The 113,973-nt window shown below is 44.4% G+C and overlaps 1 protein-coding gene across 1 annotated transcript; it reads right to left on the minus strand.

The window, feature by feature from the left end:
* Window positions 1-208: 208 nt before the first annotated feature.
* Window positions 209-63,027, minus strand: LOC130313958 (uncharacterized). The gene is made up of 6 exons (XM_056552684.1): window positions 62,952-63,027; window positions 22,091-22,423; window positions 19,353-19,436; window positions 6,668-6,772; window positions 5,386-5,426; window positions 209-644 (listed from the first exon to the last, which is right to left on the minus strand). Exons 1-6 carry the CDS (start codon window positions 62,986-62,988, stop codon window positions 570-572), a joined length of 675 nt encoding a protein of 224 aa, XP_056408659.1. The 5' UTR covers window positions 62,989-63,027; the 3' UTR covers window positions 209-569.
* Window positions 63,028-113,973: the final 50,946 nt, after the last annotated feature.

The raw sequence follows: 113,973 nt of genomic DNA on the forward strand, positions 1-113,973 counted from the left end.
TACAACCCCCTCCCCCCTCTTTCTTCACGTGTTAAATATTTTTTTCCTGTGTCATTTCACATTATTACACATAATGAATTCCTTAATTTGTTCCTTTGTACGTATGGATTACTTGGGTTGTTATAACATCTGGTGAAAATTTCACGTCAATAGTTCCATTGGAAAAATATTTAGTAAGAAAAATGGTGACGTGTTTATATTTATTTTACCCACTGTGTGAACATATTTTGGAAAGTTAGAGATTATGACAGGGTCAGTTTGCATGGTTTGTTGTTGTCACCATATACTATTAAATGCACATGTAGTATAAAGATCAAACACAAATATATGTACAGATTAATAAAGCACTGTATTTTTTCTCATTTGACAAGAATTTCACCCATAGCCAAAAACAGTGATAAGCAAGTTAGTGGTGTCCCCCTTGGAGCTGATAGTTGCCTGAAGACCATTGTTCACAATAATTGATTACTTGATCATATTAGGATCTGGGTGCTGGATAATGCTGCAACTCGGATTTGTCTTTCTTTGTAAGATAATAAGGCATTAAGATATTGATGATGCAGACTTGGCTATTTTTTCTTGCTTTCTTTGTTTCTATGTTTGTTGAGATGGTGCATGTTCAGCTGGGCGTAAGTAATTTCATCCTAAAAAATACAATTAACGTATCTCTCAATATCAGTATCGGCAAAGGTAGAAAAGTGTACATGGCCGAACATGTAAGTCCCTTCAGAACAAATGAATGCCCACAAATTCTACCATGCATCGAACTCATAACATTTTATCAATAAAGTTTAATGTTTGCTTGACAACAAAACATAGAGATGTCTTTCATTGTTTTCACATCAGTAACTACCGTATTTTTCGCCCTATAGGACGCACCGGCATATAAGACGCACCCAATTTTAAAGGTGCACAATCTAGAAATAAAAGATTCTGCACCCAGCAGTGATCTTCGGCTCCAACGGCTCCAACGACTGTCCGGGCATGCTGGGAGTTGTAGTTTTGCAACATCTGGAGGTCCGCAGGTTGAAGACCACTGGATAGGAGATGATACTGACGTGTCCCCGCCGCTCCGGACCCGTCACCGCTGACCTGGATGTCGCTCCATCGCTGTCGCCACGTCCCCGGGGTGTCCCCGATGCTCCGGACGTCTTCTTCCCCGGGATCCACGCTCTCCGTTGCCGTCATCACTTCGCCATCATCACGTCACTACGCACGCTGCTCCTATTGGATGACTGGACGGCGTGCGTGACGACGTGATGACATCGAAGGAGAGCGCCGCCATGCAGGGGATCCCGGCACGGAGCAGACACCGAGGAGGCAGGCCTGTTCGAGATGCCGCGATTTCACCCGACTGAGCAGCCGGGTTACTGTCACTTTAGCTTCAGACGCAGCGGTCAGCTTTGATCACTGCGTCTGAAGGGATAATACAGAGCATCACCGCGATCAGTGGTGTCCTGTATTAGCCGCGGGTCCCGGTCGTTGATGGCCGCAGGGACCGACCCCATAGGTGTGTATTCGCCGTATAAGATGCACCAACTCCCCCCCCCCAGAAGAAAAAGAAGAAAGAAAAAGTGTGTCTTATACGGCGAAAAATACGGTATATGAGGTAACCTATAGATTTCAACCTGTACTCTATTAGCAGTTCCATCATATTTTGCAGTCAAAACAACAAATTTCACAACAAAAACTGAACTATAAAACAATGCAGTCTATTGGGTGCCAAGGGTATCTGCCATATGATGGATCAAGCTCTGTGTAACAAACTCACTCCTAACTTATGTATTTGCCTTCAATTAAAAACTAGTAACATAGGGGGAGATTTATTAAAACCTGCGTAGCGGAAGAGTGGTGCAGTTGTCCATAGCAACCAATCAGATGGCTTCTTTAATTTTGCACAGGCCTCTTCAAAAATAAAAGAAACAATCTGATTGGTTGCTATGAACCACTCTTCCTCTGCACAGATTTTGATAAATCTCCCCCACAGTTTGTAGAGCTTAAAAAATACATAGTTCCATGCAGTTCAGCCGGTTCAGTATTGAACCAAAGAAATGCAAATAATACTGATGAGAAAGCAGTCAATTTTGTTAATTTTAGGAAGTAAATTTTCCACCTTTAGCATCGAATAAGGTTATGTTCACACTAGGCAAATCTCACTGAATCTCCGCTCGCGGAATTCCACAAGCGGAGATTCAATCTGGCAGCCGCCACTGCCAAAATCCTTTGGCCATTGGACTGCGCATTGCAGAATTCTGCTCAAAGAATGAACATGTTAATTCTTTAAGGCAGAACAATTTCAGCCGTGAAATTGTCCGGGCTGAAATTCCTCTCTGTGAACTGGTCTCGCGGAAGACCCATTCACACTGAGGTTAATGTTCACTGCGAGTAATTTCGCTAGCGTAATTCTGAATGCGTAATTATGCAGGAATTACTCAGGAATTGCCCAGTGTGAACATACCCTAATTCCCTGGATCAACAACGCTCTTCTAAACTCCAGGCTGCTTTTGAACATTTTCCATAGTCTCACTGCTCTTACAGTAAAGAATCCCTGTCTGTGCTGATGTAGAGTCTGCAGGTTAGGCTAGGTGCTCTGCCCTCAGCACAACATCATTAGGTAAGTGCATATACGCTAGTGCATATAGCATAGTTATTAGATCACCCCTCTGCCATCTTTTTGTGTAAATAATGTGAATTTTGATAATAATTCCAGGTAGTGTAGTTTACCAGTTTTATTTATTACTGCCTATGGGGGAGATTCATCAAGACCAGTGCAGAGGAATGGTTGACCAGTTGCCCATAGCAACCAATCAGAATGTTTCTTTTATTTTTCAGAGGCCTTTTAAAAAAAAATTAAAGAAGTGATCTGATTGGTTGCTATGGACAACTGGTCAACTTTTCCTCTGCACAAGTTTTGACGAATCTCCTCCTATGTCTTTCTTGTACACTGGTGTCCAAAACTACACAGTATGGAGGAATGTATCATTGTCTGTGTATATAAAGTTCTTTTTATCCCCGTTTTCCTGTGTACTTCACTCACATTTATCAAAGCATGTTCTTCATAAATAATAAAGGAACTGAGATGCAAACAAGTTTCTGTTTGCAAAAAAAAAAAAAAAGTTTAAATAAAACACCCAACCTATACAAAAGACTTTAAATAGGTACTCCGCCTCTAGACATCTTATCCCCCTAATCAGATAAGATGTCTGATTTCGGGGGTCCCACCGTTCATTTAGAATGCCGGCTGTGGAGCAGGAGGCTTATGACATTACAGCCATGCCCCCTTGTGACGTCATGCCACACTGAAGTTCGCTCCGTGCACCGGATGACTGGGGTGTTGCAGCAGAGATTGCGGGGTGACCCAGCGGCGGGACCCCCATGATCAGACATCTTACCCCCCCATCCTTTGGATAGGGGATAAGATGTCTAGGTACGGAGTACCCCTTTAAGGCTTACACTTCCTTTTTATCTTCTTATTTTTGCATTTGTAAACGGGTATGGGTAGCAAAATAGATCGAATATTTCGCTTCGAACAAATCTCCGACTGGGAGCTGCGCACCAGAGCACAGTTTCTCAGGGTCTGGCTGCCCTTGAAAAGGTATAGGAACTTACAGTGACCTTACTACCTTGACATTATACATACTGTCCTACGCAAACACCTGACGGTTCTAGTTACCTGAAACACAACCCATAGAGAGCTCTCCCATCTTTTGGCCTTTTCAAGGCATCGTGCTTTGTAGATGTCCCCTTCCTGTGACTGTATGACCATCCACTCTCAACTTCACAATGTTAAATTATATCTCTATTTGTTGCTACGTTTAGCCATGCAGCAGCTGGATGACGCTGGTTGCTATAGTTACATTTACTGCCAATGTAAATGCTTTTTCATGTCAGTTTTACATTATGTTTTTCCATTTAGTAAATAATCTTAGCATGGGTTTTCGGTTTCACCCAGAAAATCATTTAATCTGGAATTAACATTAAAGACATTGGCCCTCATTTACTAAGAAAATCGGGTTGTAAGTCTATCTTGCTTTCTTACCCGACTGCTTTTTCCCCTGGTATTTATTATTATGTCGCATCTTGTTTGTCGCACGTGGGTTTTGTTGGTTTTGGTTTCCAACTCCTCTGAGCTGTCGGGAAAAAATCCACAACAATACAACAAATTTGGGTTGGAAACCTTAATAAATACGTGGGAAAGCTCAGAAATGTTGGGTAACGCCCCTTTTTCGTGTTTGGGAGAATCCACATCGGGTCCGTCGGGAAAAAATGTTGCATGGTGTTGCAGACTGGCGCACGATGTCTGCGACATGGCGCAGACAAAGATGCGACAAAAAAAACGACAAAAGAGGTCGGGTTTAGAATAGTAAATGAGGGCCATTGAGCCTTATTTACTAAACTGAAACCGACCAGTTTTTGTCTGAGATATGTCTGCGCCAGTCTGCGCCAGTTTGCGACAGTGTGCGCCTGAAAAATCCAACAAACCCAACATTGCACTGTGAAAAGCCGAAAAAGGGTCGTGGTCTGCCGCAAAGGGGGCGTGGTCGGTTCGAAAAGGGGCGTGGTTTCACAACCCGACCGATTTACTATTGAATTCACAGAGAATACTGTGGGTAAATGGCTGGAAATATCGACCTAGAAAAAGCTGGTCAGAAAATGTTCCCGACTTTTCCCAATAGTAAATAGAGAGGAATCCTGCAAGTCTGAAACAACTTTTCCCACTAGTAAAAACCCGAAAATTTTAGTAAATGAAAATAGTAAAAATTAACAGTACAATTCGTTTTCATGGATTGTTTGTGTCATTGCCCCTTATTTACTAAGAGTGTTGTGTAGGTTTCTTTGTGGATTTTAATTCCCTACAATTTATTTTCCACAGTATTTTATAAGGTTTCCTTACATTTTCCACTTTCCCTACACTTTGCTTTTTTTACACATGTTCTGATCTGTCTGGTTTTCCTCAGCTCAAATCCACCACATTTTATGTGGAAACCTTAGTTAATATGTTGTGTTTTTGTGAAAAAGTCGTGAACACGCCCCTTTTCGGAGACCATGCCCCCTTTTCAGGTTTTCTTAGCAAAATAGAGAGTTAGTCGGGTTTTTTTAAATTCTGGCGCAAATTCTGGCGCAAAATCTGACAATGCGACAGAATCTGGCGCACAACCTCGGGTTTGCAATAGTAAATGAGGGCCATTACGTCTGAATCCTAGTCGCTTGAATGCCATATGTGTTTGTGTGTGTGTGTTTGTGTGTATGAATTGTGATATGCATATTTTGGTATTCATTTGTCAAATCTGTGTAGGTGGACTGAGCTTCCTGGAGTCAGAACTGCATTGGGCAAATGTAGTTATTACTATTATGCGTTGGCAATACATTTAGTTGAAAACTTACCTGACTGCTATTTCTGCCGCTGGAAATTTTCACGTTTGGATCTAGAAAAGAAAATCACATTTACATCTTTGTAACAAGCTACAATTACAACTGTTAAGATCTGTTCTGTGTGATCTGGACCATGTAGATAGCACTGAGGAGTAGTGGATACAAAACTTAGCATTGGAGATCCCAGTTTGGCCCAGAACACCAATAAGTTTTTCATTAAAAAGAGGAATGTAGTCGTGAGTTTGGACCACAACTGAAAATAATAATAACAAAAAATAGTAACAATTATAATATTCGTCAGAAACCCCTTTGGTGTTGTATAACATTTTCTGACACATGAGTTTAAGTAAGGGTTCATTAATATCAATTACAGTTTACTGAATCGTGTATCAATTTCAAGTTAAAGGGGTACTCCACTGGAAAACATTTTTATTTAAATCAACTGGCACCTCAAAGTTAAACAGATTTGTAAGTTACATATATTTAAAAATCTTAATCATTCCAGTACTTAACAGCTGCTGTATGCTCTACAGGAATTAATTTTCTTATTGAATTTCTTTTCTGTCTGACCACAGTGCTCTCTTCTGACACCTCTGTCCATGTCAGGAACTGTCCAGTGCAGGAGCAAATCCCCATAGCAAACCTCTCCTACTCTAGACAGAGGTAGCAGAGAGCACTGTGGTCAGACAGAAAGGAAATTCAAAAAGAAAAGAACTTCCTGTGAAGCAGGAAGTAATTTACAAATCTGTTTAACTTTCTGGCACCAGTTGATTTAAATAAAAATGTTTTCCAGGGGAGTACCCCTTTAACTAAAATGCTGATATTATGCCAAAGAAGGTTAAAGGGGTATTCCAGGAAAAAAATACTTTTTTTTATATATCAACTGGCTCCAGAAAGTTAAACAGATTTGTAAATCATTTCTATTAAAAAATCTTAATCCTTTCAGTACTTATGGGCTTCTGAAGTTAAGGTTGTTCTTTTCTGTCTAAGTGTTCTCTGATTACATGTGTCTCGGGAAACGCCCAGTTTAGAAGAGGTTTGCTATGGGGATTTGCTTCTAAACTGGGCGGTTCCCGAGACACGTGTCATCAGAGAGCACTTAGACAGAAAAGAACAACCTTAACTTCCGAAGCTCATACGTACTGAAAGGATTAAGATTTTTTAATGGAAGTAATTTACAAATCTGTTTAACTTTCTGGAGCCAGTTGATATATATATATATAAATATAAAGTATATATAAAGTTTTTTCCTGGATAACCCCTTTAAGACTTCTTTGCTCATGTTTATTTTTACCTGTTTGCTTTTGAATCCATAGAAGATGAGCCGAAAAAGTAAGCATCAGCAGAAGAGCCAAAACGGAGACTGCTATAAAGAAAGTTTGACAATTTTCCTGGTTACCTAGAAGATGATAAATATGGATTATTTTATTAAAACACGACTTTAGGATATGTTCACACAGGACTAAAATTCCACCAAATAAACTTCAAGAGAAGCTAAAATCTGTATAATATCTGCAGCATTTCAGTCCCGTGAGAACATATCCTTAAACATTATATGCACATCCAAAACTGTAGATTTTTTTTCCCCAAAACCCTGGGATTAGCAGAGACATTTCTCTTTAAAGTTCTTTTTTTATGTAGAACATGTTCCACTGAAAATTAAGAAATGTCCAAGTGATGTCATGGGACCGGAAATTCTTTTTGATTGGACAGCCACGTTTAATTGCTCCTGGCGACGTACCGTATGATGCATAAACAGAGGTGAATCCACTAAATCATCATAGCAAATAAAGAATAACTAGAAAAAGATACATTACACAAAACATACATATTCCTAAACAATTCGGTGTCATCTATTTGTTATTAAAGGGAAACTGTCATCAGTGTCACCTACACGAATCTGTTCGTTCAGGCAGGTAGTGGGGGTGACACTGATTGTAACATACTTACCTACTGTAAGTCCTGTTTGTGTGTTATTTTTAAATTGGCACTGTCAAATCAAAAAACGTAATATGTTTTTAATTCTTAAAATTAAAGACATTTTCTAATATGCTTCATTAAATTCCACTAAAAATCCAACCACTAGGGAAATTAATGAGTGAACCATCAGAGTTTGTCCAAAAGATTACTGATGGACATTGCTGCATGAGACCACCCCCTTCCCTCCCCTCCATAAACACTTCCTCCCCCCCACCATGAACCATGGGAGTCCTTGCGGCAGCCCTGCCAGTGCACACCCGGCGCAGGCAGATAAGATGGCTCTACCATACCAAACCAAGCCCCCCCTAACCCCTCCCTCCACAACCCCATCCTAAATTGGCTCACATCAACCAACCCCTGTCAACCTCTCCCCCGGTAATGAATTATGTACTGTATAGTAAGGGCTTAGATGTGAGGAGTGATACCCTCTGCCGAAAACTGGGGGAAAACAGCTGATGTCTGCTCCCGGCAGTGCACAGCGCTACTCACATCTCCTCCGGTGCCACTCACACCCTACTCCAACGGCGCCAATGACAAGTTACTAACCTGCTCCTCTCACATCTTCCTCTGCCCGGCTAACATCTGCCCTAACATCAGCATAACTACAACTCCAAGCATACCCTGACAGTGAGAATATACTGAGGGTTGAAGTTTTGCAAGAGCTGGAGAGTCACAGGTTGGGAATTGCTGTATACAAACAAAATAGTCTCCAACCTGTGGCCTACTGGCATTAGCACAACTACATCCCCAAGCATGTCCTTATGCTGGGAGTTGTAGTTTTGCTAATGCTAGGGGAGATGTGAGTGGGCAGATGTTGACAGCAAACTGAGTGAGGAGGCTGAACCATGTACAGTGAGGCCACGCCCCCTAACTTTGAGAGGATTTCAAACCAAGTGAGCTACAAAAAATAAGCCTATTTTTTTACAAAAATAATTGAATAAATGTGTTAAAGAAACAAAAATTAAGTGAACATGATCAAGAATAGGTACTGACTAACATGCTACATCTGACAGCTATGCTTTAATCCTGCATCAGGCTTGGTTCGTGGGTGGCACTCCAGTTAGGAGTATCGCAATCATCAGTGTCACCCACACTACCAACCTGTACCAACAGGTTAGTGCTGGTGACACTGATGACAGTTTCCCAGCTTCACAAATAAGTTTTAGAGTCGTATTTTAACCTGCAAAACACACCTTTTTTTTTTTATTACAGCCATCTTGTGCTTTAAAGACAACCATAATTTTCTAAAATAACAACCACTAAAAAATACACAAGTGTGTGCATTTTCATATGATTTCTTAATTATAAAAAAATAATAATGATAATAAAATAAAAAATATATATTTTTTCTCTGTCTTTTGAATCGTAAAACCGGTACAAATCATAGGCAAACAACTTTTTTATTATTATTGAGAACAGCTGGTAATACTTTAAAGGGGTACTGCAAGAAACTAAACCCATAGCCCATCCTTTCCCCATCATTAACCAATCATTCAACATGAATTTCTCTTTGCTGCTCAGAGCAGGAGGGCGGGGGCAGTCCGAGGGACGTGGTGCGTTCGACCACCACTTGAAGCGGTGGCTGACATACCCCATCAATACAACTACAGGAGATCCCAGAGGTCTGACCTCCCACGATCATAAATTTATCCCCTATCCTTAGCATAGAGAATAAGTTTTCATATTTGTGACACTCACCGGAGAAGACTGGAGGTGGATCCGCTGAGCACCGCGTGGCAGATGTAGAGAGCCGCACCAGGGAGCGGAATCTAAGACGCCGCTGGTCTTCACCAGAGCCCGCCGCGAAGCAGGATGGACTTGCTGCGGCAGGCGACGTCCAGGTCGCTTCCGCTGGTACGACTCGACCACGCGGGCGGCCGAGGTGGTACTTGGCACAGAGAGGAGTAACCGGGAGGTAGGGAGCGGGCAAGCTGTCGGGCTGATGGTAGGTCGTGGGCTGGGTAAAGCTAAGGTCAGAGGCTGGAGACTGGGTGCGTAGTCAGGGACGTAGCAGAAGGTCAAGGGCTGGCGGCTAAGGTACGTAGTCGGGGACGTAGCTTAAAGGTCAGGTAGCACAGGTAGTCAACAGTAGTGGTACGCTTTCTCTAGGGCAATAGCACAAAGATCCGGCAGGGAACAAGGGAAGTGAAATGCTTAAATAAGGTGGGACCAACAAGTGACAAATAGAAAGGGTACTGTTCCTTTAAATCTCACAGAGTGGCGCGCGCGCGCCCTGGGGGAGAGACGCGCGCGCACCAGCACTGCAGGAGGATGCACGGGAGACGCGCCGAGAGAAGCCCAAGGACGCGGCTCCCGTGCGAGCGGGACGAGGATGCTGCCCAGCGGGAGTGACCGAGGAGGAAGGTAAGTGGCGGGGAGGAGAATGCCGGGGCACGGGCACATAGGAGCGGGAGAGGAGGCGCAGACGGCCCCGCGCAGGGCACCGGGACACGGAGCGGGCTGTGACAATATTCTGGAGTACTCCTTTAAGTCAGGCTCTGTTCCCATCTTGCACTTTTAGTGTGCCTTTTGTTTAATGTATAATGTAAACAGACGCTTATAGCATTTTTCACAAACAGGGAAACACATTTTTTTTTCCTTTTCATCTCATTTCAGATACGTGTATGAGGTGGACTACTTTAGATTCAGTGGGCTACAATGATTAACACTTTTTTTCTTTTAACCTCTTAAGGATGTAGGGCGTACCAGTATGCCCGGCGCCTGCTCCCCTGCTATGATGTGGGCTCACAGGCTAACCCTGAGTCATAGCCAAGTGGTCCCAACGACTATCAGCCATCATGACCCGTGTCTAATGCTGGACATCACCGATCGTGGTAATGCCCAGCATTAACCCTTTAGTCTAAAGTAAACAGTTCACGGCAGATTAGTTGGGCTGTTCGGGATTGCCGTGGTTAAATTGCATCCTGAACAGCTGAGAGGATGGGGGGATGGTCCCTACCTGCCTCCTCACCGTCAGCAGGCTGGAGCAGCAGAGCACAGATAACATTGATCAATGCTATGCTATGGCATAGCAATGAACAGTGTATGCAATCAGAAGATTGCATGTAATAGTTAAAAAAAAAAATTGGTAGCGCATAAAAAAGCCCTCATATAGGTCTGTAGGTGGAAAACTGAAAACGTTAGGATTTTTTAGAAGATATAAGGAGGAAAAAACAAAAGTGCAAATATGTAAAAATACCTTAAATGTATTAAAAAGGAATTGAAAAAAATGGGGCACTCCTAGTGCAATAGGTAAAGATATGAGGATCCCTGAAACCAGCAACACTGCTTAGAGCACAATACCTCTGCTTGCCTGTAGACTCACTATGTTGCTGTGGATCCTACGGGCTGGGGAGGTGGCGGCTTCCACGTGGTTCCTGATGCTTTTCAGGGCATCGGTATGTAATAGCTTCAAATATTCAGGTGCACCATAGGCATCTAGATCCCAAAAATCGTGGATGGAATACCGCCGTTCCCTCGAGAAGAGGTAGCAGAGCGTTCGTAATGTATTAGCTCAAACTTTTATTAATGCTAACTTAAAGGGGTACTCCCGTGGAAAACATATTTTTTTTAAATCAACTGGTGCCAGAAAGTTAAACAGATTTGTAAATCACTTCTATTAAAAAATCTTAATCCTTCCAGTACTTCTTAGGGGCTGTATACTAAAGAGAAATCCAAAAAAGAAATGCATTTCCTCTGATGTCATGACCACATTGCTCTCTGCTGACCTCTGCTGTCCATTTTAGAAACTGTCCAGAGCAGCATATGTTTGCTATGGGGATTTTTCCCTGCTCCGGACAGGGAGGTCAGCAGAGAGCACTGTGGTCATAACATCACTTCCGTGAGGGGTGTAGTTTCCAAAATGGGTTCACATGTGGGTATTTCTTTTTTCCGTTTATGTCAGAACCGCTGTAAAATCAGCCACCCCTGTGCAAATCACCAATTTAGGCCTCAAATGTACATAGTGCAGTCTCACACCTGAGCCTTGTTGTGCACCCACAGAGCATTTTACGCCCACATATGGGGTATTTCCATATTCAGGAGAAATTGCGTTACAAATTTTTTCCTTTTAACGCTTGTGAAAATAAAAAGTATGGGGCAACACCACAATGTTAGTGTAATTTTTTTTACACTAACAAGCTGGTGTAGCCCACAACTTTTCCTTTTCATAATGGGTACAAGGAGAAAAAGCCCCCCAAAATTTGTAGTGCAATTTATCCCGAGTATCCCGAGTGCGGAAATACCCCATACTGTTTCCTTGAAATAGGACAGGGCTCTGAAGTGAGAGAGCTCCATGCGCATTTGAGGACTAAATTAGGGATTGCATAAGGGTGGACATAGGGGTATTCTACGCCAGTGATTCCCAAACAGGGTGTCTCCAGCTGTTGCTAAACTCCCAGTATGCCTGGACAGTCAGTGGATGTCCAGAAATGCTGGGAGTTGTTGTTTTGCAACAGCTGGAGGCTCTGATTTGGAAACACTGCCATACAATACGTTTTACATTTTTATTGGGGGGGGGGGGACAGTGTAAGGGGTGTATTTGTAGTGTTTTACCCTTTATTTTGTGTTAGAGTAGTGTTTTTAGGGTACATTCGCACTGGCGTCTTACGGTGAGTTTCCCGCTAGGAGTTTGCGCTGCAGCGAAAAAGTTGTCACAGCCCACACTTGAAGCAGGAAACTTACTGTAAACCTGCCAGTGTGATTGTACCCTGTACATTCACATGGGGGGGGGGGACCTCCAGCTGTTTCAAAACTACATCTCCCAGCATGTACTGACAGACCGTGCATGCTGGGAGTTGTACTTTTGCAACAGCTGGAGGCACACTGGTTGGAAAACCTTCAGTTAGGTTCTGTTCTGTATTTTCCAACCAGTGTGCATCCAGCTGTTGCAAAATTACAACTCCCTGATCACCGAAGGGCATGCTGGGAGATGTAGTTATGCAACAGCTGGAGGTATGCAACTACAACTCCCAGCATGCTGAGACAGCTGTTTGGGCATGCTGGGATTTGCAGTTTTGCTACATCTGAAGGGCTACAGTTTTATAGAACACTGCAAAGTGATCTCCAAACTGTGACCCTCCAGATGTTGCAAAACTACAAATCCAAATCCCAGCATGCCCAGACAGCAAACAGCTGTTTGGGCATGCTAGGAGTTGTAGTTTTGCAATATCTGGAGGGATACCATTTAGAGACCACTGTATAGTGGTCTCAAACTGTAGCCCTCCAGCTGTTGCAAAACTACATATTCCAACATGCCCAAACAGCTGTCTTGGCATGCTGGGAGTTGTAGTTTTGCAACATCTGGAGGGCTACAGTTAGTGACCACTGTATAGTGGTCTCAGACTGTACCGTCCAGATGTTGTTAGGCAACTCACCGGCTTCCGTAGGATCCAGCCGCACGATGTCGCCACCCGCCGATCTCCATCGCCCTGGGTGTTTGCATGGGATGCCTGCTGAATGATTACAACAGGCATCCCGGTCCGATCCCCGCCCGGCGCATGGCGTTGGCCAGAATTCTCCATGACGTACGCGTACATCATGGGTCCTTAAGTACCAGGGTGTCATGACGTACGCGTACGTCAAGGGTCCTTAACGGGTTAAACGGTACCAGTTTTTAAATTTTTTTCTTTTTCATGTGTGGAGCACATCTTGTGAAATAATGCTACCAGTTTTTTTCTCTCTTTTTCCATGTGTGGAGCGCATCTTCCCTGTCTCAGGAGCATCCAACATATATCGGAGCCGCCGCGGACAATAATCTTCTTTGTTTGTTGTTTATATTATAGTTTCGGTTATTTCATTCAGGCCTCGAGGGACTATTGTGGATATCTTATAGATCCAATAAACCTCTAGTTTTGCTCGAGAATATTCTCAATTCGAATTTTAATTATATATTGCGAACATAGCACTTTATATTCGCAATTACGAATATTAGCTTTTTTTTGTTTTTTTTTCACAGTTCACATCACAGTGATCACTGATCATCCCTCTCTGCTCTTCTCATATGCTCATGTTTGCGAATATTGAGCCCTCCCTTCTTTAATGGTATAGGGAACTAATGGGCTAGTGCAGCATGCATGCTGGGAGATGTAGTTTTGCAACATCTGGAGATCCGCAGGTTGGAGACCACTGCACTGAAATCAATAGGCCCATTGTGGTCTACGGGGATCTCACGGTATTTAAAACTGTAAGATAAGCAGGAGGGTCTTGGCAGTACAGTGGATGGGAGACTGTGCAGTGGTTCAAGTCCCTGGGTGCGACGGGGTGTTACAGTGTTGTGGTTTAACTTTTTTACTGGTGATTGACAAATGTAGGTCAATTGGTAATTAAGAAAGCCTTTGAACTGTGGGAAATAGGCAATTGGCAATTAACTGAGTGTTTGAACCATGGGAACTAGGTTAATGGGGTACCAAATATGGGTATTGGGGTTAATTGAAACTTGATGTAATGTGTAAGGCTGGGTATGAATGAATGAATGGGAGGTTAAGGAACATAATGGGATATTTATAAATACCTGTGCAGGGTAAAGGTTGCCCAGTTGCCCATAGCAACCAATCAGATTGCTTCTTTCATTTTTCAAAGGCCTTGTTAAAAATGAAAGCAGCATGCTGATTGGTTACTAAGGGCAACTGCACCACTCTTCCTCTACACTGGTTTTGATGAATCTCCCCCATAGAGGGAGATTTATCAAAACCTGTCCAGAGGAAAAGTTTCTGTGTTGCCCATAACAACCAATCAGACTGCTTCCTTAATTTTTCAGAGGCCTTTTCAAAAATGAAAGAAGCAATCTGATTGGTTGCTATGGGCAACTCAGAAATTTTTCCTCTGGACAGGTTTTGATAGATCTCCCCCATAGGGGGAGATTTATCAAAACCTGTGCAAAGGAAACGTTGTCGAGTTACCCATAGCAACCAATCAGATCGCTTCTTTCATTTTGCAGAGGCCTTGTGAAATATGAAAGAAGCGATCTGATTGGTTGCTATGGGCAAATCAGCAGCTTTTCCTGGAAAAACTGCTGAGTTGCCCATAGCAACCAATCAGATCGCTTCTTTCATTTTGCAGAGGCCTTGTGAAAAATGAAAGAAGCAATCTGATTGGTTGCTATGGGCAACTCAGCAGGTTTTCCTGGAAAGGCTGCTGAGTTGCCCGTAGCAACCAATCAGATCGCTTCTTTCATTTTGCAGAGGCCTTGTGAAAAAAGAAAGAAACGATCTGATTGGTTGCTATGGGCAACTCAGCAGCTTTTCCAGGAAAGTAAAGTTTAACCATAACACTGTAACACTCCGTCCCACCGGGACTTGAACCACCGCACAGTCTCCCATCCACTGTACTGCCAAGACCCTCCCGCTTTTCTTACAGTTCCCTATACCATTAAAGCGAGGGCTCAATATTTGCAAATATTCGCATGAGCGCATCGATTTTCGCATATTCGCATACATTTTCGCAAATGCGCATAGAAAAAAAAGCCAGAATATAACGAATATGCAAATTTCACGAATATATGACGAATATTCATCCATATATTCGTGAAACATCGTAAATTCGAATATGGCCTATGCTGCTCATCACTACAAACCTCCCGTTTTTTCAGGGTTTCGAATCAGTTGGAGATGTTTTCTTTTATTTGTTCAATGGGGGTAATTGGAACCGGATTTCTTTCTAGAGAATGAAATATAGTACAATGTCGGAATACTCCATGCAAGAGAAATTTTTTCTTTATGTTTTGCCTATGTTTGTTCATACTGCAATGTAATGGTTGTGTAGTCCTCCCAACATATTGAACTCTGCACTTACATTCTATCAAATAGATTACATAATTTTATTGGCATGTAAGTCTCTGTTTGATTATGAAGGTTTCTCCTGTCTGTTTGGAAATAATTTTGTCAGTTTTGTATTGAATTTCAGTGCTGCACAAGCATCTTTTTATGTAACGGCAATAGCTCCCCCCTGGAAGTATCTCATTCTTCTTTGTTTCTCTATGTTGCCTGATCTGACTCAGGGCTAGAAGGTTTTTTAAGATTGGTGCCCTCCGGTATGTTATTTGTGGCTGTTCCTTAAGCTTATCTTTCAGATACACATCACTTTTATGCCAGTTATTTTTTAGAATTGTTTTGATTTCTCTTGCTTCTCTGCTGTGCGTGATGATAAAGTTGGTTGTCTGTTGGTCTTGTGTGCAATCTTTCTTTGTAGTCATCAGGCATTCTTGTTGTGTTTTTGTTTTGACTTTGTCCAGTGCTGTCTTGATGATTTGTTGCGGATATTTCTTCTCTCTGAACCTTTTCTCCAGGATTCTTGCTTGTGCTGTGAATGTTTGATTTCCAGTACAATTTTTCCAGACTCTCTTGAATTGGCTATACAGAACATTTTTTAGCCATGGTTTGAAATGACCACTGTTGAATTCAAAGTAGCAATTGACATCCACAGACTTAAAGTAGGTGGAGGTGATAAATTCAGACTGGTTGTGGGAAATGTTTAAATCCAGAAAATGTACCATGATGTCGCTGGCCTCTAGTGTGAATTTAATGTCCAAGGGTTGCTGTTGAGAGCGTGGGAGAGTTGTTGGATAGAATTGGAGTTTTTTTTCCATAGAAAGAATAAATTATCTATGTATCAACAGTAATACATTATTTTTTTTTGTTAAGCTTGAATTCCCATATATGAACAATTCTACAAAGATCCCAATGTAGAGATTTACTTAGGATGGGGCGACTTTAGACCCCATCGCCGTGCCTCTTCACTGAAAATACACTTCTTTGTTGTAAATGAAGTAGCTATTATATAATATAAACTTGAGACCTTCTTGTAGGACTTCCTTTTGGGGGGTTGTGAGCTCCGGGTCAGAAGAAACATGCTTCCATACACACTCTAACCCTAGCTCATGCTCTATTTAGTATATAGAGATGACACGTCACATGTGATTACCTGGTTCCCATTTTATTTCCATAAGACCCTCGATTAGTTGAGTTGAATCCCGTAGATAGCTTAACAGTTTAAGCACGTGTTTTTGTAGGAACAAATCGATGTAATGAGCCAAGAAACTGGTTTTAGAGTTTTTATTACAAATTTTTGGTTGCCCTGGTGGGTTCAAGATCTTTATGTATTTTTGGTATAAAATAAAAATATGGCTTGTTTCCATTAGCGCTCCTGAGATATTTGTATTCTTCTTTGTTCAAAATGCCATTGTTTTGTGCTCTGTCTGTCATTATGGGCAGGTTCTTTTCAACTTGTGGAAATCTTGTGGATCTCCTTTCATTTTCGTGTAGAATTCAGTGTCAGACAAAATGTTGGATGCTTCTTTTTCATAGTATGAGTAGTCGAGAACAACTAAACCCCCTCCTTTATCTGCCACTTGGATTACGATTTCCTTATTTTTCTGAAGATCTTTGATGGCTTTTTTCTCCTCATTGTTTAGGTGACATTTTTTGTCAGGTTAGTTTGTTGATTTCCTGCAAGACATTTTCTTCAAATACTTCAATATGGGGTCCACACACTTGTGTGGGGTAAAAAGAGGAGGGTAACTTGACTGCTTGGTGTACAATTTCTCCTTCTGCTTGGTGTAAAATGTCTCCATCTGTTGATGTCACAGGTAATGGATCATTCTTCGAGTTGTTATTTTTCATAGAAAATTAAAGTAATCTTTCTAATAAACTTACTAAAATCTAGACACAGTTGGAAAGGGTCAATCTGATGTGTGGGACAAAAGGAGAGACCCTTCTCTTGGGGACTCCTTTTGTATGGATCTAGTATGTATTCTGACAAATTGAAGATTTTTATTGTGCCAGAGGTGTTTTTCTTTGTGTTTTTTTTTTCATTTTCTAGATGGTGAGGTGGATTTTGGTCTTTTCTTTTTCTATTCTGTTTCCCTCCATTTTCCTTGTCGTCTCCTGCTTTTCTTTTGCTTCTGTTGTTCTGAAATATTGCTGGTATGATGGAAACCTTGATCTTGTTGTTTACTCCTAAAAAATCACATGAAGTTGGTGGTGGCGAGGTGATTGTGATCTCTCCCCTTTCCGTTGTGCTGTCGGTTAGGGGTGGTGTATGATCAGGTAGTGTGTGCACTAATAAAAGTTTGAATTAATACACTACGAATGCTCTGCTACTTCTTCTCGAGGAACGGCACTAAATGCCGATGGTCCACCCAAATATGTGAGTCCTTAAATGGGCACTGTCATTAAACACTATTTTTAATATTTGATTCTGTGGTAGCCCTTGGGGGGTGTATGGTAGGGATGGTGTGATGTTGGTATATGAGGGGTTAATATTAACCCAGTAACTCGTGACGCCAGGGTGAGGGCTGGTATGCTGAATCTATGTTCCGGCCTATCGCCGCCCTTCCCAGAAGCGATAGGTGCAATGAAATGACTGAAGGTCCACAAGCAGATTTAACTTGAACTTCAATAACTTTACTGCAGTGCTTGCAATATCCAATACGTAATAACAGTCTCTTAATACAGTTCTTTGGTTGCTTAGCGACTGGTAGAAGTTGCGGACCTTGCATAAGACTTATAGTCTCTGAATTTAGGGAATGATGTGCAGATCCGTCCGGATTTATGGGAAATATTGAGTCCGGTGATGCTGAGTGCTTAGGGGATGACACACTCTATAATTTATATCGTTCGGCCGTTGCCACAATGCTCAGGCCTAACTCACTGCAATTACTGCAATACAGGTCCTTCTCTGATGAAAGCCAGGAGCAAGAGAGGTGTTGCTAGTTTGTTTGCACAGGATCAAGAGAGCGATAAGATGGCCGCCGCTCCCTTATATGAGCTAAAACAAGCAAAAAGAGATACAGCGCTCCATGGTGTATTAAACGACAAACCTGTATGGTATATGGGATATAAATTAACCGCTCACCTATGGAGGTTGTGTTTGCACATACACAACAATGGTGAGCGCGTGTAATAATGGTGTCCGCAGCCGACCAGGCATGATGAAGCTGCTGTTGCAGTGAAACGCGTTGCATGATGGGAGAATAAACTACCTTGCTTTTATCCATTGGTTTGCATCACTTGTGTCCAGCGCCACGCACAGACAGGTGTTCCTCTTTGAAGCTATTCACTCGAGCTCCCTTATATGGGCAGGGGGCGTGGCGATTTTGATTGGTCTGAACGTCTGCCACTCACTTTACATGGTGAGATGGGATTGCTTACGTCACAGGCTCTATGTACACTGTAGAACCAGAACGATGCTACAGACACCAGAAAGAGGCCTGGAACGCATCCAGAGCGAGCCTTGGAACGCATCACATGACCCGAAGGCTCTGCAATGCCATAGAAACAAGCAATTAACCATTTACATACTGAAATAACACTATATACATTATTTTATAGATAAATTAGTAATCTATACACTATAATGGAGGCGACTAGGGGCGAACTGACCAATAAAGACTACTAAGTCCTAGGAACTCTGGCTATGGGGACCCACAGATAAATAAGTACCGTGTGAAATGCGGTACTGGGACACCGCAATTCCTTATGCAAAATAAAAAAAAAATGTAATTGGCTTTCATTAAATAAAAAAGTTTATGTTAGCTTTTCTGCTGTATACTTCTGGTCACCAGGGGTCTCCTTTCTTGGCCAGAACACATTCCATCTGGTCAAAATCTCAGATTTTGGTCTCCTGCTTGTAATGGCAGGAGACCAAACTCAGGAAGTGTTTCTCTGCTTTGAACTTGCTTGACAGCTGCACAGACTAAAAGCTCATTTTTGCCTCGTATCTGGTTTTCTGAACGGGCCTAAAACCGTGGTACACAGTGGGAGGAGTGTTAGTGAATATAGCCTGAGTTAGTTTAGAAAAGTTTAATTGGTGACAGTTAATGAAATGGTCAACGAGGGCTGCAGAGGAGTGTTTTTGTAATAGATAAACAAATGTGGCATATGACTAAGTGTGACAAATGGCTAATGTGGTGCAGTATTTAGTCATTATACTGTGTATGTAAGTAAATATTTTTTTTCCTTTATCTGATATAACATTGTTTTGATCATTCTGACTTTTCTTACCTGGTATTTTCGAATCGATCACCACTGGAGTAAAAGAATGAAACTTAATATTGCAGCTCGCTTGATCTCCAGTCTTTAAAGTGTCTGTAGAACATAAGTAGATGTTTATGAAATTGCAAGTTCCCATAGAATTCTTAATAGAGATCATCTTGCCCTTGTAAAACATTCCAGAGATATTCCAAGTTATAAGGACTTCATGAGCAACATCGAATGCCACACAAGCCAGCATCAGATGTTTGTGATGTACAATAGGACTGGACAGGAGATGAACAGAATTTGTGGTTGATCTGTCTTCAGAAATGAGATGTAATATTTGTTACTGCTCCATATAATGCTTTCCCTACTAGTTTATTTATTTCTCACTGCAATTCAGCCAAGACATGCATACCATGTCATAAGAAGTCTCAACAAATGGGAAAAGAGAGACTCTCACCTGTTGAGAGTGTTTGTGTCCTTCATAAAGATATTTTTCTGCAAGTTAATGAAACTACATTTAGCATCCCAAGTGCATATGCCTGATAAAGGATGCCTCTGCCTCTGAAACGTTATAGTGTCATCCTCCACCTCTAGCACTATTACTTCTAACATGGTGATGTATAGTTATGTTATGTTATTAATATTAAAGGAAATCTGTCACCAGTGTCACCTGCACTAACCTGTCTGTACCGTTGACACTGATGACAATGGTACTTACCTTGTCCCGTTCCGTGCCGTCGAACCTTGTCTGTTAGCTTCAGCTCTGGGCCCCCAGCTTGGGGCATGGGCGGAGCTTAGTGATGTCACCACTGCTGTTCTGCAGCAGAGTGACCCAGCAGAGAGCAGCAGCAGTGATGTCACTAAGCTCCGCCCAAGCCCCAAGCTGCTGCTGCTCTCTGCTGGGTCTCACAGCAGTAGTGATGTCATTAAGCTCAGCCCATTCCCCAAGCTAGCTTCTGAGACTGGAGCTAATGGAAAAGATTACCAGAGATCACTGCCACAGAGCAGGACAAGGTAAGTACCATTGTCATTAGTGTCACCTGCACTATCTGTCGGTACCAACAGGTTAGAGCATGTGACACTGGTGACAGATTTCCTTAAAAGGAGTAATAAAGTGAAGAGTACTCCCCCTCCATTGTGCCTGGGCTGAAAAAAAAAATGAAAATAAACTATCACTTACCTTCCTGCGTTCCTGTACAGTGGTGCTACAGCTGATCGGTCCTCTGGTCTGTCTTCTTCCTATTTCTGTGTGCACTGATCATCACACAGTGCTCAGCCTATCACTGGCCTCAGTGATGTCCCGCCTCAGCCGATGATAGGCTGAGCACCGTACGATCCGTGCAAACAGAAGTAGGAAGAAGATGGACTGGAGGACAGATCAGCTGTACTCAATGGAGGAGACCCGGGCACAATGGAGGAGGAGTAGTCTGCACTAGACTACTCCTTTAATATGTAATAGTGTTAAGATTTATATAAAGCATAAATAACATCCGGCTTTTCTCCATTCACTTATTTTTATATTGCACTATTGCATAGAGCATTCAATAACAGAAGATCAGGCTTCTGACTTACATAAAATATAACAACTGTCTCCAATATAAACCAGCAAAATTGTGAATGTAGCTTTGCAGAATAATACAGGGCTTGTTTAAAGGGGTACTCTGGGGTACGCAACTTATTCCCTATCCACATGAAAGGGATTATTACTGTCTGATTGTCAGGGGTTTGGCTACTGAGATATCCCCGCAATCTCTTGTATGAGGTCCGGCAACTTACCTGTCCCCAGAGCACTCTGGCCCCCACCTTCTAAGACAAGCAGGAGTGATGACTTGCTCAGCCTATCACCGGCTTAGATGGGGTCCCGTCTCAGCCTGGTGATTGGCTGAGCAGGCCGTCACTCATGCTCATCTCCAAATGTGGGTGCTGGGCTGCTCCCAGGATGGGTGAGTTGCTGGTCCCCACAATTAGACAATTATCCCCTATACTGTAAATGGGGGATAAGTTGAGTTCCCTGGAGAACCCTTTAAAGCGACAGCAAACTGGACAAATTTCCAAGGCACCTACTTCCTTCAGTATTAGAATGCACTCACACCATGTTTTAGCCATCTGTCTGCCGGATCCGGCGGGGAAATTTAAAAACTATCCACTCCCATATGCCCGCCAGACCTGCACCTCATCCCATTCACTCAAATGAGCCGGCTGGACTCTGGTCGGCTCATTTTGGCACCGTATCCGGTTTTGTCGCTGGACTGAAGACATGATATGCCGCCATTTTCAGTCCAGCAATAAAACTGATATGGTGCAGAAATGAGCTAATCACAATCTAACTCCGGCTGGCTTCTTTTAATGAATGGGATGTGGCGCAGGTCCGGCGGGAATTCGGCAGTGGACGTTTTTTTCATTTGGGCAGCCGTATGCCCACAACGTGGTGTGAACCCAGCCTTATTCAGCAGTATATGGTTGCATTATTTGGGATTTAAAATGTGGTGGTTATTGCAGTCTGTATGTACCAGTGCAATATTTCTACTGTATGGCTGTACTATGTAGGCTAAAATTACAAGATTTTTTTTTTTAATATTGTTATCTGAATGCATATAAAAACATTTACGGTTAATGACTGGATTGCTGAACCCCATACTCACAATACTTTTAGAGTGACAATCCCCTTTCTCTGCTTACTAGATGCAACTTTAGTGGTAAGGTTGTTAATTAATATCTGTTAATTGTACAAATTGAACATCCATCCATGTGATGCCTCTTACCTCCGACAATCAGGGTAGTTCCATTTGCAAATTTATAGGGAGAATTATAATAGAATGAACAGAAGTAAATTCCAGAATCATTTGTCTGTGTGTTTCGTATCTGAAGTGTAGCCTTATAATCTTCATTTCTACAGATATACCTATTATTGTCCTTTTGCACACAAGATTTAACCAGTAAAATGTTTCCTCCAGTTGTACAGCTTTTTCGGTACCAGGAGACTAGAGATCCAACTTCTAATAGCTGACTGATGACACAAGAGAGTATTGCCGTGGTGTTAACATCGACATGTATGACATCCTCAGGCTGATACAGAGCTATCTCAGTTGCAATCACTGCAAAATATATAAAATAATTTATATCATGGCAGCTTACAATATGTAATGCTACACATAGCCATATATGTATACTTATAGCAGAGTTACTCACCTTTCTGCACTCACTCTGGCTCCAGTACCATGTTTGCCTCCTCTTCCTGTGCTGCCATGCCACTTTTAGTTCTCTAGAAGTGCCCTAGCTACACCTGTTTTCATTAGCAACTATGATAATAGGCTATTTAATGGGACAACACTCTTCAGATCTAACCTCAAACTAAGACAAGCTACTCCTGACCACTTTCAGTGTTGTCTCACTTTGTATCCAGTGTTTTCAGCTCCAACAATTGCAATTTCCAGACCTTGCTCTTTCCTTTCCTTTAGATTTATTACCTGCATTCTTTCTTTTTGCTTCTGGCACAATCTTATCATTATGTAATTGATTTTTGGCATTTATTTTCATCTCAGACTGTCTACACGGTATGGAAACCAGTCTAAACTGACCTACAGATCACTTTCCCCAATTTTTTTGTGTCATCTTCAAAAATTGAAATTCTACTCTGTAATCTCTCTACAAGGTCATTAATAAACATATTGAAAAGAAGTGGACCCAGTACTGACCCCTGTGGTCCCCACATGTAACTGTCACCCAACCAGAGTAAGTTCCATTGATCCTCAATCTATATTTCCTGTCACTGAGCCAGTTAATAACAATTTACATGTATCCTCCCCCAGTCCCAGCATCCTAATTTTATGTACTAACCACTTGTATTGTCACAGTATAAAATTCAGATGCACAACATCCACAAATAAATCCACAAACTAGGTGAAAAACAAACAACAAAGCAACAGCATGATGCATTTTGGAAAAACCTAAAACAAATAAAAAACATTTTAGGTATAGAATTTTATAAACTCCTCAAAAATGAAAGTGCATAAGCAAGAAGAAGTTATTGTGGAATTATGGAAATCACAGAATAATAGACATGCTGGTTGTCTGAGGAATGTTCTGTCACCACGACTGCACTTTTCCAATTGCCGACCATTGACGTCCCAGATGTGGTTTATAGAAGACTAGCTGAGTACCCGGCATTCCCCGGTTTTTCCTTCCTCATCCTAGTTGGGGAGGATAATCAACAAAGGAGGAAGCTTTTGACTTCATATCCCATCCCCATATATTGTTGTCATATGCCAACCCCATATCCCGCCCTCTTATCCCGTCCTCCTATTCCGACCTCCTATCCCCTCCTCCTATCTCGACCTCCTATCTCGACCTCCAATTCCGACCTCCTATCCCGACCTCCTATCTCGACCTCCTATCCCGTCCTCCTATCTCGACTTCCTATCCCGACCTTCTATCCCATCCTCCTATCCCGTCCTCCTATCCCGACCTCCTATCTCGTCCTCCTATCCTGTCCTCCTATCCAGACCTCCTATCTCGTCCTCCTATCCCGACCTCCTATACCGTCCTCCTACCCCATCCTTCTATCCCGTCCTCCTATCCTGACCTCCTATCTTGTCCTCCTATCCTGACCTCCTATCTCGTCCTCCTATCCCGATCTCCTATCCTGTCCTCCTATCCCAAACTCCTATCCCGTCCTCCTATCCCATCCTCCTATCTCTACCTCCTATCTCTACCTCCTATCTCGGCCTCCTATCCCGACCTCCTATCTCCACCTCCTTTCCCATCCTCATATCCCATCCTCATATCTCGTCCTCCTATCCCATCCTCCTATCCCGACCTCCCATCCCGTCCTCCTATCCCGACCTCCTATCCCGTCCTCCTATCTCGACCTCTTATTCCGTCCTCCTATCCCGACCTCCTATCCCGGCCTCCTATCTCGACCTCCTTTCCCGTCCTCCTATCCCATCCTCCTATCTCCACCTCCTTTCCCGATCTTATATCCCATCCTCATATCCCGACCTCCTAACTCGACCTCCTATCTCGACCTCCTATCCCAACCATCCCGTCCTCCTATCTTGACCTCCTATCTCAACCTCCCAATCCCGTCCTCATATCCCGACCTGTAATATGTGTACCAATATGTGTACAAGGTATTGAAATATCTCCAGCCATACAGAAGTAATGTGAGAACATACATTTCACATTGATTTGCATGGGACTTTAAACAAAAACCCTGACCCTCACAAATGGGGATAGTTAAGGGTTAAATTAACTATCCAATAGTTTAAGTGGACATATAAGTAACATGTGACCAAGTATTATCGAAATATCTCCAGCCGTTTGGAAGTTATGCTGTAACATATATTTCCCATAGACTTGTATGGGACTTTAAACAAAAACCCTGACCCTGGCAAATGGGGGTGAGTAAGGGTTAAATCACCTATCCTATGTTTGTTGTTGACATATAAGTAACATGTGTGCCAAGTTTCATGTTAATATCTTTAGCCATTTGGACATTTTTGTGGAACATACATACATACACACACACATTGAGTTTTATATATATATACTAGTTGAATACCCGGTGTTGCCCGATTTTTCCTTCCTAATCCTTGCTGTGGAGGAAAATCAACAGAGAAAGATTTTGACTTTCTATCCCATCCTCATATATTGTTGTCATATCCCATCCTCCAATCCCGACCTCCTATCCCGACCTCCTATCCCGACCTCCTATCTCGACCTCCTATCGCGTCCTCATATCCTGACCTCCTATCCCGTCCTCCTATCTCCACCTCCTATCCTGTCCTCTTATCCCGTCCTCATATCCCGACCTCCTAACTCGACCTCCTAACTCGACCTTCTATCCCGACCTCCCATCCCGTTCTCCTATCTCGACCTCCTATCCCGTCCTCATATCCCGACCTCCTATCCCGACCTCCTATCCTGACCTCCTGTCCCGACCTCCTATCCCGTCCTCCTATCTCCACCTCCTATCCAGTCCTCATATCCTGACCTCCTAACTCGACCTCCTATCCCAACCTTCCATCCTGTCCTCCTATCTCGACCTCCTATCCCGTCCTCCTATCCCGTCCTCCTATCTCGACCTCCTATCCCGTCCCCATATCCCGACCTTCTAACTTGACCTCCTATCCCGACCTCCTATCTTGACCTCCAATCCCGACCTCCTATCCCGTCCTCCTATCCCATCCTCCTATCCCGACCTCCTATCCCGTCCTCCTATCCCGTCCTCCTACCTCAACCTTCTATCCCGTCCTCCTATCCCGTCCTCCTCTCCCATCCTCCCCAATCCCGACCGCCTATCTCGACCTCCTATCCCGTCCTCAAATCCCGTCCTCATATCCCGACCTCCTAACTCGACCTCCTATCTTGACCTCCTATCTTGACCTCCTATCCCGACCCGTAATGTGCACCAGGTATTGAAATATCTCCAGCCTTACAGAAGTTATGTGAGAACATACATTTCCCATTGATTTTCATGGGACATTTTTAACAAAAACCCAGATCCTCACAAATGGGGGTGGTTAAGGGTTAAATTGACTATCCTATTGTCACGCCGAGCACTCCGGGTCCCTGCTCCCTCCCGGAGCGCTTGCGGCACTTGTCTGCTCGCAGCGCCCCGGTCATACCCGCTGACCGGGAGCGCTGCTCCACTATCACCGGTGGGGATGCGATCCGCGGGTCGCATCCCAGTCCTCTCACCTGCCCCCCCCTGCTGTCATGTCCTGGCACGCACGGCACCACTCTCTAGGGCGCGCGTGCGCCGGCTGTCTGAAATCTAAAGGGCCAGTGCACCACTAATTGGTGCCTGGCCCAATCAGTATTAATCACTCCCAAACATATAAAAACCCACTTCCCCTTCCTGTCCCAGCCGGATCTTGTTGCCTTGTGCCAGTGAAAGCGTTCCCGTGTGTCCATTGCCTGTGTGTCCAGACTCTTGCCGTTGCCCTTGACTACGAACCGTTGCTGCCTGCCCTGACCTTCTGCTACATCTGACCTTGCCTTTTGCCTAGTCCTTGCGTACCGTGCCTGACTCAGCAGTCAGTGAGGTTGAGTCGCTATTGGGTGGAACGACCTGAGGGTTACCTGCCGCAGCAAGTCCATCCCGCCGCAACTGGTGAAAACCAGTAGCCCCTTAGATTCCATTACCCTGGTACGGCCCACGCCATCACCTCACTGACATAGAGGATCCACTACCAGTGTCGTCCCTGCATACCACTCCGGATCCTGACAGTAGGTCCGGCCATGGATCCCGCTGAGGTCCCGCTGCCCAGTGTCGCTGACCTAACCTCCGTGGTCGCCCAGCAATCTCTGCAGATCACGCTACAAGGGCAATAGCTGACTCAGTTGACTGCTATGCTACAACAGCTTCTGCCTCAACAACAGCAACCATCTCCTCCGCCATCTCCTGCATCACCTCCGCAGTGAGTGGCTGCTCCCAGACTCCGCCTGTCCCTACCTGATAAGTTTGATGGGGACTCTAAACTGTGCCGTGGGTTCCTGTCCCAGTGTTCCCTACACCTGGAGATGATGTCAGACCAATTTCCTACAGAACGGTCTAAGGTGGCGTTCGTGGTCAGCCTGCTGTCTGGAAAGGCTTTGTCCTGGGCCACACCACTTTGGGACCACAACAATCCTGCCACTGCTACTATCCAGTCCTTCTTCTCAGAAGTACACAGTGTCTTTGAGGAGCCAGCCCGGGCTTCCTTAGCCGAGACTGCCTGCCCTATTGAATCTTGTCCAAGGGAGTTCTGCTGTGGGCGAATACGCCATTCAGTTCCACACCCTCGCCTCTGAGCTATCCTGGAATAATGAGGCCCTCTGCGCGACCTTCAAGAAAGGCTTATCCAGTCACATCAAAGATGTTCTGGCCGCACAAGAAATTCCTGCTACCCTCTCTGAACTCATCCATTTGGCCACCCGCATCGACATGCGTTTCACTGAAAGACGCCAGGAGCTTCGTCAGGAAAAGGATCTTGTTCGCACCGGGTGGTTTCCTCCCCTGGCACCTCTCTTCCAGCGTCCTTTGCAATCTGTTCCTGTGCCTTCCGCCGAGGAGGCTATGCAAGTGGATCGGTCTCGCCTGACCCAACAAGAGAGGACTCGCCGTAGGAACGAAAACCTGTACCTGTATTGTGCTAGTACCGAACATTTCCTAAAGGACTGTCCTATTCGTCCTCCGCATCAGGGAAATGCTCGCACCTAGTTAACGTAGGAGAGGCGTTGCTAGGTGTGAATTCTTCCTCTCCACGACTGACTATATTTGTGCGGATTGCTAAACCCGCTAATACTAATACTTCCTTCTCCGCTGTGGCCTTCTTGGACTCTGGTTCAGCAGGAAGTTTCATTGAAGCCTCCCTAATCAACAGATTCAATATTTCTGTTACCCGTCTTGTCAAACCTCTCTTCATTTCATTCGTCAATGGAGAGAGGCTGGTCTGCACCGCGTGTTACCGCACTCAACCGCTGCTCATGAGTGTTGGAGTTCACCATCATGAACATATTGAATTTTTCGTGCTGCCCAACTGTAGTTCAGAAATTCTTCTGGGCTTGCCCTGGCTCCAACGTCACTTGCCTAGCCTCGACTGGGCCACCGGCGACATTAGGAGTTGGGGATCTTCTTGCCACAAGCGATGTCTCTACCCAGTTCCTTCCTGCCAAGTCTCTATTGCTACTCCATTGCCAGGTCTTCCTAAGGCCTATCAGGACTTTCTGACGTCTTTTGTAAAAAGCAAGCAGAGGTCTTACCTCCACATAGACCCTATGACTGCCCTATTGACTTGCTCCCTGGTACCACACCGCCCCGTGGTATGATTTACCCACTTTCTGCCCCGGAAACACAAGCCATGACAGAGTACATTCAGGAAAACCTCAAAAGAGGGTTTATCCAGAAATCTTCTTCTCCAGCCGGAGCTGGATTCTTCTTCGTGGCCAAGAAGGACGGCTCTCTACGCCCTTGTATTGACTACCGAGGTCTTAATAAGATCACAGTGAAAAACCGCTATCCTCTACCACTCATCTCTGAACTATTTGATCGATTGCGTGGAGCTAAGATCTTCACCAAACTTGATCTAAGGGGCGCCTATAATCTCATCCGTTTTCGTGAAGGTGATGAATGGAAAACCGCCTTCAATACCAGAGATGGTCACTTTAAATATTTTGTCATGCCCTTTGGTCTATGCAACGCCCCAGCAGTCTTCCAGGACTTTGTCAATGAGATTTTCCGGGACATGCTGTATTCCTGTGTGGTGGTCTATCTTGATGACATTCTCATTTTTTCTTCCAACCTAGAGGAACATCGCCTTCATGTCCGTCAAGTGCTTCAGCACCTACGCAAAAATCATCTTTATGCCAAGATCGAGAAATGTCTTTTTGAACGCAGCAGTCTCCCCTTCTTGGGATACATAGTCTCCTGTCAAGGTCTTCAAATGGACCCTGAGAAACTATCTGCAGTAATAGATTGGCCACTTCCCATTGGTTTGCGAGCCATTCAACGATTTCTCGGATTTGCAAATTATTATCGTCAATTCATTCCCCATTTCACCACCATTGTTGCGCCTATTGTGGCCTTGACCAAGAAAAATGCTAATCCGAAATCCTGGCCACCCCAGGCGGAGGAGGCCTTTAACCCCTTAAGGACTCCGGATTTTTCCGTTTTTGCACTTTCGTTTTTTCCTCCTTACATTTTAAAAATCATAACCCTTTCAATTTTCCACCTAAAAAATCCATATTATAGCTTATTTTTTGCGTCACCAATTCTACTTTGCAGTGACATTAGTCATTTTACCCAAAAATGCATGGCAAAACGGAAAAAAAATCATTGTGCGACAAAATAAAAAAAAAAAACGCCATTTTGTAACTTTTGGGGGCTTCCGTTTCTACGCAGTGCATATTTCGGTAAAAATTACACCTTATCATTATTCTGTAGGTCCATACGGTTAAAATGATACCCTACTTATATAGGTTTGATTTTGTCGCAATTCTGGAAAAAATCATAACTACATGCAGGAAAATTTATACGTTTAAAAATGTCATCTTCTGACCCCTATAACTTTTTTATTTTTCCATGTACAGGGCGATATGAGGACTCATTTTTTGCGCCGTGATCTTAAGTTTTTATTGGTATGATTTTTGTTTTGATCAGACCTTTTAATCACTTTTTATTAATTTTTTTAATGGTATAAAAAGTGACCAAAATACGCTTTTTTGAACTTTGGAATTTTTTTGCGCGTACGCCATTGACCGTGTGGTTTAATTAATTATATATTTTTATAGTTCGGACATTTATGCACGCGGCGATACTACATATGTTTATTTATTTTTATTTTTACACTGACCTTTATTAACACTTTTTTTTTACTTTTTTTTTGCAGTGTTATAGGTCCCATAGGGACCTTTAACACTGCACACACTGATCTCCTATGCTGATCACTGGCGTGTATTAACACGCCTGTGATCAGCATTATCGGCGCTTGACTGCCCCTGCCTGGATCTCAGGCACAGAGCAGTCATTCGTCGATCGGACACAGAGGAGGCAGGTAAGGGCCCTCCCGGTGTCCGATCAGCTGTTCGGGACGCCGCGATTTCATCGCGGCGGTCCCGAACAGCCCGACTGAGCAGCCGGGTCACTTTCAGTTTCACTTTAGAAGCGGCGGTCAGCTTTGACCGCCGCTTCTAAAGGGTTAATACCGCACATCGCCGCGATCGGCGATGTGTGGTATTAGCCGCGGGTCCCGGCCGTGGATGAGCGCCGGGACCGCCGCGATATGATGCGGGATCGCGGTGCGATCCCGCTTCATATCGCGGGAGCCGGCGCAGGACGAAAATATACGTCCTGCGTCGTTAAGGGGTTAAACACCTCAATGCCGCCTTCACTTCTGCTCCAGTCCTGTCCAGGCCAGATCCTCTGAAGCCCTTCTTCCTTGAGGTTGACGCCTCCTCAGTTGGTGCCGGAGCTGTGCTTCTTAAAAAAAAAACGCTAAAGGAAAAAATATCACTTGCGTTTTTTCTCCAAGACTTTCTCTTCTCCTGAAAAGAACTACTCCATTGGAGACCGGGAACTATTGTCGATTAAGTTGGCGCTTGAAGAGTGGAGACATCTTCTAGAAGGATCCTTGCATCCCACCACCATCTACTCTGACCACAAAAATTTGTCCTACCTTCAATCCGCCCAGCGGTTAAATCCTTGCCAGGCTAGATGGTCATTGCTCTTGGCTCGTTTCAATTTTCAAATTAATTTTCATCCTGCGGACAACAATGTCAGGGCTGATGCTCTATCAAGTACTACCGATGCCTCGGAATCAGAAGTTTTTCCTCAACACATCATACCTCCTGAGTGTCTGGTCGTCTCCGCCCCAGCTTCTTTGGTGCCAATTCCTCCCGGAAAAACGTATTTTCCTCCAGACTCTCAAATGGGGTCATTCCTCCCACCTGGCGGGTCATGCTGGAATCAAAAAGTCCATACAGCTAATTAGACTTGTGCACTAGAAAAATTTTCGTTTAATTTCGTTTCGTTTTTTCGTTTTGGAAAAAAATTTCGGTTCGGCAATATATTCGGTTTAGATTTTTCGGATACATTCGGTATTCGGGTATTCGTGTTGTTTTTTTCGGATACATTCGGTATTCGGGTACATTCGGTAAATCTTTTTAGTCTTTTTTTTGGACTTTAGCGATCCTAATAAATAATGGAGATACCTTTTTTATTAAAATTTCGCAGGGTATCATAAAAAAAATCATAATAAAAAAGATACAGTGGTGATGAAAAAAATTGTATCTAACGAAATGTATCTTTTTTATTATGAAATGTTTATTCATTTTTAAACAGGGATCAATTTATGTGAGCGGGTAAAGCACTAAAAATGTAGCCGACAATAATAAAAATGTAGTGTGTGCATGTTTTTCACTTTTTTTAAAAACATTTTTTAGGTAGTACTACTACTCCCAGCATGGAACACACTCTTCCATGATGGGAGTAGTAGTTACCTGTACTAATTGACAGATCGCAGGGGTCCCTTGCGATCATCTTGTATAATGTATAGATGCGGCGGCTGCTCTTCTATGGTCCCCTGCACTCACGTATATGTACACATATTCATATTTCCCGCAGAGCTGTGATTGGCCAGATGGTTCCAGCCAATCACAGCTCTCTGTGAGAAATAGGAATATGTGTATATATAGGGCCGTGCAGGGGTCCATAGAAGAGCGGCCGCCACATTCATACATTATACTGGAGGATCGCAGCGGCTGTCAGGAGTGATACCCGCAGTGATCTTTCCTTTACTACAAGTACTAATACTCCCAACATGGAGCACACTCTGCTCCATGCTGGGAACTGTAGTACCTGTATTAATAGACAGATCGCAGCGGTTACACTCGCTGCGATATGTCTATTAATGCAGGTACTACAGCTCCCAGCATGGAGCAGAGTGTGCTCCATGTTGGGAGTATTAGTACCTGCAGTAAGGGACAGATCCCAGGGATGTCACTCCTCCTGACACCGCTGCGATCGTCCTTATGTGAATGTCGGGATCAGCTGTTCTCAGGGCTACAGAGCCAGGAGAACAGCTGACGCTGAGCCGTAGGTATACATCGTATATCTACTGCCCAGCAAGAACTTACAGTGAGCTTGCAATGTGTATACAGTATACACATTGCTGGCTCACTTAACCCCTTGCTGAGCTGTGCGCTATGCGCAAGCCCAGCAAGGGAAGAGTTAACTTACACTGCTGGACAGTGTAGGTTAACCCTTTGTGCGGTATACACTTTATACAGCTATCTATAGATAGCTGTATACAGTGTATACAGAAGACGAAGTCCGCTTACTTCCCTCGAGTCCCGGGCGGGGTTCGTGTAGCTCCGCCCCCTAGTGGTGACGTCATTAGGGGGCGGAGCTACAGAAGGGAACAAGGCTAGTTTATCTGAAGCTCTGTTCACATTGTACGTTTTGTATAATGTGAACAGACCCTTCTGGCAGTGTCTACCCAGACAGGGAGACTCCAGCTGTTGCTAAACTACAACTCCCAGCATGCCCAGACAGCCAAAGGCTGTCTGGGCATGCTGGGAGTTGTAGTTTTGCACCAATTGGTTGCTCCCTGTTTGGGTAGACATTGCATCATGGGTGCTCTCCCCAGCGGACTGCGCCAAAAATGTCATAACCAATTTTTTGTGTTTTTTTTTCTTCTCGTTTCAGATCCGTGTATGCAGAGGATTACTGCGGATTCGATGGATTACGGCGGATAATTTTTTTTCCCTTTAATAAAATGGTTAACGAGGGCTGTGGGGGAGTGTTTTTTTAAATAAAATAATTTTTCCAATGTGTTGTGTTTTTTTTTTATTTTTATTGAATTTTCAGGGTTAGTAGCGGAAGCTGTCTTATTGACGGAATCCATTACTAGGCCAGGGCTTAGTGCTAGCCCCAAAAACAGCTAGCGCTAACCCCCAATTATTACCCCGGTACCCACCGCCACAGGGGTGCCGGGAAGAGCCGGTACCAACAGGCCCGGAGCGTCAAAAATGGCGCTCCTGGACCTAGGCGGTAACAGGCTGGCGTTATTTAGGCTGGGGAGGGCCAGTAACAATGGTCCTCGCCCACCCTGGTAACGTCAGGCTGTTGCTGTTTGGTTGGTATTGTGCTGAGAATGAAAATACGGGGAACCCTATGCGTTTTTTTTTTAAATTTAAATAAAAAAATAAAAAAAAAAACGCATAGGGTTCCCCGTATTTTCATTCTCAGCCAGATACCAACCAAACAGCAACAGCCTGACGTTACCAGGGTGGGCGAGGACCATTGTTACTGGCCCTCCCCAGCCTAAATAATGCCAGCCTGTTACCGCCTAGGCCCAGGAGCGCCATTTTGACGCTCCGGGCCTGTTGGTACCGGCTCTTCCCGGCACCCCTGTGGCGGTGGGTACCGGGGTAATAATTGGGGGTTAGCGCTAGCTGTTTTTGGGGCTAGCACTAAGCCCTGGCCTAGTAATGGATTCCGTCAATAAGACAGCATCCACTACTAACCTTGAAAATTCAATTAAAAAAAAAAAACACAACACATTGGAAAAATTATTTTATTTAAAAAAACACTCCCCCACAGCCCTCGTTAACCATTTTATTAAAGGAAAAAATAAATAATCCGCCGTAATCCATCGAATCCGCAGTAATCCTCTGCATACACGGATCTGAAACGAGAAGAAAAAAACACAAAAAATTGGTTATGACATTTTTGGCGCTGTCCGCTGGGGAGAGCACCCATGATGCAATGTCTACCCGAACAGGGAGCCACCAATTGGTGCAAAACTATAACTCCCAGCATGCCCAGACAGCCTTTGGCTGTCTGGGCATGCTGGGAGTTGTAGTTTAGCAACAGCTGGAGTCTCCCTGTCAGGGTAGACACTGCCAGAAGGGTCTGTTCACATTATACAAAACGTACAATGTGAACAGAGCTTCAGATTAATTAGCCTTGTTCCCTTCTGTAGCTCCGCCCCTAATGACGTCATAACTAGGGGGCGGAGCTACACGAACCCCGCCCGGGACTCGAGGGAAGTAAGCTGGACTTCGTCTTCTGTATACACTGTATACAGCTATCTATAGATAGCTGTATATAGTGTGTACCGCCCAAAGGGTTAACCTACACTGTCCAGCAGTGTAAGTTAACTCTTCCCTTGCTGGGCTTGCGCATAGCGCACAGCTCAGCAAGGGGTTAAGTGAGCCAGCAATGTGTATACTGTATACACATTGCAGGCTCACTGTAAGTTCTTGCTGGGCAGTAGATATACGATGTATACCTACGGCTCAGCGTCAGCTGTTCTCCTGGCTCTATAGCCCTGAGAACAGCTTATCCCGACATTCACATCAGGACGATCGCAGCGGGTGTCAGGAGGAGTGACATCCGCTGGGATCTGTCCCTTACTGCAGGTACTAATACTCCCAACATGGAGCACACTCTGCTCCATGCTGGGAGCTGTAGTACCTGCATTAATAGACATATGGCAGCGAGTGTAACCGCTGCGATCTGTCTATTAATACAGGTACTACAGTTTCCAGCATGGAGCAGAGTGTACTCCATGTTGGGAGCGGTAGTACTTGTAGTAAAGGGAAGATCACTGTAGGTATCACTCCTGACACCCGCTGCGATCCTCCAGTATAATGTATGAATGCGGCGGCCGCTCTCCTATGGACCCCTGCACAGCCGTATATATACACATATTCCTATTTCTCACAGAGAGCTGTGATTGGCTGGAACCATCTGGCCAATCACAGCTCTGCGGGAAATATGAATATGTGTATATATACGTGAGTGCAGAGGACCATAGAAGAGCAGCCGCCGCATCTATACATTATACAAGAGGATCGCAAGGGACCCCTGCGATCTGTCAATTAGTACAGGTAACTACTACTCCCATCATGGAAGAGTGTGTTCCATGCTGGGAGTAGTAGTACTACCTAAAAAATGTTTTTAAAAAAAGTGAAAAACACGCACACACTACATTTTTACTATTGTCGGCTACATTTTTAGTGCTTTACCCGCTCACATAAATTGATCCCTGTTTAAAAATGAATAAACATTTCATAATAAAAATGATACATTTAATTAGATACAATTTTTTCCATCACCACTGTATCTTTGTTATTATGATTTTTTTATGATACCCTACGAAATTTTTATAAAAAAGGTATCTCCATAATTTTTTAGGATCGCTAAAGTCCAAAAAAAGAATAAAAACATTTACCGAATGTACCCGAATACCGAATGTATCCGAAAAATCAAACTATCTATATCCTTTTTTATTATATTTGTTATCAGAATGAATTCTTCACGTTCGTTTACAGATAACGAATGCATTCGTTATTTACAGCATTGTGGTCGGGAAATAACGAATGTATTCGTTACTTTGCTATTCGTATTATCGTGGCTATTCGGGAATGTTCAAAATATGTTTTCGTGCATTCGGATCTGTCCGAATGCACGAAAACGGTAAAATTCGTTAATTTAGACATTCGTGCCGAACCGAATTGCACATGTCTACAGCTAATTGCCAGACACTATTGATGGTCTTCCTTGGAGAAAGATGTGACCGATTTCGTACGGGCCTGTACAGTGTGTGCATGTGACAAGACTCCACGCCAGAAGCCAGCTGGCCTTCTCCTTCCTCTGCCTGTGCCTGAACAGCCATGGTCTCATATAGCGATGGACTTTATAACCGACCTACCTTCATCTCATGGCAACACTGTCATTTGGGTGGTCGTTTATCGCTTTTCCAAAATGGCTCATTTTGTCCCGCTTCCAGGTCTACCTTCTGCGCCACAATTGGTGAAACAATTTTTTCTACAAATTTTTCGTCTCCACGGGCTTCCCACGCATATTGTCTCTGATAGAGGTGTTCAATTTGTTTCAAAATTTTGGAGAGCACTCTGCAGTCAATTAAAGATCAAATTGAATTTCTCTTCCTCCTATCACCCCCAATCCAATGGACAAGTGGAAAGAGTAAACCAGATTCTTGGCGACAACTTGAGGCATTTTGTCTCCTCCAGTCAAGATGATTGAGTCGACCTTCTGCCCTGGGCTGAATTCTCGTACAACTTCAAGAATTCTGAGTCTTCCTCCAAATCTCCATTCTTTGTGGTGTACGGCCGTCACCCGCTTCCCCCCCTCCCCATTCCCACTTCATCTGGAGTTCCTGCCAAAGACTCAAAAGTCGCTCTTACTGGCCTCATCTCGCATGAAGAGACATGCCAATAAAAAGAGAAGAATTCCTCCTGTTTTTGCCCGCCAAATACATCCATTTCCGTGTCCCTTGCTACAAGCTTGGTCCTTGGTACCTTGGGCCTTTTAAAATCAAGAATCAAATCAATTCTGTCTCTTACAAGCTTCATCTTCCCCCTTCTCTTCGTATTCCTAACTCTTTCCAGGTCTCTCTTCTGAAACCTCTCGCACTGAACCGCTTTTCTCCCAAGGTCACTGTTCCTGCTCCTATCTCTGGGTCCTCTGTTGTCTTTTCCCTCAAGGAAATCCTCGCCTCCAAGGTCGTCCGAGGTAAAAAAAAAATGTTTGGGTGGATTGGGAGAATTGTGGCCCTGAAGAAAGATCATGGGAACCCGAGGCCAATATTTTAGACAAGGAACTCATCTACAGATTTCTCGGTTCCAAAAAGAGGGGGAGACCCAAGGGGGGGGGGGGGGGTACTGTCAAGCCGAGTGCTCCTGGTCCCTGCTCCCTCTCGGAGCGCTAGCGGCGCTTGTTTGCTCGCAGCGCCCCGGTCAGACCCGCTGATCGGGAGCGCTGCTCCACTATCACCGGTGGGGATGCGATCCGTGTGGCGGGACGAGCCTGCCCGCGGGTCGCATCCCCGTCCTCTCACCTGTCCCGTTCCCCTGCTGTCATGTCCCGGCACGTGCGGCACCGCTCTCTAGGGCTTGCACGCACCAGCTCTCTGAAATTTTTTCCAGACTCTAGCCGTTGCCCTTGACTACGAACCGTTACCGCCTGCCCTGACCTTCTGCTACGTCTGACCTTGCCTTTTGCCTAGTCCTTGTGTACCGCGCCTGACTCAGCAGTCAGTGAGGTTGAGTCGCTATTGGGTGGAAGGAACTGGGGGTTACCTGCCGAAGCAAGTCCATCCCGCCTTGCGGCGGGCTCTGGTGAAAACCAGTAGCCCCTTAGATTCCATTCCCCTGGTACGGCCCACGCCATCACCTCACTGACATAGAGGATCCACTACCAGTGTCGTCCCTGCATACCACTCCGAATCCTGACACCTATATTTTAAGTATTGCAACAAAGTCCAAGTGTGAGGCACAGCTCGCTCGAACACCCTTCCTGCGTCTCAGATGAGACCGGACCACGACTCATACAATAATGTAGAAAATGAAGAGATGTCCAGCGCAGGTTCCAAGCAATACAAAAAATATTTATTCAGCGGTAACACAGCATGATGACAGATGGGTGATGCGTTTCAGCCACAATCTGCGGCCTTAGTCATACAACAATACAGTACAAATGAGTCTCTTTTATAGAGGAGAGGGGCGGAATTCTATCCAACAGGATAGAATGCACTCACTCCTTGGATTTAACCCTACTGCTGGGAATTAACCCACTCCTCTCCTGCACAATTGCATACATGTGATAAAAGCGCATGGTTCGTGTGAACACATACTAACAATACAATATAAAAGTAAATGAGATTCACAGTTATAATTCTCATAGTACGGATTAAATTGTGGTGCCTGTAACAGGAAAACATAACAGAAAACCAGAGCATAACACTCGCTATACATCATTATAATTATTGCAAAAATAACCTGGTATTTAAATTTAATTTATATTTAATTTGGTTCTCTGTTATTTCCTGTGACAGGCACCAAACATCAGAGATAGAATATTTATACAAATATATAAATACTGAAATGAAATCATATATATTGACAGTTGAATCTGTCTTATATTAGATGTTTTTATGCATATTGGTCCATGTATTTATTTTAATTATATTATGATGTATGATTTTTTAAATTGAAAGTGTGGAATGTCTGACAGGTGTTTCCTGATCCTAGCCTTCAGGGGATTCGTTGTACAACCAACATATTGAACTTGGCATAGTTCACATGTCATCAAATACACTACATTGCTGGTGTTGCAGTTTATGTATTCAGACATGTTAAAAATGTCTTTTGTTGTAGTGGACATAAACGTCCTACTATTTTTCATGATTGTACAACAAATACATTTCTGAAGTCCACATTTAAAATTTCCTTTCACATTTAACCAGGTGGGTTTTTTCTCCTCTGCTGAACTGAAGAGGCTGGGAGAAATATACTGCCCAATGGTATTTGCTCTTCTAGAAATACATATGTATCCATTTTCAAATGCTTTTGTAAATTGGCTATCATTCGCTACCATTGGCAGATATTTCTCCACTATCTGACAAACTTGTCTAAAATTTTGACTATAGTTAGTGGAAAAGATAAGTGGTTTTTTATCACTCTGTAGTTTATGGTCCTTGTGTTTTTTACTATCTCCATATACCAACTCTCTCCTGTTTCTTTTGCTAGCAAAATTTTTTGCTGTTTCTAATGACCATTTTTGATACCCTCTCTGGCATAATCTTTGTGATATGTCATCCACCTCACGATTAAAGGTCTCTGGTGTGGAGCAATTACGCCTGGCTGTTATCATCTCCCCCACCAGTAAGTTTTTGATAACGTGAGGGGGATGGCAAGATCTCGCCTGTAGTATAGAGTTAGCTGAAAGTTCCTTACGGTATGTGGAGGTCTCAATTTTTGCATTTGCCACATCACCTCTCAATGTTAAATCCAAAAAACTGATTTCATTTTCATGGCTATATAGTGTAAACCTAACATTTCAAGGATTGAGATTGAGGTACTCTCCAAACTGCTGTATGGTCGGCATAGACGACCCCCCGATAAGCAGGAGGTCGTCTATATACCGACCATACCACAGAATTTGCTGGCTGTAACTATTTTTCTAAGAAAACAAAAATTCATTTTCCCACCAGCTCATGAAAATGTTTGCTAATGAGGGCGAAAATTTCGCTCCCATGATCTGCAGAAAAAATGTGCCATCAAACAGAAAAAAATTGTGTTTTAGTAAATAATCTACAACCAAAATAATGAAATTCTGCAGATCACCGGAGTATGGTGCATGTGTGGACAAAAACCACTCTAAGACAGTAAGTGCTTCCCTATGTGGGATGACTGAATACAGGGCCGACACATCAGCCGTTATCCATCTCATCCCGGGTTTCCACCTGATGGTGTTCATGGCAACCAGGACATCTCTGGTATCGTGGAGGAAACCCTGGATGAGAGGGACCAACGGCTGAAGTCTGGAATCCATCAATTTGCATAACCTCTCATTAAGTGAGCCGATTACGGCAACTATGGGGCGCATTTGTGGAGGGAATGCATTCTTGTGAATTTTCGGCAGTGAATGAAATATGGACATGATAGGGTTAGACACCTTAATATAATCACCTTCTTTTGGGGTTAAATTTCCCTCACTTATACCTAGATCCACAAGATTGTACAGAATGTCTTTGAATTGTGGTGTTGGATTAGCCGTCAATATCTGATGTATTAGCCCTGAAGTATTGCTGTCGGATAAAATATGCAAATTTAATTGCATATAGAGCTTACTATCCAACACCACAATTCCACCCCCTTTGTCAGCTCCACGAATCACTATCTCTTTAGCCACCATTAGTTCTTTATGTGCTTTTCTCTCCTGCATATTAAGATTGTGTTTAACTGGGGGAATATTTTGAGAAAATGTATACAGATCCTTTTCCACCAAAGCTTGAAATTGGTCTAATACCGGGCTGCGGGACATTATGGGGTAGAAATTTGGGTTTGAGGTACAAAATACAGGTGTAATATTTTTTCTGAATGATGTTAATTGTTGTAATTCAGACAAAGTAGAGAGCTCCCTAAATGAGAGTCCCTCCACTCTGTCTGAATATGCATCTATATTCACAGGCAGTTGTGTATCAATAATATATGATTCAGAATTTGTTATACAAACATTTTCTGTATTTAAATCCTATGCATCAACAAAAACATCACCATTAGTGGTTGACCCATTAAACCCCTCCACCCCCCCCCCCATATTAAAGGTCCCATCCCGTGTAGTGTCGCGCTCCTGGATGTGACTAAAGTGCTTGCGCACTGTAATGGAGCGAACAAATCGATTTATGTCCAACATGGTTTTTTAAAAGTCAAAAGAACCGGCTGGGGAAAAGGAAAGTCCTTTGGAAAGTACCTTGAGTTGCTGATCAGACAAAATTCTAGCCGAGAGGTTGAAAACCGGAATGGGAACAGCTTCTATTTGGCATTCTCCTGGTTCTTTTTGGAGCTGTGGTGTTTCTGGCCCCTGCATAGTTTTTTGATGACCTCATTCCCCTATGTACTTGCGGTAGGGGTGAAGATGCTGCATCTGGAGTTTGTGGAACGGACGTTTCGCCGGACTCAGCTCTGGACGCAAATTCAACGTCCGTTTCATTGAAGCTCACTCTGGCAGGTTTGGTATCTTTATTCCTCTTATATTTTCTGCCCCGTTGATTTTTAAGAATGGACTTTGGGGTAGATTTGGAGGATTTGTTCTGTGGCCACTCATGAACATTGTTGGATTTATAATCCTGCAAGTCACGTAAGAATTTATTTTCCTTTGTTTGTGATATAACAGTCTCAAGTTTAGTGATATTTCCACTTATCTTTAAATTCAATTCCTGGTAAGTGGGATGATGTTCAAATCTAGCCACTGATGTCTGTAGGTCCGTGATTTTTTACGTAATTTCCGCCAACGCAGCCTCTTCCTGTCTAATAATGAGTTTAATGAAACGTAAAGATGAAGCATTCAGTAATTCTTCCCACTCAGCTTTAAATTGTTCGGAGAATATTGGGGGTGGTTATTATTTTTTTTTTTTAAAGTAGTTTAAAATGTATCATATTAAAAACTGACTAAAATTTTTTTTTAAATACATATAAGTAACATGAGACCAAGTATTATCGAAATATCTGCAGCCTTTTGGAAGTTATGCTGTAACATATATTTCCCATAGAATTGTATGGGACTTTAAACATAAACCCCGCCCCTGACAAATGGGGATGAGTAAGGGTTAAATTACCTATCTTATGTTTGTTGTTGATATATAATTAATATGTGTGCCAAGTTTCATGTTAATATCTTTGGCCGTTTGGACGTTTTTGTGGAACATACATACATACATACTGTGACAAACCGTCTTGGGGATTAGCTCTGGAATCGTCCTGGTCACTTGCCACGGGACACGTTCCTCAAAATATCACCACAGACCACAGTTCCGCATACAAGTCTGGCTCCTCGCCAGCTTTATTTCCACAGGTTGCAGGTAAAACAAAACATAAACAGGAACAAAATAAAGTCCTAGACTGTCTGGTCACTGACTACACATATCAGCATGCCCTGACTACGAACTGGTGAGCTACCCTCAGCCAGTTAAACATATGACTCCTGTAACCTGCTACTCACGGTTCACACCACTTCTTGGACCACTCACAACTTCAGCTGTGTGCTTCCTCAACAGGGTCCGAGTGTCTGTCCCTACAACAGCATGCTGTTTCCTAGGGAGAGCACAAATTAGACTGAGTCTCCATCTTATATACACCTCCCTTTCCAGCTGCCTCATTACTTAAGAAGCAGGTGATAGAATCTTCAGGGTGAGCAAAGGAAATACACCCTTTCCTTGCCCCCTTATCACATATCCCCCCCCCCTTGCTCAGACCACCGGGAAAGAACATATGTATTTGAAAGGCAGAAACCATCTGCCTTTCCTTTCTCTTGGACAACTTTTGTCCCACAGTCTCTGAAGTCCTTGACCTTTTTCTTCCAGACTTTTACCAGCCACCAATTGCAAGTCTCTCGTTCACACCTCTCCAGTACCAGGTTCTTCACCCTGGTGTGGGCAGGGTTCTTGAAATGAAGGACAGAAAGGACCGATGCTTCTAACCTTTGTCTTCTTCTGGCTTGCCGGACCTCTGCCTCTGCTTCAGAGAATCTTTTGGCCTCAGTGGCTTCACCAACCACTGTCTTGTACTCTCTGGCTTCAGAGGACCTCCGACACGGGTCCATCTCAGTTTCAACTTTAGAGGACTTTCCACCTGGTTTCACCTCAGTCTTGACTTCAGTGGATTTCTCACATGGTTTCACCTCATCCCTTCCAGCTTTCTCTTCAGGGGCACCAGCTTCCTGAGGTTTGGCTTCAGAGTCTTTGGCTCCTTCAGATTCTTGTGTAGAATCAGTTTCTACTACTGTTTGGCTCTTCTCTGCAGCTTCTTCAGGCTTACTCTTCTCTTCACCTGTAACTTCAGTTGTGCCATTCTCTTTACTCATAGCTTTTGAGGTTGACTCCGGTTTAGCTTCTGCTTCAGAGGATTTCTCTGCCTCAGCATTACCTTCAGAATTTTTGGTCTGCTCATGTCCAGAGGATTTCCCATCTCACTTCTCCTTGGTCTCCATTTCAGAGGATTTCACACCAGGTTTCAGCTCAGTCCTAGCATCAGGGGACTTCTTACAGGGCTTCATCTCAATCTTAGCATTAGAGGACTTTTTACGGGGCTTCAGAGAAAGCATCCCTGTATCCCGTAACTTCTGCCCCCGAAGCCTTTCTTGAGCCAATTCCACCATGGCTTGGTCTCTACTCTCTTTTATAACTTCCTTGTCCTCTTTCTTTTTCTCACATTTTCGCTGCTTACACTGGAGCTTAGTGGACTTCATCCTCTCACTGTCAAGTAACTCTGTCAAGTCCCTGACAGTATCTTCCGAAGACCAATTTTTTCCTCAACTGTTCATTGTCTGCCAGCTCAGCCACCTGCTCTTAGAGTTGCGCTCCCAACAAAACCAAGGCAGCTACGTGGGACCTTCTGCGTGTTTCGTTCTGTGCTTCCAGGCTCTCTTTTAAGATCTTCATGTCATCTTCCAGCATTATATATTTCAGCTGCTCACTCTTGAGCTTTGCAGAGATCATCGTCTCACTGTCCAGTAACTGTTTCTTGGTCTTCTCTAACTCATTGATAGATTTTCCACTCTCGCCAATCTGTTCAGATAGATCTGAGATCTCCTGTTGCAAATTCTTGTTTTCATGTTTCAGAGTCTCAACTTGTTCCAGGGCCTCCTCATACTGCTCACAGAGCAAGTCATTGTCATGACAAGAAGATTGAAGAGCATGTGCAAGGGCATTCTTCGCCTTGACTTCCTCCTCAAGTTGTCTCTTAGCTTTAGAGACACTCTCCAGATTGCTGGCAAGATCATCAACTTCCATCTTCATTTCATTCTTCTCTTTTTCAATTTTTTCCATGGCTATCAGCCTAGCCTTGTGATCACTCCGCAGAGCCTGATATGCACCATGTAGAAGACTCACTTCTTCTTCCTGGAATGACATCCGCTTGGCCATACTCTCCACTCTCCTTGCTGGTCACAAGACCCTGGGAGCGGGACAGTTCATCCTGCAGAGCCACAAACTCACTTCTGTGGTGCTCCATGACTTTTTCCAGCTGAAGCCAGCTTAAAGTCAGCAAGTGATTTGTCCTTCTCCTCTGTCAAGCGTTGTACCTCTTTTTCTTTCTCCATCAACTTCACAGAAACCATCTGCAGGGTTTCTTCCAGATTCTGCATCTGATCCAGTTTTTTTCCAAGGCCAGCTCGTCTTTTCTGAGACCTTTTACTGACAGTGGTCTCCTCACTCTCGCTGTTAGACCTTGAGACCTCCTGTGGTCCTCTGTCAGACACTCGACCCAGCTCTTCTTCATCTCTAAATGAAGTCTCCCCCTTTTTCTGGGTTGCGGCTTCTTGTGCCTCGTTATTATCATCAACAACAGGTGCCACCGACACCTGGCACTCTTCCTCTCTCACCACGTTGTCAACTCTGGAGACTCTTGCTAAACACTCCTGTTGGACCGACAATCCCTTGGCAGTAAGTTTGTTGCCCCTAGCAACAGCTTCAATGGCTCTTGGCACCAGCGAGTCAGGGTGATTCCTGAACAGTTTCTCTGAACTGTCTCTCTGCTCCTTGGCAGACTTTTCTTTTGTCTTGTCACAGTCTCTCCACGGCCTGGCAAAAACGACTAGGGCTCCTGGGTCTGCAACAATATCTGGTCCAGTGGTTCGACCTTCCTGGTTACAACCCCTCTCTGGTCCAGACGCCACATCTCCTTCACTTAGGATTCTGTCTGTGACCATGAGCCCAGCCCCCAGCTCCACCGGTACTCTCTTCTGGAGTTTTGTTTTTTTCACAGCCATCTCCGTAACTTCAATTCCAGTCACCTCTTTATCTTGACTCGCGGGCTGTTCTTCAGCTCCCCTAGTGGTCTGGCACACTCCACCTGACATATACCTAGGGTCTGCTGACACTCCTCATCCTCTGCTGAGTTACTGTCCCCTGCTATGTGGTGCAAATCAAGTGTTATGAGCCTATCAGGTGTTTCTGCTCTAGTCACCTGACTATCTTCCCACAACTGCTGAAAAAACGGAAAGTCCTTCCCCAGCACTACTTCATACTCTAAGGTAGGCTCAATTGCAACCTTATGACTTATGGTACCATAGGGAGTAGAAATACACACATTAACTGTTTTATAACCCCAAATACCGGCTTGTATAGACATTATAGCGGGGTCTGGCTTTCTGCAGCTGGTCTTTACCAGACTTATTACACATTTTGGATCTAACAAAACCATCATCTTTTTACCTTCTATTTCCAGCTCACACAGGTTTTCTTTTGTCCTGCTAGAGGTGGGAATAGAACTCTTTACATCAGAACACATTAACATAAGTGTTTCAAGAAAAACATTATTAGCCTGCATGGGTTCACAATATACAGCACCATTCACACAGTCCAGTAGAGACACCCCAGTCCTCACTACTTCCGGAACCTTTGGGTACGAACTCTCAGGTGCACTCTCAGCATCCCACAGCAGCCAGAAATACGGAAAGTCTCTGCCCAATACAATTTTAACTGTAAGTTCCGCACATACCTCCATCATATGGCTTACTGTTCCAAAACATGTATCAAAGGTAATTTGAACAGTCTTACCAGACTCCTGGTGGGACTTCACAAAGAGAATTATTTCTGGCATAATCAGAGATACAGTCTGGCAACAATCCAAGTCCACCCACAGTGGGATTCCGCCCACCAACAACTCACGGGACCTTGGTTTCATCCTGGAGACCACCGGTTGTGGCCCATGTCGGTTGCCCCCAGAAACGGCCTGCTAATGTCCTTTTTCCAGAAAAAAAAATCTTGATCCGTTGCCCCTAGCAACACTCCTCCACAGACACCATCCTGTGCTTGAACTCCTCTGTTGGGCTCCTCCGACTTGCAATCTTGCAGGGGGTTTCTCCTAGCAACGGCTCCTCTCCAACTCGCCCGTTGGTTGCCCTTGGCAACGGGTTGCCCTTAGCAGCGACGTGCCCGCATCCTCCACCAAGATGTGACAAACCGTCTTGGGGATTAGCTCTGGGATCGTCCTGGTCACTTGCCACGGAACATGTTCCTCACAATATCACCACAGACCACAGTTCCGCATACAAGTCTGGCTCCTCGCCAGCTTTATTTACACAGGTTGCAGGTAAAACAAAACATAAACAGGAACAAAATAAAGTCCTAGACCGTCTGGTCACTGACTACACATATCAGCATGCCCTGACTACGAACTGTTGAGCTACCCTCAGCCAGTTAAACATATGACTCCTGCAACCTGCTACTCACAGTTCACACCACTTCTTGGACCACTACAACTTCAGTTGTGTGCTTCCTCAACAGGGTCCGAGTGTCTCTCCCTACAGCAGCATGCTGTTTCCCAGGAATAGCACAAATTAGACTCTCCATCTTATATAGTCTCCATCTTATATACATCTCCCTTCCCTGCTGCCTCATTACTTAAGAAGCAGATGAGAGACTCTTCAGGGTGAGCAAAAGAAATACACCCTTTCCTTCCCACCTTATCACAATACATACATTATCCGGGACTCTGCAGGCCATGGCCTTTGGTTTCTGTGATATCCATAATTCCATGACATGACATTTTTGGTGGTGCAATTTTAATTTTGAGGATTATATAAAGTGCTATAACTAAAAGGCTTTTTTGTTGGTGTATTTGTCAGTTGTGTTTTTTGGGTTGTGCCATCTCACAAATACTGCTTCTTCCAAAACAAACCAAGAGAGTGGAACCTATATGCTGAGAGTAGTTTAGAACTTAACTAAACCAAGGTGTGGAAGAAATGTTCCTATTCTTCACCCACACGAGCTACTGGCACCTTTGAGTGTATTTTTAAAAAAATGCATTTATTTTGTGATAATTACTAGACATGTCAATGGTAAGGTAATTAATGTTAGTCTGAGGAATGTTCTGCCACGTTGAATGCTCTTGGGCACACAAATCATCAAGATCCACTGCTGTACCAGGCCACAAAGGCTGCACTCATTAGCACAAGCAACATGTGCCCGGGTATTATCATTTGGAAAACTGTCTCTTGGGACACTTCAGAGAAATGGCTCTAACTATGGTTTCTTGACCAAATCAATGTAACAGCAAGTTCTTAGTGTACCTGGAATTAAGATTTGAGGGATCTGGCTACTGTTCATTATGCCACCCCACATCATAGTCCCCTGTGGAGAAACAATGGGATGTTTCCATTGGGAAGGCCACTTCATGGCATTTCAACTCCAATGTTGACGACTGGATTTTCCTTTTGACTCAGAGTTAATGGAAATATTCAGGATTGAGAAATGCATTCCCTATCCTAAGGATAGGGGATAAGTTTTAGATCACAGGGGGTCCAACCCCTCGCGATCTCCTATATGGGGCCCAGGCAGCCCGCGGGAGGGGGCGTGTCGACCGTGTCAATAGCTGCCTTCAGCAATCTCCGGCTCTACCATAGTGCTGAATTGAGGGGACATATCAGCCGCCGCTTTGTGCGGTGGTCGGCACGCGCTCTCTGGCCGGAGAGCTTGGGCCCCTTATGGAAGATCGCTGGGGGTCCCAGAGGTCGGACCACCTTGATCTAAAACTTAACTTCTATCTTTAGGATAGGGGATATGTTTATTAATCCTGGATATCTCCTTTAACTACTTAACGATGCAGGACGTAAATGTACGTCCTGGTGCGGTGGTACTTAACACACCAGGACGTACATTTACATCCTGTACATGACCACGAGCATTGGAGCGATGCTCGCATCATGCTCGGCAGGACCCACCGGTAATGGCCGACATCAGCGAACGCCCAGATGTCTGCCATTATCCCCTCAGATGCCGTGATCAAAACAGATAACGGCATCTGCTGGAGTGTGGTCAGAAAAATGCAGATTGGATCACCTGCTGAACCAATGAAATTACAGGAGAGTGTAAGGGATTTCCACTGAACGCAGCGCATAGAGAGTGGGTACAGTTTAGTATGTCTACAGTGCTTCAGCTGTTATTACTACATCAGGAGATAGTATAGCAGTTAGTGACAAAGTTTAAAAGACATTTCTATAGGAGAGGATGTCGCTCGTAAGTGTAAGTGTAAGATAACATATTAGGAAAAGGTAGGTCATGGAGAATAGCCTTACAGACACATCTCTTACAAATAAGAATAATGGCTATTATAACTAACAAGTGAGCGAATATAATTGTTAGAAATTGGCTGTATGTAAAGAAACAAAGGGGAATATTGCTATCAATGTATGTGAGAAAGATAGAAGGGTAGAAAGGAGGATGATATATGGATGGGGTAATAAATTCATAAATTATATGAACATAAGTTATCGGATGTATATATAATAAAGAAGCATAAACAGAGCATTGGATATGGAATATATACCGTATATACTCGAGTATAAGCCGAGTTTTTCAGCACGATTTTTCGTGCTGAAAACACCCCCCTCGGCTTATACTCGAGTGAACTCTCCACCCTCAGTGGTCTTCAACCCTGTCATCATTACCCTGTCATCATCCCACACCACTCCCTTCATCATCACCGCTTGTCAATGTCTGATTTAACAGTGGTCTTCAACCTGTGGACCTCCAGATGTTCCAAAACTACAACTCCCAGCATGCCCGGACAGCCAAACACCCCACCTCGGCTTATTCTCGAGTGAATTCCCCACCCTCAGTGGTCTTCAACCTGCGGACCTCTAGATGTTTCAAAACTACAACTCCCAGCACGCCCGGACAGCCATCGGCTGTCCGGGCATCCTGGGAGTTGTAGTTTTGAAACATCTGGAGGTTTGCAGGTTGAAGACCACTGCCCGGGCCTTCGTCATCATCCAGACCCCCTCCCCCCTTTAGTTTTGTACTCATATCCGCTCGGCGGGACGTTAAGGTGAGCTGGTCCGGGCCATCTGTGCTGCAGGGACTGTCCGGTGGGGAGGGATAGTTGTTCAGGGCTGTCCATCTTCACCGGGGGTGCCTCTTCTCCGCGCTTCGGGCCCGGCCCCGGAATAATGACTTGCCTTGCCGACGACGCACAGGAACATTGCTTATGACCGTCCCTGTGCATCGTCGTCAGGGCAACGCCATTACTCCGGGGCCGGGCCCGAAGTGCGGAGAAGAGGCACCCCCCCCCCCCGGTGAAGATGGACAGCCCTGAACGACTATCCCTCCCCACCGGACGGTCCCTGCCACACAGATGGCCCGGACCAGCTCACCTTAACGTCCCGCCGAGCGGATGTGAGTACAAAACTAAAGGGGGGAGGGGGTCTGGATGATGATGAAGGCCCGGGCAGTGGTCTTCAACCTGCAGACCTCCAGATGTTTCAAAACTACAACTCCCAGGATGCCCGGACAGCCGATGGCTGTCTGGGCTTACTGGGAGTTGTAGTTTTGAAACATCTGGAGGTCCGCAGGTTGAAGACCACTGAGGGTGGAGAGTTCACTCGAGTATAAGCCGAGGGGGGTGTTTAGCTGTCCGGGCATGCTGGGAGTTGTAGTTTTGGAACATCTGGAGGTCTGCAGGTTGAAGACCACTGTTAAATCAGACATTGACAAGCGGTGATGATGAAGGGGGTGGTGTGGGATGATGACAGGGTAATGATGACAGGGTAATGATGAAGGGGGATGATGACAGGGTAATGATGAAGGGGGATGATGACAGGGTAATGATGAAGGGGGGATGATGACAGGGTAATGATGAAGGGGGGATGATGACAGGGTAATGATGAAGGGGGGATGATGACAGGGTAATGATGAAGGGGGATGATGACAGGGTAATGATGATAAATGGGAGGATGATGACAGGATAATGATGATGAAGGGGGGATGATGACAGGATGATGATGAGGGTGTTAATGACGGGGGTCTGGATGATGACAGGGGGGGGATGATGTATTTCCCACCCTAGGCTTATGCTCGAGTCATTAACTTTTCCTGGGTTTTTGGGGTGAAATTAGGGGCCTCGGCTTATATTCGGGTCGGCTTTTACTCAAGTATTTACGGTACATATTGTATAATCTTTCCTTAGCGGGGGGGGGGGAAGGATTAAAGTGAGCATTCAATTAGTTTGTTTAGACCTGAAGGCATTACAGTTTGCAGTTTATAAATCCAGTAGTTTTCTCTTTTCTTCAGAGTACTAAATTGGTGAGGGTTTTCATTTGGAATGTTTTTAATCAGATTGACTGAAATACAACTGAAATCTCGATTGTGTTCCTGGGTCAGATGCCTGGAGACACTGTGGAGTGCTTAAGGAAGTGCCTCCACTGTGGAACAACACAACGTCAAGGAATTCTGCATGATTCTTGGAAACAGTATTGGTAAATTGCACTGGGTGAAGTCCTTATTAATACATCTCAGTTCTGATCAGTGCTGAGGACCTCACAATTTTTTCTTGTAATTTAGTCTTAAAGGGGTACTTTAAAGAGGTGAAAAACTTTTTTTTTTTATTAACTGGTGCCGTAAAGTTAAACAGATTTGTAAATTACTTCTATTTTAAAAATCTTAATCCTTCCAGTACTTATTAGCAGCTGTATGCTACAGAGGAAATTGTTTTCTTTTTGAATTTCTTTTTTGTCTTGTCCACAGTGCTCTCTACTGACACTTTTGTCTGTGTCAGGAACTGTCCAGAGTAGCATAGGTTTGCTATAAGGATTTTCTCCCGCTCTGGACAGTTCCTGATATGGGCATAAGGTGTCAGCAGAGAGCACTGTGGACAAGACAAAACATAAATTCAAAAAGAAAAGAACTGCAGCTGCTAATAAGTACTGGAAGGACAAGTATTTTTTAACCCCTTAAGGATACAGGGCGTATCCATACGCCCCAGTTTCCAAGTCCTTAAGGACAAAGGGCGTATGGATACGCCCTGCGCATTTCCGGCCCCAGCCGCTAGCTGGAGCCGGTGCCGGATGCCTGCTGAAATCGTTCAGCATGCATCCCAGCATATCGCCCAGGGGGGGTCATTATGCCCCCCCTTGTCTGCGATTGCCGCAGATCGCTGGACAATTCAGTCCAGCGATCTGCGGCGGATTCCGGGTCAATCGGGTCTCCAGTGACCCGATGACCCGGAATTACTGACTGATTGAGGCCGTCAGAGACGGCCCCGAACAGCCCTTGCCAGCAGGGGTGAGGTGGCACTGGTGCCACCTCACGATCGCCCTGATTCGTCGGCCGGTTTCCCGGCCGACCAATCAGGGCGCCTGCTGCGGGTGTCACTCCCGCAACCCGCTCCGCCCCTCTTACGGAGGACGTGAGTGGGTGCGGGCAGAAGACCCCGGGTGCTGGGGACCCCGATCCCCGGCGTCCCTGTTGGGATCGGGGCCCCAGGAGCGACGGCGGCGGCGAGGGACTGACATGTGCGGTGGCATCGTGGAGCAACATAATCAGACCACAGGTGTGCACATAATGGGTGGCTTCCCTATGTCTATCTCAGGGCTCCGTCTCCTGAGTGTATTAAACCATATATAGAAGTAGACATAGACTGGGAATTGCACTTAAAAAGTTATTTATCTCCAAATTCATCCATGTACAAAACAGTAGAGAGATATACAGAACATAATCACCCGGTGCTCAATAGACTGCTCAGAGGTAATTCCACTCGGTGTCTTCAGAACCTTCCATCCCAGACTTGCTGCTTGCTGGACGGTGTGTTCCTGGCCATGTGAACGCTAATTCTGAGGGGGGGTGAAAACGCTCGCTGGCATGCGAGCTGCTGGACGTTTCAGGAGTCTCCTCCCTTTTACAGTTATACAGGTACGTTCTCTCGTGAGAATTCATTTCTACATACAAAATATAGAATAATTAAAAACAGGATTCTGATCGGACAGTATTTATAGAAAGACATTAAAATTACAGCTTTCATTAATTCCCTTAGGTGCTAGAGAATCGAGACAGTGTATCCAAAAGACTTCTCTTTGGTTTAATTTTTTCTTTATCTGTTCACTATTCATACCCTCTATTTCTTCCAGTATTAACCATTTTAACTCACTTATCTGATGCCCATTCGTGACGAAATGTCTAGCCAGACTCGTTTCCCCAAATTTCTCTCGACTATAGTCTTCGGATACACTATCTCCACTCTCTGTTTTCTTCTTAAACAGCCTGATGGAGCTTCTCTGTTCATTTAGTCTAATTTTCATTGCACAAACTGTCTGTCCCACGTGTGCCATTCCACATGGACATTTTAACATATAAATAACTTGTTTCGAATCGCATGTATGAAAACCTTTTAATTTAATTTTGTTCCCACGTGAGGGATGTATTACATTATCACCCCTAATTATACTGTTACAATTTTGGCATGACCTACAAGGGAACGTCCCCACTTTCTGTGTTTTCAAAAATGATTGTCTACTCTCCTTTTTCTCTGCTATATCTGCTCTAATCAAATGATTATCTATGGATCTATTTTTTCTATATACAAATCTTGGTTTTTGTCTAAACATACTTCCATATTTTTCATCTGCTTTAAGTAAATTCCAATATTTGTTTACCACCCTCTTTACCAACTTAGAGTGACCGTCATATGTCGACACATACGTAAATTTTTTTTCCTTATTTTTCTTCATCTTATTTTTCTTCCTTAGTTCTTCCGTAGGAATTTGATCTACCTCTACTGATGTCTCAATTAATAATTTTTCCTCGTATCCTCTCTGTATGAACTTTTTAATTAACATCTCTTTATTTTTAACATATTCTTCTTCCGTACTACAAATTCGTTTAGCCCGTATCATTTGGCCTTTCGGTATTCCTCTAAACACTTGTGAAGCATGGCCACTATTCTTATGTAGCAAATTATTGCGGTCACTCTTCTTGGAAAAAAGGGTGGTTTCAAACCCATTTTTATCATAACGTATCTCAACATCTAGATAGTGTATAAGGTTTGGGCTATATTCACATGTGAACTCTATTAATGGATGGCAGCTATTCAAAAACTGTATATATATCATTAATTCCTCTGGGGTCCCTGTCCAAATTACAAAACAATCGTCCACATATCTTAACCCTTTTTTAACGTGAGATGATAATGGGTGCGCTGGAAAAAAATTTTCTTCAAACTTACTCATGAAAATATTAGCAAAAGAATTAATTGAGACATCAGTAGAGGTAGATCAAATTCCTAGGGAAGAACTAAGGAAGAAAAATAAGATGAAGAAAAATAAGGGAAAAAAATTTACGTATGTGTCGACATATGACGGTCACTCTAAGTTGGTAAAGAGGGTGGTAAACAAATATTGGAATTTACTTAAAGCAGATGAAAAATATGGAAGAATGTTTAGACAAAAACCAAGATTTGTATATAGAAAAAATAGATCTATAGCTAATCATTTGATTAGAGCAGATATAGCAGAGAAAAAGGAGAGTAGACAATCATTTTTGAAAACGCAGAAAGCGGGGACATTCCCTTGTAGGTGTTACGCCTAGCGCTCCGGGTCCCCGCTCCTCCCCGGAGCGCTCACGGCGTCCTCCTCCCTGCAGCTCCCCGGTCAGCGCTGACCGGGAGCGCTGCTCTGCCATGGCCGTTGGGGATGCGATTCGCACAGCGGGACGCGCCCGCTCGCGAATCGCATCCCAGGTCACTTACCCGTTCCCGTCTCCTGCGGTCATGTGCTGGCGCGCGCGGCTCCGCTCTCTAGGGCGCGCGCGCGCCAGCTCCCTGAGACTTAAAGGGCCAGTGCACCAATGATTGGTGCCTGGCCCAATTAGCTTAATTGGTTCCCACCTGTTCCCTGGCTATATCTAGTCTCCTCCCTTGCACTCCCTTGCCGGATCTTGTTGCCTTAGTGCCAGTGAAAGCGTTCCTTGTGTGTTCAATAGCCTGTGTACCAGTACCTTTGCTATCTCCCCTGACTACGAACCTTGCCGCCTGCCCCCGACCTTCTGCTACGTCCGACCTTGCTACTGCCTACTCCCTTGTACCTCGCCTATCTTCAGTATCTTCAGCAGCCAGAGAGGTGAGCCGTTGCTAGTGGATACGACCTGGTCACTACCGCCGCAGCAAGACCATCCCGCTTTGCGGCGGGCTCTGGTGAAAACCAGTAGTGGCTTAGAACCGGTCCACTAGCACGGTCCACGCCAATCCCTCTCTGGCACAGAGGATCCACTACCTGCCAGCCGGCATCGTGACAGTAGATCCGGCCATGGATCCCGCTGAAGTTCCTCTGCCAGCTGCCGCCGACCTCCCTACATTGGTCGCCCGACAAGAGCACCAGCTGTCGTACTTGACCACCATGACACAGCAACTCCAGTCGCAGCTACAGCAGCTCCAGTCACAGCAACAGCAGCAACAGTCGCAGCTACAGCAAGTTCAGTCTCAGCTACAGCAGCAACAACCATCTCCTCCGCCAGCTCCTGCACCCCTTCCGCAGCGAGTGGCCACTCCTAGCCTCCGCCTGTCTTTGCCGGACAAATTTAATGGGGACTCTAAGTTTTGCCGTGGCTTTCTTTCCCAATGTTCCCTGCATCTGGAGATGATGTCGAACCTGTTTCCCACTGAAAGGTCTAAGGTGGCTTTCGTAGTCAGCCTTCTGTCCGGAAAAGCCCTGTCATGGGCCACACCGCTCTGGGACCGCAATGACCCCGTCACTGCCTCTGTACACTCCTTCTTCTCGGAAATCCGAAGTGTCTTTGAGGAACCTGCCCGAGCCTCTTCTGCTGAGACTGCCCTGTTGAACCTGGTCCAGGGTAATTCTTCCGTTGGCGAGTATGCCGTACAATTCCGTACTCTTGCTTCAGAATTGTCCTGGAATAATGAGGCCCTCTGCGCGACCTTCAAAAAAGGCCTATCCAGCAACATTAAAGATGTTCTGGCCGCACGAGAGACTCCTGCTAACCTGCATGAACTCATTCATCTAGCCACTCGCATTGACATGCGTTTTTCTGAGAGGCATCAAGAGCTCCGCCAGGAAAAAGACTTAGATCTCTGGCCACCTCTCCCACAGTCTCCACTGCAATCTGCGCCTAGGCCTCCCGCCGAGGAGGCCATGCAAGTGGATCGGTCTCGCCTGACCCTGGAAGAGAGGAATCGCCGTAAGGAAGAGAATCTCTGTCTGTACTGTGCCAGTACTGAACATTTTTTGGTGGATTGCCCAATCCGTCCTCCACGTCTGGGAAACGCACGCTCGCACTCAGCTCTCGTGGGTGTGGCGTCTCTTGATGCCAAGTCGGCTTCTCCACGTCTCACGGTACCTGTTCGGATTTCCACTTCAGCCAGCTCTCCCCTCTCAGCCGTGGCCTGCCTGGACTCTGGAGCTTCTGGGAATTTTATTCGGGAGTCCTTTGTGAATAAATTTCGTATTCCGGTGACCCGTCTTGTCAAGCCACTCCACATTTCCGCGGTCAACGGAGCCAGGTTGGACTGTACCATACGTTTCCGCACGGAGCCCCTTCTTGTGAGCATCGGATCTCATCACGAGAGGATTGAACTTTTGGTCCTCCCCAATTGCACCTCGGAAATTCTCCTTGGACTTCCCTGGCTTCAACTTCATTCCCCAATCCTGGATTGGTCCACTGGGGAGATCAAGAGTTGGGGGTCCTCTTGTGCCAAGAACTGTCTAAAACCGGTTCCCAGTAACCCTTGCCGTAACTCTGTGGTTCCTCCTGTATTCGGTCCCCCTAAGGTCATTAAGGACTCTGCCTGCCACAGGAAATGCCCCTCCCCCCCTCCCAGTTCCATCAGGCAAGCTTCTGTGTCCCCTCATGGCCCTCGTCCTGGTGTCACACTGCCCCGTGCCAGGTCTCGCCCTCTGCCCTCTCTCCCCATTCCTACTCCTGCGGTTCTGCCTGCCGTTGAGGAATCCCTCCATCCTTTCCCGGTGTCCTCATCCCAGGGGAGGCAGTTACCCGATAAAGAGAAGGGGAGACCTAAGGGGGGGGGTACTGTTACGCCTAGCGCTCCGGGTCCCCGCTCCTCCCCGGAGCGCTCACGGCGTCCTCCTCCCTGCAGCTCCCCGGTCAGCGCTGACCGGGAGCGCTGCTCTGCCATGGCCGTTGGGGATGCGATTCGCACAGCGGGACGCGCCCGCTCGCGAATCGCATCCCAGGTCACTTACCCGTTCCCGTCTCCTGCGGTCATGTGCTGGCGCGCGCGGCTCCGCTCTCTAGGGCGCGCGCGCGCCAGCTCCCTGAGACTTAAAGGGCCAGTGCACCAATGATTGGTGCCTGGCCCAATTAGCTTAATTGGTTCCCACCTGTTCCCTGGCTATATCTAGTCTCCTCCCTTGCACTCCCTTGCCGGATCTTGTTGCCTTAGTGCCAGTGAAAGCGTTCCTTGTGTGTTCAATAGCCTGTGTACCAGTACCTTTGCTATCTCCCCTGACTACGAACCTTGCCGCCTGCCCCCGACCTTCTGCTACGTCCGACCTTGCTACTGCCTACTCCCTTGTACCTCGCCTATCTTCAGTATCTTCAGCAGCCAGAGAGGTGAGCCGTTGCTAGTGGATACGACCTGGTCACTACCGCCGCAGCAAGACCATCCCGCTTTGCGGCGGGCTCTGGTGAAAACCAGTAGTGGCTTAGAACCGGTCCACTAGCACGGTCCACGCCAATCCCTCTCTGGCACAGAGGATCCACTACCTGCCAGCCGGCATCGTGACAGTAGGTCATGTCAAAATTGTAACAGTATAATTAGGGGTGATAATGTAATACATCCCTCACGTGGGAACAAAATTAAATTAAAAGGTTTTCGTACATGCGATTCGAAACAAGTTATTTATATGTTAAAATGTCCATGTGGAATGGCATACGTGGGACAGACAGTTCGTGCAATGAAAATTAGACTAAATGAACATAGAAGCTCCATCAGGCTGTTTAAGAAGAAAACAGAGAGTGGAGATAGTGTATCCGAAGATTATAGTCGAGAGAAATTGGGGGAAACGAGTCTGGCTAGACATTTCGTCACCAATGGGCATCAGATAAGTGAGTTAAAATGGTTAATACTGGAAGAAATAGAGGGTATGAATAGTGAACAGATAAAGAAAAAATTAAACCAAAGAGAAGTCTTTTGGATACACTGTCTCGATTCCCTAGCACCTAAGGGAATTAATGAAAGCTGTAATTTTAATGTCTTTCTATAAATACTGTCCGATCAGAATCCTGTTTTTAATTATTCTATATTTTGTATGTAGAAATGAATTCTCGCGAGAGAACGTACCTGTATAAATGTAAAAGGGAGGAGACTCCTGAAACGTCCAGCAGCTCGCATGCCAGCGAGCGTTTTCACCCCCCCTCAGAATTAGCGTCCCCATGGCCAGGAACACACCATCCAGCAAGCAGCAAGTCTGGGATGGAAGGTTCTGAAGACACCGAGTGGAATTACCTCTGAGCAGTCTATTGAGCACCGGGTGATTATGTTCTGTATATCTCTCTACTGTTTTGTACATGGATGAATTTGGAGATAAATAACTTTTTAAGTGCAATTCCCAGTCTATGTCTATTTCTATATATATGGCTTAGCAACAGCTCCCAGCATGCAAAAAGGGCATGCTGGGAGCTGTAGTTATGCAACAGCAGGAGGCAGACCACCACAACTCCCAGCATGCCCTTATGGACATGCTGGGACTTGTAATTTTGCAACAGCTGGAGGCACATTTTTCTATGGAAAAGTGTACCTTCAGCTGTTGTATAACTACAACTCCCAGCTTGCACAATCAGCTAAAGTGCATGCTGGGAGTTATAGTGGTGCATCTGGTGGTTGCATAACTGCAACTCCCAGCATGCCCGTTGGCTGTCGGTGACTGCTGAGAGTTGTAGTTTTGCAACAGCTGAAGGCACACTGAATTAAGTAGCAAACCAGTGTGTCTCCAGCTGTTGCATAACTACAATCCCCAGCATCCCCAGACAAAGTAGTATGCCTCCGGATGTTGCATAACTACAAGACCCAGCATGCCCTTCCGTTGTCCGTACATGCTGGGGGTTGTAGCTTTTGTAACAGCTGAAGGCACACTGATTGCAAAACACTGAGTTTGTTACCAAACTCTGTGTTTCACAACCTGTGTGCCTCCAGCTGTTGCAAAACTACAACTCCCAGCATGCACTGATAGACCGTACATGCTGGGAGTTGTAGTTTTGCAACAGCTGGATGTTTCTCCCCCCCCCCCCCCCCCAATGTGAACGTACAGGGTACACTCACATGGGCGGAGAATTACAGTAAGTATCCGGCTGCAAGTTTGAGCTGCGGCAAATTTTCTGCCGCAGCTCAAACTGCCAGCGAGAAACTACTGTGAACCCCCGCCCGTGCGACTGTACCCTAAAAACACTACACTAAACTAACACAAAATAAAATAAAAAGTAAAAATCACTACATATGCACATACCCCTACACAGCCCCCCCTCCCCAATAAAAATGAAAAACGTCTGGTACGTCACTGTTTCCAAAACGGAGCCTCCAGCGGTTGCAAAACTACAACTCTCAGCATGCACTGATAGACCGTACATGCTGGGAGTTGTAGTTTTGCAACAGCTGGATGTTACCCCCCCCCCCCCCAATGTGAACGTACAGGGTACACTCACATGGGCGAAGGTTTACAGTAAGTATCCGGCTGCAAGTTTGAGCTGCGGAAAATTTTCTGCCGCAGCTCAAGCTGCCAGCGAGAAACTACTGTGAACCCCCGCCCATGTGACTGTACCCTAAAAACACTACACTACACTAACACAAAATAAAAATAAAAAGTAAAAAACACTACATATACACATACCCCTACACAACCCCCCTCCCCTCCCCAATAAAAAAGAAAAACGTCTGGTACGCCACTGTTTCCAGAACGGAGCCTCCAGCTGTTGCAAAACAACCACTCCCAGTATTGCCAGATAGCCACTGACTGTCTAGGCATGCTGGGAGTTTTACAACAGCTGGAGACACCCTGTTTGGGAATCACTGGCGTAGAATACCCCTATGTCCACCCTTATGCAAGTCCCTAATTTAGGCCTCAAATGCGCATGGCGCTCTCACTTTGGAGCCCTGTCGTATTTCAAGGCAACAGTTTAGGGCCACATATGGAGTATCGCCGTACTCGGGAGAAATTGTGTTACAAATTTTGGGGGGTATTTTCTGCTTTTACCCTTTTTTTAAAATGTAAGATTTTTGGGAAAACAAGCATTTTAGGTTAAATTTTTTTTTTTTTTTACATATAGAAAAGTCATGAAACACCTGTGGGGTATAAAGGTTCACTTAACCCCTTGTTACGTTCCCCAAGGGGTCTAGTTTCCAAAATGGTATGCCATGTGTTTTTTTTTTTTGCTGTCCTGGCACCATAGGGGCTTCCTAAATGCGGCATGCCCCCCGAGAAAAATTTGCTTTCAAAAAGCCAAATGTGACTCCTTCTCTTCTGAGACCTGTAGTGCGCCAGCAGAGCACTTTTCACCCCCATATGGGGTGTTTTCTGAATCGAGAGAAATTGGGCTTCAAATTTTGGGGTGTATTTTCTGCTATTACCCTTTTTAAAAATGTAAAAATTTTGGGAAACCAAGCATTTTAGGTAAAAAAAATAAAATTTTTCACATATGCAAAAGTCGGGAAACACCTGTAGGGTATTAAGGTTCACATTACCCCTTGTTACTTTCCCCGAGGGGTCTAGTTTCCAAAATGGTATGCCATGTGTTTTTTTTTTGCTGTTCTGGCACCATAGGGGCTTCCTAAATGCGGCATGCCCCCAGAGCAAAATTTGCTTTCAAAAAGCCAAATGTGACTCCTTCTCTTCTGAGACATGTAGTGCACAAGTAGAGCAATTTTTACCCCCATATGGGGTGTTTTCTGAATCGGGAGAAATTGGGTTTCAAATTTTGGGGGGTATTTTCTTCTATTACCCTTTTTAAAAATGTAAAAACCTAAAGGTGACATGCCCCCCAAAAACCTTTTGTCGCTCCTTCCCTTCTGAGCCCTCTACTGTGCCCACTGAACAATTAACATAGACATATGAGGTATGTGCTTACTCAAGAGAAATTTGGTTTCAAATACAAGTAAAAATTTTCTCCTTTTTACCACTTGCAAAAATTCAAAAATTGGGTCTACAAGAACATGCGAGTGTAAAAAATGAAGATTTTGAATTTTCTCCTTCACTTTGCTGCTATTCCTGTGAAACACCAAGGGTTAATACACTTACTGAATGTCATTTTGAATACTTTGGGGGTAGCAGTTTTTATAATGGGGTCTTTTATGGGGTATTTCTAATATGAAGACCCTTCAAATCCACTTCAAAACTGAACTGGTCCCTGAAAAATAGTGAGTTTGAAAATTTTGTGAAAAATTTTAAAATTGCTGCTGAACTTTGAAGCCCTCTGGTGTTTTCCAAGAGTAAAAACTCATAAATTTTATGATGCAAACATAAAGTAGACATATTGTATATGTGAACCCCAAAAAAATGTATTTTGAATATCCATTTCCCTTACAAGCAGAGAGCTTCAAAGTTAGAAAAATGCAAAATTTTAATTTTTTTCATCAAATTTCGGGATTTTTCACCAAGATAGGATGCAAGTTACCATAAAATTTTACCACTAAGTTAAAGTAGAATATGTCACGAAAAAACAATCTCGGAATCAGAATGATAACTAAAAGCATTCCAGAGTTATTAATGTTTAAAGTGACAGTGGTCAGATTTGCAAAATATGCTCTGGTCCTTAAGGTGTAAAATGGCCTGGTCCTTAAGGGGTTAAGAGAAGTAATTTACAAATCTGTTCAACTTTCTGGCACCAGTTTATAAAAAAAAAAAAATTCCACCAGAGTTCCCCTTTAACCCCTTAACGACGCAGGACGTATATTTACGTCCTGCGCCGGCTCCCGCGATATGAAGCGGGATCGCGCCGCGATCCTGCATCATATCGCTTCGGTCCCGGCGCTCATCAACGGCCATGACCCGCGGCTAATACCACACATCGCCGATCGCGGTGATGTGCGTTATTAACCCTTTAAAAGCGGCGGTCAAATCTGACCGCCGCTTCTAAAGTAAAACTGAAAGTATCCCGGCTGCTCAGTCGGGATGTTCGGGACCGCCACGGTGAAATCGCGGCGTCCCGAACAGCTGATCGGACATCGGGAGGGCCCTTACCTGCCTCCTCGGTGTCCGATCGACGAATGACTGCTCCGTGCCTGAGATCCAGGCAGGAGCCATCAAGCGCCGATAATGCTGATCACAGGCGTGTTAATACACGCCAGTGATCAACATAGGAGATCAGTGTGTGCAGTGTTATAGGTCCCTATGGGACCTATAACACTGCAAAAAAAATGTAAAAAAAAAGTGTTAATAAAGGTCATTTAACCCCTTCCCTAATAAAAGTTTGAATCACCCCCCTTTTCCCATAAAAAAAATAAAACAGTGTAAAAAAAATAAATAAATAAACATGTTAAATAAACAAATGTGGTATTGCCGCGTGCGTAAATGTCCGAACTATAAAAATATATCATTAATTAAACCGCACGGTCAATGGCGTACGCGCAAAAAAATTCAAAAGTCCAAAAAAGCGTATTTTGGTCACTTTTTATACCATTAAAAAAATGAATAAAAAGTGATCAAAAAGTCTGATCAAAACAAAAATCATACCGATAAAAACTTCAGATACCGGCGCAAAAAATTAGTACTCATACCGCCCTGTACGTGGAAAAATAAAAAAGTTATAGGGGTCAGAAGATGACATTTTTAAACGTATAAATTTTCCTGCATGTAGTTATGATTTTTTCCAGAAGTGCGACAAAATTAAACCTATATAAGTTGGGTATCATTTTAACCGTATGGACCTACAGAATAATGATAAGGTGTCATTTTTACCGAAATATGCACTGCGTAGAAACGGAAGCCCCCAAAAGTTATAAAATGGCGTTTTTTTTCGATTTTGTCGCACAATGATTTTTTTCCCGTTTCGCCGTGCATTTTTGGGTAAAATGACTAATGTCACTGCAAAGTAGAATTGGCGACGCAAAAAATAAGCCATAATATGGATTTTTAGGTTGAAAATTGAAAGGGTTATGATTTTTAAAAGGTAAGGAGGAAAAAACGAAAGTGCAAAAATGGAAAAACCCTGAGTCCTTAAGGGGTTAATTCAGCATTATCCTATATTGTGACATAGGCCATGCTGACATGGCGTTATTGGGACTAAAAGTCTGGTAAAAAAAAAAAGTCAGATTTTATTAGCATAATACGTTTTATTATTGTCTATTGAAGATTGACCATAAGGAAAACAAATTTTAAAATGATTGTTAAATTAATTAACCATGTTTTTCCCCTCTAAAATGGTTAAAAAAAAAGAATAAATAAAAAATCTGCCAAAATTTATTAAAAAAAAATAAAAAATAAGCATGGCAGATTTTTTAAAGGAATTTGTAAGAAATAGCTTTTTACAAATATAAAGGATTTTTTTTGTTTTATTTATTTTTTTACAGCTACAAAAATCAACTTTAAGTAGGAAAAATACATTAAAAGTAAAAATATTTGGTCTGTATAGTTCCTAAAATTTATATGAATCAGCAATATATAAATTTTTCTGTTTCATAATTTTTTTTTTTGTAAGGATTTTATTTGGGCCCTTGATCTGGTTCTTCAGAAGAAAAAGGTAATATGGGTGAGAACAGTGGCCCACATTTTTCATTGTAGTGTAAGTGAAGCATTTTTTTTACACCTTTTTTTTTTGTGTGTGCTGAAAATGTGTAGGAGAACCAAATTAATTAAAAGGTAATAGAGCTTTGATAAATTTTGTGTAGGTCCACATTTTCTGAAATTTCTGTCTACACATACTTCAAAAAGCTACACCATGTCTGGGTTGGTGTAGTTTTAGAGACTTTTCAGTGGCTTTGTTCCTTTTTTTGCTCCTTTTTACAAAAAGGGGCAATGATAAATCCCTTCCATATCATGTCTATTGCCAAAATCAGTGGATTGCAACTCAAAATCAGTGGATTGCAACTCAAAATCAGCAGAAATGTGTAAACAAAAAGGGGCAAAAAAAGGTGCAAAAAAACCCTGCTTGCGCCTTTTTTGCCCCTTTTTTAGACACAAAAAACTGTCTAAAGACAATGATAAATGTGGGCCAGTATTCCCTCTATGTTACATAATGGACATGAGGGTATTTTAAGCTGCTCCAAAGTAATCCCCCATATCTTACCCTTTAGGGGCCTTTGTGAATGTAACTACATGCGTCTACAACATTGACAAGTTATGTTGCCACAGGGTTGAAGAAGTAATCTCTTGTTATCTCTCAACTGTGCCCTTACATTTGTATGTGCTTTAGTACTTGTTTTCTAATTTCTTTGAACTGTATCTATATCCTCTAACTATGACTTCACTATTAAATAAAAAGGGCGAAATTATAGTGTTGTTGTAACCACAGAAATAAAAATAAAAAATAAAAAAGGTTTGGAAAATATCTTTTGGTGAACTTGATTTTGCACAGATTATTACCGGACAATAAGTGGAAACGATTTTACAAACCTCATCCACGTACTGTTGGAATTTCCTGGAGGATTTGATCTCATAGATGTCAATAATGTCAAAACATTCTGCAAAAATCTGAAAATTTCTGAAGGGAATTCTGCAGTGTATTTATGCTATTTTGGAAAAAATATTCCAAGTGAACAAAGCCCAAATAAGCTTAACTCACATTAAAAATTGCGAAAAGAAGATATTAATAGTTATACTTTTCTGCTTTTAGTCATTTCAGCAGGTCAGAAGGTGTTGTGTTGTGGCTGGAAAGTTCTTACCTTTAGAAAACAGAAGGAGCAGGAAAATAAGATTCATTTCTGTTCCCTGGTAGAAATTTCTTCTAAAGCTACTATATTGAACATCATTTTATATAACTGCTTTCACGGAAATGACCAAACAAGGTTATCTACTTGGTTACTGCTGGGTGGTGATGCACTCACCTTTTTTATGCTCTACATCATACAAAAGAAAATATATATAAGGTTAATATGCAGAGCACATAGCTAGTTTTTGTATAAAACATTTTTCAAAAATGTTATATGGAACAAAATACAATTTCATGGTAAATAAAAAATGTTATTTTGGAAAAAGTACTTACTGTAAAAAAATAAATAATGCACCCAGATAGTAAGGTCAGATTGCTGCAAAAAACAGCATGCAGTTGTGTCTCAGGCAGATGTGTAAATTATTACAGGTATCGTCTGATTTGACTACAGCTGTCCTATATTGATGCTCTCAGAGGCTTCTTCTTCTTTGCGAGAGAATGCTGACTGCCAGACATGCCTTCGACACACTGAAAGATATTTTTCCAGTTGCCAGACTTTGAAAGGAATAGTAATTTTGATGAATTGCCCACCTACTAATAGGACAAAAAGGTTAGGCAGGTGGGGGGGGGGGGGGGTAACGTTGATAATAGTGACCACAGCATAATACGTTTCCATTAGTGATGAGCGAATTTTAGAAAAATCGCTGAATTTTCCCAAAAAATTCATTTTTGTCTGAATTTATTTGTGGCAAATCGCCTTGCGGTAACACACAAAGAGTGTGTGCTGAGTTAGTGAAATAATACTGTAATTCAGTATGACATGCAGATCAAAGAAATCGCTATTAGAATTGAAGAGCTGCAGAATGACAGAGCATGGAGGTTGCATCAGTATGAGGAGACAATATAGTGGCTGAATGACATAGCATGGAGGTGGCGGCCGCATGAGGAGACCATATAGTGGCTGAATGACACAGAGTGGAGGTGGCGGCAGCATGAGGAGACCATACAGTGGCTGTATGACAGCATGGAGTTGGCGACAGCATGAGGAGACCATATAGTGGCTGAAAGACACATCCTGGAGTTTGCGACAGCATGAGGAGACCATATAGTGACTGAATAACACAGCCTGGAGTTGGCGTCAGCATATAGTGGCTGAATGACACAGCCTGGAGTTTGCAGTAGCATGAGGAGAACATATATAATGGCTGAATGACAAAGCGTGGAGGTGTCAGCAGCATGAGGAGACCATATAGTGGCTGAATGACACAGACTGGAGTTGGCGGCAGCATGAGGAGACTAAATAGTGGATGAATGACCCAGCGTGGAGGTGACGGCAGCATGAGGAGACCATATAGTGGCAGAATGACACAGCCTGTAGTTTGTGGCAGCAAGAGGAGACCGTTTATTGGCTGAATCACACACCCTGGAGTTGGCGGCAGCAAGAGGAGACCATATATTGGCTGAATGACACAGCCTGGAATTGGCGGCAGCATATAGTTGCTGAATGACATAGCCTGGAGTTAGCGGCAGCATGAGGAGACCATATAGTGGCTTAATGACACAGTCTGGAGTTGGCGACAGAATGAGGAGACCATATAGTGGCTTAATGACACAGTCTGGAGTTGGCGACAGAATGAGGAGACCATATAGTGGCTTAATGACACAGCCTGGAATTGGCGGCAGCATGAGAAGACCATAAAGTAGCTGAATGACACAGCCTGGAGGTGGCAGCAGCATGAGGAGAATGTATGTTGGCAGTATGAGACAGCTTGGAGCTGGCATCAGCATGAGGAGAACATATAGTGGCAGAATGAGAAAGCCTGGAGCTGGCATCAGCATGAGGAGAACACATGGTGACAGAATGAGACAGCCTGGAGCTGGCATCAGCATGAGGGGAACATAAGGTGGCAGAATGAGACAGCCTGGAGGTCGCATCAGCACGAGGAGAACATATAGTGGCAGAATGAGACAGCCTGGAGGTAGCAGCAGCATCAGGAGTCCTGAAAGTGACTTGTTGAGTGGTGCAGTGGATGACAATACCAGTACCAAGTGACAAAAGTGGGTGAAAAAAGGAGAACTTGACATCAGATGTGTGGCATCAGGCGGGTGGCAGGATCAGAATAGTAGCTGAGGCAGGTAGGCAGAAGAAAACATTCTCTTTTGTAAAAGTGTTAGTGTGGACAAGTGAGTTTTGAGGATATGCATTACATAGTAACATAGTTCATAAGGTTGAAGAAAAGCCCATCAAGTTCAACCTATATCCCTATGAGTCCCTACTGAGTTGATCCAGAGGAAGGCAAAAAACCCTCATACTGGAGGTAAAAATTCCTTCCCGACTCCAAATACAGCAGTTAGAATGAATCCCTGGATCAACGTTCTGTCCCTATAAATCTAGAACACATAACCAGCAATGTTATTACTCTCCAAAAATGCATCCAGACCCCTTTTGAACTCTTTTACAGAGTTTACCATGACCACCTCCTCTGTCAGAGAATTCCACAGTCTCACTGCTCTTACAGTAAAGAACCCCCTTCTGTGCTGGTGTAGAAACCTTCTTTCCTCAAGACTTAGAGAATGCCCCTTGTTATAGATACTGTCACGATGCCGGCTGGCAGGTAGTGGACCCTCTGTGCCAGAGAGGGATTGGCGTGGACCGTGCTAGTGGACCGGTTCTAAGCCACTACTGGTTTTCACCAGAGCCCGCCGCAAAGCGGGATGATCTTGCTGCGGCGGTAGTGACCAGGTCGTATCCACTAGCAACGGCTCACCTCTCTGGCTGCTGAAGATAGGCGCGGTACAAGGGAGTAGGCAGAAGCAAGGTCGGACGTAGCAGAAGGTCGGGGCAGGCAGCAAGGATCGTAGTCAGGGGCAACGGCAGAAGGTCTGGAAACACTGGCAAGGGACACACAAGGAACGCTTTCACTGGCACTAAGGCAACAAGATCCGGCAAGGGAGTGCAAGGGAAGTGAGGTAATATAGGGAGTGCACAGGTGATAACTCTAATTGGAACCACTGCGCCAATCAGCGGCGCAGTGGCCCTTTAAATCGCAGAGACCCGGCGTGCGCGCGCCCTAGGGAGCGGGGCCGCGCGCGCCGGGACAGAACAGACGGGGAGCGAGTCAGGTAGGAGAGCCGGGGTGCGCATCGCGAGCGGGCGCTACCCGCATCGCGAATCGCATCCCGGCTAGCAGCAGGATCGCAGTGCCCCGGGTCAGAGGACGTGACCGGGGCGCTGCAGCGGAGGAGGTGAAGCGAGCGCTCCGGGGAGGAGCGGGAACCCGGAGCGCTCGGCGTAACAGTACCCCCCCCCTTGGGTCTCCCCCTCTTCTTGGAGCCTGAGAACCTGAGGAGCAGACTTTTGTCAAGGATGTTGTCCTCAGGTTCCCAGGATCTCTCTTCAGGACCACAACCCTCCCAGTCTACTAAAAAAAAATTTTTTCCTCTGACCTTTTTGGCAGCCAAAATCTCCTTGACCGAGAAGACGTCCGAGGAGCCGGAAACAGGAGTGGGAGGAACAGATTTGGGAGAAAAACGGTTGAGGATGAGTGGTTTGAGAAGAGAGACGTGAAAGGCATTAGGGATACGAAGAGAAGGAGGAAGAAGAAGTTTATAAGAGACAGGATTAATTTGACACAGAATTTTGAAAGGACCAAGATAGCGTGGTCCCAACTTGTAGCTAGGGACACGGAAGCGGACATATTTAGCGGAGAGCCATACCTTGTCTCCAGGGGAAAAAACGGGGGGAGCTCTTCTTTTCTTATCCGCGAACCTCTTCATGCGTGAAGAAGCCTGTAAGAGAGAATTTTGGGTCTCTCTCCATATAATGGAAAGGTCACGAGAAATTTCATCCACAGCGGGCAGACCAGAGGGCAAGGGGGTAGGGAGGGGGGGAAGAGGGTGACGGCCGTACACCACGAAAAATGGGGATTTGGAGGAAGATTCAGAGACCCTGAAGTTATACGAGAATTCGGCCCATGGAAGGAGATCTGCCCAGTCATCCTGGCGGGAGGAAACAAAATGTCGCAAATAATCACCCAGGATCTGGTTAATTCTTTCTACTTGTCCATTGGACTGGGGATGATATGCAGAGGAAAAATTTAATTTAATCTTGAGTTGTTTACAGAGAGCTCTCCAGAATTTAGACACGAATTGGACCCCTCTATCCGAGACAATCTGCGTAGGCAACCCGTGAAGACGAAAAATGTGTACAAAAAATTGTTTAGCCAACTGAGGCGCAGAAGGAAGACCAGGAAGAGGAATGAAATGTGCCATTTTGGAGAATCGATCAACGACCACCCAAATAACGGTGTTGCCACGGGAAGGGGGTAAATCAGTAATAAAATCCATACCAATAAGAGACCAAGGCTGTTCGGGGACAGGCAGAGGATGAAGAAAACCAGCGGGCTTCTGGCGAGGAGTCTTATCCCGGGCACAGATAGTGCAGGCTCGCACAAAGTCCCCAACATCCGTCTCCAGAGTTGGCCACCAATAGAAGCGGGAGATGAGTTGCACAGATTTCTTGATGCCCGCATGACCTGCGAGATGGGAGGAGTGACCCCATTTGAGGATTCCGAGGCGTTGGCGTGGAGAAACAAAGGTCTTTCCTGGAGGAGTCTGTCTGATGGAGGCAGGAGAAGTGGAGATCAGGCAGTCAGGTGGAATGATGTGTTGCGGAGGGAGATCAACTTCTGAGGCATCCGAGGAACGAGAGAGAGCATCGGCTCTAATGTTCTTATCGGCAGGACGAAAGTGAATCTCAAAATTAAATCGGGCAAAGAACAGAGACCACCGGGCCTGGCGAGGATTCAGCCGTTGGGCCGACTGGAGGTAGGAGAGGTTCTTGTGGTCGGTGTAGATAATAACAGGAAATCTTGATCCCTCCAGCAGATGCCTCCATTCCTCAAGTGCTAATTTAATGGCTAGAAGTTCTCGATCCCCGATGGAGTAGTTCCTCTCCGCTGGAGAGAAGGTCCTAGAGAAAAAACCACAAGTGACAGCATGCCCGGAAGGATTTTTTTGTAGAAGAACAGCTCCAGCTCCTACTGAGGAGGCATCAACCTCCAATAGGAAGGGTTTGGAAGGGTCAGGTCTGGAGAGCACGGGAGCCGAAGAAAAGGCAGACTTGAGTTGTTTAAAGGAGTCTTCTGCTTGAGGAGGCCAGGACTTGGGATCAGCATTTTTCTTGGTTAAAGCCACGATAGGAGCCACAATGGTAGAAAAATGTGGAATAAATTGCCTGTAATAATTGGCGAACCCCAAAAAGCGTTGGATAGCACGGAGTCCGGAGGGGCGTGGCCAATTTAAGACGGCAGAGAGTTTGTCTGGATCCATCTGTAGTCCCTGGCCAGAGACCAAATATCCTAGAAAAGGAAGAGATTGGCATTCAAACAGACATTTCTCAATTTTGGCATAGAGTTGGTTGTCACGAAGTCTCTGAAGAACCATACGGACATGCCGGCGGTGTTCCTCTAGATTGGCAGAAAAAATTAGGATATCGTCCAGATATACCACAACACAGGAGTATAATAGATCACGAAAAATTTCATTGACAAAGTCTTGGAAGACGGCAGGGGCATTGCACAGTCCAAAGGGCATGACCAGATACTCAAAGTGTCCATCTCTGGTGTTAAATGCCGTTTTCCACTCGTCCCCCTCTCTGATGCGGATGAGGTTATAGGCGCCTCTTAAGTCCAATTTAGTGAAGATGTGGGCACCTTGGAGGCGATCAAAGAGTTCAGAGATGAGGGGTAAGGGGTAGCGGTTCTTAACCGTGATTTTATTAAGACCGCGGTAGTCAATGCAAGGACGTAGGGAGCCATCTTTTTTGGAGACAAAGAAAAATCCGGCTCCGGCAGGAGAGGAGGATTTACGGATAAAGCCCCTTTTTAGATTCTCCTGGACGTATTCGGACATGGCAAGAGTCTCTGGGGCAGAGAGAGGATAAATTCTGCCCCGGGGTGGAGTAGTACCCGGGAGGAGGTCGATAGGGCAATCATAAGGCCTGTGAGGAGGTAGAGTCTCAGCTTGTTTTTTGCAGAAAACATCCGCGAAGTCCATATAGGCCTTGGGGAGACCGGTTACTGGAGGAACCACAGAGTTACGGCAAGGGTTACTGGGAACCGGTTTTAGACAGTTCTTGGAACAAGAGGACCCCCAACTCTTGATCTCCCCAGTGGACCAATCCAGGGTTGGGGAATGAAGTTGAAGCCAGGGAAGTCCAAGGAGAACCTCCGAGGTGCAATTGGGGAGGACCAAAAGTTCAATCCTCTCATGATGAGATCCGATGCTCATAAGAAGGGGCTCCGTGCGGAAACGTATGGTACAGTCCAATCTTTCATTATTTACACAATTGATGTAGAGGGGTCTGGCGAGACTGGTCACTGGGATGTTGAACCTGTTGACGAGAGAGGCCAAAATAAAATTTCCTGCAGAACCAGAGTCCAAGAAGGCCACTGTAGAGAAGGAGAAGGCAGAAGCAGACATCCGCACAGGCACAGTAAGACGTGGAGAAGCAGAGTAGACATCAAGGACTGTCTCACCTTTGTGCGGAGTCAGCGCACGTCTTTCCAGGCGGGGAGGACGGATAGGACAATCCCTCAGGAAGTGTTCGGTACTAGCACAGTACAGGCAGAGGTTCTCCATACGGCGTCGTGTCCTCTCTTGAGGTGTCAGGCGAGACCGGTCGACCTGCATAGCCTCCACGGCGGGAGGCACAGGAACAGATTGCAGGGGACCAGAGGAGAGAGGAGCCGAGGAGACGAAACGCCTCGTGCGAACAGAGTCCATATCTTGGCGGAGTTCCTGACGCCTTTCAGAAAAACGCATGTCAATGCGAGTGGCTAGGTGAATAAGTTCATGTAGATTAGCAGGAATTTCTCGTGCGGCCAGAACATCTTTAATGTTGCTGGATAGGCCTTTTTTGAAGGTCGCGCAGAGGGCCTCATTATTCCAGGACAATTCTGAAGCAAGTGTACGGAATTGTACGGCATACTCGCCAACGGAAGAATTACCCTGGACCAGGTTCAACAGGGCAGTCTCAGCAGAAGAGGCTCGGGCAGGTTCCTCAAAGACACTTCGGATTTCCGAGAAGAAGGAGTGTACTGAGGCAGTGACGGGGTCATTGCGGTCCCAGAGCGGTGTGGCCCATGACAGGGCTTTTCCGGACAGAAGACTGACTACGAAAGCCACCTTAGACCTTTCAGTGGGAAACAGGTCCGACATCATCTCCAGATGCAGGGAACATTGGGAAAGGAAGCCACGGCAAAACTTAGAGTCCCCATCAAACTTATCCGGCAAGGATAAGCGTATCCCAGGAGCGGCCACTCGCTGCGGAGGAGGTGCAGGAGCTGGCGGAGGAGATGACTGCTGAAGCTGTGGTAGCAACTGTTGTAGCATAACGGTCAGTTGAGACAGCTGTTGGCCTTGTTGCGCAATCTGTTGTGACTGCTGGGCGACCACCGTGGTGAGGTCAGCGACAACTGGCAGAGGAACTTCAGCGGGATCCATGGCCGGATCTACTGTCACGATGCCGGCTGGCAGGTAGTGGACCCTCTGTGCCAGAGAGGGATTGGCGTGGACCGTGCTAGTGGACCGGTTCTAAGCCACTACTGGTTTTCACCAGAGCCCGCCGCAAAGCGGGATGATCTTGCTGCGGCGGTAGTGACCAGGTCGTATCCACTAGCAACGGCTCACCTCTCTGGCTGCTGAAGATAGGCGCGGTACAAGGGAGTAGGCAGAAGCAAGGTCGGACGTAGCAGAAGGTCGGGGCAGGCAGCAAGGATCGTAGTCAGGGGCAACGGCAGAAGGTCTGGAAACACTGGCAAGGGACACACAAGGAACGCTTTCACTGGCACTAAGGCAACAAGATCCGGCAAGGGAGTGCAAGGGAAGTGAGGTAATATAGGGAGTGCACAGGTGATAACTCTAATTGGAACCACTGCGCCAATCAGCGGCGCAGTGGCCCTTTAAATCGCAGAGACCCGGCGCGCGCGCGCCCTAGGGAGCGGGGCCGCGCGCGCCGGGACAGAACAGACGGGGAGCGAGTCAGGTAGGAGAGCCGGGGTGCGCATCGCGAGCGGGCGCTACCCGCATCGCGAATCGCATCCCGGCTAGCAGCAGGATCGCAGTGCCCCGGGTCAGAGGACGTGACCGGGGCGCTGCAGCGGAGGAGGTGAAGCGAGCGCTCCGGGGAGGAGCGGGAACCCGGAGCGCTCGGCGTAACAGATACAGTCCTGGGTATGAATAGATCATGGGAGAGATCTTTGTACGGTCGCCTGGTATTTTTTATACATAGTTATTAGGTCACCCCTTAGCCTTCTTTTTTCTAAACTAAATAACCCCAACTCTGATAATTACGTAAAACTTAACTTTTAATAATATTCTTAGGATAAAATATATGGACCCAAAATATGTATCTATATTTTTTAACTAAAGGAAAGGTGTGCAAAAAACACCATGTGACACCTACACCACCAAGTATTGATGTGATGCAAAGACCTCTAAAAGGTGGAAAGGAACAATGTATGGTCCATTGTAACGGGTGGGGGTAAAAACTTCCCCTGTAAGGCCCTACTCTCGCATTATTAATTCCCTTCTTGGCAAGTCTTACCCACATGGGAACCTCTCCTTATTTCCCCCTACAAACACTGCCATTTCCCAGGGTTTTTAGGTGGAAATAGGGATTGGTTCCTGTGTTGGGCCACCCTTTTTAAGACAAGAAACACTTTCCTCAAAAAGGTGGAAGGGAACAGCGTATTGTCCATTGCAGCAGGTGGGGGGTAAAAACTCCCTCTGTAAGGCTCTACTCTCGCCATATTAATTACCTTCTTGGCAAGTGTTACTCGCCCTAAAAAGGCGGCCCCACACAGGAAACTTTTCCTATTTCCACTTAAAAACCCTGGGAAATGGCAGTATTTGTAGGTGGAAATAGGGAGAGGTTCCTGTGTGGGGCCAACCTTTTTAGGGTGAGTAACAATTGCCAAGAAGGGAATTAATTGTGCGATAGTAGGACCTTACAGGGGAAGTTTTTACCCCACCGGTTACGATTGACCATACGTTGTTCCCTTTCACCTTTTAGAGGTCTTTGCATCACATCAATACTTGTTGGTGTAGGTGGCACAGTGTGTTTTTTGCACACCTTTCCTTTTCTTAGATTTAAAATAAATGGGGTCCATATATTCTATCCTAAGAAAAGTTAAGTTTTATCTAATGCCTATCCTCCATACTTACTTGTGGTCTGATGCAGAGAAACTGGGCAGCAGCACCTTAAATATGTTTTGCACTATCCATATTTGTGAAGTGTTGGTGTGGCACCATGGTCAATCTACTGTGATGCAGCAGGCATTGGTGAGCTTGTACTTTTTGATCAAAATGTATACTGACAACCTGTTACTTTTTGAATTTATGCTGAGATGCAAGTAGATCAAAATGCAAATTGTGGATGTGCGACCAAATCTATTTTCTCTATTTGAATTCACATTGTGTTTTCTCTCCCCCCCCCCCCTTTTTTTTTTGTTTTTACTTGGTCTGCACTCTACCACTCCCCCTTCGTCCAGCCCTATATAAATTGGCAGGAAGCTGCAGGGCCCCTTCCTTTCTGGCAGCCTCCCAGTCTGACTGGGAGCACATGGTAACTGAGCTTTTACACCTTGTTCACACTGGTGTGGTGCTGAGCGGCATCCATTGCTGCCATGGCACCGTGTCTATGGGGAGGCGTGGCCCTGGGACTGGTTTAAGTGGCATTGGGACTGCTCTGCCAGTGGGTCGTTCCCCCTGTGGGCACTGATGTGATGCGGTGGCAGTCGTCGCCCAGTGCTATGCCATTTTATGCTAGGGACATTAGGGACCCACTCTAAATAGGTGGCCTTGACGTGGTGAGTGGGCTTGTACTTTTTGATCAAAATGTTTACTTACAACCTGTTAGTTTTCGAATTTATGCTGAGAAGCAAGTAGATCAAAATACATATTGTGGATGTGCGACCATCTCTGTTTTCTCTTTTTGAATTCACATTGATGGTTGAAAATCCTGGCTGATCCATGCCTCATATATCTTCACAAAGGTCAGTCAAAGGTCAGTCTGATATATCTTCACAAAGGAAGTCATCCCGCTGCCGAATGGTGACAATTTGGCAGTTACTACGCAAAAAAGTGAGCATGCATTGTGCCATTTGTGCAAGGGACTCAGAGGGACTCCCTTTCTCCACCTCCACTGCATACTGCCACCGTGTGTCTGGGTTCCCTGTCTCATCTTCCTCATAACCCTCTAGCTCCTCTGGCTGCTCCTGCTCCTCCTCTCCTGTCAGATGACTATAAAAACCGCCCATTTCACAAAACCTAAATTGTGCTCCACTGTTCTTCTCCCCCTCCTCCTGCTCCTCCAGTTCAGCCCCCACAGGGCTCATGTGGCTGTGAGATGTAGGCGCCACGTCTCCAGTGCCCTGACCAGCCATTGTTTCCAACACGTGTTGTAGGAAATGAAGCAGTGCAATGACGTTGTTCATCCCGTAATCCTGACGACTGGCTAATTTTGTGGCTTCCTCAAAGGGCCTGAGCAAATGGCAGGTATCACATATGAGCTGCCACTGGTTTACATTGAAGTTACACATGGGAGTCCCCCTATCCGTTTGGATCATCAAGAAATCGGTGATGGCTTTTCTCAGTACGTTTAGTCCGTCCAACTTATGGAGGTTGGAATTCCAACATGTGGAAATGTAGCAAATCAGACTATGTTACGTAATACTGTTCTCAAACTGCAGCTCAAGGAGGGTATGCAATGCAGTATACAAGTGGATGAGGTGCCTGCAAAGTTTCCTTCCCATAGTTAGGATGTCTTGCAGATGGGGGGAACACTTCAGGAACCGCTTGACAACCAGATTGAACACGGGTGCCATGCAGGGTGCATAGCTGAGGCTTTCATGTCGCAGTGCAGACAAGATGTTCTTCCCGTTGTCTATCACCATGGTTCCCATTTCCAGTTTTCATAGAGTAAGCCATGATTCGATTTCTTGATGAATGACTTTTCGCAGTTCCTCCCCTGTGTGACTCAGTTCGCCAAGGCAAACCATGTAAAGAACAGCATGACACCGCCGTTTACTGCACACATGGTATGCTGGAGGGGCACTGAGACTTGTCCGTGCAGTGGAGGCTGGGGACACAGTGGAGGATGAGGAGGTGGAGTCACACACTGTCACAGGACCAACGGCCTGAGAGTGTGGAGGCGGAAGCGGCGTGACCTGTCCAAGTTGGTGTTTTGGCTGTGCAGGAACCACAATTTACCCAGTAGACTGTAAAGGACAAGTATTGTCCCTGACCGTAGTTAAAGCGCCACATATCGGCACTGCTGTGCACTTTGATACACACCGACAGGTTCATGGACTGGCCCACCTTCTGTTCCACAAAATATGGCAGGGCTGGTACTGCCTTTTTCTCAAAGAAATGTCGGCTTGGGACTCTCCACCTCGGCTTGGCACAAGCCATCAGTTCTCTGAAAAGTGCAGAGTCCACCACTTGAAAAGGGAGGGACTGCAGCACCAGCAACTTGGTCAGGAGCACATTCAGCTTCTGCGCCATTGGATGAGTGGGCGCATACTGTTGTCTCTTGGACATGGCTTTGCCGAAGGATTGCTGGCGGAATGACTTATTCGAAGTAGGAGGAGCATCTGGAGTGACAGAAGATGAGTATGACAGACAACTCTCTTCGGCTGAGGTGGTGGATCCTTGGCTGGCTGAAAGAGGGAGCGGCATGCCACTGGGTGATGCAGCAGTCTGGACCACAGCATCAGCGCAATGGTTCTCCCAGGCCGCTTTATGGGGACGTTGCATATGTTGACCCAGGGCCATGGTGCCAACAATGGGACCCTGGCTATGCTTCACCTTTTGCCAACACATCTTGCATGTGGCCAGGTTAACATCCTCCGGATGCTTGATGAAAAACTGCCACACTGCCAAGTAGCTGATTTTCCCCCCAACAGTCCGCACTGATTGACTGCTACTGCCGCCAACTCCAAGAACCCCTGTTCCACTACCTTCTGGGTAGGTAGGCTGCCGCGAAGCAGGTGATATACCTCAGGCACATTTGGCTTCAGACTTCCCACTTCTTCCACCATGCTAATTGTGAACCATGCTACCATCTTGCTGGCTCAGCTGCTGCCTCACTGGCAACCCTCTTCTCCTAATGATGATGAAGCCCCTTCAGCACCCTGCTCCCAAGTGCGATTGGCTTCATCATCATCGAGTTGCGTCTGCACGTCATTGATGTCCTTGTCAGGTTCCTCAACAGTGTCTGCTTCAGGAGCGTGAAAGCTTGCAACACCTCCTCCCACGCCACTCTCCTCATCATTACTTGCCCGCCTAGCAGAGGAAGCGGCGGATGTCTCCTCCATTTCTTTGCTGGACAGTAGCCACTCATAGTGGAGCTGAACCCACAGCAGACAATACTTCTGTTGGGGAGGAAACAGCATAGGACAGAGGCAATGGGAGGACAGCGACTGTTCCCGGGCTATGCAAACTGAGGGTTGTGTCTGAGGAACCAATTGACTGTTGACTGGGGGTGTCAGATGTCACTTGTGATGAAGTGGATGACTGTGTTAACTAATCAATGACGTCAGATGGGTTGCTGGTCGAGACACGACTGCTAGCTGATAACGGGAGCTCAGGCCTCTCGCTGCGACTCCTGCTGACACTCGCCCCCTAGTTTGCTGCGACCTCTGCCACTCCTTTGTGCACATTCTGGCACTTCTCTGCCTTACATAGGCGGACAATATGCTCCACTAACTTTTGAAACTGTATTAGACTATAGAAACAAGTGTGTAGCTTTGAGCGGCCTTTCACAGTAACTAGGCCCAAATTAGTTTAACAGGAAAATATATAAAGGACATCACATAGGTGTATTTACAGTTTACACTTATGAGAGGAGGACTATGTGCTCCACTACATACTGTATAAGGCTACAGGAATAAGGGTGTAGCTTTGGTTGGCCTTTCACAGTAACTAGGCCCTAATTAGTTTTTCAGGAAAAAAAAAACATACACCACATAGTTGTACCTGCAGTTTATAATTTTGAGAGCTGGACAATACGATCCTCTTAAAACTGTATAAGGCTACAGAAACAATTGTGTAGCTTTGGCTGGCCTTTCACAGTTACTAGGCCAAATTATTTTTTTAGGAAAAAAATACTGAAAAACGTACACCACCAATGTACATACAGGTTACACTTATGAGACAATAAGCTCTGCTATGCAACCTGTATTAGGCACTGTAATAAGGTGGCCATGGCTTTTCGTGCTTACCCTTACTGGCCCCTGTTAGCTTTACAGTTGTTGTACAACCAACTGCAGCAGTACAGAATCGCTGTGTAGTAGAGCCCAGTACACTACTATTAGGCACTAATGGCAGATTGTTTACTGCTCTGCCTGATTGTCCCCTTTAAGCTTTAGAGTTGCTGTGCACCCCACTGCAGCAGTGGAGTCGCTGTGTATTACACCCAAAAGTGTACTTTTTCTATCTGTCAGTGCTTTTTTGCAGTGATTTGGGCTTGTGATGAATCGCTGCTGCAATGCTGTTTTCCTGTGGAACGCACACAATGCTCTATCTCTCCCTGCAATGAAACGCTCTCTCTGAAACAAAACGCTGAAGTGACTGGCCACAATTATTATAGGGCTGTGAAATCACAGGGGTGGCTGGATGCTTATAGGCTGCATGCTGCATATGATTCAGGGTCATCCCGCCTACATGCCTTGCCACCGTCCCAGTCGCTCCTCAATGAGAGTGCTGGGGTCCTGTCCTGGAGATCGCTGGGGCCCCAGCAGTCAGCTACTTATCACCTATCCTGTGCATAGGGGATGAGTTAATTTTCTGAGTACTCCTTTGTGGGCACTGCACGATTTGTACAGGCCCTTCTGAAGTTTGCATTAAGTTCATCCTTGGGGTATGCCCCATCTTTCCTTTTCCCCGGATGCTCATTAAAGAATTGTGAACAAGCTACATCCTACAGTAAAACATGGGCACCAACTGTCATGCTACGCAGGTGACATCTGTTGGAGACATTGGGGACTTGCAAGGGCATTTGCAGATCAGCTAAAAAACTGCAGCATTGCCTTCATGTCTAATGTGCATGTCATTGAGGTGTGCTGGCCAAGCCCTTCCCAGAGCCCTTAGCAATGGCATGCCATTTTTTTCCCTATAATTCAGTTATAGTGCCTTGATCATGTGTATAAATCCCATGGTGTATAAGTAGACACAAATAGACGTTCTATTTGAAGATCAGGTCTATTGGTTTGTGTTTAGCAACTGCCCCAAGTTTGGTTCTCATCTCAGTGTGAACAGGATACTGTGTCATGCCCATTCTCTGAGGTTAAAGCAGCTCACTGACCACCTTAAAGTGGAAAAAAACGTAAGTTAAGAAAAAAAAAAAAGTACCAAACAAGAACATGACTTTTGCTGCCTAAATATAAGTTCTACAACCACAGGCACCAGAACTGCTCTGAATGCTGGCCATATAATGGTGTTGATTCTCTAAGTGTTTCTGCTTGAGATAAACATAACATCCTGTGTTACTCATACTGGAAACAAGGTTAACTGTGTCGGGGTATTCCTGTATTATATTTTTTTTCTTGCATCTATTTATCAGAAATAAAATTAAAAAGGTGGATAAAAAAAGTAGATTTTATGCTGAGTTTTTAATAAACAATTAAAGTAAGAGGTGGAGCTTCTAGACTAGATTAGTAGTACTGTCATGTGTTATCCATGGCTTTGTAGATTCACAGCTGTATTGCCCCTGCCATTATTATAAGCTATAATTAGGCATGCATTTTCTTTACAGATATGTTAAACTTCAGATATTTCTCACAATATCAATTCAATATTGGGACATGCTAGACTAGATGTGTCAATCAAGTTATATATCCTTAACCCCTTAAGGCTTAGCCCTTTTTCACCTTAAGGACTCGGACGTTTTTTGCAATTCTGACCACTGTCACTTTAAACATTAATAACTCGGGGATGCTTTTAGTTATCATTCTGATTCCGAGAGTGTTTTTTCGTGACATATTCTACTTTAACATAGTGGTAAAATTTTGTGGTAACTTGCATCCTTTCTTGGGGAAAAATCCCAAAATTTGATGAAAAATTTGAAAATTTTGCATTTTTCTAACTTTGAAGCTCTCTGCTTGTAAGGAAAATGGATATTCCAAATATTTTTTTTTTATTCACATTTCCAATATGTCTACTGTATGTTTGCATCATAAAATTAATGTGTTTTTACTTTTGGAAGACACCAGAGGGCTTCAAAGTTCATCAGCAATTTTCCAATTTTTCACAAAATTTTGAAACTCGCTTTTTTTCAGGGACCAGTTCAGGTTTGAAGTGGATTTGAAGGGTCTTCATATTAGAAATACCCCACAAATTACCCCATTATAAAAACTACACCCCCCAAAGTATTCAAAATGACATTTAGTCAGTGTTTTAACCCTTTAGGTGTTTCACAGGAATAGCAGCAAAGTGAAGGAGAAAATTCACAATCTTCATTTTTTACACTCGCATGTTCTTGTAGACCCAATTTTTTAATTTTTACAAGGGGTAAAAGGAGAAAATGTATACTTATATTTGTAGCCCAATTTCTCTCGAGTAAGGACATACCTCATACGTCTATGTAAAGTGTTCGGTGGGCGCAGTAGAGGGCTCAGAAGCGAAGGAGCGACAAGGGGATTTTGGAGAGTATGTTTTTCTGAAATGGTTTTTGGGGGGCATGTTGCATTTAGGAAGCCCCTATGGTGCCAGAACAGCAAAAAAAAAAACACATGGCATACCATTTTGGAAACTAGATCCCTTGAGGAACGTAACAAGGAATAAGGTAAGCCTTAATACCCCACAGGTGTTTCACGACTTTTGCATACGTAAAAAAATAAAATAAAAACATTTCACAAAAATGTGTTTTCCCCCAAATTTCACATTTTTGCAAGGGTTAATAGCAGAAAATACCCCCCAAAATTTGTAACCCCATCTCTTCTGAGTATGGAGGTACCCCATAAGTTGGCCTGAAGTGCACTACGGGCGAACTACAATACTCAGAAGAGAAGGAGTCATATTTGGCTTTTTGAGACCAAATTTTGCTCGGGGGGCATGTTGCATTTAGGAAGCCCCTATGGTGCCAGGACATAAAAAAAACAAATGGCATACCATTTTGGAAACTAGACCCCTCGGTGAACGTAACAAGGGGTCAAGTGAACCTTTATACCCCACAGGTGTTTCAGGATTTTTGCATATGTAAAAAAAAAAATTTTTCCCTAAAATGCCTGTTTTCCCAAAAATTTTACATTTTTAAAAAGGGTAAAAGCAGAAAATACCCCCAAAAATTTGTAACACAATTTTTCACGAGTACGGCGATACCCCATATGTGACCCTAAACTGCCTTCAAATACGACAGGGCTCCAAAGTGAGAGCGCCATGCCCATTTGAGGCCTAAATTAGGGATTGCATAGGGGTGGACATAGGGTATTCTACGCCAGTGATTCCCAAACAGGGTGCCTCCAGCTGTTGTAAAACTCCCAGCATGCTTGGACAGTCAACGGCTGTCCGGCAATACTGGGAGTAGTTGTTTTGCAACAGCTGGAGGCTCCCTTTTGGAAACAGTGGCGTACCAGATGTTTTTCATTTTTATTGGGGAGGGGAGGGGGGCTGTGTAGGAGTATGTGTATATGTAGTGTTTTTTAATTTTTATTTTATTTTGTGTTAGTGTAGTGTTTTTAGGGTACAGTCGCATGGGCGGGGGTTCACAGTAGTTTCTCGCTGGCAGTTTGAGCTGTGGCAGAAAATTTGCCGCAGCTCAAACTTGCAGCCGGATACTTACTGTAAACCTCCGCCCATGTGAGTGTACCCTGTACGTTCACATTGGGGAGGGGGGGAACATCCAGCTGTTGCAAAACTACAACTCCCAGCATATACGGTGCATGCTGGGAGTTGTAGTTTGCAACAGCTGGAGGCACACCTGTCGTGAAACACTTAGTTAGGTAAAGAAAACTCTGAGTTTCACAACCAGTGTGCCTTCAGCTGTTGCAAAACTAGAACTCTCAGCAGTCACCGACAGCCAACGGGCATGTTGGGAGTTGTAGTTATGCAACCAGCAGATGCACCACTACAACTCCCATCATGCACTTTAGCTGTTTGTGCAAGCTGGGAGTTGTAGTTAGAAAAAATGTGCCTCCAGCTGTTGCAAAACTATAAGTCCCAGCATCCCCATAAGGGAATGCTGGGAGTTGTGGTTGTCTGCCTCCTGCTGTTGCATAACTACAGCTCCCAGCATGCCCTTTTTGCATGCTGGGAGCTGTTGCTAAGCAACAGCAGGAGGCTGTCACTCACCTCCTGCTGCTGCTCCGCTGCAGGTCAGTCCCTCGCCACGGCCATCGCTCCTGGGGCCCCGATCCCAACAGGGACGCCGGGGATCGGGGTCCCCAGCACCCGGGGTCTTCTTCCCGCACCCGCTCACGTCCTCCGGAAGAGGGGCGGAGCGGGTTGCGGGAGTGACACCCGCAGCAGGTGCCCTGATTGGTCGAATTGGTCGAATCAGGGCGATCGTGAAGTGGCACCAGTGCCACCTCACCCATGCTGGCTATGGCTGTTCGGGGCCGTCTCTGACCAGCCAGTAATTCCAGGTCACCGGGTCACTGGAGACCCGATTGACCCGGGATCGCCGCAGATTGCTGGGCTGAATTGTCCAGCGATCTGCGGCCATTGCCGACATGGGGGGGCATAATGACCCCCCTGGGCGATATGCCGGGATACCTGCTGAACGATTTCAGCAGGCATCCGGCTCCGGTTCCCAACCGCCCTGACGCCCTGCGTCCTTAAGGACTCAGAATGCAGGGCATATTCCATACGCCCTGCATCCTGAAGAGGTTAAACTTTATCAAGAATCACGATATATCATGAGATAAATTCAACACAATAGATGCCAGGCTAACAAAACCCGCAATAGGCTCCACTCAAACCACGGGCTGGTCAAACATAGACAAATAAAGCATAGACATCTCCTGACATGCTTAACACAAAACACAGCACTTTACACTAACCCCAATAAATTAAGATTTCATTCATTTAGTAGCTTAGGGTGCCTGGATCATACACCATTTTACAGTTTCATGAAAGGCCCTTCCATTCCCAAGATATATGTGGGTTCATAGTTTGTCTGACAATTCAGGAAATCAGTCAGAGAACATGAACTTAATTTTAATAATGGAAGTAAATATCAGGTTATGGGTAGGGTTTTACAGTCAAGGTATGTGAATGTTGTACTTGAGGGATGTGTATACCTATTACACACACCCTGACTGTATAATCCTGCCCATCTTCTGATATTTACTTCCATTATTAAAATTAAAGGGGTACTCTGGTGCTCCAGCGTTCTGAACATTTTTTTCAGAGGCCGTGATCGTGACATCATGGCTATGCCCCCTTATGACGCCACGCCCCTCCATTCATGCCCCCTCCCGTAGGCTTGCATTGAGGGGCGGAACGTGACGTCACACGGGGGCGGAGGCGTGACATCACACGCCGCCGGCCCTGCGGTCGCCGGTAATCAGACCCAGAGCGAACACGCTCCGGGGACTGATTACAAAAGGGGTGCCGCGTGCATGAGCCCGGGCGTCCCCAGCTGTGGGACTCCCGCGATCAGGCATCTTATCCCCTATCCTTTGGATAGGGGATAAGATGTGTAAGCACCAGAGTATCCCTTTAACAAGATCATGATGAGATACTTTTTAATGATAATGCAGTCTAATTTCTTGGGGTTACTCTAGCACCTCTTTAAGGCAAGGTCATCAGTCATGTGAGAACATTTCTCATATGCAGTAAAATCCTCCTCATAATTAGCTGGATGAGTCATGGGAGTACATTCACATGCCAACCTTTTATTAATCTGCTCTGGAATAAATTGCTTCCAATTTATAAAGGGGCATGTGGCTCTTAATAAATTTGACTCTGTGCACTACAACCTAAAATCTGCACCAATTATGAGCTTTCATAGATTTCTGCTTGAATTTATTCCAGTTTTCTGAAGTATATATTTTTTAATTGATCTCCTGATTACTCCTGGTCACTCCCCTTTATTTTGGGCCCCCACACAATCTCTTAAATGTGATTAGGGCAGCAAAAAAAGATAAAAATTAGATAGCTTACAAATTAGGTAGCTTAAAAATTAGATATTTTATTGATAGAATAAAAACAAAGATTTACATCCCGGTAATAAAAAATATTTCCTGTACAAAAAATATTTTATTAATTTGTGCATATTCAATTTTTTTTATTGGAATTCACTGTACAGGGTGTTTCTTACATTTATTAAGATGATTCATATTTAATTTTGCATAGACAATTCCATCCTAAAAAAAAAAAAAAAAAAAAAAACATGTAAATCATCAATACTTTTTAAAAGGACATAGTTCTATATAAGAATGTTTTTTTAGTTTCTATTCCAAAGCCTCCTGCATTGTTTTGTTACATAGTTACATGCATAGTTTGTAAGGTTGAAAAAAGACCATCAAGTCCTTTAAGTTCAGCCTAAAACTCTGCTGTGTTGATCCAGAAGAAGGTTAAAAAAAATTAAAAAAAACATTAGGCTGATGACAATTGTCTCATTAAAATTTCCTTCGCGACTCCAATATATCCAATATATTAAACAAAATAAATCCCTGGATCAATGTTCTATCCCCTTAAATTTAGTATCCATATTTTTCCAGAAAAACATCCAGGCCCCCCTCAAACTTGTTTATTGAGTCAGACATCACAACATTATGTGGCATTGAGTTCCATAGTCTCACTGCTCTTACAGTAAAGAATCTCTGTCTGAGATGATGGTGAAACCTTCTTTCCTCTAGACGTAGAGGATGGCCCTTGTCATGGTTATCGGCCTAGGAATAAAAAGATCACTAGAAAGATCTCTGTACTGTCCATTCATATATTTGTACATTGTGATCAGATCGTCCCTAAGACGTTTTTTCTCAAAACTATCAATAATAGCTAATACGTTGTCATAATAGCTCCTCTCTGATGAGCATTTCATCAGCCTGCCTCAGCCATTAGGAGCTAGTACTGCTCAGAAATGCGTCATGGACATCAATGCATTTCAGAGCGGAATTCATAGAAAGATGGATGCCTGAATCGGGATTTTCGAAGAAGAAACATCTTGTTTCTGTCGCAGAAATTATGCTGTGTGCACAGCGCAGCGGAATCCCATTAACCCCTTAAGGATGCAGGACGTAAATGTACGTCCTGGTGAGGTGGTACTTAACACACCAGGACGTACATTTACGTCCTAAGCATAACCGCGGGCATCGGAGCGATGCCCGTGTCATGCGCAGCTGATCCCGGCTGCTGATCGCAGCCAGGGACCCGCCGGCAATGACCGACGCCCGCGATCTCGCGGGCGTCCGGCATTAACCCCTCAGGTGCCGGGATCAATACAGATCCCGGCATCTGCGGCAGTTCGTGATTTAAATGAACGATCGGATCGCCCGCAGCGCTGCTGCGGGGATCCGATCATTCATAGCGCCGCATGGAGGTCCCCTCTCCTTCCTCCGTGCGGCTCCCGGCGTCTCCTGCTCTGGTCTGTGATCGAGCAGACCAGAGCAGAAGATGACCGATAATACTGATCTGTTCTATGTCCTATACATAGAACAGATCAGTATTAGCAATCATGGTATTGCTATGAATAGTCCCCTATGGGTACTATTCAAGTGTAAAAAAAAATGTTAAAAAATGTAAAAGTAAAAGTAAAAAAAAAAGTGAAAAATCCCCTCCCCCAATAAAAAAGTAAAACGTACGTTTTTTCCTATTTTACCCCCAAAAAGCGTAAAAAACATTTTTTATAGACATATTTGGTATCACCACGTGCGTAAATGTCCGAACTATTAAAATAAAATGTTAATGATCCCGTACGGTGAACGGCGTGAACGAAAAAAAATAAAAAAGTCAAAAATTCCTACTTTTTTAATACATTTTATTTAAAAAATTATAAAAAATGTATTAAATGTTTTTTATATGCAAATGTGGTATAAAAAAAAAGAACAGATCATGGCGCAAAAAATGAGCCCCCATACCGCCACTTATACGGAAAAATAAAAAAGTTAGAGGTCATCAAATTAAAGGGATTATAAACGTACTAATTTGGTTAAAAAGTTTGTGATTTTTTTTAAGCACAACAATAATATAAAAGTATATAATAATGGGTATCATTTTAATCGTATTGACCCTCAGAATTAAGAACACACGTCATTTTTACCATAAATTGTACGGCGTGAAAACAAAACCTTCCAAAATTAGCAAAATTGCGTTTTTCGTTTTAATTTCCCCACAAAAATAGTGTTTTTTGGTTGCGCCATACATTTTATGATATAATGAGTGATGTCATTACAAAGGACAACTGGTCGCGCAAAAAACAAGCCCTCATACTAGTCTGTGGATGAAAATATAAAAGAGCTATGATTTTTAGAAGGCGAGGAGGAAAAAATGAAAACGTAAAAATTAAATTGTCTGAGTCCTTAAGGCCAAAATGGGCTGAGTCCTTAAGGGGTTAAAATCAATTAAATCAATGAAACCACAGAATTTTGCTCGGAAGTAATAAACAACCAATAAAAAAATGCATTCAAATGTATATATTGTTTTTAAGTAGAGCTGAGCTAACCAAACCCGTAGAACTAAAATTTGGTTAGAAATTTGTTGAATGCAAGGTTGTTATTTATGTTACAATAATTATGAAAAAGCACTGTCACTTTTGTACACTTTCTAGGATACCAATCCTGTTGCTACTCCAAAATGGGATAATATTTTGACAGCTTGTAAAAAGCAGCTGCTTCTTATCTTCATCAAATGGGGCTTTAAGGGCTCTTAAATCTATTTGAGCTCCAAATTTTTTGAAGAGTTTGTGGGATTTTTGGGGGCCTTTTCTTTATTAAATATAAAAAAAATGCAAACAACCATATTACAAAAGGTCTTGAATTTTCATCAGTAAGTTTTTTGGATCTGACAGTGCCCATTTAAACTCTTCCAAATAGATACATTATCATTTGCTAAAACTAATAAACAAAATTGGCCAATGAAGAACCTAAATGAAGTTGCTCATTTGTGATATAAAATAGGTCCAACTGAGGTCAGAAAGAATCAGAGATGGTCAATGAGTTAATGGGGTCTTTCTGAAGTTAAAGGAGCTGTTCAGGGACAGGATTTTTTTATGTTATGCTGGGGACATGTTTAACATAAAAAGAACACATAGACATAGAAGATTGGTCTCAGCACCTTCCCACATGTTGCACAGAAAAGCAATAAATGGACACCTGATCCACACAGTCCCTGGAAGCCAGCAATTCCAACCTCTTCGGTGCTACCACGCCAAACATAAACAGCAGATGATATGAGATGAAAAGAAGATAGCGGAGCACTCACCAGGACAGCAGAAGGCTTCTTTATTGATCAAATAAAATCAATCAGTCGGGATATATGCAGGGGAGGATGGAACAAGACGCAGGGGTACAAGGAGCGGCGTTGGACCATTTACGCGCCGAGGTGCTTTGTCAGGTCGACGCACCGAAGCGCCTTGGCGCATAAACGGTCCATCGCCGCTCCTTGTACCCCCGCGTCTTGTTCCAACCTCCCCTGCATGTATCCCGACTGATCGATTTTATTTGATCAATAAAGAAGCCTTCTGCTGACCTGGTGAGTGCTCCGCTATCTTCTTTTAATCTCATAACATAAAAAGAAACTGTACTCCAGCACAGATCCCAGTTTGATGTGTCTTGGTCCCCACTCCCCACTTGTCACAGCTACTTTTTCCCATTGGAGCATGGTCTCAGCAGAAACTGTCTACTAAGCCAGGCAATGACTGTGGCAGCATCCCACCTCAATGATTGGCTAAATGGGCAGTTTCTGCATCACCATAAAGCAGTAACCACAAAGCAGTAGTGACAGGCAGGGAAGCCAAACACGGAGCTAAGGGGGACGTGGGAAAGTGAATATATTTTACCATAAAATTTATTGCGAAATCAAAAAAATATTATGGGAAATTGAAAAACAAACTTTGACAAAATTTTTTTTTAAAAGAAGCATGTTTAAAATTGCTCTATTCTTACCACCTGTAACTTTCTTATTTTTCTGTATACAGGGTTTTTTGATTACTATTAATCCCTTTTCTTTTCTGGTATGTGTTGTGACCAAAAATCAGCAGTTTGGAATAAATGTTTTAACCCCTTAAGGACCCAGCCATTTTACACCTTAGGACCCGGCCATTTTTTGCACATCTGACCACTGTCACTTTAAACATTAATAACTCTGGGATGCTTTTAGTTATCATTCTGATTCCGAGATTGTTTTTTCGTGACATATTCTACTTTAACATAGTGGAAAAATTTTGTGGTATCTTGCATCCTTTCTTGGTGAAAAATCCCCAAATTTAATGAAAAATTTGAAAATTTTGCATTTTTCTAACTTTGAAGCTCTCTGCTTGTAAGGAAAATGGATATTCCAAATAATTTTTATTTTTATTCACATTTCCAATATGTCTACTTTATGTTTGCATCATAAAATTAACGTGTTTTTACTTTTGGAAGACACCAGAGGGCTTCAAAGTTCAGCAGCAATTTTCCAATTTTTCACAAAATTTCCAAACTCACAATTTTTCAGGGACCAGTTCAGGTTTGAAGTGGATTTGAAGGGTCTTCATATTAGAAATACCCCACAAATGACCCCATTATAAAAACTGCACCCCCCAAAGTATTCAAAATGACATTCAGTCCACGTTTTAACCCTTTAGGTGTTTCACAGGAATAACAGCAAAGTGAAGGAGAAAATTCACAATCTCCATTTTTTACACTTGCATGTTCTTGTAGACCCAATTTTTGCATTTTTACAAGGGGTAAAAGGAAAAAATGTATACTTATATATGTGGCCCAATTTCTCTAGAGTAAGGACATACCTCATATGTTTATGTAAATTGTTCGGCGGGCGCAGTAGAGGGCTCAGAAGCGAAGGAGCGACAAGGGGATTTTGGAGAGTACGTTTTTTTGAAATGGTTTTTTGGGGGGCATGTTGCATTTAGGAAGCCCCTATGGTGCCAGAACAGCAAAAATCCCCCACATGGCATACCATTTTGGAAACTAGACCCTTTGTGGAACGTAACAAGAAATAAAGTGAGCCTTAATACCCCACAGGGGTTTCACGACTTTTGCATACGTAAAAAAAAAAAAAATTAACTAAAAGGTGTGTTTCCCCCCCAAATTTAACATTTTTGCAAGGGTTAATAGCAGAAAATACCCCCCAAAATTTGTAACCACATCTCTTCTGAGTATGGGGGTACCCCATAAGTTGACCTGAAGTGCACTACGGGCGAACTACAATGCTCAGAAGAGAAGGAGTCATATTTGGCTTTTTGAGAGCAAATTTTGCTCGGGGGGCATGTCGCATTTAGGAAGCCCCTATGGTGCCAGGACAGCAAAATAACCCCAACATGGCATACCATTTTGGAAACTAGACCCCTTGAGGAACGTAACAAGGGGTACAGTGAGCATTTACCCCCCACTGGAATCTGTCATATCTTTGGAACAGAGGGCTGTACAACATTTTTAATTTGCACAGCCCACTGTTCCAAAGATCTGTCAGACACCAGTGGGGTGTAAATTCTCACTGCACCCCTCATTACATTCCATGAGGGGTGTAGTTTCCGAAATGGGGTCACATGTGTTTTTTTTTTTGCGTTTGTCAAAACCGCTCTAACAATCAGTCACCCCTGTGCAAATCACCTCAAATGTACATGGTGCACTCTCCCTTCTGGGCCTTGTTGTGCGCCCCCAGAGCACTTTGCGCCCACTTATGGGGTATCTCCGTAGTCGGGAGAAATTGCGTTACAAATTTTGGGGGGCTTTTTTCCCCTTTACCTCTTGTTAAAATGAAAAGTATAGGGCAACACCAGCATGTTAGTGTAAAAAGTTTATTTTTTTACACTAACATGCTGGTGTAGACCCCAACTTCACCTTTTCATAAGGGGTGAAAGGAGAAAAAGACCCCCAAGATTTGTTAGGCAATTTCTCCCGAGTACGGCAATACCCCATATGTGACCCTAAACTGTTGCATTGAAATACGACAGGGCTCCAAAGTGAGAGCGCCATGTGGATTTGAGGCCTGAATTAGGGATTTGCATAGGGGTGGACATAGGGGTATTCTACGCCAGTGATTCCCAAACAGGGTGCCTCCAGCTGTTGCAAAACTCCCAGCATGCCTGGACAGTCAACGGCTGTCCGGCAGTACTGGGAGTTGTTGTTTTGCAACAGCTGGAGGCTCCATTTTGGAAACAGTGGCGTACCAGACGTTTTTCATTTTTATTGGGGAGGGGAGGGGGGCTGTGTAGGGGTATGTGTATATGTAGTGTTTTTTACTTTTTATTTTATTTTGTGTTAGTGTAGTGTAGTGTTTTTAGGGTACAGTCACATGGGCGGGGGTTACAGCAAGTTTCCCGCTGCGAGTTTGAGCTGCCGCGCAAAATTTGCTGCATTGCAAACTTGCAGCCTGATACTCACTGTAAGCCCCCTGCCCATGTGAATTTACCCTGTACATTCACAGGGGGGGGGGACCTCCAGCTGTTGTAAAACTACAACTCCCAGCATGCACAGTCTCAGTGCATGCTGGTAGTTATAGTTTTGCAACAGCTGGAGGCACACGGGTTGGGAAACACTGAGTTAGGAAACAGACAATGTTTCCCAACCAGTGTGCCTCCAGCTGTTGCAAAACCACAACTCCCAAACATTCTCAGGCATGCTGGGAGTAGTAGTTCGGCAACATCTTTAGAGCCAGATGTTGCCGAACTACAACTCCCAGCATGCTTGGAGTTGTAGTTTTGCAACATCTGGAGGACTACAGTTTGCAGACCACTAATACAGTGGTTCCCAATCTGTGCCCTTCCAGATGTTGCAAAACTACAACTCCCAGTATGCCAAAACTGTCCAGGCATGCTGGGAGTTGTAGTTCTGCAACATCTGAAGGGCCAGATGTTACAGAACTACAACTCCCAGCATGCCTGGACAGTAAGGGCATGCTAAGGATGTGTAGTTTTGCAACATATGGAAGGGCACAGTGGTCTCCAAACTGTGGACCTCCAGAAGTTGCAAAACTGCAACTCCCAGCATGCCCAGACGCCAAGGGCTGTCTGGGCATGCTGGGAGTTGTAGTTTACAGGGTCCCATTACAGCAATGCATGTCGCTTTACGGCGACGTGCATTGCTGTAAAGGGCCCGACCGCGGCTGAAGATCTACTCACCTGTCGCCGCCGCCGCCACCGTCTTCACGCGGGATCCGGGTTTTCAGGGACGAGGTAAGTACCGGGGCCGGTCCCCAGCACTCCCCCGTCCCCCGCCGCGTCCTCCGTTCTTCCTCCGGTCCTCTCCGGACTTCATAGGGCCGGGCAGGACGGGAGGAAGTAACCGCCCCCCCCCCCCCCCCCCCCTGCGATTGGTCGGTTAACTAACACCTCGCTCCTATACGTTAGCATGGTCCTGGCTGTCTGTGACAGCCGGGATCATGCGAAATTACCGGGCCCGATCAGCCCGGTATCGCCGCAGATCGCAAGGGCGATTTCCCCCCTCGGCGTTTGCCCTGGATTCCATGCTGAAGCATTTCAGCAGGCATCCAGTTCCGATCTCTGCCCGGCGCGCGACAGGTACCGGAAAACGCCAGGACGTACGGGGACGTCCTGGGTCCTTAAAGCCCAGGGTGCGGGGACGTCCCCGTACGTCCTGGGTCCTTAAGAGGTTAAACATGTTTAATTATTAAATTTTTCTTTTGTAAAATGGAAAAAGAGGGGAATTTCATTTTTATTGGGGGAAAGGCTTATTCGCTTTTATAAAAAAAAAAATTTCACCTTTTATAGTAACCATAGGAAACTATTTATAGCAATCTTTAGATTAGTGCTATGTACATAGGTATAGTACTGATCAGTATAACCTGCAATCTACTTCTCTGGTCTGCTAGAAGGCAGGCATCAGCTTGATTGCTGATGTCTGCCATTACCGGCGGGTCCCCGGCTGTAGTAAGCTCCTGCGCTCACTACATAGAGCGTATACACTGCAGGGTGTAAATGTATGCCTTGGTGTGCTTAGTACCAGGCAGCAAGGGTGTACATTTATGTCTTGTGTCCTCTAGGGATTACTGGTCTTAGATATCAACATTTATTTCAATATCTGATGAATTTACCTCAGGCACAGTATTCTTGCCCTTTAAGCGCTGACTTTTATTATCTGAAATAAAAAAAAAAATAAGAGGGACTTATCTGGAATAGGCTATAAAATATATGCAATCGGTGAGGAGTAGGGTTGTAGCTGTTGGATAAAGAAGCTGCTTTAACATTACCTGTGAGTCTGAGAGTCCTGATAAGATGAATAGACAGAGTTAACAGCAGTAATATCCCAGCAGTTATCACAGGTATCAGGAAGCTTTGACATTTCGACATAAAATATCTATGGTGGTGCTCACCTGTAACATGGTCAAACACAGTTTATTATAGATCAAAATTGCAGTTGCACTTTTGTTCATAATCTGTTTTCTATACAAACTTATAACTGTCTTAATGTATATCCAAGTCTCAGACAGTTAAAGTGAGATATGATCCTGTCAAGGCTAGGATTCCACTGAAGTTTTGTTCTGACGTTTTTGTAGGCTAGAAAACCACTAGAAAAACCGCCCCAAAAAAACGCCACTGATTTCCCCTGCATTTTGGAATTTTTTTCTGGCGTTTTTCCCTTTGTGTGGAAATTGCATTTTTTGCCCCTTTGCCAGTTTCCCTGTGGGCGTTTTTTATTAATTTTGTTGGGTACCAAAAAAAAAAAAAAAAATTAAAAAAAAAGATACAGTAGGGATGTGAAAAATTGCAGGGAATTAATTTTATCTTTTTTAGAACTAATTTTTTTTTCAAGCAGGGAACCATTTATGTGAGAAGGTAGGGACAAAAAAATACACCCAATACCGCTTCATTACTCCAGCCGGCCAGTGATGTGAATAGAACTACACATCACTGATTCATATTTGCCGCTCAGAACGTTGATTGGCCGGCACCATCTGACCAATCACCGCTCTAAACTGCAAATATAAATCAGTAATGTGAAGTTCTATCCACATCACTGGCCGACCGGAGAAAAGAGCAGGGATGTGGAGCAGTGAAGTGCTACCCGCATCTCAGGGATATAAAGTGCTGATTAGACATGTGCAATTCGTTTCGGCACGAATGTCTAATTTACCGAATGTTACCGTTTTCGGGCATTTGGACCGATCCGAATGCACGAAAACATATTTTGAACATTTCCGAATAGCCACGATAATACGAATAGCAAAATAACGAATGCATTCGTTATCCGTAAACGAACGTAAAGAATTCATTCTAATAAAAAAAATTTTTTTTTAAAAAAGATACAGCAGTGATGGAAAAAATTGTATCTAACGAAATGTATCTTTTTTATTGTGAAATGTTTATTAATTTTTAAACAGGGATCAATTTATGTGAGCGGGTAAAGCACTAAAAATGTAGCCAACAATAATGAAAATGTAGTGTGTGCATGTTTTTCACTTTTTTTAAAACATTTTTTACGTAGTACTACTACTCCCAGCATGGAACACACTGTTCCATGATGGGAGTAGTAGTTACCTGTACTAATTGACAGATTGCCGGGGTCCCTTGCGATCCTCTTGTATAATGTATAGATGCGGCGGCCGCTCTTCTATGGTCCTCTGCACTGACGTATATATACACATATTCATATTTCCCGCAGAGCTGTGATTGGCCAGATGGTTCCAGCCAATCACAGCTCTCTGTGAGAAATAGGAATATGTGTATATATACGGCCGTGCAGGGGACTATAGGAAAGCGGCCGCCGCATCCATACATTATACAGGAGCATCACAGCGGGTGTCAGGAGTGATACCCGCAGTGATCTTTCCTTAACTACAAGTACTACTACTCCCAACATGGAGTACACTCTGCTCCATGCTGGGAGCTGTAGTACCTGCATTAATTGACAGATCGCAGCAGGTGTCAGAAGTTACACTCGCTGCGATATGTCTATTAATGCAGGTACTACAGCTCCCAGCATGGAGCAGAGTGTGCTCCATGTTGGGAGTAGTAGTACCTGCAGTAAGGGACAGATCACAGTGGATGTCACTCCTCCTGACACCCGCTGCGATCCTCCTGATGTGAATGTCGGGATCAGCTGTTCTCAAGGCTACAGAGCCGGGAGAACAGCTGACGCTGAGCCGTAGGTATACATCGTATATCTACTGCCCAGCAAGAACTTACAGTGAGCCTGCAATGTGTATACAGTATACACATTGCTGGCTCACTTAACCCCTTGCTGAGCTGTGCGCTATGCGCAAGCTGGACAGTGTAGGTTAACTCTTTGGGCGGTATACACTATATACAGCTATCTATAGATAGCTGTATATAGTGTATACAGAAGACTAAGTCCGCTTACTTCCCTTGAGTCTCGGGCAGGTACATGTAGCTCCGCCCCCTAGTGATGACGTCATTAGGGGGCTGAGCTACAGACGGGATTCAGGCTAGTCTGAAGCTCTGTTAACATTGTCCATTTTGGATAATGGGAACAGACCCTTCTGCCAATGTCTACCCAGACAGGGAGACTCCAGCTGTTGCTAAACTACAACTCCCAGCATGCCCAGACAGCCAAAGGCTGTCTGGGCATGCTGGGAGTTGTAGCTTTGCACCAATTGGTGGCTCCCTGATTGGGTAGACATTGCATCATGGATGCTCTCCCCAGCAGACAGCGCCAAAAATGTCATAACCAATTTTTTGTGTTTTTTTTCTTCTCGTTTCAGATCCGTGTATGCAGAGAATTACGGCGGATTCAATGGATTACGGTGGATTAATTTTTTTTTCTTTTAATAAAATGGTTAATGAGGGCTGTGGGGGAGTGTTTTTTTAAAATAAAATAATTTTTCCAATGCGTTGTGTTTTTTCTTATTGAATTTTCAGGCTTAGGAGTGGAAGCCGGTATTATTGACGGAATCCATTACTAAGCTAGGGCTTAGCGCTAGCCCCAAAAACAGCTAGCGCTAACCCCCAATTATTACCCCGGTACCCAGCGCCACAGGGGTGCCGGGAAGAGCTGGTACCAACAGGCCCAGAGCATCAAAAATGGTGCTCCTGGGCCTAGGCGGTAACAGGCTGGCGTTATTTAGGCTAGGGAACGGCCAGTAACAATGGTCCTCGCCCACCCTGGTAATGTCAGGCTGTTGCTGTTTGGTTGGTATTGTGCTGAGAATGAAAATACAGGGAACCCTATGCGATTTTTTTTTTTTTTATTTAAATAATTTTTTTTTTTTAAAGTATAGGGTTCCCCGTATTTTCATTCTAAGCACAATACAAACCAAACAGCAACAGCCTGATGTTACCAGGGTGGGCGAGGACCATTGTTACTGGCCCTCCCCAGCCTGTTACCACCTAGGTCCAGGAGCGCCATTTTTGACGCTCCGGGCCTGTTGGTACTGGCTCTTCCCGACACCTCTGTGGCGGTGGATACTGGAGTAATAATTGGGGGTTAGCCCTAGCTGTTTTTGGGGCTAGCGCTAAGCCCTGGCTTAGTAATGGATTCCGTCAATAAGACCGGCTTCCACTACTAAGCCTGAAAATTCAATAAAAAAAACACAACACATTGGAAAAATTATTTTATTTTAAAAAACACTCCCCCACAGCCCTCGTTAACCATTTTATTAAAAGGAAAAAAATGAATCCGCCATAATCCATCAGATCCGCCATAATCCTCTGCATACACGTGTTACGCCGAGCGCTCACAGCGTTCTCCTGTTTGCAGCGCCCCGGTCAGACCTGCTGACCGGGTGCGATGCGATAATGTCCCCAGCCGGGATGCGATTCGCGACGCGGGACGCGCCCGCTCACGATGCGCATCCCGACCCGCTTACCAGACTCGTTCCCCGTCTGTGCTGTCCCGGCGCGCGTGGCCTCGCTCCCTAGGGCGCGCGCGCGCCGGGTCTTTGCGATTTAAAGGGCCGGTGCGCCACTGATTGGCGCATGGGTTTTAATCAGTATCTTCACCTGTGCACTTCCCTATTAATACCTCACTTCCCCTGCACTTCCTTGCCGGATCTTGTTGCCATTGTGCCAGTGAAAGCGTTTCCTTGTGTGTTCCTAGCCTGTGTTCCAGACCTCCTGCCGTTGCCCCTGACTACGATCCTTGCCGCCTGCCCTGACCTTCTGCTACGTCCGACCTTGCTCTTGTCTACTCCCTTGTACCGCGCCTATCTCAGCAGTCAGAGAGGTTGAGCCGTTGCCGGTGGATACGACCTGGTTGCTACCGCCACTGCAAGACCATCCCGCTTTGCGGCGGGCTCTGGTGAAAACTAGTAGCAACTTAGAACCGGTCCACCGACACGGTCCACGCCAATCCCTCTCTGGCACAGAGGATCCACCTCCAGCCTGCCAAATCGTGACAACACGGATCTGAAACGAGAAGAAAAAAACACAAAAAATTGGTTATGACATTTTTGGCGCTGTCCGATGGGGAGAGCACCCATGATGCAATGTCTACCCAAACAAGGAGCCACCAATTGGTGCAAAACTACAACTCCCAGCATGCCCAGACAGCCTTTGGCTGTCTGGGCATGCTGAGAGTTGTATTTTAGCAACAGCTGGAGTCTCCCTGTCTGGGTAGATACTGGCAGAAGGGTCTGTTCCCATTATCCAAAAAATGTTATCCAAAACTAATTGAAACGAAAAATGTTCTTGTGCACAAGTCTAGTGCTGATTGTAATGGGTCTCGAGAGTGAGACCCGGGGCAATATGTCCCTTACCACAGGTACTACAGCTCCCAACATGGAGCACACTCTATTTCATGCAAGTAAGTAGTAGTAGGAACAAAATAATGTGCGGACATACAGTTTAAAAAACAAATTACACTGTACACTGATTTTACATTAAAGGCATAAAAAGCTTTATTTAGATTATTAAATACATTTTTAATAAAAAGAAAATTAACTAATGTGGTGGCCCAGTACGGGAGGTGTTACCCCGTACCCTTGCTGCCCTGTCCGACAGCCTACCTTCAGTGTCCCCTGGGCTCCCTTGTATTTGTTTCCCCCCTGTACATATGTTCTGCATTGTAATGTATTATAAATGTCTTCTTGCTTTAAGAGTTGTACCATGTGATATGTCATGTGATTGGTATCCAGGAGGTAGCAGTGACCAGGTGACCCAAAGAGTGATCTATGGGCTCCCTGCTAGTCTCCCCCATGTAAGCCCTGGGTGGAGCTAGCTTGCTCTCTCGGAAGATAAGTCTTTGCTGAGGTCAGTCCTGCCTAGTGTGTTTGTCCTGAGTGTTGGAGGCCTCAAAGTCAAGTCCTGCAGCCACCATCAATTCAAGTAAGCTACAGTCATAGCTTTGTCAGTCTTCAGTCAAGTCAATTCAGTCCCTGTCATCTGTCAAGACAGCATGGCCTGCATTACATTGTGCAGTCCTACTACAAGTCCCATCAAGCCCTTAAGGTCTCTGAGTCACTGGTCATCTCCGTGGGCCCTGGCTGAACTACATAGACCAAACGATCTGTCTACCCTTAGTAAAGCTACCGTTATCCGTAACTTGGTGTCGGAGTCATTATTGCCCCCGTGCCTAGCCCAGGATCTAGCGGTATACCTTCGGGTGGTATCGAGGATAAACCACGCCCTGGCATCACGAATAAAAGGAGTTAATGCCATCTACCTCTAGGGTAACAACATCTGCCCTCATCACACCCCATTACCACACAAAAAATTGAAAAATACATTTTAGCTTGAAAATCACATGGATTCCTTAGCCATTTTTAATATTATTTAAGTCCCTGCCCGCTCACATAAATGGTTCCCTGCTCGAAAAAAAAAAAATTGTTCTAAAAATATAACATTTGTTCCCTACAATTTTTCCCATCCCTACTATATCTTTATTTTATTTTTTTATGGTAACCTACGAAATGTAAGAAAGAAAGCTATCTTCATCCCATTTTTAGATCACCAAGTCAAAAAAGGATAAAAACGGCCCGCAAAAAGGCCAATGTTAAAACCCACATGGTTTTTTTTTTGTAGTGTTTTTTTAACTTCTATGGGAAAAAAATGCCAAGATTTTCCCCCAAAAACTCCAAAGTCTCAACATTAGGTTGTTTTTGAAAATCACCCACTGAGCCCAGAATAAAAAAAAAACGCCAAACTGAAAAACGGATATGGCATTTTGCAGTGGATAAGTGGATATGGCATTTTACAGTTCCCTATTAACTTACAGCTAACATCTTCTTCAAGGAAAAAATGATGTGCAGCAGAATGGGTGTTGTTTTGGGTGTTTTTGCCCAAAAAACCTAAGTGGAATTCTAAACTCACAGTTATGTTTTCCAAAGCCTTTAAAACTTAAAATTTTGAATACTTCAAGACTAAAATTCTACTTTTAAAAGCCCCTTAGAGCTCCTCCATGGTGCACAACAATGTCTCATTCTCACATTTCAGGGGACGGGACCAGGGCTGGGCTGTTTGCCAGTAGTACACAGACATGGTCTTCTCTTTACTTCCCTGGCCGCACTTTCTAATAATCATAACACTTTAAATTTTCCTTTTGAGGGCTTGTTTTTTGTGTCATTTTGCGCCAATTTTACTTTGTAATAACATCAATTATCTATGGCAAAATAGAATAAAAATATTTGTGGGGCAAAATTGAAAAAATAAATAAACATTTAGTACATTTTGGGGGCTTCCATTTCTATACAGGGCACTTTTCGGTAAATATGCCACTCAATCTTTATTTTGTAGGTGGATAAAATTAAATGATATCCTATTTATATTGGTTTTATTTATTTCACTACTAAAAAACATAACTTATTGCACTAAAATGTATATGCTTAAAACTGTCCTCTTCTGCCCTATATAATTTTTTTTCTGTATACAGAGATGTGTGAGGAATTTTTGCACTGTGATCTGTAGTTTTTGCCAGTACCATTTTTGATTTGATGGGACTTTTTATACATTTTTTTAGGGTACACAAAGTGACCAAAAATATGCAATTCTGGACTTTGGTATTATTTTAAGTATACACTATTGACCATGCAGATTAATTAATGTAAAATTTTAATAGAGCAGACATTTATGCATGTGTCGATACAACATATGTTTATGTTTTTTTTTTTTTTTACATAATTGTATTTAATCCCTTAAGGAGCATTTTTTCCATTTTTGCACCTTCGTTTTATCCTCCTTACCTTTTAAAAATCATAATCCTTTAAATTTTGCACCTAAAATTCCACATGATGGCTTATTTTTTGCTCTACCTAATTACATCAGTCTTTTTACCCAAAAACCTACGGCAAAACCAAAAAACGCTACTAACGCTGGCCCCCAGCTACAGAAATCAGCTGGGAGCCAGCCGGTATGGCGCAGGCTCGAGTCGGTGGCACACACCATGCAATGGTTGCCATCTCAGGATAAGCCGGCTTGTCCTTAGACGTCAATTGGTTAAATAATGGGAAAAGGGGGGTGAATGGGTATATTCACATTTACTAACATTTTTAACCTTTTTTATACTATTTTTTTTAGTTCCCATAGGGAACAATTACTTGCAATCATTTCTGTATATTGTATACACTGGTCAATGCTGTGCCATTTCACAGCATTGATCAGTGTTATCAGTGCTTGATTGCAGCAGGCCTTCTTGGAGCAGTAGAGCATCAATCAGATGGCAAAGAGGCAGGTAAGGGCCCTCCCGCCTTCCTCTCAGCTAATCGGGACCGTGCAATTTCACTGCGGGTGTCTCGATTAGCTCGACTGGGCAGGACCATTATTTTTACATTTTAGATGTCGCAATCAACTTGGCTTGCGGTGTCGAAAGAGTGAATGCCAGACATCACTGTGAACAGTGATGTCCGGCACTCTTGAACACAAGTCATAGAGGGGCAGCTAAGTTTAATTTACACCCGAATTTAAAGTGTTGAGAGTCATTATGGGATAGACTTTTAATGCCAAGTTACCTGTATTTTCTGGGTTTGATAAAATGTCATAGCCTTTGTAGCACTGCCTGCTGTCCGCTGGCCTCTGCAACTATCACTAGTCCACCCACAACTGTCTGTTCTCCACTGGCTACAGCTATTACTAGTCCACTACTGCCTGCTGTTAGCTGAATGCTGCAACTACGGATCAGCGAATCGAATCTGTTACAAATTTCAGGAACAATTCGATTTCCCACAAATGCCAATATCGCCGCCATTCGATTGTGCAAATCGCTTCTTTAAACTCCATTTAGTGCGGTCCAGGCTCCAGGGCATCTAAAATGGTGGATCCAGATGTGAGGACATGGGGCAAGAAATCCTGGGAGGACGGGAACAAGGGTCAGCGGGATGACTTTGAATCACATGCAGCATGCAGCCTATCAGCAGCCAGCCACCCCTGTGATGTCACAGCCCTATATAATCGTCAGCCATCATGTGGCCATTCACATCAGCATTCTATTGCAGAGAGAGAGGGACAGAGAGCAGTGTGTTCCACAGAAAAGCTTTTTTAGAGCAGCGATTCACCTCAAGCCCAAATCCAGCCTAGAAGCACTGACAGGGAAGGGAGAGAGATTGAGAGAGAAAGTGCAATTGCAGGTGTATTACAGCAGTGATTCACCTCAAGACCAAATCCAGCCTAGAAGCACTGATAGGGCAGGGAGTGAGATTAAGAGAGAAAGTGCAATTTTGAGTGTAGTACACAGCGACTGTGTGCTGCTGCACTGGTGTGTAGTGATGAGAGGCAGGGGTCATATTCAAATTTGCAATATTTCGTGAATATATGAATGAATATTCATCCTATGTTCGCGAAATTCGCTTATTCGCTATGTTCATTCTCTTTTTTTCCAAACGAAAATTTGTAATTAAATTTGCATAGTGCGCATGCACAATTATATCTTTCACCTAAAAGAAGGGAGGGATCAGTGTCCAGGCTGGGAGTGCCAATAGTCGCATAAATATTTGCATAAATTCAGATAAAAATTTGCAAAAAGAAATACGAATATTGGTCATTACGAATATATATCACTATATTCTAAATATTCGCGAAATCACGAAGTGCCGAAATTCGCGGTAAAAATTCACATTCCGAATATTCACGCTCAACGCTACTGGTGTGTACAACAACTGAAAAGCTAATAGTAGCCAGCCAGTTAGGGTGAGCAGAGCGCTAAAAGTGTACTGTCCTCTATTAAGTGCAACCTGTGCGTACATCTAATTGGAGTACCATTTTGTTCCTGTTAAAGTCTCAAGAGCCTACTTACTGTTAAAGGCCAGCCAAAAGAACACACTGTTGGTGTTGTAGACAAATACTGTTTAAAGTGTACTGGGGCGCATTGTACTCCCCTCATAAGTGCATACCCCACACGTACATCTATGTGGTGTACCATTTTGATCCTGTTTAAGTCTTTAAAGCCTAGTTACTGTTAAAGGCCAGCCAAAAGTACACACCTGCTGGTGTTGTAGACAAATACTGTTTTAAGTGTAGTGGAGCGCATTGAACTCCCCTCATTAATGCATACCACATACGTACATCTAAGTGGTGTACCATTTTGTTTCTTTTAACCCCTTAAGGACGGAGCCCATTTTCACCTCTAGGACGAAGCCCTTTTTTGCAAATCTGACCACTGTCACTTTAAACATTAATAACTCTGGAATGCTTTTACTTGTCATTCTGATTCTGAGATTGTTTTTTCGTGACATATTCTACTTTAACATAGTGGTAAATTTTTGTGGTAACTTGCATCCTTTCTTGGTGAAATCCCCAAATTTGATGATAAAATTTGCATTTTTCTAACTTTGAAGCTCTCTGCTTGTAAGGAAAATGGATATTCCAAATATTTTTTTTTATTCACATATACAATATGTCTACTTTATGATTGCATCATAAAATTGACAAGTTTTTACTTTTGGAAGACACCAGAGGGCTTCAAAGTTCAGCAGCAATTTTTCACAAAATTTTCAAACTCACTATTTTTCAGGGACCAGTGCAGGTTTGAAGTGGATTTGAAGGGTCTTCATATTAGAAATACCCCACAAATGACCCCATTATAAAAACTGCACTCCCCAAAGTATTCAAAATGATATTCAGTTAGCGTTTTAACCCTTTAGGTGTTTCACAGGAAAAGCAGCAACGTGAAGGAGAAAATTCTAAATCTTCATTTTTTACACTCGCATGTTCTTGTAGACCCAATTTTGGAATTTTTACAAGGGGTAAAAGGAGAAAATGTATACTGGTATGTGTAACCCATTTTCTCTCGAGTAAGGACATACCTCATATGTCTATGTAAAGTGTTTGGCGGGCGCAGTAGAGGGCTCAGAAGCGAAGGAGCGACAAGGGGATTTTGGAGAGTACGTTTTTCTGAAATGGTTTTTGGGGGGGCATGTTGCATTTAGGAAGCCCCTATGGTGCCAGAACAGCAAGAAAAAAAAACACATGGCATACCATTTTGGAAACTAGACCCCTTGAAGAACATACCCCACAACTTTTGCCTATGTAAAAAAAAAATGTTTCGCTAAAATGTTGGTTTTCCCCCAAATTTCACATTTTTTAAAGGGTTAATAGCAGAAAGGACCCCCAAAATTTGTAACCCCATCTCTTCTGAGTATGGAGGTACCCCATAAGTGGACCTGAAGTGCACTGCAGACGAACTACAATGCTCAGAAGAGAAGGAGTCATATTTGGCTTTTTGAGAGCAAATTTTGCTCGGGGGGCCTGTTGTATTTAGGAAGCCCCTATGGTGCCAGGAAAGCAAAAAAAAAAAACACATGGCATACCATTTTGGAAATTAGACCCCTTTAGGAACGTAACAAGGGATAAAGTGAGCCTTAATACCCCACAGGTGTTTCACGAATTTTGCATATGTAAAAAAAAAAAAATATATATATATTTTTCACTAAAATGTGGGTTTCCCCCCCCAAATTTCACATTTTTGCAAGGGTTAATAGCAGAAAAGACCCCCAAAATTTGTAACCCCATCTCTTCTGAGTATGTAGGTACCCCATAAGTGGACCTGAAGTGCACTGCGGGCAAACTACAATGCTCAGAAGAGAAGGCGTCATATTTGGCTTTTTGAGAGCAAATTTTGCTCGGGGGGCATGTCGCATTTAGGAAGCCCCTATGGTGCCAGGACAGAAAAAAAAAACACATGGCATACCATTTTGGAAACTAGACCCCTTACAGAATGTAATGAGGGGTACAGTGAGTATTTACCCCCCTTTGGTGTCTGACAGATCTTTGGAACAGTGGGCTGTGCAAAATTTTTCATTTTCACGGACCACTGTTCCAAAGATCCGTCAGACACCTGTGGAGTATAAATTCTCACTGCACCCCTCATTACATTCCGTGAGGGGTGTAGTTTCCAAAAAGGGGTCACATGTGGGTGTGTTTTTGTTACAGCGGTTCTGACAAATCTCCTGTGCAAATCACCTCAAATGTACATGGTGCACTCTCCCTTCTGGGCCTTGTTGTGCGCCCCTAGAGCACTTTGCGCCCACATATGGGGTATCTCCATACTTGGGAGAAATTGCGTTATAAATTTTGGGGGCATTTTTCCCTTTTACCTCGTGTGAAAATGAAAAGCATAGGGCAACAACAGCATGTTAGTGTAAAAATGTTTATTTTTTTACACTAACATCCTGGCGTAGACCCCAACTGTTCCTTTTCATAAGGGGTAAAAGGAGAAAAAGCCCCCCAAAATTTGTTAGGCAATTTCTCCCGAGTACGGCGATACCCCATTTGTGACCGTATACTGTTGCTTTGAAATACAACAGGACTCCAAAGTGAGAGCGCCATGCGCATTTGAGGCCTGAATTAGGGACTTGCATAGGGGTGGACATAGTGGTATTTTATGCCAGGGATTCCCAAACAGGGTGCCTCCAGCTGTTGTAAAACTCCCAGCATGCTTGGAAAGTCAATTGCTGTCCAGAAATGCTGGGAGTTTTTGTTTTGCAACAGCTGGAGGCTTCATCTTAGAAACACTGCCGTACAATATGTTTTTCATTTTTATTGGGGAAGGGGGGTGGTAGGGGGGGGGGCAGTGTACGTGTGTATATGTAGTGTTTTACTATTTAATTAATGTTAGTGTAGTGTAGTGTTTTTAGGGTACATTCACACTGGAGGCAGATTACACTGAGTCTCCCGCTAGGAGTTTGAGCTGCGGCAGAAAATTTGCCGCAGCTCAAACTTGAAGCGGGGAACTCACTGTAATCTGCCGCCAGTGTGAATGTAGCCTGTACATTCACATGGGAGGGGGGTCAAATCTACAACTCCCAGCATGCACTGACAGACCATGCATCCTGGGAGTTGTAGTTTTGCAACAGCTGGAGGCACACCGGTTGGAAAACCTTGAGTTAGGTTCTATGACCTAACTCAGTATTTTCCAACCAGTGTGCCTCCAGCTATTGCAAAACTACAACTCCCAGCATGTACTGATTGCGGAAGGGCATGCTGGGAGATGTAGTTATGCAATGGCTGGAGGCACGCAAGTACAACTCCCAGCATGCCAAGACAGCCTTATGCTGTTCCTGATTGCTGGGAGTTGTAGTTTTGCAAGATTTAGAGGGGTTCAGGTTGTAAATCACTGTCCAGTGGTCTCAAAACTGTGGCCCTCCAGATGTTGCAAAACTACAACTCGCAGCATGCCCAGACAGCAAACTGCTGTCTGGGCATGCTGAGAGTTGTAGTTTTGCAACATCTGGAGGGCTACAGTTTGACACCACTTAGTGATCTACAATCTGAACCCCTCTAAATATTGCAAAACTACAAGTCCCAGCATGCCCACACAGCAAACAGCTGTCTAGGCATGCTGGGAGTTGTAGTTTTGCAACATCTGGAGGGCCACGGTTTAGAGACCACTGTAAACTGTGGCCCTCCGGATGTTTCTAGGCAACAACTCTCCTAGCAGGACCCGGAAGAATTGCTGCCACTGCCGCCGCACATGGGGGATCCCCGCATGGAGGATCGCGCTCCGGGATCCAGGTAAGGGACCTTCGGCTCCGGTCCCTGGACAGTTCCCCCGTTTTGTCCGGACACCGATAGGTGGGCAAAGCGGGGGAACAGAACTTTAACCCCTCCTCCCCCGGTCTGCTATCGGTCGGTCGCTTGGCCGACCAATAGCAGGGATAGGAGGGGTGGCACCCCTGCCACCAAACTCCTATCCCTTCAGGGGGATCGAGGGTGTCTCGGACAATCCCGATCCCTCTTATTTTCCGGGTCACCAGTGACCCGTATGACCCGGAATCGCGCAGATCGCAGGTCTGAATTGACCTGCGATTTGCGCCCATCACGGTCATGGGGGGGTCTCAGGACCCCCCTTGGCGATGTGCCGGGATGCCTGCTGTTAGATAACAGCAGTCATACCGGCCCGATCACCGATACCGGTGACGCGGCGCTCCCGGAACCCCGCGACGTACATGTACGTCGCCATGCGCCAAGTGACACTTCGCGGCGCCGTACATGTGCGTCGCTCGTCGTGAAGGGGTTAAAGTCTTAAGGGCCTAGATACTGTGAATGGCCAGACAAAAGTACACACCTGATGGTGTTGTTGACAAATACTGTTTTAAGCGTAGTGGAGCGCATTGAACTCCCTTCATAAGTGAATACCACACATGTACATCTAAGTGGTGTACCATTTTGTTCCTGTTAAAGTCTCAAGGGCCTAGTTACTGTGAAAGGCCAGCCAAAAGTACACACCTGCTGGTGCTGTAGACAAATACTGTTTTAAGCGTAGTGGAGCATATTGTAATTCCCTCATATACAAACTAAGTATTTCAGGCAGAGAAGTGCCGGGACGTGCACAGAGGAATAGCAGAGGCCTAAATTCCTCTGGGAGAGGTTGCAGCAGACTAGGGGCAAGTCACAGCAGGAGTTGCAGCAAGAGGCCTGAGCTCCCAGTACCAGCTAGCGGTCGTGTCTCTACCAGCAACCCATCTGGCTTCATCGATTGGTTAACACGGTCATCCACTTCATCAAAAGTGACATCTGATACCCTCAGTCAACAGTCAGTGGGTTCCTCAGACACAATCCTCATTTGGCATGGCCCGGGAGCAGTCCCTGTCCTCGATTGCCTCTGTCCTGTGCTGCTCCCTCCCCCACAGAAGTAACATAGTAACATAGTTCATAAGGTTGAAAAAAGACCAGAGTCCATCAAGTTCAACCTATAACCCTAATAAGTCCCTATTTGAGTTGAGTTGATCCAGAGGAAGGAAAAAACTAGAGGTAAAAATTCCTTCCCGACAAATATGGCAGTCAGAATAAATCCCTGGATCAACCTTCTTTCCCTATAAATCTAGTATACATAACCTGTAATGTTATTACTCTCCAAAAATGCATCCAGTATCTTATGCTGTGGGTACAGCTCCACTATTTAGTGAGGACGATCTACTAGAGGACAGTAAGCAGCTACTGCCCAGCCAAGAAGTGAAGGAGAAATCCGCCTCTTCCTCGACTAGGTGGGCAAATAGTGATGAGGACAGTGGTGTGGGAGGTGGTGTCGCAAGCATTCAGGCTCCTGAAGCAGACACTGTTGAGGAACCTGAGGAGGACATCAGGGACGTGCAGACTCAACTCAATGATGATGAAGCCGATCGCACTTGGGAGCCGGGTGCAGAAGGGGCTTCATCATCATCAGGAGAAGAGAGTTGCAGGTTGCCCGTGAGGCAGCAACTGAGCCAGCAAGGTGGCAGGAGGGTTGGCAGTCAGCACGGTGGCAGAAGTGGAAAGACTGGAACCAAACGTGCCCGGGGTAGACCATCTGCTTTGCGCAGCCTACCTTCCCGGGAGATAGTGGAACAGGTGTTCCTGGAGTTGGCGACTGTAGCAGTAAATCAGTGCGGACTGTTGGTGGGAAAATCAGCTATTCGGCGGTGTGGCAGTTTTTCATAAAGCATCCGGAGGAAATTAACATGGCCACATGCAAGATGTGTCGGCAGAAGGTGAAGTGTGGCCAGGGTCCCAATGTTGGCACCATGGCCCTGCGTCAACATATGCAGCGATCACCATAAAGTGTTCTTCGGAGATCCGTGGCTCCAGTGTGGTGGTCCAGCCTGCTGCATCACTCAGTGGCATGCCGCTCCCTGTTTCAGACAGCCAAGGCTCCACCACCATAGCCAAAGGGAGCTTTGTGTCATACCTATCTTCTGGGTATAGCGAAGAGAAAATGACCTCCATAAAGGCGCCCAGGTATGCAAGGAAACATCCAAACCAGGTCATGGGAGTGAATTCAAGTTTCAGGTTTGTTGAGTTGCAGCACAATGACACGTTTCACAAACCCCTTTATCAGATTGGCAGATTAATACAATAACACAAACACACTGGCTTTATATATCCACACTAATAAAAACAAAATGGTAACAGGGTCAGGTGTCAGAATGCCAAGTACAGATAATTATGCACAAATCTTCATCTAAAATACATTCATAAATTGAAGTAGATTGGCCAACTATAATAAATATCTCCAGAACTTTTCCAGAAAAATTCTGTCTCCAGAAAAATTGAAAAAACTGTGATCATAATGTATTTGCTAAGCAGTATATTATATAACAGGTCTGAACTCTGACCGGTTCGGGGCAGAGACAAGGCTTGGTCTGCAATATGTGACGTTCTTTCTGCCATGCGCTCCATGGCTTGTAAACAGAAGAAAGCATGCCACATGTTTTACAAGCCATAGAGCGCACGGCAGAAAGAATGTCACATATTGTGGACAAAGCCTCATCTCTGCCCCAAACCGGACAGAGTACAGACCAGTTATATAATTATACTGCTTCCCAAATAATTTATAATCGCTGTTTTTTCAATTTTGCTAAGTTCTAGAGATATTTATTATAGTTGGCCAATCTACTTCAATTTATGAATGTATTTTAGATGAAGATTTGTGCATAATTATCTGTACTTGGCATTCTGACTCCTGACACTGCCACAATTTTGTTTTATTAGTGTGCATATATAAAGCCAGTGTATTTGTGTTATTGTATTAATCTGCCAATCTGATGAAGGGGTTTGTATACCCTGAAACGCGTCATTGTGCTGCCACTCCATAAACTTGAAGCTTGAATTCACTCCCATGACCTGCTTGTGATGTTTCCTTGGATACCTGGGCGCCTCAGTTTTACTGACCTACCACAGAGACATCCTACTTAGCCAGTTGGTAATCTGTAGTCAACGACATCATCTATCCTCTCCAAAGGTTTGACTCGGGGGCCCTCTGCGCTCACCTTCCACTGCCATGTCTGCTGGGGAGGGATGGGGTGGCAGGAGCAGTGCTCCATCAGCAGCAGCCTGAGTATACAGTCGATGATGAGTAGCTTTCTTCACCCGCATAGTGAAGCAACAGGAGACCTGGAGCATCAGCAGAAGGTAGACCTGGAGCAGGACGTGAATCAGCAGGTGGTGCCATACCTTAACATGACCATGCCAACACACCTAGAAGATCCGCTGGACTTCTGGGCAGCCAAACTTGATTTGTGGCCGAAACTAGTAGAGTTTGCCCTGGAAAAGCTGTCCTGCCCAGCCAGCAGTGTGCCATCAGAGCGGGTGTTTAGTGCAGCGGATGCTAGAGTAACCCCAAGCAGAACTCATCTGTCCATGAAAAATCTCACATAGGAATCTCTCCCTTTTTCCACCTACAAACACCTCCATTTCCCAGGGTTTTTAGGAGAAAATAGGGAGAGGTTCCTGTGTGGGGCCGCCCTTTTAAAGACGAATAACACTTTCCTCGAAAAGGTGGAAGGGAACAACGTATTGTCCATTGTAGCTGGTGGGGGTAAAAACTTCCCCTATAAGGCCTGTGAGGAACCGTCCTTGGGGATAGCTCTGGGATCATCCTGGTCACTTGCCACGAGACACGTTTCCTCGCAATAACTCTCCAGACAACAGCTCAGCATACAAGCCTGGCACCTCGCCGGCTTTATTTACACAGGTTGCAGGTAAAACAAAACATAAATCAGGAACAAAACAAAGACCTAGACCGTCTAGTCACTTACTACACATGTAAGCATGCCCTGACTACTAACTGGTGAGCTCCTCATCCAGTTAAAACATGTGCCACCTGCAACCTGATTTCTCACTGTTCCCATTGTCACTTGGGCCACTCACACTGACCTACTGTGTCCAAGGGAAAGCCCAGATCAGAATGAATCTCTCCCTTATAAACGCCTCCCTTCTCTGCTGCCTCATTCATTAGGCCATAGGTGAGGGTCGCTCCAGAGTGAGCAAAGGAAATCCACCCTTTCCTTGCCACGTTATCACAGGCCCTACTCTTGCCCTATGAATTCCCTTCTTCGCAATTGTTACTCGCCCTAAAAAGGGCATCCCCACCCAGGATCCTCTCCCTATTTCCACCTAAAAACCCTGGTAAAAGGTGTAGGTGGAAATATGGAGAGGTTTCTGTGTGGGGCCGCTCTTTTTAGGGCGAGTAACGCTTGCCAAGAAGGGAATTAATAATGCGCGATAGGGCCTTACAGGGGAAGTTTTTACCCCCACCGGTTACAATGGACCGTACTTTGTTCCCTTCCACCTTTTAGTGGTCTTTGCATCACATCAATACTTGGTGGTGTAGATGGCATATGGTGTTTTTTGCACACCTTTCCTTTTGTTTGATTTCCAAAAATGTTTAGGTCCATATATTTTATCCTAAGAATATTATTAAAAGTTAAGTTTTATGTAATGCATATCCTCAATATTTACTTGTGCACACTAACACTTTTACAAAAGACTATTCAAAATATTATTCAAAATATATCTTTAATCTTTTCAATTGTGAGGCCCTATGGTCTCGTCAGGCTGTTGCCACCTCCAGGCTTTGTCATTCAGTCATTATATGGTCTCCTCATGCTGCCGCCACCTCCACACTGTGTCATTCAGCCACTATATGGTCTCCTCATGCTGCCACCACCTCCACGCTGTGTCATTCAGCCACTATATGGTCTCCTGCTGCCGCTACCTCCACCCATATCATTCAGGCACTATATGGTCTCCTCATGTTGCTACCACCTCCATGCTGTGTCATTCTGCCACTATATGGTCTCCTCATACTGATGGCACCTACAGGCTCTGTCATTGTGCTGCTCTGCGACAGTGATTCTAATAGCGATGCCTCTAATCTGCATGTCATACTGAATAACAGTAATATTTCACTAACCCAGCACACACCCTTTGCATGTTACAACACCAAGGCAAAGTTTTCTACACCCCTATTGAGGTGCCCTGTAGGCCAGAAGTAGCCATTTTTAATACAGATTTGCCACAAATAAATTCGTACCGAACCAAATTTTTTTCGGAAAATTATGTGAATCGGCCAAATCAATTTTTTTTTTAAATTCACTCATCTCTAGCTGCAACTATCACTAGTCCAACCACCACTGTCTGCTTGCTAAAACTATCACTAGTCCACCACTGCCTACTGTCCCCTGGCTACTACAACTTCCGTCATTCTGTCACTGCCTTCGCTGGCTACTACAACTATCACTTGTCCAATCAGCAGTGCCTGTTGTGTACTGGCTAAATGATCACTATTCAAACACTGTCTGTTGACTGCTGGCTACTACAACTACCACCAGTCCACCACCTCCTGCTGTCTTCTGGCTACTACCATTACCACTAGTCCACTTTTTCCTGCTTTCCGCTGGCTACAGCTATCCCAAGTCCAACACTTCCTACTGTCCACTTGCTACTACAACGACCATAAAGTTCACCATTGGCTTCTGTTGGCTGGTAACCACAACTCTCAGTAGTCCAACCATCCCTACCTGGTGTCCTTTGGCTAAAACAAACACTGGTTTACCATTGCCTGTTGTCTGCTGGATACTTTAACTTTTACTAGTTCATAACTCCTTGCTTTCTGCTGGCTACTCCCACCAGTTTACCACTGCCTGCTGTCCGCTGGATACTACGACAATCACTAGACGAACCATAACTGCTTGCTGTTTACTTGATAAAACTATTAATAGTTCAACCACCACTGCCTGCTTACAATCCTTCTGTGTGCATTTCAACACCGGCAGGCATCTGCCAACAACAAGTGAAACTTTACGCAACTTTATTTTAATGTTAAAAAGCATACAACGTCCACTAGTGCAGTGTGTTTTTAAACAAGCTGTTTGTTACCATGGGTTATTACATGTTGCTATAACTTTGACACTAACTTAGCCTTAAAACCGCTTTAACTTGAACACTATCCTAAGTGACCCAAGCAGTGCTATACAGGGCTTTAAAGCTCTTAGATAGTGTTATACACAGGGCTATTGTATTGCTTGTTCATGTAGAACTTTGCCAAAAATCTAACTTTTGAAAAGCTTGCTCAACTCTGTCAGTGTGCTGAGCCAATAATTGACACAATACAGTACTAGATGGTACGTCGAGGGAACAGAGATTACTGTTTTGGGTTTGTGAAGTGCTATGTGAACAGAAATGAAAGAAGCAGCATGGCAAGGAAAGGCTAACCCAAAGTTGCGACTGCTGTGGTTGATGCTGAGCTAAATGGAGGGGGAGGGGGGGGTTAAACTTTAGCACTGTGGGCATACAGCAGTAGATGCACTAGTATTAACACCAGGGAAGAGGTGTAGTGCTGTTTCTTATTCCTGGAAAACCCCTTTAAAAATAATTCTTACTTTCTGTAACAACAAACTATCATGTTAAAAATAATAAGCGCACACTAATAATGTACTAATGAGTCCTTTCAAACAATTAAGGCCAAACATTATCTCTAACTTTGCACAAAATATGTCAAAGAATGTCCTTGTGCAAGCCCTGAAATAGCTCCACAAATATTATTGACACTTCTTATTTAAGACTCATTGTTACCTTTTTCTGGGATTTCCCAATGGACATTGATAGAAGAAGACGGTAACCAAACTTCACAAGTCACCTTCTCTCCATATTTCCAGGTGTTTGTGGGAAGTGAGATGAAATTCATCACAATCCATGTCTTATCAGACTGTTCTTTAGAGGTTATCTGGCCTTTGTGATGTGTTCCTGAGATGTTCCAGTATAGATAGACTGTATTATGTGCTGCAGGTACGACACAAGCCAGCTGTAAGGAGCTGTGTGGATTCGGAGGCTGGATATGACCAAGAATATAAATGGAACTTCTGGAGGTGAACCTGTCTGCAATATAGAATGTAAGAGTGTACAAATTGTATAGCATTTTCTATTTATTCATATATTATAACACACATTTTTATGTATAAATACAGTCACTATGTCGTAAACATGGTAGCAGTATGGGTTAAGATGTTAACCCCTTAAGAACTTTTTATTTAATTTTTGCACTTTCGTTTTTTCCACCTCACCTTCTGAAAATCATAACGCTTTAAATTTTCCATTTTACCTACAGACCCACAAGAGGGCTTGATTTACCATATATACTCGAGAATAAGCCGACCTGAATATAAGCCGAGGTCCCTAATTTCACCCCAAAAACCCAGGAAAAGTTATTGACTCGACTATAAGCCTAGGGTGGGAAATACATCATCCCCCCATGTTATCATCCTCCCCTGTCATCATCCAGACCCCCGTCATGAACACCCCCATCATCATCACCCTGTCATCACCCCCCCCCTTCATCATCACCACCTGTCATCATCACCCTGTCATCATCCCCCTCCTTCATCATCACCCTGTCATCATCCCAGGGACGAACGTCCCTGTGCGTCATCGTAAAGGCAACGTCTCTAGTCCGGGGCCGGCCTGGAGCGGAGAAGAGGGCCTCCCGGTGAAGATGGACAGCCCGGAACAACTAACCCTCCCCACCGGACGGTCCCTGCAGCATAGATGGCCCGGAACAGCTCACCCTTCCTTCCCACGGAGGGGAGGTGAGTAGAAAACTAAAGGGGGGGGGGTCTGGATGATGACGAAGGCCGCAGTGGTCTTCAACCTGCAGACCTCCAGGTGTTTGAAAACTACAACTCCCAGCATGCCTGGACAGCCATCGGCTGTCTGGGCATGCTGGGAATTGTAGCTTTGCAACATCTGGAGGTCCGTAGGTTGAAGACCACTGAGAAGGGATTGACAGGTGGAGAGTTCACTCGAGTATAAGCCGAGGGGGGCGTTTTCAGCACGAAAAATCATGCTGAAAAACTCGGCTTATACTCAAGTATATACGGTATGTGCCACCAATTTTACTTTGCAATGACATTAATCATTTAACCACAAAATCCATGGCGAAACAAAAAAAAATTATTGGTGGAACAAAAAAAAAACAACTGCAATTTTGCAACTTTTGGGGGGTTTGGTTTTTACACAGTACACTTTATGGTAAAAATTATACATTTTTATTCTGTAAGTCAATGTGATTAAAAGTATACCATATTTATATAGTTTTTCTATTATTTTACTATTTAAAAATATTGCAAACTTTTTTGAACAAAATTGATATGCATAAAATTGTCATTTTCTGAACACTATAACTTTTCTATATACGGGGATGTATGAGGACTTATTTTTTGCACCATAATCTGTAGTTTTTATAGGTACCTTTTTTGCTTTTATTGGTCGCTTTTTATAAAAAAAAATTTCAATATATGATGAGGTTAAAAATCTGTATTTTTGGTGTTTAGTATTTTTTTACATTTACACTGTTTACCATGGGGGATCAGAAACATTACCAAATATGTAAATGTTTTTCTTTTTTTGTAAAACAGGAAAATAAGGGGAATTACAATTTTTATTATTAGGGTAGGGGTTTTTATCTAATTTTAGAAACTTTTTCTTCCTTTTATTTTACACTTTATAAGTCCCCATAGGGAACTTTTATATGCAATCATTAGATTGCATTTATTGTATAATGCTTTGTCTATGGAATAGCATTATACAGTGTGAGCAGCGATCCACTGACATAGCCTGGCTAAGCCATGCTAGATAATTGAATTAGCAATCAGGCAGCAGTAGGAAGGTAAGTACCAGGAAAAAATGGCATACCTGTAGACCATTGTCCTTAACACGTTACAGGGTGAAAAGGGGTACTCCGGTGAAAAAAATTTTTTTTTCATATTAACTGGCTCTGGAAAGTTAAACAGAGTTGTCAATTACCTCTATTAAAAAATGATTTATTCTTCCAGTACTTACCAGCTGCTGTATACTACAGAGGAAGTTGAGTTGTTCTTTTCTGTCTGACCCCATTGCTCTCTGCTGACTCCTCCCTCTGTATCAGGAACTGTCCAGAGTAGGAGCAAATCGCCATAGCAAACCTCTCCTGCTCTGGACAGTTCATGACATAACAGAGGTGTCAGCAGAGAGCAGTGTGGTCAGACAGAAAAGAACAACTCAACTTCCTCTGTAGTATACAGCAGCTGCTAAGTACTGGAAGGATTAAGATTTGTTTTCATTGTTTTAGAAGTCATTTATAAATCTGCAAAACCAGAAAAGAAAATGCAGCTCACAAAGGCTAAAGGGGGGTGATGAGATTAACTGTGGGGCACTAAATACCCAAAGTGCCTAAGTGTTCTGTAAAGTAGCTGAAGCAAGGAGATACAGTCCTCAAGCGCTCCCTAGTGGGATAATATGTATAGGAGGTTTGGGGGAAGGGGAGTGAGGAAGCCGTGGCACCAGTGATGAGCAATAAAACAATTTATTATTAAAAAAAAAAGGTGCAAACAACAAAGAGGATAGGGTAGTGTGCAGGGCGCTTTCAGGTAATATCCTAGTCCAACTAATGCTATACTACATATGCTGGATAAAATATTAAATACAGTAGTAGTAAGAAAAATAACACCAACAATGATAAATGATGAAAAAATGCTAAAATTAGTCCATGAAAAACATCCCACTAAGCCAATCCATCTAATACCACTAAAGACTCGGTAATTATAATCCAATGTGGATCCTGTAGGAGAATTAGTTAATTGTGGCTGTCGTTTAGCTAGTATATAGACTGTGGTCAAATAATAAGGTGCAACAATAAGAGCTATGCTCTGTGTAGTAGTCCTATCCTTTGCCATTGGTAAACACCAGAGCGATGCTGAACATGTGTTACTGTAAATGAAGATGTGAGCTGTTTGCAGAGCAATGATCTGTTTGTATGCCAAATCCTGTTGGCAAACATTAATGTCAAGCTTTGGAGCTGTGCTCCATTATTATTCTTATAAAGTAGCAGTTGTTACAGAGCTGTGCTCTTTAAAGAACTCCTGTAGGGGAAGATAGCAGGGGATTATGTCCTGATCACCCTTTCCTGGTGGTGGCCGTCCAGATCCTGTTTATGGCTGCAGCGCTCCAAGCTGCGTGGGCCGACTGCAAAAGCAAGTCGTCTGTGTCACAGCGAGCGTGAAGTTGGCGATCTGCAAAGGCCGCGTCTAAGCAGCGGCGTGTGGTGTGATGATCGGCCCACAGTGCCGGAAACAGGCGCCTCCTCTGCAGTGTGTTGTAGTGGAGTCTGCAAACTTGGTGTCTCCTGATGCAGGCTGGGTTGAGGTCTTGAGATCTCTAGAGTGCTAGGCTGTACGCGTTTCTGGAAGTCATCTCCTTTCTTCAGTAGCTAGCAAGTGAATGAGGTTCTGGTCTTTAAATACATAACAGTGGTGTCACAAAAGGAGTGGAAAGGGAATGGGAATGGGTAGGGGAATGAAGGGTCGCATGGAAAATATGGAAAGAAGGAATCCAATGTGGGTAGGAATCTGTTAAGTAACCTGATTAGCAGTGAGATTACTAACAACATAAATTGCCCATGTGGCTTTAGATATAGTGGATATGTGGTCCTCATGTTAGCATGATAATGAGCACCCGCCACTTCTCTATTTTGTGGATATCAATAGGTCTGAATCGTATTAGGTACAAAAAGTTTATACACATATATTCCGTGGCAATGGCAATCCATGTGGCAGTTTAGGGTGTATACCTGTGTGTACCATAGAGATGAAAATCAGTCCGTAATAAAATAACCTAGAGTGAATAGGGTGAATATATAATGTGTAAAACATGTAACAATCCGATGTGTAGTGAGTCACAGTCTTCTTCCTGGGTATGGGTGTATATGTCTATGTAGGTTGTGTAGAGTGTGTTTAAC

Source organism: Hyla sarda, unplaced genomic scaffold, assembly GCF_029499605.1.
Source record: "Hyla sarda isolate aHylSar1 unplaced genomic scaffold, aHylSar1.hap1 scaffold_18, whole genome shotgun sequence".
NCBI lineage: Eukaryota > Metazoa > Chordata > Amphibia > Anura > Hylidae > Hyla > Hyla sarda.

What these genes read in the sequence shown, in the direction of transcription:
- LOC130313958 (XM_056552684.1), bottom strand. Translation starts at nt 62,988, where the DNA reads ATGAATCTTATTTTCCTGCTCCTTCTGTTTTCTAAAG. An exon ending in GCTCCTTCTGTTTTCTAAAG is followed by an intron (nt 22,424 to 62,951) that starts GTAAGAACTTTC and finishes TATATTTTGCAG; the next exon opens with TGATTGCAACTGAGATAGCT. An exon ending in AACTACCCTGATTGTCGGAG is followed by an intron (nt 19,437 to 22,090) that starts GTAAGAGGCATC and finishes TATGTTCTACAG; the next exon opens with ACACTTTAAAGACTGGAGAT.